This window comes from Pelophylax lessonae, assembly GCF_965119305.1.
Source record: "Pelophylax lessonae genome assembly, chromosome: 3".
In the NCBI taxonomy this organism is placed as follows: domain Eukaryota; kingdom Metazoa; phylum Chordata; class Amphibia; order Anura; family Ranidae; genus Pelophylax; species Pelophylax lessonae.
The window spans coordinates 418010492-418154670 of NC_138770.1; positions in this window are offsets into that span (position 1 = coordinate 418010492).

The following is a 144179-nucleotide window of genomic DNA, read 5'->3' on the forward strand; positions in this document are numbered from 1 at the left end:
GTACACACTGCAGATACACAGGCTGGGTTGTGAGGCTTTTCAATATGTGTATATCCTTTGGACTCTATATAAATTCTTTTTTTTTTTGGTTAAACGATTTTATTTTTCCAATGAAAAAACAAAACAATATACAGCTTTCAATGTATATACAATTTTCATGTTCAGTGTTAACAAGTTTATAAAGGTATAGACGCACGTGGGGTTTCCCTAAGATACAGAAAGGGTTTTTGTTGCAAGACAACGTTTAAACTTCATGGAACAACATCATAAATTACACCACTTTGTTATGGGAGAGTGATAAATGTGAGGGATGATGTATACAGCAAGATTATTCACATGTGGCAGACTCTTTGAGCCAGCAGTCCCAAATCTTATTGTATTTTGTATGGATACCTCTGTGAGCGTATATACATTTTTTATAAGGAAGGGTATTATTCACGTCAGTCATCCAATCAGTTAGTTTTGGGGGGGGGGGCTTGTTGCATCCACACTTTGGCTATCGTCTTTCCGGCCAGGAAAAATGTTTCCTGTAGGAATATCTTGAAATATTTATCCATGTTCATTTCAGGGAGGATTTCAAGTAGGCAGGGCTTTGGATCTAGAGTCAAGGGGGACCCCATGTCGTCATGCAGGAAATCTATCACTTGACTCCAAAACCCCCGTATATACGGGCGAGACCACAACAGATGAAAGAATGTACCCAATGTTTGTTTGCACATTGGACATGTTGGGAATTGTTCTTGTTTAAATTTAGCTAGTTTTACAGGAGTGAGATATGCACGGTGCAGTATATATACCTGAGTCAGTCTGTCTGACAGTCTGGGTGAAACTTTTTTACATGTGTCTAAGGCCTCACTCCAGTCTTCATCCTCCAGTTTTCCCAGGACTCCTTCCCACTTCACTTTAACATTATACGCTAATTTTGTGGATGACGGGGTGTGTAGCATACTGTAGAATGTGGATATTAATTTATGAGACTCCCCACTCCTAATGACTTCCATAATAGGATTGCAAGGAATGGTGGGGTGCTGAGTCTGGAAATTGTGTTTGGATGGCGTGTCGGATTTGTAGAAAGCGGAAAAACATGCGGTTCAGGAGATTAAATTCTACCTTTAGCATGTCAAAAGTTTTAAAAGCTCCCACCGACAGTATATGTGAGAGATAAAAGATTCCCTTCTTACACCAAATCTCCGGATCCGGCATGGTAAGGAATTCAGGAAGAGTTTTATTGTGCCAAATAGGGGAAAATGTGTGATGTGTAGGTATATCCATTTTAAAAGAGGCGAGTTGCCATATTTTCCTATAGTGAAAAAGGAGTGAACTGCGTTTTTTTTATAGGGATATTGCCTTATATTCCCACCGCTATAGCACAGATAGGATCTGCCGTTAATTGGGCCCAAGTAGGGCATAGGAGTCGCACAAAACGTTCTTTGTCGGCCCTAGCTATATGAAACAATTGAGACAATTGGGACGCTAGATAGTATGAGCTGAGGTCTGGTAGAGCTGTGCCTGCTAAATCTGTGGGATTTTTAAGTATTCGCCAAGCTAACTTGTGTCTTGTCTTACCCCAGACAAAGGACTTCAGGATCGAGTCTCTCTATATAAATTCTTACTTTGTGCTGCAGTCCTTTTTTATTTTTGTTTTACCTGTATATTACTATCTATTGGACCTTTGGTAAGGGCTCAAGCTGCTGGCACTAATTAACAGTTAATTAACTAAATAATAGGTGCTGTTCAGCCAAATATACTCTATATATATATATATATATATATATATATATATATATATATATATATATATATATATATACCTGTGTATATATATATTTTTGTTTATATTACTTCTTTTTGTTCAAAAAATTTGAGTGCAGCAATCCTGGACTTTTCCTTTTTTCATATATATATATATATATATATATATATATATATATATATATATACAGACTATTTTCTTCGCTCAATAATTGTATCTATGCTTGTGTGTTACTAAGAATATGTGGTAGCAAATTAAGAAATTAAGTCATGTCTTGTAATACATGCACATCCCAAAAACTCGTGTAAATTATTCAAATAATGATCACATTATGAAATGACAGCATTATTCAAAAGATGCTCTGTTCTAATGCCATAAAATAATTTTTCACTCATACAGACGCAACAGTGCTAATTACGAATATTCACATTACAAAAGAACATTCACTTAAATGAAGTTTTCAGTTTCTCTTTAAATTGATATATCCTATATAATTGCTACACAAGTCTTCTTGTAATTGAATGTTATTAAAAGTTACCTTTCCATTTCAATCTGCAGCAGCTACGATTTTTATTAACGGAAAAAAATTGTATTACTCTTTCTTGTAGCCATGACAACATTCTTCATTTTCAAATTACAATTTTGCAGTGTCATCTTCCCCCTGCTTCTGTTGGCTCACTACCTAGTGTACTCTACCCAGAAGCCTTATACATTACTTAAGTTAAAATTTTTGCACTAAAAGTTTTATCTTTGGAGAGATATATAGTATGTCTAAAAGGTTGCTGGTGGTGTAGATTTTTTTTATTACAACACTTTGGCTGGGTTCACACTTTTCTGGTACATTGCAATAATGCACACAAATGGGCTGGCAACCAAAACAACAAAAAAATTGGACATTCAATACAGTGCACCACAACAAAATATAGATACATTTGTGCAGTACAGTGCGCATTAATGTAATGCACTACACTGGAGAAGTGTGCAACCAGGCGAAAGCAGACAACAGTAATAGCTAATTCTCCAATTTGTTGTCTATATCGTATGCAGGGCTTTTTTAAGTGGAACGTGGGGGAACGCATTTCCGGCATCTCCAGCACTGAATATACAGTGTCTCACAAAAGTGAGTACACCCCTCACATTTTTGTAAACACTAACGAAATTAAACTTTGCTACAATGTAAAGTAGTGAGTGCACAGCTTGTATAACATTGTAAATTTGCTGTCCCCTCAAAAAAACTCAATACGCAGCCATTACTGTCTAAACCGTTGACAACAAAAGAGAGTACACCCCCAAGTGACAATGTCCAAATTGAGCCCAATTAGTCATTTTCCCTCCCCAGTGTCATGTGACTCGTTAGTGTTACAAGGTCTCAGGTGTGAATGGGGAGCAGGTGTGTTAAATTTGGTGTTATCACTCTCACTCTCTCATACTGGTCACTAGATGTTTAACATGGCACCTAATGGCAAAGAACTCTCTTAGGATCTGAAAAAAAAAAAAAAAGTTGCTCTACATAAAGATGGCCTAGGCTATAAGAAGATTGCCAATACCCTGAAGCTGAGCTGCAGCACGGTGGCCAAGACCATACAGCGGTTTAACAGGACAGGTTCCACTCAGAACAGGCCTTGCCTTGGTCGACCAAAGAAGTTGAGTGCACGTGCTCCGCGTTATATCCAGAGGTTGTTTTTGGGAATTTGATATTTGAGTGCTGCCAACATTGCTGCAGAGGTTGAAGGGGTGGGGGTCAGCCTGTCAGTGCTCAGGCCATACACCGCACACTGCATCAAATTGGTCTGCATGGCTGTCGTCCCAGAAGGAAACCCCTTCAAAAGGTGATGCACAAGAAGTCCCTCAAACCGCTTGCTGAAGACAAGCAGACTAAGGACATGGATTACTGGAGCCATGTTCTGTGGTCTGATGAGACCAAGATAAACTTATTTAGTTCAGATGGTGTCAAGTGTGTGACAGCAACCAGATGAGGCGTACAAAGACAAGTGTGTCTTGCCTACAGTCAAGCATGGCGGTAGGAGTGTCATGGTCTGGGGCTGCAGGAGTGCTGCCAACACTGGGGAGCTACAGTTCATTGAGGGAACCATGAATGCCAACATGTACTGTGACATACTGAAGCAGAGCATGATCCCCTCGCTTCGAAGACTGGGCCGCAGGGAAGTATTCCACGGTGTGTGTCAGGCAGAGCAAGACGCCTCTGTCCTGCTGGGGGCTGAGCTGTTGCTTTGACTACTGGGAACTCTGATAGAAAGTAGAATGTCTCCTGACCTGCCAGTCCTTGTCACTGCTGGATGCCATCCCTGGTCATAGGTCACACGATACCTGTGGAGTGATCTAGCCAGCGCTGTGGAGGAGTCCTTAAGCAGCTCCTGAGAGAACAATCTTCTTGCCGCATACAGTTTGTTTGGCGTTATTTTCTCCACAGTGAGGTATGTGGGCACTTCTTGGGGGGCATGGCGCTGTGGTGAAGGTGCATGAACACATACACAATATCTGAAAAAGATTGGCTGTGGAATACCATCTCCAGAGATGCTGCTATTGGCTGGACTTTATTCACTCATTTAATGTGACACATTATGGACTATGTGATCAGTTTTGTAGCTCTGTTAGTGTTTACATGTGATTTTTATTGGATGTACACACCTTTTTAGCATGATAATGACCCCAAACACACCTCCAAGACGACCACTGCCTTGCTAAAGAAGCTGAGGGTAAAGGTGATGGACTGGCCAAGCTCTGGTGAACTCAATGTCCAAGAGGGTTAAGGCAGTGCTGAAAATAATGGTGGCCACACAAAATATTGACACTTTTGGCCCAATTTAGACACTATCACTTAGTGGTGTACTCACTTTTGTTGCCAGCTGTTTAGACATTATTGGCTGTCTGTTGAGTTATTTGAGGGAACATCAAATTTACACCGTTAAACAAGCTGTACACTCACTACTTTACATTGTATCAAAGTGTCATTTCTTCAGTGTTGTCACATGAAAAGTTATAATAAAATATTTACAAAGATGTGAGGGGTGTACTCACTTTTGTGAGATACTGTATGTAATAACAAGGGGTTCTGCAGTATTATGGAGTGTCCATTGATGCTGGCTACTGGGGGGGCTATTGTTAAATAAGGGGGCTATCATTTCTGGTCGCAGGGGATCTATTTTACTGTAAATCTTATTATCAATAACAAATTCTATACAAAATACTTAACAACACAAATGTGCACTTGATACTGTTTTCTCTAAAAGGAGTGGTATTAGAGGTCAGTGGGGGGGTGGGACCAAAGGACGGAACTTGGAGACAGGTAGGGGGTGGAGACAAGGGGTGACTTGAAAGAGAGGAGTACCTGTACTTGTTTTTTTAGAAAAAAAAGCCCTGATCGTATGCGTCTCGAATACTCAATTCAATCCATCATATGTGCCTTTAACTTTGATATGATGCTAGGCTAATCTGCTTTCAGCTAAATGGAACAATTGCCTTGCTGTTAGTACTATACTTTATTATGTATGTTAACTAACCCATAGTTAAAGAGGAACTAAACTCTGGAAACTGTGCCCAAATAAGACTGGCAAAGAACTTGTCACCAGCAGGGCCATGGATAAGGAAGTACTAGCAGTCCTCGTGTATGTGGCTAAAAAAGAGAAGCTAAGCCATGTATGACTAGTATTATTCTCATACTGCATGTAGGCAGCTATGAGCTTAGGCACAATGACATATCAGGAAGTACATTCCCAGTTTTCAGGAGGAATTTAAGATTCCCGTTTAGACACAGTTGACTTTTCAATATTTTCCCTACTATATGAAAAATCTTCACCTTTTTAAAGTGATATTAAATCTTAAATTTAAAAAAATAAAATAAAATAACAAGCATGTCATACTTACCTGCTCTGTACAAGAGCTTTTCAAAGAGCAGCCTAAATCCTCCACTACTCAGGTCCCCTGCTGGCACTCCTGGTTACCCCCCCCCCCCCGCCTAGTACCCCCATAAAAAGCCGCTTTTTAAGGGGACACTCATGCTGTCTCTCTTTTGAGCCACCCTTTCTGTGTTTATTGACACAGACAGCGGGGCTCGGACCCACCCCCCACTCCCTCATCATCGGATTTTAGTGACAGTTGTGGGAGGCACTGGCTCTATCTGCTATCAATCTGCCCAGTGAGGACCAATAGACCCGGGAGAGCAGCTGCTCTCATGCACATCAAGGGATTGAGATCAGGCTTAGGTAAGTATAAGGGGGTCTATAGTTATAGTGGGATTAAAGTGATTGTAAACAGTGTTTGATAGTTTTTTTTTCTTATTATTATATGCATATTGTCCATACAATGCAAAATACATTTTATGGTTTAAAAAAAAATATTGTATCTCTTCCACAAAGATTTCCAGTTTTTGTTCACTAAATGCTTTTTCCTTATTTTGGTCTCCTGCTTAAATGTGTGAATCATACACCATTAAATTACCTTCAGAATGCTTAAATACAGTATGCACATCCACTGTTGAATGTTCATTTGAATATTCCTCGATCAGATGTTTACACTTTCCTGTATGATTTACAGATCTAGCTTGTAAATTTGCTGTCCCCTCAAAATAACTCAACACACAGCCATTAATGTCTAAACCACTGGCAACAAAAGTGAGTGCACCCATAAGAGAAAATGTCCAAATTGGGCCCAAAGTGTCAAAAATTTGTGTGGCCACCATTCAGGGCTGGCCCAATGCATTGTGCTGCCTGGGTCCAAAAATGAAATGTTGCCCCTCCAAAAAAAATATATATGATACAGCACCTTGTCTGCATGCACAATTATATGACATACCATTATGTTCAATTCCAAACCACAAACCCCTTTTATTATTTTGAATGTCTGACGTCATTGTGCACACCACAAATCACATAAGGAACATTCCTCATACTCCTCAGTTTGCACTACAGGCGGCAGTATGAGATCGGGACTTGCCACCCGTAACACCCTGCAACTGATAACACAAAACTACTGCAAAAAAAATATTGGCCATCAATTTGCTGCCCCTCACAAAGCACTGCCTGGGTCCCAGGGCCGGTGCTAGACTATTTTACGCCCTAGGCAAGACCAGCTACTTGCGCCCCCCCCCCCCAAAAAAAGGGAAGGGGTTAAAAACTCCTCTATGTCATACCCAGTGACCCTGATCCGATGGTTCCTCCATGTTATGCTTTCATACCTAGTGACCCCTCCCATATTCCTCCATGTCACACTCGGGGACCCTAATGTCCCTCCGTGTCACACCCAGGGACTTTGATGTTTTTCCATGTCACACCCATGGACCCCAATATTCCTCCATGTCATGCTGTCATACCCACTGACCCTGATGTTCCTCCATGTCACACTAAGGGACCCCCGTGTTCCTCCATGTCATGCTGTGATACTCAGTGACCCCAATGTTCCTCTATGTCAGACCCTGATGTTTTTCCATGTCAAAGTTGGGGACCCTGATGTTCCTCCATGTCACACTTGGGGACCCCAATCCCCCATGGCACACCCAGGGACCCCAATTCCTCATGGCACACCTGGTGACCCCGAACTCCTGCTACACCCGGCTACCCCTATCCTCCATGTCACACCTGGTGACTCTGATTCCCCATGGCACACCTGGTGACCCAGATTCCCTTTTATACCAGGGATGCTCCATGTTACAACCAGGGATCCCGATCCCCTGTTCTGGGGACACTAACTGGGCGGTATGAAGAGAGTGTCCCCCACTCTGCCTTCCTTCACAGTGATCCTGCTGATTCCTTTTCCCAGGACTTTCCTCTCCTGGACCACAGGAGTCAGCAGCAGCAGTCAGGGAGCTCCGCATGTCCTTCATCACCAACCTCCTCAGACCATTCCGGTACCTCGTCGCTTCTGCCCCAGTAAAGGTTCCGGCCTCCAGTGCCGAGCTCCGGCTTAGGTTCAGCTCTCCCCCGCTCCCTGCTTAATATCATCCCAGGGAAATGAACGGCTGCCTACCAGCTCAGTGCAGAGAGTCACTTCCTGCCTGGGGTTAAGGCCGTTCAGCTCCGGCTGAAGAGGATCATCATGCAGGCAGCACTCTGGTGGGCTCCATTCCTGCTTCTTGGGGCCCCTCCAACAGTGGTGGAAAGCCAGGGCCTGATAGTTCTGCCACTGCCCAAGACACCTGGCATCTTTCTCTGTCCCTTCTTCCTCCCCTACCGCCACCTCTCCCCTCAGCTCACAATAATCATTCATGATGGAGAGAGTGCCGACTCCTGGCTGCGCCCCTAGGTGGCAATGCGCCCTAGGCGGCTGCCTAGTTTGCCTAGTGGAAGCACCGGCCCTGCTGGGTCCAATGGACCCAGTGGGACCCATGTAAGGGCTGGTCCTGCCACCATTTTTTCCAACATTACCTTAACCCTCTTGAGCATGGAGTCCACCAGAGCTGCACAAGTTGCCACTGGAGTCCTCTTCCACTCCTCCATGATGACATCATAGAGATGGTGGATGTTAGAGACCTTGTGCTCCTTCACCTTCCATTCGAGGATGCCCCACAGATGCTCAATATGGTTTAGGTCTGGAGACTTGCTTGGTCAGTCCATCACCTTTACCTTCAGCTTCTTTAGCAAGAGTGGTTGCCTTGGAGGTGTGTTTGGGGTCGTTATCATGTTGGAATACTGCCCTTTGGCCCAGTCTCCGAAGGGAAGGGATCATGCTCTGCTTCAGTATGTCACAGTACATGTTGGCATTCATGGTTCCCTCAAGGAACTCTAGCTCCCCAGTGCTGGTGGCACTCATGCAGCCCCAGACCATGACACTCCCACCACCATGCTTGACTGTAGGCAAGCCACACTTGTCTTGTCTGTACTCGTCACCTGGTTGCCGCCACACACGCTTGACACCATCTGAACCAAATAAATTTATCTTAGTCTCATCAGACCACAGGACATGGTTCCAGTAATCCATGTCCTTAGTCTGCTTGTCTTCAGTAAACTGTTTGTGGGCTTTCTTGTGCATAATCTTTAGAAGAGGCTTCCTTCTGGGATGACTGCCATGCAGACCAATTTGATGCAGTGTGTGGTGTATGGTCTGAGCACTGACAAGCTGACCCCCCACTACTTTAACCTCTGCAGCAATGCTGGCCGCACTCATACCTCTAGTTCCCAAAGACAACCTCTGGATATGACGCTGAGCACGTGCACTCAACTTCTTTCGTCAACCATGGCGAGGCCTGTTCTGAGTGGAACCTATCCTGTTAAACTGCTGTATAGTCTTGGCCACCATGCTGCAACTCAGTTTCAGGGTCTTGGCAATATTCTTATAGCCTAGGCCATCTTTGTGTATAACAACAATTTTTTGAGAAGAGAGTATTTTGCCATGCGGTGCCATATTGAACTTCCAGTGACTAGTATAAAAGAGTGAGAGCAATAAACCAAATTTAACACCCCTGCTTCCCATTCACACCTAAGACCTTGTAACACTAACGAGTCACATGACACTGGGGAGGGAAAATGGCTAATTGGGCCCAATTTGGACATTTTCACTTAGGGGTGTACTCACTTTTGTTGCTAGTGGTTTAGACATTAATGGTTGTGTGTTGAGTTATTTTGAGGAGACAGCAAATGTACACTGTTATACAAGCTGTACACTGACTACTTTACATTGTAGCAAAGTGTCATTTCTTCAGTGCTGTCACAAGAAAAGATATGATAAAATATTTACATAAATGTGAGGGGTGTACTCACTTTTGTGAGATACTGTATATCAGACACACCCAAGTGCACTATGTGTCATGCTGTGCCACAAACCAAGTGTATTAAATAGCGATTAGCAACCATCCACCCTCATGCAGTGTTCACTCACTGCCGCATGGGTATACTGTATATAGCAGGGTATGGATGTAAATCACAGGCATCTGTACGAAATCCTCATAAAATACTCACACTTTCTCCCAAGTGTAATGTTCCGTTTACATGCCACTAATCACAAAAAGGCAATGGACAACAAAAAATGCCTCCTAGTGTAGTATTTATTGCCAATGTAAATAAAATAATGTAAAAATTAGCTGCAAAAACTCACACAAACTGCTGCCACTTGGCACCATAATGTCTCCGTTATGGCGGTGTGACCTCTCATTATAAAATCCACCCTACACGATTTACACCAACATGCATCCTTAAGGGCCACAACAGTGCATATCTGCAGCCATTATTATGTAGCCCATTACCAGAAACTGCACCGTGTCATTTCCGGTCCAGTGCAATTTTCTTGATGATCAAAAAGACCACCAAAAATTCTAAGTAATTAAACTTGAGAAAATGTAAACAATCCACCCACTAAGCAAAAAAAGAGTGGTGGATCATTTCAGAAAATGTCTCAAGGAGGGCAGCACTTGGGTCATCTTCTTGACAATTGTTTCATGATAATTTGCTCAAAATTTCATGATACATTCATCTGTGCTGCAACATCAATGATAAACCATCAATGATAACTTCCTTCCATTGTGTCTAAAAATTGCAGCAACCATATTAGGAGATATAAGGCTCCTTTCACACTTTTGGTGGTCTCTACTGCACCCACTGAAAAGCCTTCCATAGTAGATCATTTTTCATAGGACAGTAAAAAGAGGTTTGCAGGAATTCTAGAGGCAATGCCTGTTTTTTTTTTTTTTTTTTCCCCTTTTTTTGCGTTGCCTGTCAAACTTGCCATGTGGTGTTAAAATTTCTGCATCACAATGCGAAGCATTGCATCCATAGGAATGTGCACTCATCCCCTATTTTTCCCCCTGGCCACAAAGAAGCTTAATGGGGCTGCCATTGCTAGCTTTCTTCTAAAAATGCTTGTTTCCTTACTGTGGCACCCGTACTGATAGTAGCTGTAATGCATTGTATGACATAGTGTACATGGTTCAGTAGTCAGGAATATGTATTTCCACAATTACTTTGTTTCTAATGTAATTTTTTAGAACAATAACCTTTACAGCCTTTGATTTTAGGGTGTCTGTAAATGTGATAGCCAGTTTCCTGACTAAATACCATCTTTTGAGAACTCTATACCCGAAAAGATGGATCGCGTACATGTACATGATCCAGCCCAGCCTCGTTGCCAGCTTGAAGTAAATGTACTGCAGGTGGTCCACTAGAGGTTAATAAGGCAGGGAATGTGACTTTTACCAAACATGCTATTGTGGATAATCAATCACTGTAATTTAAAACAAAAGTACCCGGAAGATTCATCTGCAGAGAACATTTGCTTAAAGTGGTTGTAAACCCTTTTTTTTTTTTTTTTTTAAATAACAAAAATGTTATACATTCCTGCTCTGTGCAATTGTTTTGCACAGAGCAGCCCTGATCCTCCTCTTCTGGCTCTGGCTCCTCCCCCTTGTAAAGTGCCCACTATAGGAAGCCGCTTGCTTTGGGGGCACTTGTGTGTCTCGATCCTAAGCCATGCTCTGTGTTTCCATTGACACACAGAGCATGGCTCAGCCCGCCCCTACTCTCTGCTCACTGACTGCAATTGACAGCTTTTTCACTGTTGTGGATTCTATTTGAACTTTTCATTTTTGATGAACAGATGAACACACTATTTTCACATTTTTTATTTTACTGATTTTTTTAATGTTTAAATGTTTTCATTGTCCCAAACATATCTATAACTATCTCACAACTTTGTTCTATTATTTCTTGTAATTTTGTGATTTAGCGCTACCTTGTTTATGATATTGTATGTTTATGCCTATATGCTATGACTATGGTTAGCTGCTTTAACCCCTTTTTGGAGTCTGTTGTCGTAAGCACTGTCCTTTTAGATTGTTTTAAGTGATTAATTATCTGATCCTAAACACAGAGAAAAGAAAAGGTCTCAACAGGTAGGTGGAAGGGTATGAGTTTCATGACTTTAAAGAAATTTCTGGTTTATTTGGTAAAATGAGATGGCAGTAAGCTCCTGCCTGGAGAAGTAGGAGTCTCTTTACTCACCCATTTTTTATCTATATGTGCTATTACATTAACAACGTTTATTTATATTACACAAATCACTAATGGCTGTTCTGCTGTTATTTTTTTTTTTTTTTTGTTAAAATGAAATGTTTTAATCCATCTTGACAAAGTAGAATTTATAAGAAAAATATAGTCTTTCTTTAGAAATATGTTTCACAGTCCCAGAACACTTGTGCAGTTCATCATATCTTTCTGGCATGGCAATAAAATATGCCAAGCAAAGTATTACAGACTCGACAAGCCAAAGGTTTTAACAACGTTTAAGAGAAAAACAATCCCAATAACAGCTTCTGCAGGTTGTGCTGCATGTATAGTTATTGAATGCTGACAAGTTTAAGTGGGTCTGAACATTAAGGATTACACTCCTTTATTCCTGGATCCTTGTGTCTCAGACATTGAATATGTTGCATGCAATTTCTCACTTTCAGAACATCATAAACATTCGATTTTATTGGGGGCCTATTTTAGAGGGGTTTAAATTACTTTTTTTTGCTGATCTTTTTTACATTGTTCTGTTCGACTGGTTAATAGATTTTTACTCCCATTATTCAATGCCTCAGTTCCTGCATTCCCTGCTATCTGATCCTTGCTATATTTTAGGCATTTATGTGTGAAACGGCGTGAAATGCTTTCTGCTATCAGATGTGCTAAATTTACTATTTTTTTTGCAATGTGTTTTTTTTTAACCCAGAAATTTGTCAGGTATTTTTACTATTCCGAAAGCAACAAATATTGGTACTAGAATTAGAAAAGCTGCAGCATATTAATGAATTGTATGTCATTGTTTGCACGCACAAAATATTGGATGGGATATCACTCGAGAATGGCATATTTGATAGGGACAGTGTGACAGGCTGAATTATGTTGTTAGGAACCTAGATAAAAACATGCTTTTTTTTATTATCGATACTTACAGTATACTCCAGTCAAAACTGAACATCAAGCATTTTCCCTGTGCTCAATCTGCTGTTTCCTCAGCCGAAGCTGCCAGAATATGACAGCTCTGAACCCAGAGGTGCTCAGAGTTGAGCACTTCTGAGGTATCAGAAAGAACAGCATAATAATATTTTGCATTGTCCATTCTCTCTCTTGCGCTCTTTTTCTTTGATTCTTTTTTTCTCTAACACACATCCACACACTGACCAAGGACCATTGTAGTTTGTTATAGGTAGCTAGACTTTCATGCAAGTGTTGAGCTAGCTTGTACTTTATCTTTAAAGTGCGTGTAAAGCTTATTTTGTGGAAAAAATAATAAACATGTTACTGTATACTTATCTGCTATGTGCAATGGTATTGCACAAAGCAGCCCTGAACCTCCTCTTCTTGGGTCCTTGTCATTGCTCTAGGCTCCTCTCCCTCTTAGTGCACCATCATAGGAAGCCACTTCCTATGAGGGTGCACCTAGGAGCTAGATCCTGAGCCAGGCTGTGTGAATCTATTTGCACGCACAGCAAGGCTCAGCCCCATTCCCCACAATCAGGATTTGACTGACAGCAGCAGGAGCCAATGGGAGAGACAGAGAGACCAGCTCCACTGCAGATGGGCACAGCATTGGATTGAGATAGGACTCAGGTAAGTATTTAGGGGGTGAGGGGGTGATATAGCTAGTGGGACTTTTTGTTACCCAATGCAGGGAATGAATTACAGTAAAAAAAAAGTCCTGCCTTTTGATACCTTAAATAGAAAGAGAAATCAGCGCACCTGAATAAACCAAATAGAGAAGCTGCTGAACACTAATTAGTCAAAAATCCCAATCATGTAATATTCAATATTAATATAATATATTCTGCCTTTAGAACCACTTCAAAAAAAAACTAAGACAACCATAACATGCATGTCACTAATTCTTTCATACTTTTGAGTTTAACTGAGACTAAGCAAACCAGGCACAACAGTGAAACAGTTTACCAAACAATTAATGATGAACGTCACAGTAAAAAAAAAAAAAAAAAAGAAAGAAAACACCTTATTTATCCCTCCAATAGTCATGAGTAGAGTTGAGCGAACACCTGGAGGTCCGGGTTCGGCGGGTTCGGCCGAACTTGAAAAAAAAGTCCGGGTTTGTGACCCCAACTTAACCCGAACTTTACCCCGATCCCGAACCCCATTGAAGTCAATGGTGACCCAAACTTTTGAGCACTAAAATGGCTCTAAAAAACATGGAAAGGGCTAGAGGGTTGCAAATGGCAGCAAAATCTTCTTAAGAACATGGCAAGTGCTCTGCAAACAAATGTGGATAGGAAAATAACTTAAAATAACATAAAAAACATAAAAATAAAAAAGAATCATCTTGATCTAGGGGGACGAGGACCATATGGAGTAGGAGGTTGAGGTGGCGGTGGATGTGGCGGTGTAGGTGGAAGCGGCGGTAGAGGAGGACGAGGTAGCCAACACTGGTTTTTGTTTTTAATTTTAAATTTCTTTTTAAATTAGTGTACACCCCAAAAGAGTGAGAAAGATCAAAAATACAACAATGGCTGGGTAAGGCCGGTATACATGTCTATTCTGCACAAGCTACGGACAAGTCCTTTGGGATCCATGCCTGGTTCATTTTAATAAATGTGAGCTTGTTCACATTGGCTCTGGACAGGCGGCTGCGCTTGTCTGTGATAACACCCCCAGCCCTGCTAAATACACGTTCAGATAATACACTGGCTGCAGGACAGGCCAGCACCTCCAAGGCGTAAAGGGCAAGCTCAGGCCATGTGCCTGATTTGGAGAACCAGAAGTTAAAGGGGGCAGACCCGTCATTAAGTACGTGTATAGTAAGTAAGGAACTGTATATGGTATATGGCAAGGAACGGTGATGGCGGCAGGGGGGCTTTTTTCCCCCTTCTGGGTTGAGTCTGGCCTTGGAAAAGGTATGTGTCCCTGGTTGTGGGCTGGGCTCTCCAAAAATTGTCTAAGTTCTGAGGCCTTCTGGTAGGGACGGGGCTGCACTGGTCTTGCCAGGGACCAGGATTCTGAAAAGCCTGTGGTGTATGTGCCCCTGGAGTGGCAGTCCAGGGGTGCAATAATTCACGGTGGATGGCAACACTATGAGTATGGCACCAAGGACACTGCACTTCCTACACACGTTTTTCACACCTGCCTCTAGGGCCAGGAGTCAGGACCAGAGGAATTTTTTATTCCAGGCTGAAGGGCCTGCCATAGTATTGCAATGTGGCACTAACCTTGCACTTCTCCACTATCCTTTTCCCCACCTTTATGCGTTGTGTGTCTCACGTTTTGTGTTTTTTATTGCGGCGGTACACTTTATTTTGCACAGCGTGATTAATAGGGTGTAGGTCCTTGGGCCTGTCCCTGAAAGTCTTGGGAGGGGGTGAATATGGCCTTCTGGCTTGGTTCGCCCTCTCTTGTGGGGTCTCTCTTCGGGAGAGCCCCAACTAGTACTTGGGGTGGTCTGTTTCAGCAGACCTCCTAAAGAAAGGGGCTGCCTGGTTTCGGCCAGGTTAGCCAGTGTAAGTACCCCAGTCCCTGTCAGGAGCCTTGTGCCCCAGGGGATCAGGGTCAGGGACCATGTGTACACCCTGTGCACTTTTTTGTGTGTCACTTTTTTGTTGTGCACTTTTTTTATGCACCCACCGGTGATAGTCTGAGTGTGTTCACACACCACGGACTTAAAAAAAACAAACAAAAAAAACAGCTGGTGGTCCTTGTTGTGGAGTGCCGACAAAGCTTTTTCACATTTCATACATGCTAACCCTGTCTTCTGAGGTGCTGGCGGTGCCCTGGCTGTGTTGGCGACCTCCTCTGCCTTAGCCTTGTTCTTTCACTGTGCCCCCATTGTCGGGTGTCAAGTGCAGCATCTGTTGTTATCAGTTATCTGGGTGCCACCCTGCTGTGAACATGGTTCCTCCTCATCCATCTCCTCCACCTCATCTTCCACCTCGTCATCCTCCAGAACTGTGCCCTTGCTGGACAATTGTGTACCTGGCGTTTGTGGGTGCAGGAACCCACCCTTGGAGCCACTTGTGAATGACTGCCCTGAAAGCCTTGGAAATGATCACTGCTCCAGATGTGGAGGCAGTAGAGGATGAGGATGAGGAAGCGGAGTAGGAGGAGTTAGCAGCAGGAGTCAAACTAAAGCGCCCTGCAATCCTCAGTGGTGGAAGGAGACGCGCCAAAGAAATTTAAAGGGTGTATTTCACAGTTACATAATCAGCAAACACTGCAAAATTATTAATTTTCCCCTAAATGGGTGTTTATTGAATAGCAGAATAGAACAACAGTATCTAAAAGGGTTTATCTCACACGTACAGATACAGACTAAGCCGCAATTTAATATCTTTCTTTCCCCTAAATGGGTGTTTATTGAATAGCAGAATAGAACAACAGTATCCAAAGGGTGTATCTCACACGTACAGATACAGACTAGGCTGCAATTTAATATCTTTCTTTCCCCTAAATGGTGTTTATTGAATAGCAGAATAGAACAACAGTATCTAAAAGGGTGTATCTCACACGTACAGATACAGACTAGGCCGCAATTTAATATCTTTCTTCCCCTAAATGGGTGTTTATTGAATAGCAGAATAGAACAACAGTATCCAAAGGGTGTATCTCACACGTACAGATACAGACTAGGCCGCAATTTAATATCTTTCTTTCCCCTAAATGGTGTTTATTGAATAGCAGAATAGAACAACAGTATCTAAAAGGGTGTATCTCACACGTACAGATACAGACTAGGCCGCAATTTAATATCTTTCTTTCCCATAAATGGGTGTTTATTGAATAGCAGAATAGAACAACAGTATCCAAAGGCTGTATCTCACACGTACAGTTACAGACTAGGCCGCAAATTAATATTTTTTTTCCCTAAATGGGTGTTTATTGAATAGCGGCATAGAACAACAGTATACAAAGGGTGTATCTTACAGTAACATATGCAGACTAGGCCGAAATTTAATATTTTTTTCCTAAATGTTTTTTTTTTTTGAAAAGCGGAATAGAACAACAGTATCCAATGTGTGTATCTCACAGTAAAGTATGCCGACTAGGCAGCAATTAAATTTTTTTCCCCTAAATGGGTGTTTATTGAATAGCGGAATAGAACAACAGTATCCAAAGGGTGTATCTCACAGTAACGTATAAATGAACATTTTTTATTTTTCCCTTTAATTGGTGATTTTTTTTTTTTTTTTTTTCATTGAGTTTTTATTGAAGTTTTGCAAGAACCATAGAACAGTAACATTCAAGACAAAGTACATAGTAAAGAGTACAAATAGCAATGACAAAAACGGTGACATAGTATATATTACCATCATTTACAAGTGCATAATACACAGGAGTGTGTTTACAAGTATAGATATTTAAGTTTCGCCCATAAATGCCCCACTCCGCATATATCTATGGGTATGGAGGGTTGGAGAAGAAGAGGGAAGGAGGAGAGGGAGGGGGAGGTAAGGGGAGGAGGAGAGAGGAGGAAGAGGATGAGGAGCAGAGGATTTAGAGAGGAGGGCAGGGAGAGGAGTAGGGGGAGAGGAGGGTGTATGAGGGAAGGGGGGGGGAGGGAGGGAGGGAGGGTGCAGCTAGGGGGGGAGGGGAGGGGGAATCAGATGCAGGAAGGAGGATGGAAGAGAGAAGAGAGAAGAGAAGAAGAAGAGGGAAGCAAGAGGAGAGGGGAGGAGTAGGTGGTTAGATAGGGGGGAGTAGGGGAGGGGGAGGAGGAAGAAGAGGAGAAGGGAGGGAGCAAGGGGGGGATAAGCATAGGGGGTATGAATGCCAGAGGGCGACACTCTAGAGCAGCAACTCGGGAGGTGGGTGCAACACTCCAAGGCAGAATACATCATCAATCCCATTTAATCTGCAGAACTACCGTTGGTATGAACAGTAAAAAATAGAACAGTAACACTTGTATGGGAGGGAGGGGGGGTAGATAAACTCAGAGGGGGCCACAATTCCTTAACTTAAACAGCAGAGTCCCATTGATGCCACAATTTCCAGTTTGTATCAAATTCTTTACCTCTACCTGCCCTTCGTGCTAACATGCATTCGTATGTCTGGTTAGTCCTAACCAGGTCCAGTACCGTAGACACCCCTGGTGTTTCAACCTCCCTCCATTGCCGGGCTATAGAGTTCCTAGCAGCTAAGAGGATATGAGACACCACGCTCCTACAATCCTTAGGGAAGCGCTCAATACCTATATTGAGGATGGCCAATGCTGGGGAGGGTCTGGTGAGGACGCCTGTCACTTCCAAGATGATAGAGAATAGCTTATTCCAGAAGCTGGTCAAATTTTTACAAGACCAAAATACATGTGTAAGGTGGGCTACCTCTCCACAACCCCTCCAGCATAAGGGCGGGTAATCTGGCATAAATTTGGATAGTCTATAAGGGGTGAGATACCAACGTAAGTTGATTTTCTGAGATAATTCCCAATGGTTCACACATGAGGAAGCGGATCTGATGGATCTGAGAGCATGTCGCCATTGTTCCTCTGTATACATCTCCTCCAGATTCGCTTCCCACTTGATCAGCGGAGGTGTCTTAACAAATACCATTTTCTGTTGAAAACAATTGTAAAAAAGGGAAGTACCTTTTAGTTGCTCGCGGGGAGCCTATGAGGAATATCCAACCTGAAGAGGGAAGATGTATATGTGGGGAGGGTAAGGATCGGAGGAAATGGGATATGCGCATATAGAGAAATAGATCACTCGGGGGAAGCCCATATTCCATCTGCAACCGGGGGGAATGGTTTAAGAGAATCCTTAAGCAGCAAGTCGTCAATAGTAGCTAGACCTTTCATGGACCAGCTCCTGGTGGATATGTGGGGAATCACCAGTTCCAAAACATGTAGAGGTATAGGAACCTGAACCTTCATTGAGGGTGCCAGTGCGAGAGAGGCAAACTCTCTCCATGCTTGGAGAGAAGCCCGTACCGAAATTGGTAGGTCCTTCAAGGGGAAAGGACGCCAGATATCCGCCAATAACACCGACCGCAGGGGCAAAGGAGCACAGAATTCCGCCTCCATGGCACTCCAGGCAGTCGTGTGTGATAGTGACACCCACGAGTGCAGTTGAGCCATTCGCGAGGCAAGCAAGTAATCTCTGACATCTACCATGCCCATTCCCCCCGCTGACCAGTGTCTGACCAAAAGAGCATGTTTACTTCTAGGTCGTTTGCCTCTCCACACCAGGCCCTTAAGAGCAGATTGAAGTTGTAGAACAAATTTACAGGGGATAGGAACTGTAAGAGTCCTAAATATATACACAATTTGGGGCAACAGGATCATCTTAAACGATGCAAGGCGGCCAGACCATGTTAGTTCAGTTTTGGTTATGCGAAGGCATTCATTAGAAATTTTGGTGATTAAAGGGGGCAGGTTAGCCTCAGCCAATTGGGAGGATTTAGGAGTGAGGTGGATGCCCAAGTACGGTATGCTATGTGTTTTCCACGTGTAGGGGTACCGAGTTTGTAAATCGAGGCTAAGCTTCGGAGGCAGGTCCATCGGGAGAATCAGGGACTTCGAGAAATTAACATTATAGTATGATACCAAGCTGAAGCATTGTAGTATCTCATGAGTGTCAGCTAACGACTTAGCAGGGTCTGTTAGGAAGATTATCACATCATCTGCGAAAAGATTGACCACATGATGGCGAGATCCAATGTGGAGACCACTGATATTTCCCGATGACCGAACCGCCTCTGCCAGTGGCTCGATCAATAAATTAAAAATGGAAGGGGACAGTGGGCAGCCCTGCCTCGTTCCATTTGTAATGGAAAAAGGTTGGGACAACATATTAAAGGTATATACTCTGGCAGATGGGTTTGAGTAGAATTGGTGATTTTTGAAGAGCAGATTAGAACAGTAGTGTCTAAGCACTGTATGTCACAGTAAAATATGAAGGAAAAAAGTTTTTTTTTTTTAAATCCAGATTAAGCAGACACATATGCACTGAGCTTGCATTACAAGGCTGCTACACACCGTATGCCGCCCACCTAACAGACTGATAAAAGTGTTTTTTTTCTCCCTCCTCCTCACTGGGCTCAGGTCAGGGCAAAAAGATTGTGCACTGCACCCCCACACAATAAAATTGATGTAGATCGCTGTCTGATTAAAGAAGATTCTCCTATTCTTTCCCTGAAACAATCTCCAGCCTGCCCCTACAATAATCTCCTATCTTTCCCTCAGCAGCATCAGGAACCTCTCCCTACAGTAGTTAGAGCAGAGTGATGTGCAGCGCTACGTGACTCCAGCTTATATAGAGGCTGGGTCACATGCTGCACTGGCCAATCACAGCCACAGCCATCAAAACATGAAATAAAATTACCAAACTGTACGGACTTTATCCCAAATATACAGTAAAATGTTTGGGTCCATGTCTGGGTACTGAACACCCATAAGTCTGGTACGATCCCGAACAATACAGTCTGTGTTCGCTCAACCCTAGTCATGAGGATTTTTTTTTAAATTAGCTACAGTAATAATAGAAATATGCTTCCAAAGAGCTGCCACATGCCAGGTGGCAGGCTTTCAGGGAAGTGGCAGGTACAGTATATTAGCTGGTATATTAGCTGGTGGTTAGAGGAGGATGTACTTGAGTGGGTTAATGGAAACACATCCTAAGAGAAATATTTTAGCAGTAGAGTTGGGAAAACAGTTCGAACCGAACAAAAGTTTGGCATGTTCGCCTGTGTGACAAACAGCTGAATTTGCGGGGAGCTCAGCTGGATGTTTGTTTGCCGAGCACCCCACAATGCATTCCATGCTGCACAGTGCATTTTAGGACCTGGCCATTGGTCAGGTGTAAGGCTTTGTCCAATCAGGGCACAAGAGCACTGTCAGAGCCCTGATTGGACAAAGTCATGATGAATTTGCCCAATCATGGCTCAGTGCTTATAGTCCCACCCCACAAGATAAAACATTCCTTTGCACCAGAAGGTTTGGCAGTGTGTTGTTGGAGATAGATAGGGCAGGGCTCAACGTGATTATAATGTGAGTGTAGTGTAGCATCAGTGTAGTGTGAGTATAGTGTAGTGTGAATATAGTGTAGTGCAGTGTTTAATAACATTACAATACATTTAGTGCCGTATACACATTTTTTTTTTTGTTGCTGAGTCTTTGGGACCTGGCATAGATTTTAAGGGGAACCCCACACCAAAATAGAAAAAAAAAAACAAATGGGGGGGGGGGGGGTCCCCCTCAATCCATTCCAGGCCCATTTTGAGTAATGTGTATAATCCAGTATGGATGGGTTAATTTCCCTCCAGATGTCCACTAACCCTTTTTGGTAGCTCAACTTGGCAATCCAGAGTCTCTGTTTGGATGGGTGAATCAATTGGCCTCCCTGGGGGCAAGTTTTATCTAGTCCTAAATCCATTTTTCAACTGATCTGAATTCTAAATGTTCTGAAAAGTTGGAATTCGTTAGAAAATTATTAAAAGAATGAATGTTAGCAAAAACAAAATGAAATTTAACGAAACCCATTATAAACCTATAAATGTTTATGGGTCAACAACAGATGTGCATAATGAGCACAGAGAGGTGAAACAGTTTTATGAAAATGTTTTGCTTTTAAGCCCTATTATTAATTTAAAAAAATTGTGAGCACAGAACATGTTAATTTGCAAAGAAATTGGAAATTAGGACATTTTTTTAAAATGCAGTAGTAAGATATTTTACACTTATTTTCCAGCATGCTAGGGATTGTTTTTTTTTTTAATTTAATTGTAATTGTTATTTAATGAGATATTATCCTTTATATTAGAACGTGTCAGTGCTGGCTAACTGCTGAAAGGAAGATTTGATTTAAATATTTTCATTTTAAATATTATTTTGGTTATTATCAATTAGAGGTGTTTGTAGCATGACAGTTAAATGGGTTCTAAAATAATAAAAGCATGACTGGAAAAAGGATTAGAAATGAGAATGGTGGTGTTGCCTCATGTTCGTTGTCAGTATAAAAGGACCCCTCTTATACTGGTGGTCAATAAGGCACCCCTTTACAGGAGGGGTGTGTTCAGTGAGCAATATGAGCATACATGTTCCTGTGAAGCTCCAAAAAGACAACCCTTATTCTGCAACATCCGGTCTGCCTTACTGACATTTTACCACCCTTTTCAACCCTGCTCTGAGGGATCAAATCTATCCTGCAGATTGCCACCAATACTGAATGAGCCACCAGAGAAATTACCTCCAGGCATAGATGAATAGGACCACAAAGCTCATCCAAAATGGTGCCTACACCTGTGCCACTGCTCTCTCTCTGTCATAACGGTTGAGATATTTGTGGAACAGTAGTGTTATCTCTTCTCCTACTTGAGAAGACTCCTCTGAACTGTTATTGCCTTTCTCTGCTGGAGAATTGGAGGACAGCTAGGAGTACACACTGACAAAGGTACCAAAGGCTATTAATGCCTCTCCTGCACAACTAATGAGAAAGGTGGAGAAATAAAATTGGACTTTACAAGGTCGGATGTACAGAGGTTTTGGGAAAGAATCTCCTAAGTAGAAAATAAATTCAGTAAGCTTGGAGATATTGTCCACACCATGGCAAAAAAATATCAATCCATGCTTCAAAGGGTTAATGTGGTGGAGGACAATGTGAACCATCTGGAAAACTGAATATGCTGGAACAATATTTATTCTTATATCATTCCTATAGCTTCCTGAAAAAGTTGAGGCCAATAAACCAGCTGACTTTTCTCCCTCTGCTTTGTGGTGGAAAGAGCCTATTGGATCCCAAGCCGTACTTTTTCTCCAGTTCATCCTCCATGCCCACTGTTGTTGTACCTGCTTATCTAACATGATCAGGACTATAGCCTTCACAAGGCAAAGAATAAAGAGCATCTTGAGATCAAAAATGTTATGATTTCTTTGTTCCCTGACTATTCCTGCTAGATTCCTAAACAACACTCACAATTTAAAGCAGTAAGGCAATGCATGTATTAGAGGTGCCTATCCTATGGAATGACTAAAAATGCACTGTGCCCAAAAATCAATGTGACTATATGTATAAAAAACAAACAAAAAACTGCTGCCATTAAACATTCAAAAAAGTGATAAATCAAAAAAAAATCACAAACAAGGTTTTATGCAATAAAGAAAGCATAGCGATATTTCACTCTTGTGAGTTTATCCTAATCTTTTTGATACATATATGGGATTCTGGCCCACAAGACATGATTATGTCATCAGAATTCCAGGTATGAGTGGAGCTGTCACCTTTTGTGTAGATCATTTATGCTCTGTTTGACCTTTTTTCATTTGAGGGTCTAATATGTGGAGGAGCTGCTTTGCTTTGGGTTGAAGCACCACCTGGTGATTGTTTTGACACATTCGTAGAGGTGGCTGAAATTTTAAGATTTATAATATAGATATCAATGAACTTCATCATTTTTATCTAATGTTATATAATTATAGGTTTATATAACTTTGTACATTTATGAATTGTTACACATTTCTACTTTATGTTATCATTTTGAGGTACCGTTATGAAAATATGTTATCAGATTATAGATATTTTATTTAAAGCGCTGCCCTGCAAAATGATTTTCCCCTCCAAACTTTGAACCCAGCATCAGGAAAATGATGGCCTGGGTCAAGTCATTACCACATTCTTGTCCAACAATTAGCAGATCTTCTGACACCTGGGGAGCTTTTGAAACCCAAACCTTATTTTATGGTCTGCCAGACCACTTTACTCCCTAATGGTGCCTGCACATGAGACCATGCAACCATTCTTGTTTTTTTTTTTTTTTTAAAGAAAAAAATCACTATTCTTGTTTTGATTGCTGTGACTGTTACCCATTGGGGTTGATATACTAAAACTGGAGAGTGCAAAATCTAGTGATACTGTGTACGGTAGCTAATCAGTTTAGCCTTATGCCAGGGAAATACAGACAAATAAATTAAGGGGGCTTTACTCAGATATCTATGCTGCCTTGCAAATGTAACATCCTGGACTGATAAAATCCATTGGAATGATGAAACCCTTTGATACAGTTCTTTGGCCCTATCTATGGGAAGTGTGTGAGAGTGTGTGTGTGTGTGATGCCTGCTCTAATCACTCCTTTTTGCCATCACTATGGAATCCCCTATCTTATACGACAGGCTCCAGAAATTGCAGGCATCAGATGGATCCCACTGGAGAAGAAAGTATCCTTATAAAACCTGACCTACTTAACTCAGAAAAACCCTTTAGAGAACTGATGCGGATAGTGTATTGATCTTGGGTCTTGGGACTAAAAGTCAGCTGGAAAAAGACTGTGACCTTCTCTATGGAGGGGAGGGGAGGGGAGGGGAGGGGGGGGTGTCACATTCCTGGTCTCTTCTAGATTATGGTAGGTATAGCATTTTAATGTAAATATTTAGGGATTGTCACTCATATTGATACTTAGCAGGTTGCAACCCACAATTACCTTTTTTTCTTCCAAATGGAAACTAAGCTTCAAAAGTGGCATTCATTTCTGCCTAATTCCCTACGGCAACTTCTGTTTAATCCTGGAATAAAGCCTGTGTGCTTTTAGGCAGGGATCAAAATGCCCTGTCAGCTAAGAATGGTTCACTTCCCACTTACAGAATATTGTAAAACCATCTAGATACTGTGTGGTGGGTCTCTAAAAAGGTTAAGTATCTAGATGAAATATTTCAAAACAAAGCCTTTGTGCCTTTGTAGACTTGCAGTCCTTGAAGGAGGATAAGACAATTCAGCAAAGGGATTCCTTTAACTACTCCTAAGGCATGCTATTATAAAACATTTCAGATCTCTGAATCTGATGCTTAGTCCTCTCAAATTGTTAAAGTATAACTAATGGAAAAACTTTTTATTTTTTTCATTTTGGATAGAGCAGAGAAGGATTAGAACCCCTGTCTATTTTTCCTCCCTCTCAATTTGTCCTGTTTACCATTATCATTGAAAGTGAAAGTAAAAGAAAATCCCAAATTTTGGGTTGTGCCCAGAAAAGTAATAGAGGGAAAATCTCCCAATGGGAACATTTGTTCTGGTGACCTGCTGGTCCCCAAGGAATTCCCTTTTTTTTGCAGGGATTTATTTTCACTTCCTGTTTGGCTATGGGATTAGAAGTGAAAGGAACCCTTTGCAATGGGTCACAGATGGAGAAAAAAAAATAACAAATAAAAAATGTTGCCTATAGTACTACTTTATAACAGGTTCGGGACCTTGAGAAAGTGGTTACTAATATTTGTAATCTTCTACAAATGGTTCCAAAGCAAGTTTTCTCCACAGCATACTCTAAACGGAAAACTCATCTTCCAGCTCTGGATGACTTGGACTGGACTGAGATGGAACAATCTTAGTTCGACACGACCTGTAATATTACATATAAATTGCTACAGTTTAAATGAATGTGTCACTGCACAGTGGCATAGTGGTTGTCACTTTTGCCTGGCAGCACTGGGGTCATCAGTTTGAATCACCACCATAACATTACATGTCTGGAGTTTGCATGTCCTCCCTGTGCTTGCATGGGTTTCCTTCCACACTCCAAAGACATGCTGGTAAGTTAATTGGCACCAGTACATGTATAAATATGAGCTAGGGACCTTAGACTGTAAGCTCCTTTAGGGCAGGGGCTAATGTAAATGTACAATGTATTTGCAAAGCACTATGTAAATTGTTGGTGCTATATACAGGAACTACCAATAATATAATCTCTATTGAACAGCTTGGCTAAATTGAACTCTTGTCTCATGCTAGATGCCCCCATTGCAATATTGACCCTGCATATCTGTTTCAAATGTTTGAGTTGTGCACTCATATTTAGCCTTACTTGTGTGGTATTTATTTATCTCTTCAGGTGTGCTTAGTTTTCTCGATATTATACTCCCCAGAAAATTTTTTTCTGAATATTGTGCAATAATATATTCCTACAATTTATGCTACAGTTAAGTTCCATTTCATCTGTTTCTACCCTGATAAACTTTTCTTTCTACTTTCTACATTGGAGGGATTCTCAACTCCCCTCCCACAATACTTTCTTAAAGCTGATCAATAAGGCGCTGTGAAAACATAAATTGATTACACTATTAAATTTGAAAAAATCTGGGACCAGTGATTGGAATCTATGAATACCATCTGTTCTCAATAGTTTACCTGGTGGAATTTTTTTTTTTTTTTGCACAATTGAAATATAAGTTGTTGTGGAATTCACTATTTGGTGTTACTGAATAGGGAGAGAAGTGGAGTAGTATTAGTTGTACTTTGCTGTTGCTGTTTGCTCCTGGGGTTCAGCGGGTCATTGAGTATAGTACATCTTGTATTGGGTGGAGGTGTGCGAGTTGTGTATCTTTACCTTGTGTACATGCTGTACTTTTCTAGGGTTGTTGTTTCTATTTTTCTGCGGTAAAATGCATACATCTTTAAAAAAAAAACTAAATGCACAGCAGCAAGTGCATTTTCTGTGATCACTCAGAATGAGAGGCCTATGAGAAAAATTACTGTTGTCTCTTTATAACTAACTTCTATCAAGAACGTATTCATGTACCAAAAATCACTGTTATATGCTGGCTGCTTTGTAGCGGACAGGAGTGTGCAGCAGAAAACTATTAATACTGTTCAGAAAATTATTGGTTGTCAGCTGTCGTCTTTGGATGATTTTTCCAATATTTGTTACCTCTATAAAGCAAAGTCAATTTTGAAACATCCCTTGCATCCAGGTAATCACTTTTTTTGACCTGTAGCCCTCTGGAAGGCACTATAGGAACATTAAAGTTTGAACTAGTAGATTTTAGAACAAACCTTTTAAGGTGCATGATCTAGATTGGGTGGTATATTATTGATAAATTTTATTATTTTTAAAAATATTTTTTTATTTGTGATAAGATGTGTGTATTATTTTTACAGTTGCGGATCTTTAGGGATATCACTAAATTTTCATTGTGTTTTAATGGAATGTTAGTAAGATCTCTCTATTTCTGTTGTATTTCTAAAACATCCTACAGATCTGCCACTTCACATATTCATTTAATGCAACCCCACAAGCAAGTTTTTTTAAAAGGAATTGTGCATTATAATGTTGTCCTTAAAGCCTTATTAAACCAGTTGCTTGTCACTAAATAGAATTTAACCACTTCCATACCGGGCTAAATCTGGCACTCCTCCTCTATATGTATTAATCTTTATTTTTTTGCTAAAAAATTATTCAGAACTCCCAAATATTATATATGTTTATTTTAGCAGAGACCCTAGGGAATAAAATGGCGGTCGTTGCAACTTTTTTATGTCACACAGTATTTGCGCAGCAATTTTTCAAACACATTTAAAAAAAAAATAAAACAGTTTCATGAATTAAAAAAACAAAACACTAAAGTTAGCCTAATTTTTTTTTTTTGTATAATGTGAAAGATGATGTTATGAATAGTAAATAGATACCTAACATGTCAAGCTTTAAAATTGCGCAGACTTGTGGAATGGCACCAAATTCGGTACTTAAAGATCTCCATAGGCGACACTATACAATTTTTTACAGGTTACCAGTTTAGAGTTACAGTGAAGGTCTTGGGCTAGAATTGTTACTCTCGCTCTAACATTGCCGCAATACCTCACATGTGTGGTTTGAACTCTGTTTTCATATGTGGGCGCGACGTACGTATGCATTCGCTTCTGCGTGTGAGCACACGGGGGCAGGGCACTTTAATTTTTTTATTGTTTATTTTATTTTATGTTGCTTACACTTTCCCTTTAAATTCTTTTTGATCACTTTTGAGAAGGAATGTAGACATATGATAAAAAATATTGCAGCGCTGGTGATATGAAAATAAGTAAATAACAATAAATACGTGAAGTAAGATTCAAAACATATAGATCAATATGTGCAAATAAAGCAAACATTATGCAAACATGTAATAAAGTGCATTGTGACATAAACCATAATAATAGTCATAAAAGGGCATATAAGCAATAAATAATGATTGAATACATAAAGTCCACCCAGTTTAAGGGGGTGAATAGGGACGTGCTTCGTGTTTGAGACGAACATAAGTTAGACCCGAACGCAGCTTGTTCGCCCATTCGCCGAATGGCAAATAAATGGGCTTCTATGCGGGAACTTCGAGTTCCCGCATCCATAATGCGCTGCGCACTGGCTGTGCATTATGTGATTGGCCAAAGCATGAACTCTGACCTCAATATTTTGACCAATCAAATCATCTGTGCCATGATTGGACAAAGGCAGGTGCCTTTAGCCAATCATGGCTCAGAGGCTGCTGCCGTGCACTGTGTGAAGGGCGAGATAGAAGTTAGTTGGTTAGGCAGGGAAAGTGTGTTCAGCCTAAGCAGGCTTGATGGTGGTGTAGGTGCTAGGATACAAGGCTTGCAATTGAGAGGTTGTGGGTTCAAATCCAGTGGCAGCTGGTGCTCAAAATTTTTTGGGGGGGGGGGGCGCAAACAGAAAAATGTAATAGGCATTGCTTTGCGGCAAAAAACGCTGTAAAAAATTGCGTGATTTTGAGGTTGCAAAAGTGTGAAAGGGGCCTTCAGTAATTAACCTCTTTACGACCGCCCACATTGACACTACTGCGGCAATGTGGCACGATCCCGTCCAGCGACGTAGACCTACATCGCTGGACTCCTCCCCCTGTAGGCAGCGCTCGCGCGCCGTTGGAGGCGCACTCCCACTGTTTTCAGTCACAGCGGGAGTCGGGCCAGGGGAGGAGCGGTGCCGATCGCTGCTGCTCTTCCCCAATCGCCGGGGAATCGAGTTTGTGTAAACAGAGCGGGCGGATCTCCTAAGTGACAGGCAGGGTCAGATAGAATGGTTCAGCATAGCTGAACATGCAATCTGTCCCTGTGTCACTCAGTCACCTCCCCCCACACATGTCAGTAAGCACCAGGCATACATTAACCCCTCCCTCTCCAATAAAATTAACCCCTTCCCTGCCAGTGTCATTTTTACAGTAACAGTGCATATTTATAGCATTGATTACTGTAGTAATGTCACTGGTACCCCCAAAAGTGTCAAAAATGTCAGTCAAGAGTCCAATCTGTCCGCCGCAATGTCACAGTCCCGAAAAAAAATCGCAGGTCAGCGCCATTACTCGTTAAAAAAAAAACACCAAAAATGACAGAAATCTTTCCCTTAGTTAGTAAACGCAATAACTTTTGCGCAAACCAATCAAAATATGCTCCTTGTGATTTTTTTTACCAAACATAGGTAGCAGAAAACAAATTGGCCAAAAATTTAAAAAAATTTTGATTTTTACATTTTTTGGGGGGGGAATTTCATATAAAAAATGTTAAAAATATTGTTATTTTTTCAAAATTGTCGCTCTTTTTTTGTTTATAGCGCAAAAAGTAAAAATCGCACAGGTGATCAAATACCACCAAAAGAAAGCTCTTTTTGTGGGAAAAAAAGGACTTAAATTTCGTTTGGGTACGGCGTTGCAGGACCGCGCAATTGTCCGTTCGCACAGCGCCGAATCGCAAAAAGTGGCCTGGACGTAAGACAGCAAAATCCTCCGGTGGTAAAGTGGTTAAGGTATAGTGTGCCCCCTTTCAATGCAGAGAGACCAGCGTGCCCCCTTTCAATGCAGAGTGACCAGCGTGCCCCCTTTCAATGCACAGTGACCAGCGTGCCCCCTTTCAATGTACAGTGACCAGCGTGCCCCCTTTCAATGCACAGTGACCAGCGTGCCCCCTTTCAATGCACAGTGACCAGCGTGCCCCCTTTCAATGCAGTGACCAGCGTACATGCCCCCTTCAATGCAGTGACCAGCGTACATGCCCCCTTCATTGCAGAGTTTAGCGTACATGCCCCCAATGCAGAGACCAGCATACATGCCCCCTTCAATGCAGTGACCAGCATACCATTCCCCCAATGCAGAGATCAGCGTGCGTGCCCCCAATGCAGGGACCAGCATACATGCCCCCAATGTAGTGACCAGCATACATGCCCCCAATGTAGTGACCAGCATACATGCCCCCAATGCAGAGATCAGTGTGCGTTCCCCCAATGCAGAGATCAGCGTGCGTTCCCCCAATGCAGTGACCAGCATACATGCCCCCAATGCAGTGACCAGCATACATGCCCGCAATGCAGTGACCAGCATACATGCCCCCAATGTAGTGACCAGCATACATGCCCCCAATGTAGTGACCAGCGTACATGCCCCCAATGTAGTAACCAGCATATATGCCCCCAATGTAGTGACCAGCGTACATGCCCCCAATGCAGTGACCAGCGTACATGCCCCCAATGCAGTGACCAGCGTACATGCCCCCAATGCAGTGACCAGCATACATTCCCCCAATGCAGTGACCAGCGTACATGCCCCCAATGCAGTCACCAGCGTACATGCCCCCAATGCAGTGACCAGCGTACATTCCCCCAATGCAGTGACCAGCGTACATGCCCCCAATGCAGTGACCAGCGTACATGCCCCCAATGCAGTGACCAGCATACATGCCCCCAATGTAGTGACCAGCGTACATGCCCCCAATGTAGTGACCAGCATACATGCCCACAATGCAGAGATCAGCGTGCGTTCCCCCAATGTAGTGACCAGGGTACATGCCCCCAATGCAGTCACCAGCGTACATGCCCCCAATGCAGAGATCAGCATACATGCCCCCAATGCAGTGACCAGCATACATGCCCCCCAATGTAGTGACCATCATACATGCCCCCAATGTAGTGACCAGCATACATGCCCCCAATGTAGTGACCAGCATACATGCCCCCAATGCAGTGACCAGCGTACATGCCCCCAATGCAGTGACCAGCATACATGCCCCCAATGTAGTGACCAGCGTACATGCCCCCAATGCAGAGATCAGCATACATGCCCCCAATGCAGTGACCAGCATACATGCCCCCAATGTAGTGACCAGCATACATGCCCCCAATGCAGTGACCAGCATACATGCCCCCAATGTAGTGACCAGCATATATGCCCCCAATGCAGTGACCAGCGTACATGCCCCCAATGCAGTGACCAGCGTACATGCCCCCAATGCAGTGACCAGCGTACATGCCCCCAATGTAGTGACCAGCATACTGTACATGCCCCCAATGCAGAGATCAGCGTGCGTGCCCCCTTACTTACCTGGAGCGGCGGCTTATCCTCAGTCCTGGTGACCGGCGGCGCGTCTCCTCCAGTCCTTCCGCTCCCGCCTCCTCCTCGGCCAATGGCATGGGGTTTGCCTTGCGGCCAATCAGGAAGCGCGTATCGGACACGCTTCCTGATTGGCCAGGAGGAGGATCGGTGTGCGCCCGGGTCCACCCTTTGCATCGCCCTATTAGAGCCTCTGGCTCTAATCAGGTGATGCAAAAAAAAATCCCTATTGAACTCTTGAACTCCTGCGCCCTCAGTGCACCGGCCGCCACTGTTCAAATCCCTTGGCCAGTAGGTGATTTAGACGTGGAATTCCTTCAGGGAGAGTGGAGTGAGTTTAACGGTTAGTGTTGGTTAATAATACATTGCTGGCAGGCAGAGAGATTTTTGCTTTTTTTCAGTTTGTTGAGATCAGATAGTGCAGTGTACACCACAAAGTTATATATATATATATATATATATATATATATATATATATATATATATATATATACAGTATGTGTATATATATATATATATATATATATACAGGGCTTTTTTTCTCAGAGAAAAGGTGCAGGAACTCCCTCTTTTGGACTTACCCCTTGTCTCCGCCCCTACCTACCTCCGTGAACCGTTCCTTGGTTCCACCCACTACCCACCTCCCAGTACCATCCCTTTTAGAAAATACAGAACAAAGTAACATTTGTGGTACTAAGTAATTTGTATGGAATTTGTTAATGATAATAAAAAAACAGTAAAATAGATCCCAATGCAGCCAAGAACAATATATCCCCCAGCAACAACAGATCCAGCCAGAAACAATGGTCCCTCAGCAGCAACAACAGACCTCCCCACAGCCAGCATCAATAGACTGCTACCTAAACAGTAGATCCCTCCCAGCAACAACTGACCCCTCAGCAACATAAGACCCACCCCAGCAACAATAGACCCCCCTGCAAAACGAGATTTCTTCCAGAGACAATAGATCCCCCAGCAGCCACATTAGATATTCCCAGCAGCAATAAATCCTCCTGCAGGAATAGATCCCCTCCAGCAACAATAGGTTCCTCAGCAGCCAGCATCAATAGACAGTGTAGCACAACCCAGCACTCCTTGCCATTACATACATTCAGGGCTGGAGGTGCCGGAACTGCGTTCCCCCACGTTCCCGCTGAAAAAAAGCCCTGTATATATATATATATATATATATATATATATATATATATATATAGGCATTTCAGTTTATGTCAGTATTGCTGAAAAAACACCCCCCCCACCGTAAAGCAGAGCCCCACCTGCCCCAAAGCACCCCCCCCCCCAATGTTGAGGGCATGTGGCCTGGTATAAAGGTCTGGTATGGATTTTAGGAGGAACCCCGGGTTTTTTTTTTTTTTTTATCTGTATTGCCGGGAGCCGACAATACATACAGCCTCGAGCAAGTTTAAATGACATTTTTTTCTTTACAAATGTTAGTATTGCTGCAGCAGGCTACATACATCGCACAAATGCGCCACTTTACAGGCACATTAAGGGAACCCCACAGGCACGATATTTAAAGGAATTTTTCATTTTTATTGTTTCACTTCAAACATTATTTAAATCATTGCTCCTGTAAAAACAATTGTCCCCATACACTTTAACCACTTAAGCCCCGGAAGATTTTACCCCCTTCCTGACCAGACCCCTTTTTTCAACTTGGCACTTCGTGACTTTAACTGACAATTGTGCGGTCATGCAATGCTGTACCCAAATGAAATGTACGTCCTTTTTTTTCCCACAAACAGAGCTTTCTTTTGGTGGTATTTGATCACCTCTGCGCTTTTTATTTTTTGCAATATTAATAAAAAAAAAGAGCGAAAATTTTGCAAAAAAATTACATTTTTAACTTTGTCTTTTAAAAAATATCCAATATACTCAATTTATGTCATTTTTTTGGCCAAAATATTTTTAGCTACATGTCTTTGACAAAAAAAATTCAATGAGCATATTTTTATTGGTTTGCGCAAAAGTTATAGCGTCTACAAACTATGGTGTAAATACTGAAATTTACGCAGCTTTAATTTCTGACTGCCTATCTCATTTCATGAAGTGCTAAAATGGCAGGGCAGTACAAAACCCCCCCAGACTACCACTTTTTGGAAAGAAGACATCCTAAGGAATGTTCTGAGAGGCATGTTGAGCTCATTGAAAATTTCATTTTTTTGTCGCAGGTGTTTAAAAAATGACAAAAAAAAAATGTTGTTTTTTTTTTTTTTTTTACACAAAGTTGTCATTGAAATGATATATTGCTCACACATGCCATGGGTATATGTGTAATTACACCCCAAAATATATTCTGCTGCTTCTCCTGAGTACAGGGATACCACATATGTGAGACTTTTTGGGAGCCTAGCTGTGTACGGGAGCCCGAAAACAAATCACCATCATCAGAATTTCAAAGGGCGTACAATTTTCATTGCATTTTCTCACTACCTATAACGGTTTAGGAGGCCCTGAAATGTCAAGATACCACAAACCCCCCCCCCCCCCAAATGACCCCATTTTGGAAAGTAGACACCCCAAGCTGTTTGCTGAGAGGCATAGTGAGTCCATGGAATATTTTATATTTTGCCACAAGTTTTGGGAAAATAAATTTTTTTTTTTACACAACGTTGTCACTAAAAGATACATTTCTCACACATGACATGGGTATATGTGGACACCCCAAAATACATTCTGCCGCTTCTCTTGAGTATGGGGATGCCCCATGTGTGAGACTTTTTGGGAGCCTAGCTGTGTACAGCAAAGAAAATGGCCTCTGCCCCCACCTATAACTGGCCTTCATAGCAAAGAACACATGGAAGGGCAACGCACATGAAACAAACAAAAGTCCCAGTTCAATTTGCCAACCAGTCTGCTTACTAACCAAATTAACCTGTCTAACAGTTTGCGTCAAAACAGGGGTTTAGTTAGCACATATTTGCAAACGCATGTGAAAGCTGCAGGACCACTTCACGGCTCCCTGTGTTACCTGCAGTCCTAGCTCTAATGAATTTATAAGAGTCTTCACAATGGAAGCACATGCAAGCTAATGGATAGATAGGGGGCAGGTGAGCCTGGAGGTGGCCCATCCCTCCTGAAAGGTAATTGGGGGCATAATGGAAGCCCAGCTGATAGTATTACAGCAAAGGCATCCAGTATGTCCACTCACCAGTACACATTAACAACAAAGAAATTGGCCTCTGCCCCCACCTATAACTGGCCTTCATAGCAAAGAACACATGGAAGGGCAACGCACATGAAACAAACAAAAATAAAAGTCCCTAGCTGTGTACAGGACCGCGAAAACCAATCAACACTCTCAGGTTTTCTAATGGCGTAAATTGTGCATGTCACCTCTGCACTACCTGTCACAGTTTCAGAGGCCCTAAAATTCCAAAATAGCACAAACCCCCCCCCCCCAAATGACCCCATTTTGGAAAGTAGACACCACAAGCTATTTGCTGAGAGGCATGGTGAGTCCATGACACCCCAAAATACATTCTGCTGCTTCTCCTGAGTACAAGAATACCCCATGTGTGAGACTTTTTTGCAGTCTAGCCGAGTACAGGACCCCGAAAACCAATCCCCACTTTCAGGCTTTCCAAGGGCGTTAATTGTTGATTTCACTCCTGACTACCTATCACAGTTTCGGAGGCCCTAAAATTCCAAGATAGCACAACCCCCCCCCCCCCAAATGACCCCATTTTGGAAAGTAGACACCCCAAGCTATTTGCTGAGAGGCATGGTGAGTCCATGGAATATTTTATATTTTGCCACAAGTTTCGGGAAATATATATATATATATATATATATATATATTTTTTTTTTTTACACAAAGTTGTCAGTAAATTATATATTGCTCACACATGCCATGGGTATATGTGAAATGACACCCCAAAATATATTCTGCTGCTTCTCCTGAGTACAGGGATACCCCATGTATGAGACTTTTTTGCAGTCTAGCCGAGTACAGGACCCCGAAAATCAATCCCCACTTTCAGGCTTTCCAAGGGCGTAAATTGTTGATTTCACTCCTGACCACCCTTTTACAGTTTCGGAGGCCATGAAATGCCAAGACAGCACAACTCCCCCCCCCCCCCAAAAAAAAATGACCCCTTTTCGGAAAGTAGACACCCTAAGCTATTTGCAGAGAGGCATGTTGAGTGTTTTGCAGATCTCACTTTTTGTCACAAAGTTTTGGAAATTGAAAAAAGAGGGAAAAAAATGCATTTTCCTGTATTTGTCCTGTACGCGGCTAGACTGCCAAAAAGTCTCACACATGGGGTATCCCTGTACTCAGGAGAAGCAGCAGAATGTATTTTGGTGTATCATTTCACATAAACCCAGGGCATGTGTGAGCATTATATCATTTACTGACAACTTTGTGTAAAAAAAAAAAAATAATAATTAATTTTCCTGAAACTTGTGGCAAAATATAAACTATTCCATGGACTCACCATGCTTCTCAGCTAATAGCTTGGAGTGTCTACTTTGCAAAATGGGGTCATTTGGGGGAGTTTTGTGCTATCTTGAAATTTCAGGGCCTCTGAAACTGTGACAGGTAGTCAGGGGTAAAATCAGCAATTTACGCCATTAGAAAACCTGAAGATGGGGATTGGTTTTCGGGGTCGCGTACACAGCTAGGCTGCCAAAAAGTCTCACACATGTGGTATTCCTGTACTCAGGAGAAGCAGCAGAATGTATTTTGGGGTGTCATTTCACATATTCCCATGGCATGCATGAGCAATATATCGTTTAGTGACAACTTTCTGTAAAAAAACAACAACAAAAAAAGAAATAATAATTTTCCCAACACTTGTAGCAAAATATAAAATATTCCATGGACTCACCATGCCTCTCAACAAATAGCTTTGGGTGTCTACTTTTCAAAAAGGGGTCATTTGGGGGATGTTTGAACTGTCCCGACATTTTATGCTCAATCTTATCCACACATCACCCACTCTTCTAACCACTTGAAAACCAAGCCTTTTCTGTGACTTTTTGTTTACATGAAAAAATATTTTTTTTTACTAGAAAATTACTTTGAACCCCCAAACATTATATACTAACAAAGGTGTTGTAGAATATTAAAACTATTAAAATAAACTATAACACTAGCAGCGCTAAAAAGGAAACAAACTATTGTGTAAAACAAAGTCCTTGGCAGCTCATGTGATATACTAGCATATAGTCCATACAGTGATTAATCAGGCAAAATCCATCCACCAGGGTAAGGGAGTGAAGGGTCTTGACTGTTCCACCAAACTTCCACCACACTGCGGTGCTCCCCCCCTTGAATGGAACACTCACCAGAAAGCGGTGAACAAAAAGCCTTCAAATATATCCACCACTCGACGGATATAAGGATCACTGCTGGGCATCACCTAGCTCCTTCCTCCTCCAATTTTCCTCCGTTCAAAGCACATGCAATTGAACAAAGTGGGGGCAAACAATAGTGTAATTCCGCTTTGAGCAGAGCTGACATACTTGGCTTTCTTATATATAGCTTTACTTGTTTTTATGATGTTGCAATCAGTGAATTTCTCTGGACTTCTGTTCAGGAGAGGGTGTTACGATAAAATCAACAGCTTATCAAGTAAATTCATTTGCGGTGTCCCAACCAGTACTTCCGGTGTTGGCTCTCGCGGCAACAAAGTAGGTACATTTTTAAAAACATTTAAAAGTCTTTACAGGTTACCACTTTAGACTTACAGAGGAGGTCTACTTCAAGAATTACTGCACTCGACCTGGCCTTCGCGGCGATATCTCACATGCCTGCTGCAATTGCGGTTTACATATGACACTAGACCAACGCTTGCGTGCGCCATTGCGCGCAAGCACAGGGGGACAGGGGGGGGGGGCTTGATTTTTTTTTATTTTGCTTTTTTATGTTATTTTGACACCTTTCCTTTCATTTTTTTAAATCATTTTTATTGTTATCACAGTGAATTTAAAGATCCCCTATGATAGCAATCTGTAGTGACAGGTACTCTTTTTAAAAAAAAAATTGGGGTCTTTTAGACTCTAGATCTCTCCTCTGACCTTAACGCATCTGACCACACCAAAATTGGTGTGATAAAATACTTTCCCAATTTCCCAATGGCGCTGTTTATTTCTAGCGAAATAGAAGTCATGAAATGCTCGTAGCTTCCGGTATCTTAGGCCATAGAGATGATTGGAGCCATTCTCATCTCCAATTTGCTCTATGGTTAGATAATTGAACCACCGGCTGCACTCTCGGGTTAACCGGTGGTACAGGAGAGCCCGAGAAAAACCACGGAAGGCTGCGGAAGGCGGCGGTGGGGGGGGGAGTCCCCTCCCACTGCATGTAAAAGCAGTCTAGCGGCTAATTACCTGCTAGGATTGCTTTTACATGTAAGCGAACCGCTGGCTGTAAAAAACAATACCAAGATGATGCCTAAATCTGCAGGCATCATCTTGGTATAACCACTCAAAGTCCAGCAACGTACCAGTACATTGCTGGTCCTTGTTTGGCATATAGTGTCGTTTTTTTTTTTTTTCATGCAGCCTGTGGGCTGAACGTAAAAAAAGAGAACCTATCAGAAATCAGCACAGGAATAATGTGTAGTATTACCCACCATTAACCGCCCAAACATCCGCCCACTTAATTTAATGATGGGTATACACGACACTATCCATGTATATCAAAATAGGATTTTAACTGCAGTGCTGAAATCAGAAAATCACCACAGCTGCTGCCAGCAAAGGTATCCATATATGCTGAGCGCAAACGCTGTTTGTGTCAGAATATATAAAATCAATGCCGTGGCAGCCAACGAGTACCTGCAAGAGAAACAGGTCACAAAAGAATTAAAAACAAACAAAGTACATTCAAAGTACAGTAGGAAGAGTAGAAGAACATATAAAATGACGGACACAACAACAGTTTTTGGATCCTTTTATTTTTCTTTCTAACTGTTGTTCCTCAATTTGGGACTGCGATCTTCCAGCTTGGGTCTCTCAAAATGTCGATGGACATCCAACATTTTTCGAGACCCTGTATTTGTGTGCCCTACACTGTGTCGTGCTGTACCCTACACTAAAACTTCCCTAGTGTATGGTAGCGCTCAAAACATTCCCCGATGCAGAGACCAGGTTGGTCAGGACATTTGGGACAATAATAAAGGGTGTCACGCCTACATCCACGCCTTCTACAGACACGACATCGTCTTTGGGTAGGGGTACTCGGGGGGACATAAGGAAAATGTCTCTCATGCAGCCGGCTCACTGCATCTGGAAGGGGAAGTTGGACAGGCATGCCTCCTGGTTACAGGTAGGCAAGGATGATCGCTTCCTGGAATTCCCGGAAGGATCCAGTTCGTCCTGACGCCTTGTATAGGACAAAGGCATTCAGCATAGCCAATTGGTAAAGGTAAACAGACACTTTTTTGTACCAGCATCTGGCTTTACGGGCAACTAAATACGGCGCCAAAAGCTGGTCGTTAAGGTCCACCCCTCCCATATTAAGGTTATATTCGTGGACACAGAGGGGTTTCTCCATAACGCCAGTTGCCGTAGGGATTTGGATCGTCGTGTCTGCGTGAAGGGAGGACAGAACATAAACATCCCGTGTATCCCTCCACTTCACTGCAAGCAATTTGCCCGTTTTCAAGCAGGCTCTCGCCCCCCGACTAAGACGGGAATTTACAAGCCGTTGGGGGAAGCCCCGGCGATTAGGTTGCATGGTGCCACATGCGCCAATTTGTAATTCAGAAAGATGACTAAATAGTGGCACGCTTGTGTAAAAGTTGTCCACGTACAAATGGTACCCCTTTCCAGATAAGGGTGACTCCAAGTCCCAAACAATCTTACTGCTGCTCCCTATGTAGTCTGGGCAGTTCGGGGGCTCCACACAGCTATCTTTTCCCTCATAGACCTGGAAAATAACTGTATAACCTGTGGCCCTGTCACACAATTTATACAGCTTTACCCCATACTTGGCACGCTTGCTGGGGAGGTACTGTTTCATAGCAAGGCGGCCAGTAAATTTAATCAGGGACTCGTCAACGCAGACAACTTGTTCGGGGGTAAACAAGGTTGCAAAGCGCTGATTGAAGTGGTCTATGAGGGGCTGAATTTTGTGGAGCCGATCATATTCAGGGTCTCCCCGAGGACGACAGATTTCATTGTCACTGAAATGCATCAGAATTTGCTCATATCTCACCCTGGACATGGAGGCAGAGTACATGTGCATATGGTGAACTGGGCTAGTGGACCAATATAGCCGCAATTCACTCTGTTTAGTTATGCCCATGTGGAGGGAAAGGCCCAGAAAGATTTTAAAATCGGGAATCGTTATAGGTTTCCAGCCGAATGGTCTGGCAAGGGGCGAATTTGGGTTGGCGGTGATGAATTGTTGTACATATAAATTTGATTGATCCACAATAGATCTGTAAAGATCTTCCGTGAAGAACAGCTCAAAAAAGTTCAGGGGCGTAAAACCAGCTGTCTCCACGCGGATTCCAGGTTGGGCAGTGAATGGGGGAAGCACTGGTGCTGTAGAATCAGTGGGTTGCCAATTGGGATATGCCAGCCCATTAGGGAGGGCACTATGGGCTCTACGGGCCTGTCTTCGAATATGCGGTGGCTGCGGGCCACTACTTGTGCTAGCCACCGCACCAGCTTCAACTGCACTTATGGGACTCGCCACGTCACCAAGTGATACTGCAGTGCTGGTTGTACTAGGTCCAGGGTGTACTAGGCCGCTGGCGCTTGCCAGGTCGCCAGTAGGATGAGCGGCACTAGTACCCACACTCTGCTCCATACGAGCACCCTGCGATTCCTGCATCTCAACAACTCCAGAATGGGGTCGGGTACGCCTGGGTCTAACAGGGACCCATCTGTCATCGGATCTATCTGTCAGGGAGCCGCTGCTGTCATCTGGTTCGTATACTGACAGTAATTCGGTCAGTGTAGCTTCCCCATCGCTATCATCTGACACGGCCAGTATACTATAAGCCTCTTCACCACTGTACAAACGTTTTGACATTTTGGTAACTAAATTTACCTGTACAGTGGTGTTGACTCACAGGTAATAAAAGCACCTGGTTGTCAAGGACTATTTCAAGCGCTACCAAATAAACTGCTAATGCTAGCAGGGATCAGGCCTGACTCTGCTAACACAGCGGTTTTGTGTGTTGTGTTTTTTTGGAAGTGACAGTAATCTATTGGTTACTGCACTTGCCTGGGTGAAAGGGTTAAACACAGGCGCTGGCAGGAATCAGTGCTGACCGTCCAAACACCGCGTTTTGGGAACCCTAAACTATGGGGACGCTAGTATAGTTCTGATCAGATCAGATATTGATCTGTTCAAACACTATACTAGTAATGGAAGTGTATGTGTGTGTGTGTGTGTGTGTGTGTGTGTGTGTGTAATCAAGGGGTTACTTCTAACTATGCGCCGGGGATCTGCGCTTTTTTAGACTGACACTAAACTAGCTAATGTCACCTGTATCACTAATAATAGGGATCAGAAAAAAAACTGTACACTATAAAAGTGACACTGTGACAGGGCGCGGAAGGGGTTAACTGGGGGTGATCGGGGGGGATAAGGGGGTTAAATATTTATTGGGGGGGTGGCGGGGACCCTAAACCTCCTTTGGGATAGAAACTAACTCACTAGCGCAAACTCAAGTCACAATCACACTAATACAAAATACAGTAAAAACAGTATATTATGTGTGTATTAGTGTGCAATGTGACAGGGGGGAAGGGGTTAACTGGATGTGATCAGGGGGGATGAGGGGGGTTAAATATCTATTGGGGGGGGGGTGGCGGGTATTTTAAGTGAAAAAGGGAGGGCCGCAAGCGCTACACCTGTTCACAAATCACACTTATACGGGCATATAGGAAAATGCTATATACTGTATACAGTGTGTGTTGTGACAGGGGGTCTAGGGGTGATCGGGGGGGATCAGGGGGTTAAATCTTTATTGGGGGGGTGGCGGGGACCCTAAACCTTCTTGGGACAGAAACGTAGTTGCTAGCGCTAATTCAGATCACAATCACACTAATACAAAAATACAAAAAACACAGTATATTATGTTTGTATTAGTGTTGAATGTGACAGGGGGGTAGGGGTTAACTGGGGGTGATCAGGGGGGATCAGGAGGTTAAATCTTTCTTGGTGGGGGTGGCGGGTATTTTTAGTGAAAAAGGGGGGGGTTGCAAGCGCTACACCTGTTCACAAATCCCACTTATACAGGTATATAGGAAAATGCTATATGCTGTATACAGTGTGTGTTGTGACAGGGGGTCTAGGGGTTAACTGGGGGGGCGATTGGGGGTTAAATGTGCCTATCTAAGTGTAGAAGTGTGTGCTTGATGCAGTACTTACAGTTAGATGTGCTCTCCTCTCACGCTGGATCCAAAAAGGATGATGGGAGGGGAGGGCACATCTTTTCTGAGCCTGTGTTTACATTTCACAGGCTCAGAGGGTAATCTGATCGGGCAGGACTGATCAACAGGTCCAGGCCAAAAATGATTGGCCTGGACCTTATGACTGATCGGTTCTGAATCCAACCGTGTCACCGGCGGGACCGCGGGAGCACGCGTGCGCGCACCAGAGCGGCGATGGCTAGTGACGTACCGGTACGTCATTTTGCCTGGCCGGCAGCTGACCGCCGCAGTATATGTACTTGCGGCGGTCAGCAAGTGGTTAAGGCCAATAATTTGCATTTAAGCCTTTAAAATTAGGACTTTTGATTTTTCATCTTCGTGTCCCATAGACTTTAGATATAGACATACTGTAGAATGGAGTTTGCATGTTCGCTAGAACATTTCCCCTGTTCAAGATATTCTGGTGCGAACCGAATGGGGGGGGGGGTTTCAGCTCATCACTAGAGGGGAATATATACAATGTTGTCTGTAGGAAAGTCCACCAAAAGTGTAAAGTGCACTTGGTGTTTTGGTGGACTTTCCTACAGACAACATTGTATCTATTCATCTCTTTAAACTGGATGGACTATATGCATTCAATCATTATTTATTACTTATATGCACTTTGATGACCATTATTATGGACTATGTCACAATACACTTTAATACATGTTTTCATAATTTTTGCTTTATTTATTTATTTTCACATCACCAGCACTGCAATATTTTTTTTATCATTAGTTATTACGAATTGTCATTCGTTTTTTGCTGGCTGCAGGTTACCATTGTTAGCGCGGTATACTTTTTTACACAATGAATGTAAACATCCCTTGTAATAGGATTAGAGCATGACAGGTCCTCTTGATCTGGAAAGATGTGGGGTCTATAAGATAGAAAATACTGTTTTAATAATGAAGAAAAGACTGAGTTAAAAAAAAAAAAAACATCTTGGCCTTTCCAGCTGAGTACATGGCTATGTTTACTTCTGCCGGGCCAGGCCGGATGTGACGTTATAACGTTGCGACTGGGCCTACCGAGCGTCTGGTCACCGGTACTCTCTATGGTGAATATCTGCCACTAGCTGATTCTTTCTCCGGCTTGCCGATCACACGGAGAGCCAGTAGAAGCACCGGAGGGCTGGGGGGAACATTCCCTCCCGCCACCTATAAAAACAATCAAGTGGCTGAACAGCCATGATTGTTTTTACTGTGCAGGCAATTGCCAGCAGAAAAAAAAAAAAGATATCTAGATGATGCCTGCAGCTACCCCCGTCATCTAGATATCACCACTCAAAGTCTAGGACATTATATGATGTCCAGCAGGCGGGAAGAGGTAAAAAAAATGAAAATGTTTGTTTTGGTACCTGTGTCATCCCCCCTAGCAGTGCCCAGCTACCCATGCCTTTATTTAACAATCACTTGCATATTAGCCCTAAAAATTGAGATTTGGCGTTAACCACTTCTGGACCGCCCGCCGCAGTTTTACGTCGGTACTTTGGTGTTATGGAAGCAGATAGCTGCCATAACCCCAGTATTTTCTTACAGGGCGGGCGGTCATCTTTCACATAAAAGTGGTCCCAGCGGCAGATTTTCTGCAGGATCACTTTTATGGGCGGCAGGAGAGGTGACATCCCGCCGCTTCCCCGCTTACCGGAGCCGTTGGTAGTAGGGAAAACAATCTAGTCCTCTCAGATGCTGTGCAGGAAATCAAGTGAGGGCAAAATGGCCCCCACCCGACTCTATGGCCTTGGAGGACCTGATTGACGTCATACGTCGCTTCCTCCCAATGGCCTAAAGGGCCCATTTTTTTTCTTCCTGAAAAAAAATGATATATATATATATATATATATATATATATATATATATATATATATATATATATATATATTTATTTTTTTTTATTTTTTTATTTTTTTTGCTTTAAAGGGTACATGTGAGATCTGAGGTCTTTTTGACCCCAGATCTCACATTAAAGAGGACCTGTCCTGCTTATGTCTATTACAAGGGATGTTTACATTCCTTGTATTAGGAATAAAAGTGAGCAAACATTGTTTTTTTTTTAAAGGGACAGTGTAAAAATAAAAAATAAAAGGTAAAATAAATAATAAAAAAAAAATTTAAAGCGCACTGTCTTTCCGAGCTTGCGCGCAGAAGCGAACGCATATGCAAGTCGCGCCCACATATGTAAACGGTGTTCAAACCACACGTGTGAGGTTTTGCGGCAATCAATTTAGGTATATACAGCTCTTGTTATTTTAGTTAACCTTGTCCCCTCTGGACTGGGATTCTATAGCTAGTTTTAGCTTAGAGCTCAATAACCAGCATAGTCTATTGTCAGGTTAGGCATCCAATTGCCACTTGTGGTAGTTAACTACCGGTTGCAGAGTAGATAGGATATGTCTGAATTCCAGTGCCATACCGCAGTTTCTGCGTGTGAGAAGTTGTGTTCCATGCTAGTTGAATAATAGTTGCAGGATCGCCCTATCCCTGCTGATCTTATGTTCAGGTCTCTTACACAAAGACGGACATTGCATCACAAGGGGCTTCTACAAGTGGGCTTTGCTTAAACGTTCATAGTTATCTCTAATAAAAACTACATATACCCAGGGATATGTGCACAATTTCATTAGGACTTTTGTTGATAATACCTGTTTGTACATTGAAAGTATGCACTATTATTAATCTTTGCTTTTAAAAGGTTTTATTATTTCTATACTGGTGTGCATACCTAAGTATTCTTATGGGTAATGTTATATGCTGGTTGAAGTAGTTCCTTTGCCCCCAATTCCTTTTATTAGATTACTGGTTACCCACTCTTCCACTTAGTAAATGTTCAGGTTCAATTATTTACTTACAGGTTTAGCATTTTATCCTGTTTGTGGAGGGTCATTTCTTACAACCCTCCGTAAAACCAGGGCTACACTACCTACATGACATTCAGTAAGGGTTGACATGTACTTTAATTAGCTGGTTGATACCTTCAAGACATGCACTAAACTTTTCTCTATCACAGCTAAAGCCCATTGTCAATATGGCTTTTGGAAACCCAACTATTTATATCAAGAGGCTGGCATAGCCAAAAGCCCCATTATTTATCCTTTGAAGCCAGTTGACCTAAGTTAAAAGGCCAGGCCTTGCATTATGTTTAGTATGGCAAAGTCTCTTGGTCTTTGAAGTATGAATACTTGGGTTTGGCAACAAGCCCATTGTTACTGCAAATCCAAACCTTATCCCTTGTGGTCAATGTAGTATCCCCTTACATTAATGGTTATTGTAGTGCCCTACACTTCTACTAAGAATGCTCCTTATATTGGTACTTAGAGAGAAGAATTCCTTCATTAAACAAAAAAAAAAAATCTGGTGTCAATGGTTACTTATGTGAGAGTCATAAACTGAACATTTCTCAAGCAACCCCTGGCAATCTCTAAAGAAACCCTAAGGTTCCCCAGAACACTGATTGTGAGAGGCTGCTCTATTTCCCTGCTTCATTTTTTTTTTCCAATAAAAGTTTTTATTGATGTCTGTAGAGTGTACAGACAAGAAAAACAAATACCAACAATAAAAACGATTTAACTGACACAGTAGTTGGTATCAGAACATCACAAAGAATAAGGATCTTAGGTACACATAGGGCTTTTACCAGATACAGATACAATACCGCATCAAATACACATCGGAACATAAGAGACAGCACAAGCACCAGCTGGGAGGAAATGAAACAAAAGAGGGGTGTGGGTGGTGGAAAAAAGGAGGTAGAAGGTAAAGGGGAAGCAGGAGGGGCAAGGGGGAGGGGGGGGGGCAGAGAAAGAGGAAACAAGGGTGATGGCCAAGAAAAACCCATAGACTAGATGCTCCAAAATTGTGACATACAGTATACAGTAATGGTAATACCTTGTGCGTCAACCCAACAACTACAAATTTTGTCATACTTATGGGGACAGATCCTACTAGCATAAGTTTTTTATAAGGGTGGGGTTTTGTTAAGAGATCCTTTCCAGCCATTTACTGTTGGGGGGCAGGGGATTTCCACTTTAGAAGAATTTCTCTTCTCACATAGAAGGTGGAGTAAAACACAAATAGCCTTTCATGTTTTGTAGGCACCAAAAGTCACTATCACAGCGGGAGTCGGGCCAGGGGAGGAGCGGCGGCGATTGCCGCTGCTCTTCCCCGATCGTTGGGGAATCGGGTTTGGAGATCTGCCCGCTTGTGTAAACAGAGCGAGCGGATCTCCTAAGTGACAAACAGTGACAGATTGCAGGGTTCAGCATAGCTGAACATGCGATCTGTCCCCGTGTCACTCAGTCACCTCCCCCCCACACACGTTAGTAAGCACCAGGCATACATTAACCCCTTCCTCTCCAATAAAATTAACCCCTTCACTGCCAGTGTAATTTTTACAGTAACAGTGCATATTTATAGCACTGATTACTGTAGAAATGTCACTGGTACCCCCAAAAGTGTCAAAAATGTCAGTCAAGGGTCCGATCTGTCCGCCGCAATGTTGCAGTCCCGCAAAAAAAAATCGCAGATCGCCGCCATTACTCATTAAAAAAAAAAACACCAAAAATGATAGAAATCTTTCCCTTAGTTAGTAAACGCAATAACTTTTGTGCAAACCAATCAAAATACGCTTATTGTGATTTTTTTTTACCAAACATAGGTAGCAGAAAACAAATTGGCCAAAAATTTAAAAAAATGTTGATTTTTAAATTTTTTGGGGGGGGAATTTCATATAAAAAAATGTTAAAAATATTGTTATTTTTTCAAAATAAACGCTCTTTTTTTGTTTATAGCGCAAAAAGTAAAAATCGTGATCAAATACCACCAAAAGAAAGCTCTGTTTGTGGGAAAAAAAGGACGTAAATTTCGTTTGGGTACGGTGTCGCACGACCGCGCAATTGTCAGTTAAAGTCGCACAGCGATGAATCGCAAAAAGTGGCCTGGACGTAAGACAGCAAAATCCTCTGGTGGTAAAGTGGTTAAAGTGGAAATGCCAGCACACCATGCGTGATATAGTATGATCATCTTAGGTAGAGTCAGGAGTGACAATTGAGAATATAACCCCAACAAAGGTTTAGGCAAGTCCTCACAGGATAATAGCATCTCTAACAGGTCAGTGATAGGGAGAGGAAACTGCACCGAGGCCGCCTGGCAAAGCTAAAGGAATCTAAACAACATATCATTAGGCAGATGTATCCCGGAGCATGTTAAAGGGTAACAAGGACATAATATGTTTGAGTAGTTTGATTCTGTGCCTGGTCTATAAACATGGATGTGGGATTGTATGAAAATTGGAAAAGTTGGGATTGCCCCACAAGTGGGCATATAGAGAATAGGTAGCAGCCACTGCGTATTGGACCCTGGCATGCTTTCAAACCAAAAGGGTCCTTTTAATCTGGACAGTAAACACAGGGGTCCAGAAAGGGCAAATGACTAAGTTTTGCATAGGAGCCCAACAGGGCAGCCTCAAGCATCACAACTGCGATTCCATGCTTCTTTAACCATTTGCTGACTGCCGCACGACTATTTACTGCAGGAGTCAGCACCCTACAGGCAAAGTGACGAGTACTACGTCGCTCGCCCACGTTCCCTGCCCAGTCAGCACGTGTGACCGGCGGCTCCGATGTCTACTGCCCACTCGCGATCTCCCTCAGGAGAGGGAGAAAGACAGTCGGCTGATGTAAACACAGCTGTCTGTCATTCTCCCTGAAGTAATGACATAGGCTATGCGATCCTGCTATGTAGGATCGTATGTCTCTGTTATTACTTCACTAGCCACGACCCTAACAGTTAGAATCACGCCCCTAGGGACACACTTAACCCCTTGATCACCAATAAAGTTAACCCCTTCCCTGCCATTTTTACACTAACAGTGCATATTTATAGCACTGATTACTGTAGTAATGTCCCCCCAAAAGTGTCAAAAATGTAATTCAGGGGTTCGATCTGTCCACTGCAATGTCGCAGTCCCGCAAAAGAAAAATTGCAGATTGCCGCCATTACTAGTTTAAAAAAAAACAATAAAAATTACATAAATCTTTCCCGTAGTTAGTAAACGCAATAACTTTTGCGCAAACCAATCAAAATACGCTTATTGCGATTTTTTTTACCAAAAATATGTAGCGGAAAACAAATTGGCCTAAAATGTTAACAATTTTTTTTGAGAATTTCATATAAAAAAAATTTGAAAAATATTGTTATTTTTCAAAATTGTTGTTTTTGTTTATAGCGCAAAAAATAAAACTCGCACAGGTGATCAAATACCACCAAAAGAAAGCTCTGTTTATGGGAAAAAAAAGGACGTCAATTTTATTTGGGTAAAGTGTTGCATGACCACACAATTGCCCATTAAAATCACACAGTGCCGAATCGCAAAATAGGGCCTGGTCATTGAGCAGGGAAATCCTCCGGGGCTTAAGTGGTTAATATGCATGAATCACTAACAAGCATGACCACTAGAGAGTAGTAATGAGTAAACTAGCCTGGGTTCTATTTGTGGACTATTTTGTCTTCAGCAAACTGTTTGCAGGCTTTCTTGTGCATCATCTTTAGAAGAGGCTTCCTTCTCGGATGATAGCCATGCAGACCAATTTGATGCAGTGTGTGGCGTATGGTCTGAGCACTGACAGGTTAACCCCCCACCCCTTCAACCTCTATAGCAATGCTGGCAGAACTCATACGTCTATTTCCCAAAGACAACCTCTGGATATGACGCTGAGCATGTGCACTCTACTGCTTTGGTCGACCATGGCGTGGCCTGTTCTGAGTGGAACCTGTCCTGGTAAACTGCTGTATGGTCTTAGCCACCATTCTGCAGCTCAGTTTCAGGGTCTTGACAATCTTCTTATAGCCTAGGCCATCTTTATGTAGAGCAACAATTCTTTTTTTCAGATCCTCAGAGAGTTCTTTGCCATGAGGTGCATGTTGAACTTCCAGTGACCAGTTTGAAAGAGTGAGAGCGATAACACCAAATTGAACACACCTGCTCCCCTTTCACGCCTGAGACCTTGTGCTTCAACACATGAGGACCTTTTAATCAGCATTGAAATCTGCTAAGCATGTCAACATTTATTGTTGTATGAACATATACAGTCAATCATATAAGCACAACTATAGAATTGCTTTTAATCAGAAAAATGTAAATATACTGTATGAATACTTTTAAATATGTTGTTTTTTAAAATGTATGATTTTATACATTATCTGTGTTCGGCCTATATAGTCCGATCTTCCTGCTCTTTTTCCTTCTCAATTTACTTTTTTGAGCACAGGCATTTCGCTACAGGCAATATAATGCTCAAATGTAAATAGGGGCCATTGAAATAAAGGGGATTTAAATTGTTGGGTGTTTCAGGGCTTTGAGCTACAAAATGCAGAGGTATGAATGGGGCTTGTTTCAACAATTTAAACTCTTCCATGCAGCCACCAATGCATTGCTGACAGGATGTGGTTCCAAATAGGCTAGAGGAGATCAGAACCACTGAGATGCAACAAAGGATGAAAACAAAAAGGGGAAACAGTATATAATAATTGTTTGTACACAATACTACACAATACTACTAAATTGAATTCAGTTAGGGTTTACACTCAAAATATAAATCTTTCTTATCTGACTTTATTAACTGTTATCTGTATATAAATCCTGTACTTTATTTACATGTTAGAGCGCATTCACACTGCACGACTTGTGAGGCGACTTGTGTAGCCCCAGGTCGCTTGACATAACAAAAGCAATGTTAATCAATCAGTGCCGTCTTAATTGGCACTACTGAAGTCGCTCCGACTTCAGAAAAGGGTCCTGTACTACTTTGAGGCGACCTGTGATCCGACTGTCCCATATACTTCAATGGGAGTCACCTCCTTATCCTAATTGAAGCGACTTGTTATCAGACTTTCCAGGAAGAAGAAAGAGATTAGCCAGGCATTCCCCACAGGCAAAGTCGCCTGTCTCTTCAAAGTAGTGCACAAGTCTCTTCCAAGTCTCTTCCAAGTCTATTCCAAGTCTCTTCCAAGTCTCTAAACAAGTCTCTAAACAAGTCTCTTCAAGTCACGGGGCGACTTTCTGGTCGTGGTAGTGTGAACCGGCTCTTAGTGATAATATACTTTACCTTAATGACCCTTGATAACGTCAGCTGCGCGCTGACGAAACACATCGGGACGTCTAATCGCATTACGTTACACGTGCCACGTAATTTCCGGGCTCCGGGTGAAACGCAAGTACCGGAACGCGGAAGCGGCGTTCCCCGAGGACCCAGATTGTTTGGTACTATCATCTGTTTGATCTACCTCATTGTAAGTGTTACTCTTTAATAAATTTGTCATACATTGATGTACTTCACCATGGAGAGTCTTTTTTCATCTCTATGATGCATATGAGCCCATCACCCTGTTAGCAAGATCTTTAGGAGGACGGCTCATCCTTGGCTGGTAACATACAAGAGGATACTTGCCATACCCTGTCTTGCATCTGTGCAACAAAGCTCTTACTGACCCCCTATAATTTGAGGGTCCATTATTTCCGGTAAGAAGTTTGACTCACCGAGGTGTATGGTGGATGTGTTTGAAATTTAAGAAGCATAAAAGGATCCTATTGATATCCCTATCATTGGATAACATCTATTGGACTGGTCTCTGGGCCCATTAACATTTCTGTTGGGGCGGATTTGCTGCACTTTATAGCACTAGTCACCTTTGTATATTTATCACTGTATAAGTTATTTATCCAGTCACAAATTTTGTGTTATACTATTCATATTTACCTTCTGGTTTAAGGTAGGATATATAGATATATCCATTTGAGCACTTATATCACATTTAAGTACTTGCATTGGTTTAATTTTACTATTTAGGGTTGTTATTCATTCATTTTTATTTACTTATTACATCACAAATTTTTCTGGTGAGCGCGGCCATTATATTTCACTATATAATTTTTCTCACATATTGTATACAATTTAAATGAAAGCTGTAAGATGTTATTGTGCATATACAGTAACTAGTTATTGCTGTTTGTGCCAGTCTACCTAAACATCTTGTTTTTCTGTGTGATCTCTTCATAACCTAGCAAAAAAAGGTTTCAAAAAGCTCTACTAAGCATGTAATGGAAGTTCTGTGTGTGATATTTTTTAGGTTTTGAATCTTTGGTTTGGTTGGGCTTTATGATGCTCATGGTGGATAAGATTGTATGTTAAGTAATATTCTGTATGTAAAGGAAGACATCCTACATATTTGTTTAACAAAATGAATTACTTTTCTGGTCTCTTCTTTCTAACACATTTTCCAAGACATCCATTTGAAGTTAATCCAACAAAGGAGATAGATCTGTGTCATCCCACTTCTGTCAGGGCTTCTATTCTTTTTCTGCTTATTCTACATATTTTGTCCATGCTTTCTTCATATTATTAAGTTAATGGATGACTAAAGCACACAGCAATAGGCCTAGTTCTTACTGATATTCTACAGTGCCTTTGTAGGCCATCAAAGAACTTTCAAAATAGTCAGATTTCAATATGAAAGCATTTTGAGATTACAAGAATGTGTCAGCTTTGAGTAAAGGCAGCTTAAATTCCTCTGCAGAGCAGTCTGTTATCATTTTAAAACTTTTGATCAATGATCTTTTACCTTTGATAGCTCTCCAGATCCACTAAAATATACATTATAAGTTGCACCGAAGTGAGTTACAATTCACAAAACATTTAGTTATAGTTGTTCATAATATTGAAATTCAAGATTTGAGGTTCATTCACACCATATGCAGCTCACAAGACAACTTTTGTTTTTATCTGTAAAGCCAAAGTCCTATAGTAACTACATTTAAGACATCCATATGTTAAAAATTAAAAGTTGTTATTGCAATTTTCCAATAAACTTGAATTATATCACAGCCAAATCAAAACGTATGCAGTAAGTGGGCATCTCAGTGGTTTTGCATGCACTGATCGGTGATGTCCCATGGGGGCGGTGCCACAAGGTCATGTTGCCAGGTGGCTCCGCCTCTTAACCTATTGTCAGATGGCGGAAGCAGGCAGACGGCAGTTAGCCTTTGTCGCAGACGGACCTTTTTTTTTTTTGCTTTTTTTGGGTCTGGGTGGTGGCAGCGGGTGTTGTGATTGATGATGGATCCACATCGAGGACATTGTTTTTTTATTTTTAATAAAGGAATTGTCAAAAACTGTGTGTGTGTTTTTATTTATTTTTGACACTTTTTTGGTGAATGGGTAGGGGTGCTATGTACCCCATACTCATTCACATGGGGGGGTCAGGATCTGGGGGTCCCCCTTGTTAAAGGGGGCTTCCAGATTCTGATAAGCCCCCTGCCCACAGACCCCCACAATCAAACCCCAGGGTTGTCAGGAAGAGGCCCTTGTCCCCATCATCATGGGGGCAAGGTGCTTTGGGATGGAGCCCTCAGAAAAGGGCCTGGTATGGATTTTGGGGGGACCCCACACCATTTTTAAAAAAAAAAAATCTTGTCATGAGGTTCCCCTTAAAATCTATACCAGACCCAGGTCCTGTAAGAATTATACAAGGTCATTTGGAAAAAAGGTATATTGCTACTTTTTTGTATCAAGCTTTTGTTTTTCTTAGAACCAGGTAGGAGTCCCAAAGCATCCCCCCATGTTGAGGGCATGTGGCCTTGTATGGTTCAGGAGGGGGCGCTCGCTCATCCCCCCTCCCTTCCTAGCCTGCCAGGCTGCATGCTCAGATAAGGGTCTTGTATGGATTTTAGGGGGGCCCCATGCCTTTTTTTATTTTAAAGAAATTTGACGGAAATATGGATTGGTGGGATCTCCACGCCATTTGTTTTACTTCATTTTTGTATTGCGGGCAATGGTATTGTATTACTGGCAATTTAAATTTAATTTTTTTTTCTTTATATATGTCAGTTTTGCTGCAGCTCATTTTTTTTATATACAGTACAGATGTGCCACTTTACAGGCAGACTAAGAGGACCCCCCCAGGCACTATATTTAAATTATTTTTTTCTTTTCATTGTTTCACTTTAAGCATTATTAAAAACACTGTTCCTTTAAAAACAATATTTAAAAAAAAAAATGTTTTGCATTGATACATGTCCCACAGGGCAGTACCCAAGTCCCCATACCTTTTTATGGCCAATTACTTGCATATAAGCCTTCAAAATGGAGGGTTGGCGACTTGGGTCCAACTTTTTTCCATGTTCAGGAGTTCTGGTGTAAACTGAACTGGGAGGGGGGGGGGGGGGTTTCGGCTCATCACTAGTATTCGTGTCAAATAGGAACTTTAGATTGTATGCTTCTTGAAATTGATGACTGATGCAATGGTACAGTATGGAAATCATTGGCGCAATACAGTATAAATACGTGTAATAAATAAACAAATTCAAAAGAAAATTCAGGTATTATCAATAGGGTATCGTTATATGGAAATGTTCAGTTATTCTTTCATTGGTTCAAATTAAAAAAATATAAAGAGTGAATGAAGAATAGTAGTAGGGTGGATGGGTGAGGATTTAAATGGGAATAATATTGTACTTGACCAGAACAAGGGAATGTCAACAGGAACAGAGTACTGTCTAATAAATTATTTAACAGAGATATTATAATATGATACGATAACCAATTTACATTTATTACCTGTTTCCTTTCCTAAATATTATGTGGTAGTCTGGTATACAACATGGCAATAGACTGTAAGTGTAGAACACTCCCACCAGATGTGTATTTCCACTCTTTTTTTTTTTTGACACTTTAACAGAATTGCATTGAAGTCAAAGCATCATCACAACTGAGTCTTTAACCTGAAACAACAATAAAGATAAGAATGTGGTAGAACCCGCTTTTTTTTATAATACAGTCACATTTAAATAAGACCATAGGATACCAGTTATGTACTGCCCATTTATATTTTCTGTTTTGCAAGATTTCATGTAAAGTTTGAGTACTAGCAATATTATCCAAACCAAGTGATTTACTGTTCTTTAAAGCTGGCCATATACAGTACGTTCTCAAATGTCTGTATGCACATCTAACTAATCACAATATGTTTTGTGGCCACTTTTTCCCCTAAACAGCACTCTACTCTTATAATCATTCCTGTTTAGTAGTCAACAATGAACAAGAAGGGGAAGCTTTTCTAACCTGCCTGACCCCCACAAATTTAGGCCAGGTCAGGATATTATTCAAGAAGTTGTAAAGGCAGAAGGTTTATTATCTTAATGCATTCTATGGATTAAGATACAATCCTTGTGTGTGAAGCAGCCTCCCCAGCACCCCCTAATACATACCTGAGCCCCTTCTCTGCCCAGCGATGTCCACGAGTCCCTTGGCCATCCGGGACTCTCCCTCCTGATTGGCTGAGACACAACTGCAGTACCATTGGCTCCCATGGCTGTCAAAGTCCGTTATCCAATCAGGAGAGAGAGGGGGTGGGGCCAAACTGCGTCTCTGCATCTGAATGAACACACAGAGCTGCAGCTCAGCTCGGATGCCCCCATAGCAAGCACCTTGCTGTGGGGGCACTCAATAGAATGGAGAGGTCAGAGGCAGCGAAGAAAGAGATAAAAAGAGGAGGATCCGGGTTGCCCTGTGCAAAGCCACAGCACAGAGGAGGTAAGTATAACATGTTTGTTATTTAAAAAAATAAAAAAAAACAAGATTTTACAATCACTTTAATTACTAAGCACATTTTTAGAGTAAACTGTCAACTTTCTTAAGGCTACTTAAACTCCTGAATTCAGAATCAAATTCACTATATTGAGTCTATAGTGTGCATCAAAGGAGAAGTTTGGGGTGCTTGAAAAAACAAACATACATACTCACCTCTATGCTGCAGCACTGGTCTGATGTTGCAGATGTCCCCTGTTGACTTCAAGCCTGTGAACTGAGAAATCACATGACTGCTGATCACTTGGTCTTCTCGAAATGGAGAGCAGTGACTATTAGTCATTACTCTCTGCTCTGCCCCTCCAGCATCCACTGGAGTGCCTGGCTGGAGAAGGGGCGGGAGCAGCTGGCTTTGGCTCTCAGCTGAATGCTGAGAGCTGGAAGTTGCTGTCAATCAGGCAGTTGAGTGGATCCTGACAATATGGTCAAGATTCTTCCAGAGCCTGTAGCGGCTCTGTGATGTCAGATGACAGCCAGATTTAGCCCGGTATAAGCAGACTCTGGGTCACAGGAATAAAAAGTAAATGCAGTTCTGTGACCCAGAAGAGAAGTATGACAAAAAAACAAAACAAAATGATGACCATACTTCTCTGTTAACCACTAAAGCTCTCCTGTTTTATCCTTTATTACAGCTCTCCTGTTTTATCCTTTATATACTATACCATATTTTCAAATGTATACTGTATATGACTTTGTAATTACTTATGATACAGAAGTGATACATACTGTATACAATGTTTTGGGGGGACAAACAGGACTTTCTTTTGATCCTAAGGTTTATTGAGTTTTTTTTATATAGTTGCCTTTAAAACACTTGCCTCCCCCCTCCCCCCATGTCATATGACACCCTGAATGTTGATGTTGATACTGTATCTTTTTTAAGCTGGTAATGAACTTTTATGTAAAAGCAATCACAGTAGCCAAATAGCCACTAGGTTGCTTTTACACTAGGTGGGAGGGAGTTGCCTCCCCCTAGTGTGTTTTTATTTATTTTTGACACTTTCAGTAAATGGGCAGGGGGTGCTATATACCCCATACTCATTCACATGGGGGGCGGGATCTGTGGGCCCCCTTGTTAAAGGGGGCTTCCAGATTCCGATAAGCCCCCTGCCTGCAGACCCCCACAACCACAGCTCAGGGTTGTCGGAAAGAGGCCCTTGTCCCCATCAACATGGAGACAAGGTGCTTTGGGGTGGGGTCCTCAGAAAAGGGCCTGGTATAGATTTTGGGGGGACCCCACGTCATTTAAAAAAAATTGGCATGGGGTCCCCTTTAAATCCATACTAGACCCAGGTTGTGTAAGAATTATAAAATGTTATTTGGAAAAAGGTATATTGCCACTTTTTTATATCACACTTTTGTTTATCTTAGAGTCAGGTAGGGGTCAAATATTTAATCAGCAAAATCAATAGCAAATGTATTTAGTGTACTGAGCAATGTCCAATTTAATTGTCTTTAATTTTATTGTACCATTTAATATGCAATGGCTTTACCAGGTCTACAACAATCTGTCCAGTGGTACCCATGTGTGGTGGGCTTTCATTTTGTTTTTTATTTTGGATAAAGTAAGGGAGGGTTATAACCCATCAATTTATTTTTGTCACCTGTGTTTATTTGGGGAAATTTCCCTTCACTGTTCTATAGCCATAGTAATAGCCATTGTAAGGGAATCCCTGGTTGTCACTAGGGTCACTCGAATTAGCACCGGGGTGACTAGGTCACTAGAACTTTCTTTCTGTTACTGTTCTGAAGACAACCCAAAATTTGGGAATTTCTTTCAATTTTGATGATAGCTGTAAACTTGACAATTTTGATGATAGCTGTAAACTTGACAAAACGGGAAGGTGAATCTTCCTAACATTGGGTACAGACAGCAAAGAAAACCTGACCAATGTTCTAAACCCACTCCATTCTGACCAAAACTAAAAAACTAGTTTTGAATTTAGTTCTACTTTAACACCTTCCATCCTAACACATAAACCTTAACCTATCTGTTAACACCTTTTCTCCTGAATACTAACCTTAAAGGGTTTCCTAACATCTAAAGGGAGCCTATAACGGTAAACCCTATTAATACTTCACCCCAATTCTGCAGCATATTCACCTTCTGCTCTGATAGCATACAATTCCCAGGGAAAAATAATTGTACAGTGCTGAGATCCCTGTGCCAGTACAGTCTGATTCTCCTAAAGACACACATATGTCCTGAACTTAAAGTGTGAACCAAGCACAGGTTTACTTTAATTGAAATACACATATTCTAGGAGGATGTGATCTGTGGGATGTTCACTCTTTTACCCTTGAGGATAGCTTGACTGCATGGAAAAGGAAGATAGTCTGACAGTCTGTTTCAATTAGAAACTGTGTGTTGGTATTGATGTATAATGATATGGCAATCACAGACATGAGAAGGAGCAATTTGTCATTGTAACGGATGGGTTCCAAATTAGCTCCTTTCCTTAGCAATCTTGGCTTGTAGGCTGCGTGCAAAATAATTTCTGATGTTCTATCATCTTTAAAGCTTCTACATACTAATCTAAATAGCCGCTAAAAGCATGCAACTTAAATTCTCAAGAATGAATCAAGATTGTATCATGACAAACCTGACCTTTTGCAATAGTTATCTCATAAAGTTTAGAGTGCTAGTACCTAAACAGTGTGTTACTAATAATGATCTGCTAGCTGATAAGTACTTGTTTTATTCTTACATTTGTATCCCAAGATTTTAAGTCTTAATAAAATCCAACAAGCAATGTGCAAAGTGCATCAACCTATGAGAACCTATAAGCGTTAAAGCTGAATTCCTGAAATTCAGATTTAGGGCACACTAGAAGTTAAGTCCAAGGAGCTGCATGACATCTCCTGGGCTTATCTCTATTATTTACATTTGACAGGTTTGACAGGTTTATTGCTCTGCCAAGAGACACTTGGGGTACCTGAGTATGAGACCAGTTATGTCCACCCCTCCCCTCTGCTGGCCAATCACAGAAGTCTTTGTGTTTTGTGAATGTGTTCAGATAATATCAAGGCTTCTGTGAGTGGGCAGGGGGAGGGTAGGGGTTGGCATAGCAGCTGCAGCAACTCTCTTGTTCAAGATTCATAACTCAGCATCGCTCTCCCAGAACTACAATGATAGCTGTCTCCCGGAAATACTCTAAAGCTGTCAGATAATGTAAATAATAAAGCTAAGCCCATGAGGTGTCATGCTCCGTGTTGGACTTAACTCATAGTGTGCCTTCATTTTTTAGCTGAATTGCTCAAATTCAGCTTTAATCATTTACTTCTGCACTCATCAATCTGATTTGTTGCATTAGACTAATTCACTTTAAGCATAAGTCTGTCCTTCAGCATGTAATCAGTTGTTCATCATGGAGAAATTCTCAAATGTAGTTAATTGGTGACCTAAAGTTGTTCCTCCAGCCAAAACTTTTTTTATTTTTCAGCTGTGTAAAGTTGGGGAAGGATTAGATGTTCTATCACTATTTACCGTACTGCCTTCTGGAATCATTTTTGAACATTTCCTTTCAACAATGAGTTGACAATATGTCAAAGGAATTGAGAGAGAATCTCTGGGGAGGATACAGATTACAGTATATTTGTTGCACAGCGAGTTGTCTTGATTGACGCTGATCTACATTGCTTGAGGATGTGATTGACTCATCAGGGGACATTATTTACATTTTTATTGTAAAGTAATTAGAGGACTAAGGTGTTCATGTGTTTATTTACTTTTAAACACATGTGTGTACAGAAGGGACATTAAGCTGTTATGTGCGTCCTTTCTTAGTTCAGCAGTAGGCAGGTGAGCAGTGTTGATTTGGCATGCACTAAGGAGGGGGAAGAAGTGAGAGGACATTGTGCTCTACTCTCTCTCCCTTCCTCTCCCTCTCATGCTCCTTTTACCAAGGCAACTGCATTACAAAAAATGGTAATTTTTCATGTTTTATCTGTTTAACCACTTCCCTCCCGCCCTATAGGCAAATGACGGTGGGAAGGTGGTTGCATTATCCTGACCGGACGTCATATGATGGCAGCAAGATAATGCGCTCTGCGAGCCCCCCGGGGGCATGCAGAGCGGCAATCGATGCTCTCCTGACATGGGGAGGGGGTTTGCACTGGTATTCAGAGCATTGATTACCAGTGCAGACCTTTGGGGGGTGCCAATAAAACCACCAGGGATGGCAATCAGGGCTCAGGGAGCCCGCCAGTGCCCTCCCCATCAGTGCTGCCCGCCAGTGCCCTCCCCATCAGTGCTGCCCACCAGTGCCCATCATTGCCATCTATCAGTGCCACCCACCAGTGCTGCCTATCAGTGCCCATTAGTGCCCATCAGTGCCGCCTATCAGTGCCCATCAGTGCCACCTATCAGTCCCCATCAGTGCCGCCTATCAGTGCCCATCAGTTCCCATCAGTGCCACCTATCAGTGCCCATCAATGTCGCCTATCAGTGCCCAGCAGTGCTGCCTATCAGTGCCCACCAATGCTGCATATCAGTGCTACCTATCAGTGCCACATATCAGTGCCCATCAGTGCTGCCTATCAGTGCCACATATTAGTGCCTCCTCATCAGTGCCTGTCAGTGCAGCCTCATCAGTGCTCATCAGTGCAGGAAAAAATTTATCTGTTTATAAAATTGTATAACATAAACAAAAAAACGTTTTTTTTTCAAACTTTTCGGTCTTTTTTTATTTGTTTAGCAAAAAAGAAAAAAACTTGCGGTGATCAAATACCACCAAAAGAAAGCTCTATTTGTGAGAAAACAATGACATAAATTTGGTTTAGGTACAGTGTTGCATGACCGCGCAATTGTCATTCAAAATGCAACAGCGTTAAAAGCTGAAAATTGGCCTGGGCAGGAAGGGGGTGAAAGTGCCCTGTATTGAAGTGGTTAAAAACTATTTACGTTATTTTATTAATATATTGTTGCTACATACCTAATTGGATATATTTTTTGTATATACTTTTTGGAAATCCTTCTTTGATTTATCCGTCTAGGTTTAGTAAAATATATTCCTTGAGGAAACCAAATAAATGGTGAAACATGTCGGGATTGCTACACTGCGACAAATTACTATTAAAAAATTCACTTGAATTGTTTCCATGTTTTTAATATGTTTATATTGTCTTTATATGCGTTTAAATGAAATATGCTAATAACATTTTTGAGTTTTAATATGTTTTGATTTGAGTTACTGGCACCTAAAACATCCCAGCTCTCATTTGAGAGCAATTCTCAGTGTCTTGTGTTCTGAAAAAAAAAAAAATAATGTGCACTAATGACACTAAACATGTGACCTGGGAGCGCCTGGAAGAGGAGACCTTTTCTTTTAAAGTAGGGAAGGCAAAAACCCCTGTAAGTTTTTTGTTACTGTCTGTTTTGTAGTAGGGTTGCACCAATACCATTTTCTTTACCGGGGAGTATGAGTACGGATACTTTCGGTCAATTACTCGCCGATACCGAGTACCGATACTTTGCAGTGTCATTTGCGTCCATACAAAGTGAATGGGCGCAAATCGCACTGCCAATAATCGCATGCGACTTGAACAGAAATGCTGTGTGATTCCTGTCTGAATTGCATGTAATTTCCTCCTCTGCTCCTGTGTGTGTATGTGAATCCATTTTAGAAAGGGAAGCGCCATCTAGTAGGCAATTTAATAAAAAATGTATAACTCACATTAATGTACATATCTGCTCAAATCCAAATCTTCATAATGTCCCCGCCCTGCTAATGATAGAAAATCACAGCTGCTGGAGCTACTCACAGCGCTTAAGGAGAAGTATCGGGACCCCTATGGCTATAGCGCGCAAGTGACGTTAGCTTGAGAGCGGACCGCTTTTATCTCTCCTCCAGTGGCCGTGGTTTTCTGTTGTCGGTGGGACAGGGACACTATCCAGATTTAGATATCAGTAGATATGTACTTTAAATGTGAGTTATACCATTTTTATTAAACTGCCACCTAGCTGACGCTGCCCTTCCTATACTGGGTTCACACACACACAGGAGCAATGGGGGAAATCGCACTGCATTCATGTTTAAATCACATGTGATTCGCATTCATGCTTGTGAAAATACTCGCTATTGGCACCGTTACCGACACCGGTATCCATGTATCTTAATTGTGTAGCAAGTGAGAGAAACAATTCTCTAATGTGTACCTATACAGCAGGGATTACATTTTCCCCCATTTACTGTAAAACCTGCAAAAAGTTATGACTTTACTTCTAATTTAAAGACAATTTTCTATGCACAACATAGTAATGCTGGTTTAAAGGCAAAGTTGTTTGAATTATGTCCTGAGTTTGCTAATTCTACACTGATTGTGACCACAGCTACAATTATATTGATGGCCTGCACAATTATATTAATGAACACCTCAACCCTTCCTGCAAATCCCAGGCTCAGGCATTTTCAAAAGTTGCCAGGTAAGCCGAGGGGGCGTGGCGACCGCCGAAGCTAATGGCCGCTTGATCTGAGAGCTCCTGTGAGGTCCCGGCTCGACAGCCTTCTTCTGCCCATCACAGCGCCCTTTGACCGGCTCTCCACCACGGACCAGACGTCGGAACCCCTCGCCCGTGCTATGCCCCAGCGGCGGAGGCGGAACAACACGGCATCACTAAAAAAAATGCAAGATTTCTTCCCGGCGGTGCCCGCCGGGCTCCGCCAAAATGGCGGCGGGGACAAGCTGCAAGGATCAGCAAGGCACCCTCTTGCGGCCAGCACTCCGGACCTTCGGGGGGAAGGGACGCACGCTCTCTCACCGCTGTGCGCTCTGCAAGCAGGCCCTGGAACTCCCACATACAGCTCCGGAGCATCCTCACCTCCTACGCCCTCTTCACAGAGCCCTGTCAAATCCCGACCGAGGATGGATCCCAAGCTCCTGGCACAGGCTACAAATGTGGAGGTTAGTTCTGACCAGCACACACAGCCCTCTCAGTCTCCCTGTCCGGACGTTTTTGCCTCATTCCACACTACGGGGCAACCAGTGTCAGACACAACCATCAAAGGTATGCTTAACACTTTGCATGCCTCCCTCCAGGCTAACATTATCACAGCTATGGCTCGATGCCAGGGGGAAATTGCAGACTTGGGAGAACGGGTCAGTACTGTCGAAGACAAGATGGGCGAATTCACTACATCATATAATGCATTGGTTGATTCACACGCTCTATACCAAGAAGACATGCACCGTGTGCAATCCAAACTGGCAGACTTAGAGGACAGATCCCGTCGTAACAACTTAAAGCTCAGAGGCGTCCCTGAATCTGTGACCCCAAGTCAACTGCCGCACTATGCCCGCGACTTATTTAAGAAAGCTGTCCCAGACCTATCGGCAGCAGACCTCACTATAGACAGGATACACCGTATCCCCAAACCGTCCTTCCTCCCGCAAGAAATTCCACGCGATGTGTTACTTCGTATACATTTCTTTCAAGCAAAAGAAAGAATTCTTGAAGCTTTTCGACGCAAGGACAACCTTCCAGACCAGGCCGCCTCCATACAAGTGCTGCCGGATTACTCGCAACACACCCTTCAGCTGCGCAGAAACTTGAACCCGATCACCAAAGCCTTACGGAACCATCGCATAGTCTACAAGTGGAAATACCCTGCGAAGTTGTGTATCACGCACCAAGGCTCCACTTCCTATGCCACTACTCTAGATGAAGGCCTTCATCTGCTCCGCCAATGGGGGATAGTGCCGGACACCCCACCGACTCCTGCGCCCAACAAACACCCTTCTCCACGCCATGTGCAACCGGATTGGCAGGTCGTCGCCAGAAGGTCCAACCGCCACAACCCGCACTCATAGAGGACGCTCCCATTCCCATGCCGGGATCCCGGGCCCTCTCAGGTAACAGAGTACTTGCTACCGTACTCTGACCCCACAGGCTTTGCAGCCTCAGTTGCTCTTTGGTCCCTTGGGACTCTTTTTTAGTGTTCTTGTTATTGTTTTGCCATATTGCTGGTGCTTTTGTTTTGTTCCTGTTTTCTGAAACACCTTTTGCAGTGTCATCTCCTTCCCTTCACGAGCCATCCCTGCAACTATCTCGGATCCCCTTTGGTTTCATCTCAACAGCTGGTGGCCTACATCTTCGCAAGACTTTTCCTCTTATCCCCCTTTGAATAGGACTGAAAGACTGAGTAAGTGCACGTTTTCTTTTTTGCACTCAGGTTCCTCACTCTCACCGGACATCACATATTGACTTCCATCACCGTCTCGCTTGCACACCTCCGGTGTTAAGCACTTGCATCATACCCTATTACCATGCCTTTGCAATGCCTATCTTTAAATGTCAAGGGGCTTAATCACCCCGCCAAACGATTCTCCTTATGGAATGAAGCCATACGCTCCAAAGCTGACGTGGTCGCTGCCCAGGAAACGCATTTTCATAGTGACAAGACTCCTGTCTGCCGCCATGCAAAATACCCTCACGTTTTCTTGTCATCGACTAATGCTAAAAAGCGGGGCGTCATGCTTGCCATTGCTGACTCTGTCTCCTTCACGGCCTCAAAGGTGGTGACGGACACAGAGGGGAGATACATAATTTTAGTATGCCTACTGGACAACTGTCTTTACACCATAGTTAATGTGTATACCCCTAACTCCCGTCAATTACGTTTTTTGAGAAAACTCTGGGTTCAAATTAACAAAGTGAAACAAGGTAAATTGATTGTGTGTGGAGACTTCAACCTGGTGGTGGACCACATCGTGGACTCTTCCTCCAAAAAACCATCCCGGACTCCATCTCTGGCATCGCTGATAAAATCTGAGGAGGTCCACGATGTGTGGCACTACCACCATGTCGACGAGCGAGACTACACTTATTTCTCCCCGAGACATGGCACATATTCCAGAATTGATCTGTTTCTAGTGGACACCCCCACTCTCCAAGTTGTTACCGATACAAAAATCTCCCCAATTACATGGTCTGACCATGCAGCCATTCACCTCACACTCGACGCAGGCAATTGCAATTCCTCCACGTTTTTGTGGAGATGCAACAACTCCCTCCTGACCGACCTGGAATTTGCCCCCTCACTCCAATCCCGCTTGAGAGAATTTTTTAGCCTCAATGTCACTCCTGACGTATCCCCTACTACCGTGTGGCTAGCACACAAGGCCTTTGTCCGAGGCCTCCTGATTCAACTCGGATCTAAACTAAAGAAAAGATTCAACTCTCGCCTTACCGAACTACTACATAATATACACACTCTAGATGCACAGCACAAGGCGTCACCATCGCCTCCCACCCTATCCAAACTCACGACTCTGAGACTCGACTTACGCAGGCTCCTGTGGGAGAAACACGACAAATTGCTAGCACGTCTGCGACTGAATTATTACACATCTCACAATAAGGCCGGAAAATTTTTGGCCTCCAGACTGAAGGCTGGCAGAGTTAAAACTAAAATAGACTCCCTGACACACCCCAACTCGGGCGAATCTCTCCGCCATCCGCAAGCCATAGCCGACGCATTTGCGGATTATTATGGCTCGCTGTACAACCTACAAGCAGACTCATCTACACCGCAACCTACGGACATAGACATTCAACACTTCCTCCGACACCTCAAAATCCCTTCACTCACAGTGGAAGCGCAGGATTTCCTTAATGCCTCCTTTTCTCCCCTCGAACTGGTGAAAACCATCAAATCGCTCCCTATACGTAAATCCCCTGGTCCAGATGGACTCACTAACGAATATTATCGATCCCTTCAAGAAATCCTTTCCCCGCATCTTTTGTCCATGTTCTCAGATGCAGCTACCTCTGCATCATTCCCTCCCGAAATGCTACAAGCCCATGTGGTAACCCTTCCCAAACCAGGTAAACCTCCTAACACCCCTGCAAACTTCCGACCTATCTCACTTCTCAACACTGACGTTAAGATATATGCCAAATTAATAGCGAATCGTTTAGCCGCAGTCTTGCCTGATTTGATAGGACCGGATCAAATGGGATTTATCAAAGGCAGGCAAGCCCCAGATGCCACTAGGAGAGTGATCAATCTTGTGCACCAGGCGGAGCGTGCTCGAGTGCCTTCTCTGCTTCTCTCCATAGATGCGGAGAAGGCATTCGACCGCGTCCACTGGGGGTATATGAAGGCGGTGCTCGCTAGATTTGGATTTTCGGGTCCTATTGCTTCAGCTATATTAGCCCTTTACTCCTCCCCTTCGGCCAAAATCCTATCTTCGGGTCTTCTTTCTAAAACATTCCATATAACCAATGGCACCCGCCAGGGCTGCCCCCTCTCCCCCCTTATATTTAACTTAGTCATAGAACCCTTAGCCATCTCCATGAGGGACCACCCTATGATTCATGGCTTCAAAGTTGCCCACTCCCAACATACAATTACCCTGTTCGCCGACGATGTCATCCTCAGCCTCACGAATCCCGTAGTATCCCTTCCAGCGGCCCACCACATTCTCCAAAGTTTTAGCACAGTCTCATACTACAAAGTGAATTTCACTAAATCCCTCATATTGAATATGGGGGTCCATGAAGCCACTGTAACTCATTTAAAATCTACCTTACCTTACACATGGACGGTGGCCGACGTTCCCTACTTGGGCCTGCGACTCACTTACCCTCTCTCTAACCTAATCCCCACTAATCTGCGCTCCCTCATTTCTAACATCTCATCTGATGCGCAAAATATATCCCATACCGAACTGTCGTGGTCTGGCAGGATTGCGGCCTTTAAAATGATATCTCTGCCAAAAATTTTGTATGTATTCCGTACCCTTCCGGTCCAAATTCCCGCATCCTACGTCAATACCTTACAAAAAATCATCCGAACCTTGGTCTGGCAGAAAAAGCGGGCTAGATGTAACTATCTCCACATGGTTCGTCACAAATCAGTGGGGGGTCTAGGCCTCCCTGATTTACGGGACTACCTATTGGCGGCCCATCTCACTCCCATCAGACAATGGACCTCTCATCCCCCTACCTCCCCGTGGATACTGCTTGAATCCCTCCTCTCTAAATCTCCAAATATGCACCATTTACTCCTGGCAGACATTTGGAAACCTCTCTCCCTTCATGCATACCCCATCACCACACAATCGACACTGACAGCCTGGCGAACATTAGTCACTAGTCGGAATTCTACTGCCCCCACTACCCTTGTGTCCTTCCCCCTGCAGACTCTTCAAATTCTCCTCCCCTATGTACCCCTATCTAAGTTCACGGCGGCGGGGATCAGCAGGGTGTCCCAACTGTACACTCACACAGACCTCAAAAGCTTCGGACAACTCCAGTCTGAATTTCAATTGCCTGCGTCCACCAACTTTCAATACAACTCCATTTCCAGTTTCCTTCGCAAATACCCCCCTCCCCAATTCTACCTTCCATCATCCGTATGGCATTACATGTTTTCCACCAACACCAAGGTTAAAGGAATCTCCCTATTTTACAACCACCTTCAAAATAAATTGTCCTTTTGTAAAACATCCCATATGATTAAGTGGGAGGAGGATCTTCGGACGAACTTCTCCGAGGCCCAATGGCAACTCGCAATCCAAAGCGCTTATAAATCCTCTAAATGTGTGACTCATTGGGAACAATCCCAGAAAATTCTAACCAGATGGTACTTAACGCCATACCGACTATCCAAATTTTATGCTCAATCGGATCCCATGTGCTGGCGTGGCTGCGGCCAAATAGGCAATATGTATCACATATTCTGGTCTTGCAAAAGTATGTCAGGTTTTTGGAGGAGGGTGTCCGAGATCCTCTCGTCTATTACTGGGACTCTTCGTCCCATTACCCCGGCCATGGCTCTCTTGTCTCTAGGCTTGGAAACTATCCCTCGAGATATGCATATAGTATATACCCACATTCTCATTGCGGCTAGATCCGCGATTGCGAAACATTGGAAACAGTCAGATCCCCCTTCCCACCTTGAAGTTGTCCGCTCAGTCAACAACCAATTCTCTATGGAAAAAGCATACGCTTTCTCTTTGTCTCAGGGGGCCAGGTTCTCTCGCAACTGGTCACCTTGGACCTCCAGTAGTTATTGCTCCCCAGCCTTGTAAAGGTATTAAAGTGAACCCTACCATATATTTGCATCTTCTTTGTTTGAAACATCGTTCCCTCCCCTACAACTGTATATCCCTGTCCAACCAACTTGTACCTACATTTTACCCTTGTTAATTTTGAGGTAAAAGTGCCTTTTACGTTTCTATGAGATTCTATGCGATCCTCTTCTGACATGTTCATATGTATTATCATTGTTCCAGTCAATATTGGTTTACGTGTATTGATTGTACTATTTTTCTTATGCAAACCTTCAATAAAAATTTATTGCAAAAAAAAAAAAAAGTTGCCAGGTAAGCCTATACAGTACCCTTGCTGGCCCTGGATTGAGCTTTGAAGTATCAGCTAGCAGTAGGGTTTGGCGAACGGCTCAGCCCAAACATCAGTTCAGGCCGAAAATTGGCTGTTCGCCCATTCTACAAACACCCGAATTATCGGGCGTTCGACTGTTTGTTCAGCCAACCGAATGACCACAATGCAGTGCACCGCCACACAGTGCATTGGAAGCCCTGATTGGTTGAGGCAATTAAAGCTTTGCCCAATCAAGGCACAGTGCACTGTCAGAGCCATGATTAGTGAAAGTAATGATGACTCTATCCAATCATGGCTCATTGCTCTTAGTCCCGCACCACACTTTATAAATATTCTCCCCAAAGCAGCCATTTGCAGTGTGATATACTTCTGTGCATTACTGCACATTTAACACAGTGTATTTTTGTGCATTACTGTATGTTTAATACAGTATATTTCAGTGCGTTACTGTATGTTTAATGCATTACATTTAAAGTATATAAATGCATGTTCAACACAGTGTATTTCAGTGCGGTACTGCACATTTGACGCAGTATATTTCAGTGCGTTACCACATGTTTAATGCAGTATATCTCAGTGCATTACTGCACATTTAACACAGTATATTTCAGTGTGCTACTGCATGTTTAACACAGTATATTTCAGTGCATTAGTGTACATTTAATGTGTTATATTTCAGCGCATTATTGAAATGCGTCAAGGCCCACTTTATTCAGACACTTTTCTTGCCACACCACAGAACACACAAGAGGAGAGAGAGGAGGAGGAGGATTATGGTAGTTTTGGAGGCATTGCAGCAGAGCAAGACATATGTCGACCCTTAACAGATGGTTTTTCATCCCCAGAACCCTTGGGAGTAGTATGTGGCTGGGAAGGGGCAGTTTCAGAAACTGTAATCCTCAGTGACCCCGAGGAGTCTGCTTCTCATTCCCTTGCAAACTTGTGGTGCATGGGATCCCTCATACTTCAAAGCTTGCGAAAGGACCCAAGAATATGTGGCATCAAGGTGAAGGATCACTATTGGTTGGCAACCCTTCTTGACCGCTGTTACAAGGGGAAAGTCTCAGAACTCACCCCGTCCCTACAGATAGAGCAGAAGATGAAATCTCTTGAGAACACCTTAAAGAAGAGTTTATGTAACACCTTTCCCGACTCTGGTAGGTTACAGTCTGGTCAAAAACTTAGTTTTGAGGCTTCTGTTGGCTAAGAGAGGAGTGGTGGAGAAGGGGGCCACCTCAGTGATGCCTTTAAAAAAAAAATTAAACCTCAGCTCCCAGGGCTATCAGATTCCACATCTCATCGGCATCATCTACATCATATGGTGGGAGATTATTGTCGGGATTATTGGGGGTTATTAATTAACTAATAGAATAAAAATGATTTTAAAATCCATGTATATTTCATATTATGCATAAGAGATTCTGAATGGTGCAGCATCCATTTTGTTTTTAAGGTCAAAGAAGGTTCATATATGTACTTGTTAAACAAAATGTCTCTCACAGGCTTACAATAGGGTTTTATACTTTCAGCAGACATTTCTATTTTCTTTTGTCATAAATAAGAGGCCTTTACACATCTCATCAGATAAGGACAATTAGCGAGACTCCATACTAGTCTAGCTTGTAATCTTATCTGTATATAACAATGGACAATACCCCAGTATATTCTAGTTGTATTTTAAAATGAGCTATATATAAGTTTTTAAAGATACATCATTATGTGTGTATCTTCAATATTAGCCATAATTATGTCATTATATTATGTAAGGCATATACATATATATTTAGGAATGTTATATCACGTTTTGGGTTTATATTCTTATAGTAGTAATCTTACTTAGACTTAAGACTAGAGTGAATACTAATTACTTCATTTTAAGGTATGTGGTAGGTGTGTTTATATAAGAATTACTTTGGACTAGTTTAAGTGCTCAAGGTGTCGTAAATATTACAAACTAGATGCTCTGTCTGACAACATGTGGCATGGTCAAATAATTAATGGATCTTCACTAGCTAAGAGGTCAAAGATCATCTGATAAGAAGAATGGTAATTGTTTCTAATTATTATTTAACTACAAACTCTAATAAATGGTACGATACTGCCCTCTATAGACGAAATACCAAATGCAGTTTTGGGATATTTCAGATATTCCCATATAGGAATATTATATTGTATTAAAAATAATTATTATTAAAATGGTTTACCAGATCCAATAATTGCCAGAGAATGATGGAGATACAGATGGACATTTATGTATGTACTGGGAGTCTGGACAAAGTTTTATGTTGTGTTTTATGATTACTCTTACCTATAGAGAAATCATCCTTTAATTTTATTATACCAAGTATTGGGTTAATTATCAAAAGAGGTGTGTCTCTGACCTCACCAGTTTAGGTATAGAATATCCCGACCAATTGGGATAATGTTTCATCCCTCTGGGTTTTACTTATGGTAATTTTTATAGGCCTTTGTTCTTACCATATAAAAGAACACCCCAGATGAGAGACAGGACATTACATTACACTGACAACATACACTACACTTACATCACACACACACTACTACATAAATCCATAGACTCATCCAGACATACTCCATCTTGGTCCACATCATTCATCTGAAACTTGAAGGGAAGCCACCATCTTAAGAAAGGCATCCATCTTAGGACTCTGGTAACGACCATTTGAAGCTAGCGGCCATCTTAAGTGTGGTAAATATGCCTTGCTATGTTATTTGATTTTATTCAACAATTGTTTATTCCTTCCTTATATGTTTTATATTGCATATTTAAAGGGTAATAAGATTACAATCCCAGCCGTATATACCATAGTAGATTTTTCTCTAAAAAGCTGATTTTTGTTTTTATACATTTTATTAATATCAGATTTAGTGCATTATTTGCAATTTTAAGTCTTCCGTTTTGCATGGCTTATTCTCACTCATCTGCAGTGAAGTGACTTTCGGCTATGCATTGCGCAGACCATTGTAGTCTGTTTATATAGAATAAATATGGTTTATGCTTTACCTGGGAAGAAATGGTAATCTTGCTTTCATTTTGCTTTCGTTTCACTTTCACTTTGTTTCAGTTTCACTTTCATTATTGAGTTAAACATCACATTGCATTGATTGTTTGAAGTTAGTATTTTATGTAGAGTTGTTTCTTTGTGTCACTTCCTGTTTGATCATATATTGTGTTTACATGTCTTGAGAATAAATATTTTTATATATATTCCATACTGTAGACTGTACTCACTAAGATTGGTATATGCTTTTAAAAAGAAATTAATCAATTAAAAAGAATTCACGACAAATTGATTTATGGCATAAGTGGAGATTCTCCTTCCGCACAGATCTTTGCTTATCAACCATAAATAAAGACACTGCTATATTCAGAGCAGTATAAATATTCTGACATAATGAAGTACGAGCGCGAGATATTTATTATTATATATTCTTACATTATCTAGGGGTGAAAACAGACATGGAGAGCTTTTCAGTTTATGATCCACTGGGTTACTGGGTCATGAGAATAGATCACTGGCCAGAACTTGCCCAGTATGCAATTCAGCTGCTAAGCTGCCCTGCATCCAGCGTGCTTTCCGAATGGGATTTCAGAGCTGCCAGAGGTTTTGTGACAGATAAGAGAGTGCGCCTGTCCACGGATTCTGTGGAACAGCTGACATTTATCAGAATGAATCGGTCCTGGATTAGCAGCAGCTATCAAGCCTCTGATGCCAATGTCACTGATGAAGTGCTTTCTGGATCTGGAATCTCTGAAAGACTGTCTAGGCTGCCTAGCTTTGTGGGTGTTGATTGCACCTGGAAGAAATTTTCTGGTGTAGGTTTCATGGGCACAATATTGTAAACACCCAGGGACCAATTTTTATTTTGACAGCAAAATTGTGGCCTCATCATACAGGCTGGCTCCCCAAGCCGCTGTTTATAAAATAAAGAAAACTTGAATGGAAAATGCCATTTTTGCTGGCTTTATAAATGTCATTATTGCTTCAGCAGGCTCTATACATTGTAGGGATGTGCCACATTACAGACAGACTAAGGAGACCCCCTAGGCACTATATTTAAAGGAATTTTTCATTTTTTATTGGTATTTCTTATTTTTATGGTTTTACTTTCAGTCAATCACTGCTCATTTAAAAATGATGATTTTTACAAACTTTTTTTCATTGATACATATTCCCCAGGGCAGTACTTAGACCCTCCCATAACCATTGTATGCCCAATTACTTGTATATAAGCCTTCAACATGGACATTTTTGATTTTTCAAGTTCAGGTCCATTAGACTTTAATGGAGTTCATTATTCAGTTCCGAAAGGTTTGCGATATGCAAAAGTTTTGCCGCAAACCAAACAGCCAGTGTAGTGTAGTGCAGCAGTGTAGATGAGGCTTTTCTTGCTATCTAAGTAAAAAGCAGGCATTTTCTTGTGTCTGTCAAAACATTACATATAAAAAGTCAAATGAAATGCAAGTTTGTTTTGGGCAGAGTGGAGAAGGATTAAAACAGTTGTTTTTTTTGCCATCTTTATACCATTGGGGGAAATTTTCCTTCACTTCTTGTCACGTAGACTTAACAAAAGGGATGAAATCCCCCTTAGACATTTGTCACCAGAACTGATGTCCATAATGAAAGATTTAGACTCATAAAACTTTTTCTGAGTTGGATCTTAGGTGTTCAAATTATTGTAAACCATCTCTCATATACAATGACATCTTTTAACCTATATTACACTTGGAAGCTATCATAAATACTCACCTCTTTCTTGTAGAAGGGTATTTCTTTATGAAATACATTAAGAATATGAACAGCCTTCCCATCATAAGTTTACTATGACGAAAACATGCTGTTGCATTACTTTGCATAGATGTTTGATGGATGGTAGGAGGAGGTGTGGGCTGTACAAACATATTTTTAATGGATATTAACACATTTCATTTTTAGTATGGATAATTGTTTCTTTTGTACCTTGAAATTGGTTCTAAAGGTAGAAGTTTTTTTTTACCTTAATACATTTTCTGGATTAAGGTAAAAAACCTTCTGTGTGCAGCTCCAACACCCCAACCCCACCTTATACTTACCTAGGCTCAATCATGAGAGCAGAGGCTCTCTTTGCTCTTTCTCTCCTAATTGGCTCAGACACAGCATTGGGATCCATTGGCTCCTGCTGCTGTGAACTACAAACAGTAGTTCACCAGTAGTCAATGGACACACAGAGTGGGGCTCTGAAGAAAGCACGTACGAGTGCCTATAGAAATATTATTGTAAACATCTCTATGGGGCATCGGATGTCAGCGGAGACATGTCCACTTGCATCTGAACCAGCCCGATCCGTCAAATCTGGACGGATGGAAACCCGATTTTCCATCCATCCTAGCGGATCGGATGAGAACGGATAGACCGTCCGTTCCCATCCAATTACCCCATAGAGAACAGCAGGACCTGACAGCTGTGTCTCTGCACACAGCGCGGAGACAGAGCTGCCATCCGCCTGCTGAGAAAAACGGAGTCCGCCTGGCAGACTCCCTGTGTGAAAGGGGCCTTAAGGATAAAGATATATTATCCTCTGAAATTCTCAGCATTATCTTACCCTCTCAGGTGTGTCTGTTGCACATGTGTTGTCTCCCTGCTCTTTCAGGCAGCTGGGAATGTGAAAGTCTGTCATTAGCTTTCTGCCTTGCCTTCTGCTCTCTGTTTGCAAGATTATCTTTTTTTTTTAAAACTAAGTCAGCGTTTATCATGTCTGGCTCAGTGATTGTAAAACAGCAATTTATGTTCACAAACTGATGCACTACAAATGTTATTTAAACTAAGAACATTTTTTACTCATCAACACACTCAGTATGTTATATGACGGTATGTTCATTGTTTAGACTTTTTACTTTATTTGTTTTTTTTTCCATTTCCATTTTAGTACATGCATTTGATTTTAATGACTTTTTTAAATCATTGGTTTAATACTTTTTTCATTAATCTGTTTGAAAATATGCTCTGTTCTTTTATGGATATTGTTGGATAAAATTATTAAAGAGAGAATAAAAAAAAAAAATATTCTGTTCTATACTACATCAAATATGTTTAATACTCTAGTCCTAAATTAAAAACAATGAGGTATAAAGAATCTAAACAAAATAGTTTTAGCATTGCCTCATTTAGTTCATTACAGTATTTGCCTAATGTATTCCATAAAAATAAAAAGTATGTTAAAAAGTTATTTGCTTAACCACTTACCCACTGGGCACTTGAACCCTCTTATTAACCAGACCAATTTTCAGCTTTCTGTGCTCTCACATTTTGAATGACAATTACTCAGTCATGCAACACTGTACCCATATTAATTTTTTTTCACACAAATAGAGATTTCTTTTGGTGGTATTTAATCCCAATTGGGTTTTTAATTTTTTTGCGCTGTAATTAAAAAAAGACTGAAAATTTTGTAAAAAAATGCGTTTTTCTTCGTTTTGGTTTTAAAATTTAGCATATTTAGTCATTTTTCTTCATAAATGTTGGCCACAATTTATACTGCTACATATCTTTAGTAAAAAAAAAACCAAATAAGTATACATTTTTTGGTCTTTGTGAAGGTTATAGAGTCTACAAGCTATGATGCCAATCATTGAAGATTGATCACACCTGATGTACTGATGGCCTATCTAATTTCTTGAGACCCTAACAAGCCAGTTAAGTACAAATACCCTCCAAATTACCCCTTTTCATAAAGTAGACATTCATTCCAAGGTATTTAGTAAGAGGCATAGTGAGTTTTTTAAGTTGTAATTTTTTTTCCACAATTCTTTGCAAAATTAAGATTTTTTTTTCCCACAAAATGGTCATATTACAAAGTTATTTCTCACGCACGTTATTGGCATACTTGCAACTACACCCCAAAATACATTCTGCCACTCCTCCTGAGTATGGCAATACCACATGTGTGTGACACTTTTACACAGCCTGGCCACATACAGAGGCCCAACATGCAGGGAGCACCGTCATTTCCTGACTTCCCATTACAATTTTGTGAGGCACTGTAGGGCCCTGATAAGCACTGTAGTGGCACTGATGTGGCACAGATGAGCACTGATGTGGCATGGGTGAGCACTGATGTGGCATGGATAGGGGATGGATAAGCACTGACGTGGCATGAATGTGGCACAGATGAGCACTGATGTGGCACGGATAAGCACTGATGTGGCATGGATGAGCACTGACGTGGCATGGATGAGCACTGATGTGGCATGGATGTGGCATGGATGAGCACTGATGTGGCATGGATGAGCATTGACATGGCATGGATGTGGCATGGATGTTGCATGGATGAGCACTGACATGGCATGGATGTGGCATGGATGTTGCATGGATGAGCACTGACATGGCATGGATGTGGCATGGATGAGCACTGATGTGGCACGGATGTGGCAGTGATGTGGCATGGATGTGGCACGGATGAGCACTGACATGGAATGAATGTGGCATGGATGAGCACTGACATGGCAGCACTGATATGGCATGGATGTGGAATGTGGCACAGATGACCACTGGTGTGGCATGTATGAGCACTGATGTGACATGGATGAGCAGGGATGTGGCATGGATGAGCACTGAGGTGGCATGGGTGGGCATGGATGTGGCATGGATGAGGCCCGGATGAGGCATGGACAAGGCACAGATGAGGCATGGATGGGCATAATTTAGGTATGGAGGAGGCAGAGGATGGCTGCAGCTGTAGTTTCTCTCCTCTCCTCACAGACTGTACCGAACATTGTGTACAGTGTGTGAGGAGAGAAGAGAAATGAACCAGACATGCGCCGGTTTGTTGACAAGTGATCGCTCCGTCATTGGACGGAGCGATCACATGGTAAAGGGCCACTGTCATTTGCCCTTTACCATGATCCGTGATGCGCCGGGTCCCGGAACCCGGCAGGCACGGGCACTTCTGTGTGTGCGCCCCAGGGGACGCACTTGAGCGGATTCTGGGAGGACGTCATCGAATGCCTTCCCAGAATTAGCCGACCGCGCTGTAGCAGTCATTCGGCTATGGCCCTGATCGGCAAGTGGTTAATGTAACTGTTTTGGTTTTGCTCTCTTTTAACATATAACAGCACACTTACTTTTGGTTCCTTCTGAGAAGTTTGTCTAGTAGTGATGGGCTCAGGCGTATTCGGTATCCTAGTCCAAACCCACCTGCCTAATCCCCCTAGGAAGCCGACGCTGCACACCCCTAATCACAGGCAGTGAGACATTTCCATTCCACAGCTGCACAGATTAGGAAATGTCTCAATGCCTGGGATTAGTGGTGTGCAGTGTCGGCTTCCTAGGGGAATTGGGCATGTGGGTTTGGACTAGAATACCGAATACGCCTGAGCCCATCTCTACTAGACAAACTTCTCAGAAGGAACCAAAAGTAAGACTGTCCTTTTTGTGCTGTTGTATGTTAAAAGAGAGCAAAACCAAAACCTGATCTGGGTTGGGACTTAGATCCTAAACATGCCTGAGCCCATCTCTACTGTCTAGCTGTCCTTGATGCAACATGTATGGGATAAATATTGCAAGACAGATGCAAACACCCAAATTCCTGTACCACTACGACCCCCCCCCCCCCCTTTAGTTGTTACCAACAATTAGAAAAAAAATAGTCTACACCATTTTTGGAGGGAAAATTAGCCATAGTGGCCATTTTATTAACAAATAACCAATAGAACACAGGTAACCAGTAGAACACATTTGTTAACAAAACATATTAATCTCAATGATAACGTCTAAATCAGGTTGCCGATCTTTTGAAGGCACTAAAGAACCCCAAATCTTTACCCTCTGAATTTGTTTTTTTTTTTCATATTTATGTGTATTTATGTTGTTGGGACACATATCACATTTTTGGGAATAATATTATTATCCTTTGTATTGGGATACATATAACCAACACCAATTTAGTAATATGACCCACCATTTTTATTCCTCTTAATTTGGCTTCAGCACTGGTATTATATGTAGTTCGTGAAGACAGTTGTGGCAATGTTATGATTTCGACTTTTGTTAGATACTGAGTACCAAGTGCAGTTTTTCTACCATTTAGTTAATGTATCTCGCTTGAGGTAATTGTAGCTGTATTAGTGAGAGATTATGTTTTTTTTTCCGTTCTGCTAAGACGTTTGTGAATCAGTACAGCTTGGATCTTGATGAAGGGGACATACCCCGAAAGCTTGTCCTGAAAAATTGTATGTTAGTGCAAATAAAAAAAGCATCACGGACAGTACTCAACTGTCTCAGTTAATATATTTCAAAAGTCTAAGTCCCTGGGCATGCTTACCGCACATGGCAGTACATACATAAGTATATATGCTGCAAAAAAATATATGCTAAAAAAAAAAAAAGAAAAAAAAGACACCGTACTAGCATTAGTTGAAAAACGAGAAAAGAAAAATATTGTATAAGAAGTAAAAAGAAAACCACAGCTAAATAAAATTACAAAGGAAATTTAAAAGTTCTTAGAATACTGTATCTTTGTTGGAGTTTCTGTGCATAGTAACGGTTCTATAGTTCTATGGTTACAAGTATTGATATACAATATACTGTGAAAAAAAAAAAAAAAAAAAAAATATATATATATATATATATATATATATACACACAGTATCTCACAAAAGTAAGTACACCCCACACATTTTTGTTTTCTGAAGAAATGACAGTTTGCTACAATGTAAAGTAGTGAGTGTACAGCTTGTATAACAGTATAAATGTGCTGCCCCCTTAAAATAACTCAACACACAGCCATTAATGTCTAAACCGCTGGCAACAAAAGTGAGTACATCCCTAAGTGAAAATGTCCAAATTGGGCCAAATTAGCCATTTTCCATCCCCAGAGTCATGTGATTCATTAGTGTTACAAGGTCTCAGGTGTGAATGGGGAGCAGGTGTGTGAAATTTGGTTTTATCGCTCTCACTCTCTCATACTGGCCACTGAAAGCTCAACATGGCACCTCATGGCAAAAAAATCTCTGATGATCATAAAAAAAGAATTGTTCCTCTACATAAAGATAAGAAGATTGCCAAGACCCTGAAACTGAGCTGCAGCATGGTGGCCAAGACCATACAGCTGTCAGGACCCAGACTTGAACCTGTGACCCCCACGGGTGTCTGGCAATGGCTCTACTTGCTGAGATACCTGGAATACTGGACAGCTCACTGGACAAATCCTTAAATCAGGGCCGGACTGGGAATAAAAACCAGCCCTGGAAATAATTTCATACCAGCCCCATAGTATTATTATACCGGCCCAACAGCATAACGCCATTATTTTCTTCTTCATAAAAGGGAAAACCATGCATTTTAAAGCACATTTGCAAACTGTATTATATATAGATAAGACAGATATGTTCTGGCAATATATGCTACAGCATAGCAACACAGGACAGATGGCCAGAGGCTGCATATTGGATGGAACAGGAGACCTCTTAGGCTGTGCGGACATGGTACAGGAGAGGTCAGAGGCTGTGCAGACGTTATACAGGAGAGGTCAGAGGCTGTGCAGACATTATACAGGAGAGGTCAGAGGCTGTGCGGACATTACACAGGAGAGGTCAGAGGCTGCGGACATTGTACAGGAGAGGTCAGAGGCTTCGGACATTGTACAGGAGAGGTACTTAGATTCTGCACCTCAGGTGAGCCTACATCATCTGCCTGGGTGACCTGCCTGTGTTCCTATCCTGCTGGTTCCTGTGTGAGCTTCCACTGCTATAGCTATTGGTCTTTGAGTTTGACCCAGGATATAGACAACGGCAGTTTAACAGGACAGGTTCTACTAAGAACAGGCCTCGCCATGATCAACCAAAGAAGTTGAGTGCACATGCTCAGCGTCATATCCAGAAGGTTGTCTTCTCAATAGTCACTCACTGCAGCAGTGTGTAAACCAAACTGCCATTAAGAATATTGTCCCAGGTTTAGGTTGGGGAAGACAGTGGAGGTGTCTGCAAATATGGCACCAGCTTGTGAGGGAATGGACTACAATATAAATAGCTGCAGAAATTGTAAGCAGAATTCTATGATGCTCCCAGCATACCCCTATGTGTTTATTCTGTGTGTGAATTCTGGTATTATGCTTTTACTGGATTACCTGCCTTGAGTTTACTACCGCTTTAAACTTGATATAACACCTTACCCCCTAAATTTTAAGCTCAACCCTAACCCTAATAGACCATTGACACCTTTCCAGTCAGGTGTTGCTTGTTATCGCACGCACAACAACAGGCCAGAAAATGCACCTGCACTCCTTTTCTTGATGCAGCACACCACAACCCAAAGTTGTGCATTACCACAGTATGTTTTCTTGGTTTGCTGCAACGTAGGTGCATACCATTAGTGCAGGGATCCCCAAACTACGGCACTCCAGCTGTTGCGGAACTATGTGTCCCATGAGGCATTGTAAAACTCTGACATTCACGGACATGACTAGACATGATGGGAATTGTAGTTCCTGAACAACTGGAGGGCCATAATTTGAAGACCCACACTTTGGTGTGTTGGAGTGCCAGTTTTGATTATCACTAATAAAACTTTGTCTTTGAATGTTGCCAATTTAGAGTGGGTTAAATGTAATTTTTAAGATATTTGCCCCCAGAACACATGTCCAATAGTAATAATGATAATACATTTGTTTCTTAAAGTGCATCTAAAATCAAAACTTTTTACATTTTGTATAGCATGGTGACCACGATCACTAGTAAGACTTGAAGGTGAGGAAGAATTAAAAATGTGACTTGTCACTTTCTGTTGGATCTACAGGACATGAATGGAAGAGAAATTTCCCTAGTTGCACACAAATGGCTAAAAAAAAAAAAAACTGACAGAAATTGTAATAACTTCCTACTCTATCCAAAATGAAAAAAAAAAAAAAGTTTTGACTTTAAATCCACTTACCTTCCCTTGCTCCCGTATCCTTTGCTGTTTCCCTCAGACTGCTGAGTCATCACCCTGTCTCGTAAAACCTGCCATGCAGGAAGCTTTATGCTCCCATGGTATGTGCAGAAGATAGCATAAATATAGTTTTAATAAAAAGGGAGATAATGCAGCATCCCAACTTTGGATACATTAACAAAATGTAATCCAGGGCAGCATTAAAACATTTTTTTCAGCCACATGATTATGTATTAAAGCAGTTTGTAATACTATCTATACAAAAAAATGCAAAAGGAACTGTTTATATGAATTATCAGATTTTTTAGCTGCTGTACAAAATCCTTGTTTGTAAGAAAATGTTCAAAACTTATCTTTGTGTTTGTTTCTGTTCTGTGGTGTTCTGTTATGTGGTTTTATTGTTAGGTTTTATTGTATAGTAGCTAATACTTAGGACTAAATGCAGAATTAGATAAAATATGTTATGTGAATAGCTATGGCCATATTTTTTCTGTTTTCTTCATGGTATCAGTGGTATTTGGGAACCTTCATTCTTTCATTGATATCTGGGACACTCCATGTTATCTGTAGTACTTATTAGTGTTATTACTGGTATCTAGGAACCTGCATGTTATGGGTCTGGGGCCATGCATGGTATCAGTGACATTTTACTCCCCGCATTTAATCAGTGCCATCTGAGACCCTCTATGTTATCAGTGGTATCTGGGACCCTGCATGTAATCAGTGATATCTGGGACCCTTCATGTTATCAGTGGTATCTGAAACTCTGCATGTTAGTGGTGGGACCTTCTGTATTATCAGTGGTATCTAGGAATCTACATGTTATCAGTGGTATCTTGGACTTTGCATGTTATCAGGGCATTTGGACCCTGGGTGTTATTAATGACATTTGGGACTCTGCATGTTGTGGATCTGGGACCCTGCATGTAAGCAGTGATATCTAGGATCCTCTATATTTTAAGTGTCTGGGCAGGATGCAGTTGCGCAAGGGGTAACACCTTGCCTGAAGGCATGCTCACCAATGCCCTGGACCAGGCGGAGGCTGTGGTCATTTGAAGAATCAAACAATAAGGCAGTCCCCTGACTCAGAGATGAGCCAGTTGTGGGCAGTAAATGTGTTGAGTTCCTCCCTAAAGTGTTACTAAACCCACAACAGTAAAATCAGTCTGTATATGCAGTAAATAATTCTTCATATATTCCCTGGGGAACCTAAGGTGTTATTCCTCTGCATTGTGGAAAAAGGTTGTTTGATCCTGTCTTCTCTGATCCTCCCCTTTTCCCACAGTCCCCAATCCATCTCATGATAAGACAGAGCCTTTGAAGTCACTCTGCACATGCTCAGTTTGGTGTGTATTGCTAAAGAATGTTTTTTTTTTTTTTTTCTTGGGAGGGTGCATGTGATCAGCACAGGGCAAATCAGCATTGTCCAGACAGAGGGTCAGGGGTCCTGCAGCCTCATAGGACAGTCAGAGTAGAATGAAAACTCCTTCTACAAGCTTTAACTAGACACTGATAGAAGTCACACGATTGCTATATACTGCTGATGAGAAACAATATTCAGCAGTTTATATTTACTAAATAATTGCATTTCCATGTTCTGTGTACTGTGGGAGACCAGATATAGTGAATGCAGGATCTGGGTTTAGTAACACTTTAAGGTGTTTCCTCCCAAGTAACTGCACACCTGTACTGATGTATGTTGCATTTAGAGGGGCATACAGAGTCATAGTATACTCCATCAGCCCAGTGTAACTCTGTTATCCCTCACTCCCAGTACCAGAATAAAGTCTTGCCAAGCACATAGTAGCCCCCATGTGTGCACATGAACTATTTTCTTCCCACACCTAGCGATCAAGCCTTGAATCTCTGTAATGTAAGTTTACTTCTGGTGACAGGAGGAAATGGATAGCTAGGGAGGGAGTCAGAACACCGACCCCCTTGCTACTGGAGGACCTGTCAGCTAACCAGGTACCACTGGTTGCTGTAGTTGTTCTTCCTTCTGGTTGCCTATGGCAACTACCTCCTCTTCTCAGCCTTGTAGGTTAACCTTATGTAGTGGTGTTACACAATCCCCTATAGTGCTTTAACAGACTCAGATTCTTAGGAATACGCCAAGACCCAACATGCACGCCTTTGAATAACTTTAGACTAGGCTCAGAGGCATACCTAGGGTCTCCAGCGCCCTTGGCGAGGAGCTGTATCGGCGCCCCCCCCTCCCCTCCCCTCTCCCCTGCCCCATCTAGGTGTATTTTGCAGAGCAGACACTGATGCAGCCAAGTGTAAATGAACTTCACTGTCCATTTACACCCAACTGCCCTCCAATCTCTTGTTGGGAACAGATCCCCTTTTGTTCATTTTTAGCAGATCAGAATGGATTAGAGGTGCAATAGGTGGGTTTAAATGCATACAGTTGTACTGTTCTCGGGTGTATGGAGGTAATATGGATGTATCGTATGAGATCAGAATACCTAGGCAGGGATAGATTATTCCTATGCTGTGTGTGCCTGGGAATCTGTCCTGTGTTGGCCCAGTGTAGAGCTCTCCAGTGGGCAAACATTGTGTCAGGTGTGAACAGAAAGAGAGGGGGGTTAAAGAGAGAGAGAGAGATATAGAGAGGGGGAGGTGACAGAGAGAGAGAGGGGGAGGTGACAGAGAGAGAGAGGGGGAGGTGACAGAGAGAGAGAGAGAGGGGGGTGACAGTATGTGAGAGAGAGGGGGGTGACAGTGTGAGAGAGAGAGGGGGGTGACGGTGTGAGAGAGAGGGGGTGACAGTGAGAGAGAGGGGGTGACAGTGAGAGAGAGAGGGGGTGACAGTGAGAGAGAGGGGGGGTGACAGTGAGAGAGGGGGGGTGACAGTGAGAGAGAGAGAGAGGGGGGGGTGACAGTGAGAGAGAGGGGGGGTGACAGTGAGAGAGAGAGGAGAGGGGGTGACAGTGAGAGAGAGAGGAGAGAGGGTGACAGTGAGAGAAGAGGGGGTGACAGTGAGAGAGAGAGGAGAGGGGTGACAGTGAGAGAGAGAGAGGGGGGTGACAGTGAGAGAGAGAGAGAGAGGGGGGGGTGACAGTGAGAGAGAGAGAGAGAGAGAGGGAGGGGGTGACAGTGAGAGAGGGAGGGGGTGACAGTGAGAGAGAGAGGGAGGGGGGTGACAGTGGGAGAGAGAGGTGTGTGTGTGAGAGAGAGGGGGTGACAGTGAGAGAGAGAGGGGGGCACTGTGACAGTGAGAGAGAGGAGGGTGAGAGAGAGAGGGGCTGACAGTGAGAGAGAGGGGGTGACAGTGAGAGAGAGAGGGGGGGTGACAGTGAGAGAGAGAGGAGAGGGGGTGACAGTGAGAGAGAGAGGAGAGAGGGTGACAGTGAGAGAAGAGGGGGTGACAGTGAGAGAGAGAGGGGGGTGAAAGTGAGAGAGAGAGAGGGGGGTGACAGTGAGAGAGAGAGAGAGAGAGGGGGGGGGTGACAGTGAGAGAGAGAGAGAGGGAGGGGGTGACAGTGAGAGAGAGAGGGAGGGGGTGACAGTGAGAGAGAGAGGGAGGGGGTGACAGTGGGAGAGAGAGGTGTGTGTGTGAGAGAGAGGGGGTGACAGTGAGAGAGAGAGGGGGGCACTGTGACAGTGAGAGAGAGGAGGGTGAGAGAGAGGGGCTGACAGTGAGAGAGAGAGAGAGGGGGTGACAGTGAGAGAGAGGGGGCACCGTGACAGTGAGAGAGAGGGGGGAGGGAGGGGGTGACAGTGAGAGAGAGAGAGAGAGGGGGGGTGACAGTGAGAGAGAGAGAGAGAGAGGGAGGGGGTGACAGTGAGAGAGGGAGGGGGTGACAGTGAGAGAGAGAGGGAGGGGGGTGACAGTGGGAGAGAGAGGTGTGTGTGTGAGAGAGAGGGGGTGACAGTGAGAGAGAGAGGGGGGGCACTGTGACAGTGAGAGAGAGGAGGGTGAGAGAGAGAGGGGCTGACAGTGAGAGAGAGGGGGTGACAGTGAGAGAGAGAGGGGGGGTGACAGTGAGAGAGAGAGGAGAGGGGGTGACAGTGAGAGAGAGAGGAGAGAGGGTGACAGTGAGAGAAGAGGGGGTGACAGTGAGAGAGAGAGGGGGTGACAGTGAGAGAGAGAGGGGGGGGTGACAGTGAGAGAGAGAGAGAGAGAGAGAGAGAGAGGGGGGTGACAGTGAGAGAGAGAGAGAGGGAGGGGGTGACAGTGAGAGAGAGAGGGAGGGGGTGACAGTGAGAGAGAGAGGGAGGGGGTGACAGTGGGAGAGAGAGGTGTGTGTGTGAGAGAGAGGGGGTGACAGTGAGAGAGAGAGGGGGGCACTGTGACAGTGAGAGAGAGGAGGGTGAGAGAGAGGGGCTGACAGTGAGAGAGAGAGAGAGGGGGTGACAGTGAGAGAGAGGGGGCACCGTGACAGTGAGAGAGAGGGGGGAGGGAGGGGGTGACAGTGAGAGAGAGAGGGAGGGGTGACAGTGAGAGAGAGAGGGGGGTGACAGTGAGAGAGAGAGAGAGGTGACAGTGAGAGAGAGAGAGAGAGATGACAAGGAGAGAGAGAGAGGTGACAAGGAGAGAGAGAGGTGACAAGGAGAGAGAGAGAGGTGACAAGGAGAGAGAGAGAGAGAGAGGTGACAAAGAGAGAGAGAGGTGACAGTGAGAGAAAGAGAGGTGACAGTGAGAGAGAGAGAGAGGTGACAGTGAGAGAGAGAGAGGTGACAGTGAGAGAGAAAGAGAGAGGTGACAGTGAGAGAGAGAGAGAGAGGTGACAGTGAGAGAGAGGTGACAGTGAGAGAGAGAGAGAGAGAGAGAGGTGACAGTGTGAGAGAGAGAGAGAGAGAGGTGACAGTGAGAGAGAGAGAGAGAGAGAGGTGACAGTGAGAGAGAGAGAGAGAGAGGTGAGAGAGAGAGAGAGGTGAGAGAGAGAGAGAGGTGACAGTGAGAGAGAGAGAGGTGAGAGAGAGAGAGAGGGGTGAGAGAGAAAGAGAGAGAGAGGTGACAGTGAGAGAGAGAGGGGGTGTGACAGAGAGGACCCCTAGCCCTGTCTGCACTCCATCTTGTGCCCCCATGTACCAGTCCCTATCTGCTGGAAGGTGTGTGTGATTCTCAGTAAAGTACATTTCAGCAAGATGACAAGGAGCAGGCTGGACCTGATTTCTTGGTCAAGGAGGTCACACACTAGCAAAGCTTTATTGTGGCTGGGAACAAGCATAGAAGCAGCTACAAGTGCACACATTTATCTTCAGGCTGTCTCCCCTCTAACTCACAATACACTTTACCTTAAAGTCATGCAACTAGGTGCTGTGAATAGGAAACGATCATCCCCAGGACATAGATCTGGGCTCCGCCTCCTCATTACTCTTCTCTTGTTGTAACAGGCTTGCCTCCCTCCCTGCCGTTTTGCCAGTCATGGCAGGGGAGTGGAGGGGAGAGGAGGGGGGCGCCCGCCCGATGTCTGTCTCATGCTGAGCCTCCAGGAGCCAGCTAAGCTTCTGTCACTGGCAGAAAGAGTGCAGAATTCATCCCCCATTTGCAGCCTGTTGAGCCTGGAGCTGCCTAGGAGCCTTCTGATGACGAGCTGTTGTGGGCGGAGCCCTGTGACACCAAGCTCCGAGTCATACACTAACAGTCAGTATGGACACACAGCGGGCGGCTTCCCCGGGATTGGAGCCGGGCGGGGGGGGGGGGCGGGGGTCGCCGGCTGAACGGAGGACCGGGAGGAGCAGTAAGTGCTCTGCTACTGCACTACACTGCCAGTGTTTTTCCGCCCCCCCTCGGCCTGCGCCCCTGGCGGGCGCCGTTCTGGCCAACCCCACGGTACGCCCCTGACTAGGCTCAAAAGCAGTTGAAACAACGTTTTACTGAAAGATCAGTAAAACATATATAACGTGCAATGACATCCTCATCCTAACTACACCTGATTGTGACTGCCCCAGGTTACCTGAACAGATTAAGTAGCTTTGGGAGTAGACCATATTTGGGAAGACACGAACAGGGAAGTCCATGTCCTTGGGGTGTCCTGATTAATCAGTGTCTTATAGTGGACCACAGGTTCGAGCAATTCCCGTGTCCCAACTTTACTTAAAGTGGTAGTAAAGTTTGTTTTTTCAGAGAATTCCTGACAGACAGGATATTTATTACAGAAGATACCCTATCGGTCTCTTCAGTCATAAATGCTTCCTCCTACCTGTTCGCTGTCATGTACGCATGCGGCATGTGCAGCTCAGCAAACACTTACAGCCCTGATCTGTGCCACTGCGATGTGACTCCCGTGCACATGTGTGGTAATGACCTCATCGTGACCCGGCCAATCAAGCAGAACCTCGTAGGAAGACCGGGTGAAGATGGAAGCACCCGGGACCTCTGGATTGATCCCAGCTCAGCACCAGAGGGCTCAGTGTGACAGGTGAGTGTACCATAATGTGCTAATATGCTGTGCATACTAGTACAGTATGGCATAACCCACCTGGGGGGCTCCTAAAAATAAAAAAATAAGTAATTTTAGTGGAGTTTACTACCACTTAAAGTCCTGAGCCCCCTAGGATCTGGGCCTCTTTCCTTTTATAACATACGGGAGGAAAGCTGGACTCCAGAAAAAGCCTGCAAACACACTCAGGGAAGGTGGCAAAACGTTAACCCTTTCTCCCCTACCCTGAGCAACCAAAGCTAACCAAATATACAGTAGGCCACCTACCTACAAGTGGTATCTATGGCCCTTTATGTAATCAGTGATATCTGGTATCCTTCCTGTTATCAGTGATATCTGGGACCCTCTATGTTATTAGTGATATCTGGGACCTATATCTGGGAACCTTCATGTTTTAAGTGGTATCTGAGATCCTGCATGTTATTGTGGTATCTGGGACACTAAGAGCTATCAGTGGTATCATAGCCTGGCATGTTTAGTCATATCTGGAACCCTTTAGTTGTAAAAACTCATTTGATATGCTTGGAGCAGGATCTACCCATTCAAACCCATTCATTCCTACTTTATTTTAAGTTTCCACATTGAAAGGCATCTAATAATAGACCTCTTTCAATGTCTTCATGACTCTATAATAATAAACAGAATAAAATGCTCTGTGTGTTCATTATGAATGAACTTATGAAAGCCATAACATTTCAAGTTAAATTAATGATTGTACAAGAACCAAAGCGTAACCGAGATATGCTGTGTTTCTTATTGTAACACAGTAACTAGTTACTATGGCAATAGAAGAATCCTAAGAAATATGTTGCAATTAATTACTGAATATTTGCATCTAAATCATGCATCTACGGTCAGATGGTATCTTTTTATTGATGTCAGAAAGCTTGACAGTATTAAAGTGAAAAGCCAGTTTTGTTATTCAAGAAAATAATTATCTCCATTGTAGGTGTGCGCAGCCTATTGCATTAGGATGTTCATCCCAAAGCTCAAACACACATGCGTGTGTGTGTGTGTGTGTGTATATATATATACAGTATATATATATATATATATATATATATATATATATATATATATATATGTATCACCCTCCTAGGTAGGTGCTAGGAAAAAGAATAGTCAGTAGTTAGGCCTGTTGCATGTGTCCATATGTGATTTATCTGGTCTAAAGGAGTGCCCCCACTGTATCCAATAGGTGAGCCTGTTGGACAGTGGAGGAAACCCAGCCAGTGACACACAGACTTTTATGACTATCCCAGTGGGTAGGCACAACAGTGGTGCATCCTGGGATATGTTAAAAAAAAAAAGCCACAGGCACATGTGACAGGGGTCTTTGGGCGGGAAGCAAGGTCCCAGGAGGAGGGTGACAGCTGTCTCTCCTCCTGTTGCTGAGGAAGGTGGTCACAGGCGGTCGGCCTTTTGGACCAGAAGTGTGGTGCTGAGCCAGGAGGTCCAGTGGATGCTGACAAGAGAGTTGGAGACAGAGCGACCCAGGGAAAAACAGTGTCTGTGAGTACTGGGGTCTGCCCAGGAAGGGGACCATTCCAGTAGGGTGTCAGTGGACTGGAGGTAAGCGCACACAGTCAGTGAGAAAGAGGGTGCTAAGTTAGACCCTGAAGAGTAACCTAAACGAAAGTTTATCATTATCTTCACTTCAGTGGCAAGGTGAAGCAGCGCCCTTGCCACATTCTACAGTCAGTTGTCCTCAGGAATTGTGCATAATTCAAGTTGGAGTATCTCACTCATCCCTTCTCCCATCCAAGTTGCAATAAAAATTTACAAAAAAAAAAAAAAAAAATTCCCTGGACTGTTCATTGTCTGAGCCAAGAATTTTTTTTTTAATAAACGTTTCATTAAAGTTTAAACAGCGTATACATAGAAAAGTCAATAATACATATAATTTCAGAAGAACATATACAAAAGTATGTATGGTAGTACATCGTATCAGTCAACAGACAGTGTGAAATCAGTGATAAACATCCATGTGAGTAACCCAGTAAACATCAGTTTTTGTAGACCACAATTGTCTTTTGGTACCTCCTTAATGGTGAATTATATGGTATAGCTGAGAGCCTTTTGTCAGATCCCCCAAAGGTCTAGGCACCCCCAAGGGGAACATTCTGTGCCCAGACCGGTTCGGGGAGCAGGCTTAGTTGACATGAGGCTATTCTATGAGGGACAACTCAACTAAAAAAGCAAGAAAATATTTTAGGTCCATAGTATCAAGGTGTTTTCTTCTGTAGTGAATGGGGATCATGGGATGTTTATTGTAGGTACAATTATCATCAGCTAAGTATTTTAAACAGGTAATGGTGGAGGTGGGAAGAGGGGGGGAGGGATAGAAGAGGGGGGTAGGGGGGACCAGATGGGGAAATATTTGTGTAAAGGCCATAGATAATGTAATGAGAGTCAAGGGTTGGTGTTAGGGTTGGGTACAGTAGGCCTCATGATGTCCAGGAAAGCAGCAGTTTCTTTTAAAGACAGCCAGATGGACCAAGTTTTGTAAAAGGGGGAGAATGATTCCTTGTTTGAGCAACCATTTCTTCCATGTCAGCAGTTCTTTTTACTCTAGTAATCCAGTCTCGGATCGTGGGAGGGGATGTGGATAGCCATTGACATGGGATACACATTTTGGCTGCGTTTATTAAATGGAAGATCAAGGAGCGTTTGTAGGTCGATTGTGGTAGTAAAGTGTGGTGAAGGAGGTATTGGGCTGGGGTGTAATGAGGCGTAAAAGTGGTTATCTGAGTTATGAGTCGTGTATTTCTCTCCAAAATGGTTTTATAAAAGGACAATCCCACCAGATATGCAGTAATGTGCCCTTTGTTTCATTGCATCTCCAGCATAATGGTGAGGTGTCGGGTTTGAATTTATGGAGTATGTCTGGAGTTCTGTACCATTTTCCATAGATCTTCACCCTATTTTCTTGGGTTGAGACATTTAAAGAGCCCCTATGAATATGCGTGTAGATGTTTACCCAGTCTTCTGAAGTCAGCTCTAAGGAGAGGTCACATTCCCATTGTCGGCTAGTTTTATTTAGTTTAGGGTCACATTTGTAAAAGAATAAAGAATACATGGCGGAGATCAGATGTTTCTGGGGTTCTGACTTGCAGCATAGGTCTTCAAAAGGGTTACAATCTCTGGACCATATTGCAGGGGTTCCGGCACTGTTGAGAAAGTTTTGGATCTGAAGATATTGAAAAAAGGAGATGTTATAGTGTAAGACCTCATACTCTCCTATGTGCACAAAGTGCCTTTATCAAATAGGCGCGCAGCTCTAATGCAGGGTTTAGGGCCGGTAGTGTCCATGGGGAATAGAGATAGATTTACAGGGAGCTCCAGGTTGTTATCTACAGGGGTTAGTGGGCCAAGAGGGAAGCGATTTGCATCTTCTTGCAAGCGAGCCGGAAGATTTGTAAGGAGGGGCCAATGAGTGGGTGTCTAGCACTTTGTTTTGGGATCTTGTTAGGTGCTATCCAGGGTAGGTAATGAATGGGAATGTTGGACCAGGAGTCCTCAAGTTTAACCCAGTCTTTTATATCTGAATGTTTATGCCAGTCAATAATTCTGGAAAAATAGCAGGACTAGGAGTATTTGTGTATATCCGGTAGCCCAATTCCACCCTTTAGTTTTGGAGTGGTAACTGTATCCCAATTTATTCTGTGGTGTTTGCTCCCCCAAATGAAATTGGTGCAGATTTATTTGTAATATTTAAAAAAACGATGGGGGAAGTTTGATTGGGATGGTTTGAAGAAGGTAAAGAATCCTAGGGAGGATGTTCATTTTTACGATTGCAGCTCTACCAAACCAAGAAAAGAAGCCAGACTTCCACTTCTGCAGGTCCGATGTGATGGACTGCAGGAGAGGAAAGAAGTACATTATGGAATGGGGGTCCCATTTAAATGGGAAGTTAGTCTTACATAATTATAAAGTGTGCTGGGGCAAGGTGGCGTTCAGTGCTCGGGACTTGGAGAGGTTTATCTTTAAATTAGATATGGAGTCGAATATCTCCAGGTCTTTTGATAGGTTGGGGATCGTCGTGATAGGATCTGAGAGGAACATAGGAATGTCATCGGCATAGGCAGCTGTTTTATAGGTTTTTCCTTTGATTTCCACATAATGATAAAGTGTGCTGGGGCAAGGTGGCGTTCAGTGCTCGGGACTTGGAGAGGTTTATCTTTAAATTAGATATGGAGTCGAATATCTCCAGGTCTTTTGATAGGTTGGGGATTGTCGTGATAGGATCCGAGAGGAACATAGGAGTGTCATCGGCATAGGCAGCTGTTTTATAGGTTTTTCCTTTGATTTCCACTCCTTTTATGTCAGAATTTTCTCTAAGTTTACGTAGGAGTCCTGTGCATGCGTGTACAAGCTCATCAAGTGCTCGAGAAGCGAGGGAATGCTTATGCAGATGTTCGAGAGAGCATACTTGTTCCGACAGGTCATTAATTCTAGATTGTTGGGCCTTTTTTCAATTTGAGGCCAGGGAGATGAGTTCTTCTTTGATAACACACTTGTGTGCGGCCTATAATGAAATGGGAGAAATCTCAGAGGATTTGTTTTCTTTAAAGTAGTGCAAGAGACGAGAGTGCAGGAATTGTATGTTGTCTGGATATGTCAGTAGAGAGTTGTCGAGCCTCCATATTTTGGAAGAAGGGGCTTTGTTTTGGAGAGATAGATAGAGTGATGCTAACAGGGCAATGGTCTGAAAGGACCATAGGGTCAATGGAAGCAGTCCGTAGGGAAGAGAGTTGCTGTTGAGAGATGAAAAGATAATCTATTCTGGAGTATTTTTTATGGGGGGGGGGGGGGGTGAATAGTATATGTAGTCTTTAGTGCTGGGAAATAGAGTGCGCCAAGTGTCAGTGCTAAGTTGGAGTTTGATTGCCCGGAGAACTTTGTACGGTAGTGGGGAGGTACGTGAGGAGGAGTCCAAATGAAGGTTAAGTGCTATATTGAAATCACCCCCCACAAGCAGTATCCCAGCTTTAAAGGAGGTCAGAAGTTGTAGGGTTTCGCGAAAGAAGGGAACATGGTGACAATTAGGGGCATAAAGATTTGCAAAGGTGACCATTTGTCCAGAGATTGACCCTTTTACAAAGAGATATCTGCCTTGATCATCTATGATAGTGTCTATAAGCTGAAGTGGACAGTTCTTAGAGATGAGGATGGAGACACCTTTAGATTTTGATTCCATGTTGGAGGCGTGGAGCATGGTAGTAAAATGGGTGTCATGGAATTTTGGGATAGCATCAGTTTTTAAAATGGGTTTCCTGCAAGAAAATAATGTCTACTTTAGTTTTACATAAGGTCAGAAGGAGCTTAGAGCAATTTTCAGGTAAGTTCAGGCCTTTGATGTTAATGGAGTGAAGCTACAGCTTTTGTGTAGGGTGGACGGCTGTAGAGACGGACATGGTGACAGTGATTAGAGCAGGGTCCCAACGATGGAGGGGAAAAGTTAAGAGCGTGGGGTGGGGGGGGGGGTTGGGGGTGTAAGAGATTGGTAAGAGAGATGAGAAAGAAAAAAAAAAGGGGTAGGGTAGAAAAGTAGGATAAAGAAGTGAGATGAGAAGGCAAAGGGAGAGAATAGGTTGAGTAGAGAGGGTGAAGAGTTGTGGGATGAAGGAATAAGGGGAGAGGGCAGGAGAAGGTGGGATGGGGGAGTGGGAGGAGGTCTTTTAACAGGGGGGCCTGCCCACCTGTCGTCAGCCGGATCGAATTAAGAAAATATAGTAGTGAAAGACAAACAGAATTTTTTTCTTAAAGTTAGATGAAGATATGGGGGATGTCTGACCCCACTATATGGGGGTTGGAGATAACGTAACCAGTACGAGGCAACCTAACAACGATTGCCGCCGCCACAGGTCTATGTATGCATAGACTGAGAAGAATTGAGTGTGAGAGTGAGTTTTGCGATAAACCAAATATATGTTATATACGTAAGTGTGAGAAAAGCCTAGGCAGAGCAGGTGTTCTATAGGCAACCATAGGTAACATTTTGCGACAGTATCATCGTCATTGGTGTCTGTGAGGCCGCGGAAGGGTATGATCCCCTCGAGCGGCCAGGATGACCCCAACATGGGACACAGAACAATAGAAAGTAATATTCTAAATAACTATAACTCCTGTTCGGTTGGGTGGGTAAAAAAAAAAAAGAGGTGCAAAAACAACAACTATAAACAGTTATCAATAATGCTGTACAGCAGGCAGAGCTTACATCTCCAAGGACCGAAGATGTGTCCGCTGACAGATATACTGTACGTCCAGGAGAGGAGTCTTGTCCATGGTGTCCTTGGCAGGGGAGAAAGTCAGATGGCATCTTCTTGCTAAAGCTCTGTAAATAGACATGTGATTAACGAGAAACAGTAGAACATATAAACATAAGTTAGGGTAAGGCCAGGATTCCTCTCAGTTTATCAGCAGACGTTAAACAGGACAGGACTGCCGTAGTACCAACTATACTCGTAGTAGGGACTGGCCGACATGTCAATAAAGGGGATGTTCATTGTCCCGGGTAGGTATGTAAGTGGGTGATCTGTCCAGCAGGTAGCTGGGGATATATTAGCAAGGCAATGCCAAGAAAGTTCAAAGGACTTAGAGCAAGATGGTGGGAAGGAGAGTGGTGACAGATCGGGGGTTGAAAGGTTTAGTCCAGTGTCCAAATTGAGTCTTTTCCAAGGCGAGAAGGTGATGATGTCTGGGCGAATCCGCTGATAGTGAAATGGGGCACAGTCATAAGAACATACAGTAGAAAAAGGGAGGGGGATGTATCCAGAAAATAAAGTCATTAGGGCAAATGAATGGATGGTAGAGGTGCGGGATTGTAAATTGTCCCGTCTCGCCCGATGCTGATTCGGGGGCTTTGTGGGACTTGTACCCTGTTGCAGGCTCGGAAGTGAGGCATGTGATCTTGTTCCCAATGGGGAACGGTGACGGCGGAATCTCACCTCCTGTGCTTCCATCGGTTCCTCTCTGTGCAGAGGTTGCCGCATATGTGGTCCCCTGAATTCTGCATACCATTTAGGGAGCTCAATCATTGGTATGTCCATGGCTACACAGAATTGCGGGAGGTCTTCCAGTACTCTCAGAGCGGCAGTGTGGCCTTGGTAGGTGGCAGATAGACAGAAAGGGAATTTCCATTTATAGTGGATGCCCTTTGCTCATAATGACTCAAGGAGAAGGCGCAGATCTCTCCTGTTTTGTAGCATGATGTTTGAGAGATCTTGATATATGTTAATGGTGGCCCCCTTATGCTCTAATTGAATCCTATTTATGGCTATGCAAATAATTTCTTCCTTCAGCCTGAAGTTAGCCAGGCAGCAGACCACATCTCCGGGGGGGGGGGGGGGGGGGGGGGTCACCCTCTCTCCCTTTGGGTCTCAGGGCACGATGTATACTGTCCATGTGGACAGGGGAAGTAAGTGGTTGGTCGAGAAGTTTGTTAAAGAGACCTACTACTGTGGGTTGGAGCTGATCTGCATCTACAGTTTCAGGTAGGCCTCTGATTCTGAGATTGTTCCTTCTCCCCCTGTTGTCGAGATCTTCAAGGTGAAGTTGAAGATCTCTCATTTGCAGTGTGTGGGTATCTCATTAGTGGGTCACTTTGCGGAATGTCAATTCATGATGTGAAGTGACGTTTTCCATCTCATTAACCCTGCCTGTGAGGGATTGAATATCTATTTGACACAGTCCTGACCTCAGTATCTGAGGAAAGGGATTTAGGAGTAATTATTTCAGAAGACTTAAAGGTGGGAAGACAATGTAATAGAGCAGCACGAAATGCCAGCAGAATGCTTGGCTGTATAGGGAGAGGTATAAGCAGTAGAAAGAGAGAAGTGCTTATGCCGCTGTACAGAACACTGGTGAGACCTCACTTGGAGTATTGTGCGCAGTACTGGAGGCCATATCTCCAGAAGGATATAGATACTCTAGAGAGAGTTCAGAGAAGAGCTACTAAACTAGTACATGGATTGCAGGAAAAAACTTACCAGGAAAGGTTAAAGGACCTTAACATGTATAGCTTGGAAGAAAGAAGAGACAGAGGGGATGTGATAGAAACTTTTAAATACATAAAGGGAATCAACTCGGTAAAGGAGGAGAGCATATTTAAAAGAAGAAAAACTACCACAAGAGGACACAGTTTTAAATTAGAGGGGCAAAGGTTTAAAAGTAATATGAGGAAGTATTACTTTACTGAGAGAGTAGTGGATGCATGGAATAACCTTCCTGCAGAAGTGGTAGCTGCAAACACAGTGAAGGAGTTTAAGCATGCATGGGATAGGCATAAGGCTATCCTTCATATAAGATAGGGCCAGGGACTATTCATAGGATTCAGATATATTGGGCAGACTAGATGGGCCAAATGGTTCTTATCTGCCGACACATTCTATGTTTCTATGTTTTCTATCTGCAGGTCAGAAATGGCAGCCCCCAACGTGTCTTTATTGTCTCTAGCAATTGCTTGCAGATCATTGAGACTCGTGTGTTGGTGGTGGGAGGAATCAGAGCCATTCATCCCTGGGGCTGTAGTGGCAGGGATGACAGAGGATTGCAATCGATGCAGGCTCTGTGTCTGGCTGTGGCGGGAGGATGCCATATTAGCAGATTGTGCGGAAGATGTCTGGGATATTTTGGCTGATCCTGCCGCTCTGTTCACAGGGGGAGCGGGATCTGGTGGTGGAGGAGTTGCAGGAGGCTGTCCCCATTCTTACCGCTGTGATGAGTGAAGAGATTCTCTGGTTTTATGTAGGTAACGACCCGTGGTGGCGGGAGCTCCAGTCCTAAGTGGCCATCCACCAGCGAGGCTAAACAACCCCCCCCCCACCCCACCCAAGCCAAGAACTTTTAATGCTATGTATCTGCTGTCAGTTGCTAATGGTAACCCAGGGGAATCCAAGAAGAGTATTTCTCATCAGCTCCCTAGGGGGCAGTGCTACATATATACTGTATATATACACTATATATATACTCATACACACACTCTAAGAGCCCATTCACACTAGGAACTGCATGTGAATCATACAAGAACCCTGTGTGGTTCCTGTGCGATTTACATACAGTTCTGTACAGTGCGATTTCATCCCTATTCCTTTTGAATGGGCTAAAACCCCACTGCACTAAAAGTAGTGCATGCACTACATTTTGAAATTCACTACAACCACATTGCATGGTACTTTTGTACCATGTGATCCGGTGTGGGCCAGTGCGGGCAAATGCCCTGCAGAAGATTTCAAGGGCAGTGTGATTGGAATGTGGTATGGGAAGCCCCACGGGAACGTGGCTCTCCCGCACTGCATTCCAGTGTAAACGAGCCCTTATAAATAAATATAAACAAACATTTTAAAATGTTTTAAAACATGGATGCTGTCAGTAGGGCAGTGGATGGTGTCAGTAGGGCAGAGGTTGGTGTTAGTAGGACAGTGGATGGTATGGGTCAGTGGAGAAGTGGATAGGGTCAGTAGGGCAATCAACAGTGTCAGTAGAGCAGTGGACAGTGTCAGTAGGGCAACAATTGGTGTCAGTAGAGCCATGGAGGGTGTCAGCAGGGCAGAGGTGGGTGTAAGTAGAGCAGTGGATGGTGTCAGTAGAGCAATGGACTGTTTTAATAGGGTAGTGAACAGTTTCAGTAGGGCATAGATTGGTGTCAGTAGAGCTGTGGACAATGTCAGTAGGGCAGAGATCGGTGTCAGTAGGGTAGTGGATTTTCTCATTAGGGCAGAGGATGGTGTCAGTAGGGCAGAGATTGGTATCAGTAGGGCAATGAAAAGTGTCAGTAGATTTTTTTTATTTTTTACAATTGTATTTTTTTATAGTGTGTATACAGTGGGTACGGAAAGTATTCAGAGTCCCTTAAATTTTTCACTCTTTGTTATATTGCAGCCATTTGCTAAAATCATTTAAGTTCATTCTTCTTCCTCATGAATGTACACATAGCACCCCATACTGACAGAAAAACACAGAATTGTTGACATTGTTGCAGATTTATTAAAAAAGAAAAACTGAAATATCACATGGTCCTAAGTATTCAGACCCTTTGCTCAGTATTTAGTAGAAGCCCCCTTTTGATCTAATACAGCCAGGAGTCTTTTTGGGAAAGATGCAACAAGTCTTTCACACCTGGATTTGGGGATCCTCTGCCATTCCTCCTTGCAGATCCTCTCCAGTTCTGTCAGGTTGGATGGTAAACGTTGGTGAACAGCCATTTTAAGGTCTCAATTGGGTTTAAGTCAGGGCTCTGGCTGGGCCATTCAAGAACAGTCACGGAGTTGTTGTGAAGCCACTCCTTCGTTATTTTAGCTGTGTGCTTAGGGTCATTGTCTTGTTGGAAGGTAAACCTTCGGCCCAGTCTGAGGTCCAGAGCACTCTGGAGAAGGTTTTTGTCCAGGATATCCCTGTACTTGGCCGCATTCATCTTTCCCTCGATTGCAACCAGTCGTCCTATCCCTGCAGCTGAAAAACACCCCCACAGCATGATGCTGCCACCACCAAGCTTCACTGTTGGGACTGTATTGGACAGGTGATGAGCAGTGCCTGGTTTTCTCCACACATACCGCTTAGAATTAAGGCCAAAAAGTTCTATTTTGGTCTCATCAGACCAGAGAATCTTATTTCTCACCATCTTGGAGTCCTTCAGGTGTTTTTTAGCAAACTCCATGCGGGCTTTCATGTGTCTTACACTGAGGAGAGGCTTCCGTCGGGCCACTCTGCCATAAAGCCCCGACTGGTGGAGGGCTGCAGTGATTTGACTTTCTACAACTTTCTCCCATCTCCTGACTGTATCTCTGGAGCTCAGCCACAGTGATCTTTGGGTTCTTCTTTACCTCTCTCACCAAGGCTCTTCTCCCCCGATAGCTCAGTTTGGCCGGACGGCCAGCTCTAGGAAGGGTTCTGGTCGTCCCAAACATCTTCCATTTGAGGATTATGGAGGCCACTGTGCTCTTAGGAACCTTAAGTGCAGCAGAAATCTTTTTGTAACCTTGGCCAGATCTGTGCCTTGCCACAATTCTGTCTCTGAGCTCTTCAGGCAGTTCCTTTGACCTCATGATTCTCATTTGCTCTGACATGCATTGTGATCTGGAAGGTCTTATATAGACAGGTGTGTGGCTTTCCTAATCAAGTCCAATCAGTATAATCAAACACAGCTGGACTCAAATGAAGGTGTAGAACCATCTCAAGGATGATCAGAAGAAATGGAAAGCACCTGAGTTAAATATATGAGTGCCACAGCAAAGGGTCTGAATACTTAGGACCATGTGATATTTCAGTTTTTCTTTTTTAATAAATCTGCAACAATGTCAACAATTCTGTGTTTTTCTGTCAGTATGGGGTGCTATGTGTGCATTCATGAGGAAGAAGAATGAACTTAAATGATTTTAGCAAATGGCTGCAATATAACAAAGAGTGAAAAATGTAAGGGGGTCTGAATACTTTCCGTACCCACTGTATATAGGGTAGTGTCAGTAGTGCAGTGGACGGTGTCAGCAGGGCAGAGATTGGTGTCAGAAGGACAGTGGATTTTCTCATTAGGGCAGAGGCTAGTGTCAGTAGGGCAGTGGATTTTATCATCAGGGCAGAGGACGGTGTCAGTAGGGCAGAGATTGGTATCAGTAGGCCAGAGATTGATATCAGTAGGGCAGTGGACAGTGTCAGTAGATTTTTATTAACTTTTACAATTTTATTTTTTTTCAAATTTTTTTTACATTTGGGGCTTTGGTGAAATATCAGGGGTCTACACCCCTGATGTCTCAGTTTTGAGACAGAGAAAGGAACTGAGGACGGAAATTCTCCAGTCCCTTTCTCTACAGCCTCAGCTACATTGGAAAGTGAATGTATGGGAAGTTTTCTGTGCTGAGCAGCTTACTATTTATTCACAAACTGAGTTATAGTAAAAACAGTTTACTATGCTTCAGTTATGAATGACCACAGTGAGTGATTGGTACATTCTCTACAAAATTTCTTAGAAAAAACAGTCAAAAATGCAACATTGGGTGGTGAGAGTGTGAAGTGAATAGCCTTGGATCATACACGGTATGAAACAAATCCTCCTACATAAGTTGCACCTGTTTATCTGCAGGCTTCTCTTCCCTACGGATTTTCAAAGTCCAGAATTTTTACAGCTCATCTAAGTGTTCAGAAAAAAGGGCACAGAGAGATGAAGTTATGCACTGCAGAGGTCAGTGGGGAGAGCTGATTGGTGGGACACACCTCCCTTCACACAGCACACAGGAACAGAGCTGAGGCTTTATAATCCTGTATAATAATAATAATTATAATATTAATAACCTACGGAGGCCTCAGAGGAACATGAATTCCTTTGCTCTCCATCTCTGCATGGTGGCAGCACCACCTGTGCAGGAAGGCTGAACAGCACATGCCCACATGTGGGCTACAAATAGAGCATTAAAGGGTAACTCCACTTTTGTGGGGAAAATAAATAGCAAATAAAGAAAAAATAATATAGCGTATACAATTGGGACACATGTCATATTGTAATTTAATGTTCAATCTGCAGCTCTGTAATTTTCTGAAAATGCAATGCAATATGGCTACCTGGGGCTGTTCTGTACACAGAATGTGTACTGACCACACCCCAGAAACATCACTTCCTGCTTGTGTGATTGGCTCACTGATTTTCCCAGTCTGCACTAAGATACAAGTCAGATTTTATTCACCTTCTGGAACAAAAATATAATTTTTGGTGCGATACTCCCAATAGAAAATCACGTCTAAAGGGATGCAGGCCCAACAGATTTCCTCGTTAGTGTCCTACAGGTGCTACAGCTGATTGATAATTATGAAACCACTACCATTAGATTCATTTTCCTAAAGAGGCACAGAGAAACACACAGGGATTTCTTCAGAATAACAAAAGGTAGGAATCTGCAGGGCCGCTGATAGGGGGGGACCACCAGCCCTCTTGTAGGGGGCCCGAGCACACAGGGGGGCCCACACAGAGAGGGGGATTAGTGATGGACAACAAATACAGAAATCTTCCTCCAGCACCTGAATCTGATCTCTGTCCCTCTCCCTGATATCAGCTTTTGTCTTCTGAGAAAGAGACAGTTGTCCCTTACTAATCCCCCTCCCTGTGTGGGCCCCCCTCCCAGCACTGGCTGTAATGTTATCCCTGCTTCATTTGTAACTTTGTTTCTCTCCCTCTGTCTCTCTGATCACGATGGAGCTCCAACTGCCCAGCCTGTATATTTTTTGCATCTCATCTTCATTTTCATTTATTAACATAGTTTTTTTTAGATTTAGCAGGAATTATGTGAGTTATGTTATATTTGTGTATGCAAATAGTGTTTTTTTTTTGTAATTTTAGCTAAATATATCTTTAATATTTTCTTGGGGGGGGGGCCCTGCCAGGTAGTCTGTACGGGGCCCCACAATTTCTAACAGCAGCCCTGGGAATCTGCAACAAAGTTTGTTAAAATCCTTGTAATGTACAGAGATCACCCAGAGGGGAATGTTTTTTTTTTCTCAACAAAAGTGGAGTTACGCTTTACATTAGTAATTGTATACAGCTTTATTGACATCCGTGTTTTTCTCAGCCTGTACAGTGTTTTCTACACCCAGAATTGCTGCTCCTATGAATAGATCTGGGCCACAAGCTTCAACAATTCAAATTGGGCAGATTTCAAACACTTCTTCGTATCTCTGTGTAGCACCTTTGATTTTATGGGCTATTTAAAAATAGGACTTTTATATTTTTGTATGACTAGAAGATCCAGTACTCGTCTATAGATTTATATATTCCTAGTTTAACAAGAGGGGACTCAAAGCTGGTGGCCTGTTTTCCTTTTACATTGTTCCTGGTAGTGTTTAATTGTGCTTTCATTCTCCTGTCTCTATAGGATTCTATTGTCCTGTCACTATGATGGCCTACCTTACAATAGGAATGTGTGGGAAGTTGGAGGCAAAAGTGCCAAAGCTTTGTCCAATCAAAACAGCTTACCATTCAAGCTGTCTAAGGGCATCGGAACTACAATTGACCTATGCAAAATGTCAATAATTCTGTGATTTTTCTGTCTTTAAAATACCCTTTGTCAGTTTAACTTCATATGGTATTTCTTTGCAGGCTATCCATTATCAGTTGACTTGTAAGGTTAACATTTTCCAAGAAATCTACCTTGTTTTATGAGTCACATCTAACAAGTGCAGCCATTCAACTTTCATCCTCATTGTATAACTTCATTTCAACAGAACATGGAGCTGGAAATTGCACTACATTTTACAAAGCAGTAATACACAGTGTAGTTGATGACACTGCAAAGATTAATTGTGCTGTAAATACAACAAAGTATAGCAGTCAAAGTTGATAATAAATGAAACATGATAAATTATACATGTGTGACAATGTTAATGAACCATTGTTTTAGAAACTATCAATTTTTTAATGGGACAGTCCTAGCAGACAATCCCATAATTATGATAACTGATCAGTTTTACAAAAAAACATTTTTTTTCATGCTTTCCTCGATTCTTGATAGTTCTTTAGCATTCTGCATTATTATTTTAAAAAGAAAAAGAAAATAAATTGTTCATAATTGTATTCAACAAGTGTTACATGATGGGATTGCATTGTGTCCAAGTTTCACAAGACAGCATCATGATAAACTGAGTTAAATGGTAACTCCACTTTGGTGGGGAAAAGAATCAGCAAATAAAGAAAAATAATATAGCGCATACAATTGCGACACAAAAACAATATAGCGTATACAATTGCGACACAAATCACATTGTAATTGAATGTTTTTAAAAATTACCTTTCCTTTTCAATCTGCAGCTGTTGAAATGTTCTGAAAATGCAATGCAATATGGCTACCTGGAGCTGTTCTGTACACAGAATGTGTACTGACCACACCCCAGAAACATAATTTCCTGCTTGTGTGATTGGCTCACTGATTTTCCCAGAAGTCTGCCTAAGATACAAGTCAGATTTCTGGCATCCTCTGCAACAAAAATGTCATTTTTGGTTAGATACTCCCCACAGGAACACGTCTAAAGGGATGCAGGTTCGATCCAGCAGCTTTCCTCTTCTGAGCCCTGCAGCTGCCACAGCTAATAGATAATTATGAAACCACTCCCATTTGACCCACTCAGCACAGAGGAACAAACAATGATTTCTTCAGAATAATAAAAGGTAGAAATCTGCAACAAAGTGTGTTATAATCCTTGCAATGTACAGAGATCACCCAGAGGGGAATGTTTTTTTTCTCAGCAAAAGTGGAGTTCTGTTTTAAGTACAATGTTTCAGTACATTGACTACATTGAAAACAATTAAATAGTCACCAACGTTTTGAAATAATACCTTGGGACGTTGCTTTTGGGCGGATCAAATCCAGTTATGAATGATACTGGCTCATATGTCTACTAAATAGGCCATCAGAACACACCACATGCCGGGTTTCAAAAATCTCTTACATTGGACTTTTTTTTTTCAAAATACAAAATAAAGCAATAAGTGAATTTACATAAAAAGTAAACCACTCTTTTGCACCAGTCAAAATAGAAAACAGAAGACAACAATTTGCCCCCGATCACACTGGGGCGACCTGTCAGGCGACCTGTGAGGTCGCCCCGGTAAGTCGGATCACCCCAGTGTGAACGGGGCCTAAAGACTGACTCCAGCTTTCTATGGCTATTGTTGGGAACAACCAGGCAATTGAAAGAATGCGTTTAACCACTTCAGCACCAGAAGGTTTTACCCCCTTAATGACCAGGCCATTTTTTGCGATTCGGCACTGCGTTACTTTAACGAAAAATTGCACGGTCATGCCACACTGTACCCAAATACAATTGATGTCCTTTTTTTCCCCACAAATAGAGCTTTCTTTTGGTGGTATTTGATCACATCTGTGGTTTTTAGATTTTACGCTATAAACGAAAAAAGGGCAACAATTTTGAAAAAAAAAACACAATATTTTTTACTTTCTGCTTTAAAACATTCCCAATAAAAAAAATTTAAAAAATCACATTTTTTTTATCAGTTTAGGCCAATTTGTATTTTGCTACATATTTTTGGTAAAAAAAAAATCCCAAAAAGTGTATTTTAATTGGTTTGTGCAAAAGTTATAGTGTTTACAAACTACGGGATAGATTTTTGGACTTTTTATTTTTTTTATTAGTAATGGCAGCTATCTGTGATTTTTAGAGGGACTGCGACATTGCGGCGGATAGATTGGACCCCTGACATTTTTTACGCTTTTTGGGGACCAGTGACATTAATACAGTAATCAGTGCTAAATAATATGCACTGTTACTGTATAAATGACACTGGCAGGGAAGGGGTTAACACTGGGGGTGATCAAAGGGGTTAATTCCTAAATGTGCTTACTGACTGTGTGGGGGAATGGCTCTATGACAGGCACAGGGAGATCAGAGTTTCAGCTTAGCTGAAACTCCAGTTCTCTCTCTGCCTTTCTCACAGAAGACTTGCCTGCTTTGTTTACATAGACAGGTGGGGCTTCTGTCAGTTTCTCTGACGATTGCGGGAGGCCGGTGGCGATCGCCTCTGCTCCTTCCGTGGCCTGCCTCCTGCCATGTCTAAACACAGCGAAAGTGTGGCTGCGGGCGGCACGCGCACGCCACCGAGATTGCATGCATGAAATCACGTGGATATACGTGATTTTGCGTAGCCGAGTATATCTGCGTCGGGCAGTCGGCAACTGGTTAATGGTTGTTTTATCTATTGCTAGGTAAAGGAAAACATATTGATAAAGAACAAGATCAAGCATGTGTATGCAATCATTCCTACCCTCTTGGTATTTATTTTCAAGTACTGTTTCTTGGAAAACAAAAAAATGAATGCATAAAGTAAAAAAAGAAAAAAATTACCATAAAACCCTGAAAACACTAACATTTTTCCCTTATGGTGTGTGTGTGTGTGTGTGTGTACATATATATATATATATATATATATATACACTGCTCAAAAAAATTAAAGGAACACTTTGAAAACACATCAGATCTCAATGGGGAAAAATATCATGCTGGTGCTGGATATCTATACTGATATGGACTGGGTAATGTGTTAGGAACAAAAGGATGCCACATTGCTTGATGGAGATGAAAACTATAAACCTATAGAGGGCTGAATTCAAAGACACCCTTAAAATCAAAACTAAAAAATGATGCAGAAGGCTAGTCCAATTTGCTGAAATGTAATTGCAGCAACTCAAAATGGTACTTGGTAGTTTGTTTGGCCCCCACGTGCTTGTATGCATGCCTGACAATATCACAGCATGCTCCTAATGAGATGACGGATGGTGTCCTAGGGTATTTCCGCTCAGATCTGGACCAGGGCATCACAGGATGGACTTGTGGATCACAGAATGGACTGAAACATATTGTGCCAGAGGTGTTCTATTGGATTTAGATCAGGCAAGCGTGGGGGCCATTCAATGGTATCAATTCCTTCATCCTCCAGAAACTGGCTGCATACTCTCAACACATAAGGCTGGACGTTATTGTACACCAGGAGGAACCCTGGACTCACTGCACCAGCGTAGAGTCTGACAATGGTTCCAAGGATTTCATCCCGATACCTAATGGCAGTAGACCCATCACTAAACCAGTCATGCTGATGTTACAGACAGCATAACATTCTCCACAGCTTCTACAGACCCTTTCACATCTGTCACATGTGCTCAGAGTAAACCTGCTCTCTCATCTGTGAGAAGCACAGGGTGCCAGTGGCGGACCTGCCAATTCTGGTGTTCAATAGCAAATGTCAATTGAGCTCCACAGTGCCGGGCAGTGAGCACAGAGCCCACTAGAGGATGTTTGGCCCTCCGGCCACCCTCATGAAGTCTGTTTCTGAGTGTTTGGTCAGAGACATTCACACTAGTGGCCTGCTGGAGGTCATTTTGTAGGGCTCTGGCAGTGCTCCTCCTGTTCCTCCTTGCACAAAGGAGCAGATACAGGTGTTGCTGATGGGTTAAGGACTACTTCTATTGCCCTGTCCAGCTCTCCTAGAGTAACTGCTTGTATTGATATGCAGTCCTGGAGGAGTTGGACTGCCCGCGCAACCGCTATAGGGTTCAGGTATCACCTCATGCTACCAGTAGTGACACTGACCCTAGCCAAATGCAAAACTTGTGAAAAACAGTCAAAAGGATGAGTAGGAAAAAAAAATGTCAGTTGCCTCCACCTGTAAAACCATTTATGTTTTGGAGGTTATCTCATTGTTGCCCATCTAGTGCACCTGCTGTTAATTTCATTAAAGCCAAAGCAGCTGAAACTGATTCACAACCCCCTCTGCTACTTAACTGACCATATTGATATCCCAGGGGTTTAATTGACTTGATGTACCTTTTAGGTTTTTGAGCAGTGTGTATATATATATATATATATATATATATATATATATATATATATATATATATATATATATATATCAAGAGGGTTGCAGCACAATGAGCATAAACATCTCAAGAGGGTTGCAGCACAATGAGCATAAACATTTAGCTTAATTGAAGAATAGTATACTGTAGAATAACATAGTAACTTTAAACATCCCTGCCCCATGCACCAGTGTTCAGGTCCTAAATAGCTTCATATATACAACACATGAGATGTTAAGGAGGTGTAACCACTTAAAGTGGGAGTAAACCTTTTTGAGAAACTTTTACTTACAGGTAAGCCTAAAATAAGGCTTACCTGTAGATACAGTAAATATCTCCTAAACCTTCAAGCCTGTGATGTCACCGGCACATGAGCTCTTGAGGGATGGCATACAAGTGCCATACCTTCAGAGCTCTGGGCCTCGGTCCATGACTCCCGTGTGCTTGTGGGGGAGTGACGTGATCACGGCGTGCCCAATCAGTTGGCCTGAGGATGCAAACACGGATGGAAGACCAGGTGAAGATGAAAGCCCTGTTAGTTACAGCAGCGCACCGCTGGAAGGCTTCATTGTAAGGTAAGTATTTCATAGTTCACAGTATACAATGCAGGGTTTTTTTAAAAAAAAAGTGCAGTTTACTACCACTTTATTAACCCTTACATATAGCAAATTCTTGCTCATAAAATGGGTATTATTAGTTTACATATTTTGAAAAACATGTTCAAGCTGGCCAACTGTGTCAAACTGATCCAACCAGCCCCTACTACTACTAAATTGTAATAAAAAGATAATGGTGAAATAAAAAGAATGGGTCGATATTCCAAAGGATCCTTTCCTTCTTTTGGGAAAGACTTGGCAAATACAGTATACTGAAATAAAAGAAAGTAACGTTGGGGGCAGTAAGTCTAGATTGGGGTAATAATATTATTTGGGAATCTGTGAAGACCAGAAGTTTGGAGATTGATACATTTTTATGGCTTACAATTTATACATCTTCCAAGCTGTGTGTCAGTGGTATTGGTGGTAGGGATGGAGGTAGTGTTGGATCCTTTCTTTTGTCTCTATAAGAATCTGTTTTAAATGATCAGATATCCAGAACAGATTAATTTTCAACAAAGATCACGCCATACTTGTAGAAGACAGTTTTGTATGTTTTGGAGTGACAGCACCATCTGCTGAATAGCCACTGCTGAAGAAAAAAAAATTGATCATGTTGACTTTGGTCCAAGTTTGATAACTAGTGCTGTTGGTAGTGCTGCTATAACGAGTTAATTTGGCTTTCTTTTTCGGAGCCTTAAAATCCCCCCAGTTAAGTGCTTGTTAAATTGTGTTTTTTGTGAGTCCTTGTTATGGATTTTTAAATGATATATCAAAAGCTACATTTTTAATTAATTAGCAGTCCAAGACGCAATGTGAATGTCTGCTGTGAGATCTTTTAGGCCAGTGTTTCTCAACTCAGGGCACACTAACAGGCCAGGTTTGCAAGAAAACTGAAATACATTACAGGTGATATCATTTGCTGCTCAGTGATTGCAGTATTCTAGTCTGCATCTCCCCAAGGTAATACTTAAAATTAGTGTGCCCTTAGGACTGGAGTTAAGAAACACTGTTTTAGCCATATAAGGTGGATTGAGTAAACCCAATTTTGGATGGATTTCTGATTAATTTCTGCTCTCAAACTTCAATTTAATGCCCAAAAAAATAAAGCTGGGTTGAAAGAAAGTGCCTAAATCTTTGTTACACTGGCTGCTTTGTCTGAATTACATGCCTGCAGCTCGGAATGAATATTTCCCATGGAAAAAATAGACCACTTAATGTTAAGGAATATTAGCCACATGAGGTCAGTGTTGTACATCTGCAAAGAAGGTTCAAGGTTAAGTCAATGGTACAAAATACAGAACGTTCATCTGCAACACTTAGCACTGCTTTTTTAATCATACATATTTTAGCTTTACCACTTGAAGGTGCTATCTGTTTCTCATTATGAGAATTAAATCATATTGCATACTATTGCAATACAAGTCTATAATTTTAATTGATAGGTACTTGTTTTTTTTTTTAAATACTGTCCGCATCAGGGACATAGCTAGAAATCATGGGACCATAATTTTAATGGGCCCCAACATGAAAAAAAACACCATTGTACAACACTCTATTTTCCAAGGCAGGCTAGGAAGCACTGAAGAGAACACTGCAGTAATGATAAGGTAATTAAAGATATAATATATAATGGAATATAAAATGTACAGTCCGGTGTACATAATGGGTCAGCTTGGGATTTTAAATGTAAAGAACAGCATACAGAGTGGGTCAGCATAGAATATAAAATCAACCAGCACAGCATACAGAATTATGCATTGTGAAATATATAATTGTACATCTGGGCTTATAGAATGAGCCAGTGCAGAATTGAGAAGATATAGAGCATGGCATGAGAAAAAAGGTGGTACAGAATAGTAGAGTGAACAGCATGTCATATGGAATAAGTTGAGGACAAATAGGGAACAGACAGCATGGCAAACATAAAGAGAAGGTGTGAAATAGGGATTGTACAGCAAGGCATACAGAATGGGGAGGTATGGGATGAAGGACCTACTGCATGGAATATAGTATGAGGAACAGTAGAGCAAACAGAATTATGCAGTGTAAAATAGATAAACTGTACATCTGGACTTATAGAATGCACCATTGCAGAATGGAGAACATAGAGCATGGCTTATGAAATAAGGCAGTGCAGAATAGAGAGTGTACAGCATGTCATATGGAATGAGGTGAGGACAAATAGGGAACAGACAGCATGGCATACAAAGATAAGGTGTGAAATAGTGTTTGTACAGCGAGGCATATGGAAAGAGGTATGATCTCTTCGGGAGAGCCCCACCTAGTACTTGGGGTGGTCTGTTTCAGCAGACCTCCTAAAGAACAGGGCTGCCTGGTTTCGGCCAGGTTAGCCAGTGTAAGTACCCCAGTCCCTGTCAGGAGCCTTGCACCCCAGGGGATCAGGGTTAAGGACCATGTGTACACCCCGTGTACTTTTTGTGTTTCACTTTTTTGGTGTGCACTTTTTTATTCACCCACCGGGTGATAGTCTAAGTGTGTTCACACACCACGGGCTTAAAAAAAAAAACAGCTGGTGGTCCTGGTTGTTGTGGCGTGCCGACAAAGCTTTTCCACATTTCATACATGCTAACCCTGCCTTATGAGGTGCTGGCGGTGCCCTGGCTGCGTTGGCGACCTCCTCCTCTGCCTTTGCCTTGTGCTTCCACTGTGCCCCCGCTGTCAGGTGGGAATGCCACCAGCATTGCTTCTCGACCTTTTGGCTAAGATCAAGTGTAGTATCTGTTGTTATCAGTTATCTGGGTGCCACCCTGCTGTGAACATGGTTCCTCCTCCTCCATCTCCTCCTCCTCCTCATCCTCCACCTTGTCATCCTCCAGAACTGTGCCCTTGCTGGATAATTGTGTACCTGGCGTTTGTGGGTGCAGGAATCCACCCTCGGAGCCACTTGTGAATGACTTCCCTGAAAGCCTTGGAAATGATCACTGCTCCGGATGCGGAGGCGGTAGAGGATGAGGAAGCGGAGTAGGAGGAGTTAGCAACAGGAGGCAAACTGAAGCGCCCTGCAATCCTCGGTGGTGGAAGGAGATGCGCCAAACAAATTTAAAGCGTGTATCTCACAGTAACATAATCAGCAAACGCTGCAAAATTATTAATTTTCCCCTAAATGGTTGTTTTTTGAATAGCAGAATAGAACAACAGTATCCAAAGGGTGTATCTCACAGTAACATATGCAGACTAGGCCGCAATTTAATATTTTTTCCCTTTATGGGTGTTTATTGAATAGTGGAATAGAACAACAGTATACAAAGGGTGTATATGACATGTACAGATACAGACTAAGCCGCAATTTAATATCTTTCTGTCCCCTAAATGGGTGTTTATTGAATAGCAGAATAGAACAACAGTATCCAAAGGGTGTATCTCACACGTACAGATACAGACTAAGCCGCAATTTAATATCTTTCTGTCCCCTAAATGGGTGTTTATTGAATAGCAGAATAGAACAACACTATCCAAAGGGTGTATATCACGCGTACGTCTAACAAACTGGATACAGTTGTTGTTCTATTCCACTATTGAATTAAAAAAAACCCCATTTGAATGAAAAATTGAAAAATATTTTTTTCCCTAAATACTGAATATTTATTCCCTAAAATATGAAGGAAAAAAGTTTTTTTCTTTTTTAAATGACTTTTATTTGACTCCAGCTTATATAGACTCTGGGTCACATGCTGCACTGGCCAATCACAGCCATGCCATTAGTAGGCATGGCTGTGATGGCTTCTAAGGGCACACTAGTTAAATGCTTGCTGATTGGCTGCCTTGAACCTCTTGAAACCGCGCCATTAAAACCACGCCAAAACATCAAATAACATTACCGAACAATGGACAGTACCCGAACATACAGTGAAATGTTCGGGTCTGTGTCCGGGTACTGAATACCCAAAAGTCTGGTACAATCCTGAACAATACAGTCCGGGTTCGCTCAACCGTACTCAAAATCCATACCAGACCATTTTCATTGCCAGCAATTCTTTTTTTCTACATTCATAGCTGTCAGTGGTCATCGGTTGTTAAGGACACAGTGGCTGGCCGCTCCTTAACCACTTTAAGACTAGAAGATTTTGCTGCTTAATGACCAGGCCCTATTTTGCGATTCAGCACTGCGTTACTTTAACGGACAATTGCACGGTCGTGCGATGCTGTACCTCTATGAAATTGACGTCCTTTTTTTCCCATAGATAGAGCTTTCTTTTGGTGGTATTTGATCACCTGTGCAATTTTTATTTTTTACTCTATAAACAAAAAAATAGAGACAATTTTGAAAAAAAAAAACAATATTTTTCACATTCTGCTGTATAACATTCCCAAAAAAATTTAAAAATCAAAATGTTTTAACATTTTAGGCCAATTTGTTTTCTGCTACATATTTTTTGTAAAAATAATTCCAATAAGCGTATTTTGATTGGTTTGCGCAAAAGTTATTACGTTTACTAACTACGGGAAAGATTTATGTAATTTTTATTGTTTTTTTTTTTACTAGTAATGGTGGCGATCTGCGATTTTTTGTGGGACTGCAACATTGCAGCGGACAGATCGGACCCCTAACTGACATTTTTGACACTTTTGGGGGTACCAGTGACATTACTACAGTAATCAGTGCTAAAAAAATGCACCGTTACTGCAATAATGCCATTGGCATGGAAGGGGTTAATACTATGGGTGAACAAGGGGTTAAATGGAAGCCTAGGGGAGTGATTCTAACTGTGGGGGGGTTGGGCTTGTGAGTTGACCATAGAGACATGCAATCCTATATAGCAGGATCGCATGGTCTCTGTGATCATCTCAAAGAGAAGGACGGAAGGCTGTGTTTACATCAGCCATCCGTCGTTCTCTGTCAGTGGGGGGGATCGCCGATGTCAGGCAGCAATCAGAGCCGCCTGAAACTCACGCCAACTTCCCCCCTAGTTCCTCCCAGGCGAGCGCCGTACATGTACAGGGTTTTGCCTGGGAGAGCCAGCCTGCCGCAGTACATCTGCAGTGGCTGGTCATCAAGTGGTTAACAACCATGTTGTTTACTGGTTGTTAAGGATGCGGGCAGCTGCCAGTTCCTTAACAACAAGTACACATTCTCTATACTGTATACTGCATTTCTCGACCACTACTTAATTGTTTCATGCATTTATTTATTTATTTCCTTCTGTGAATTGAGTTTAACCACTTGCCTTCTGTGCACTTAAACGCCCTTCCCATCCAGGCCAATTTTCAGCTTTCAGCGCTGTCACATTTTGAATGACAATTGCGCGGTCATGCTACACTGTACCCATATGAAATTTTTATCAGTTTTTTCACACAAATAGAGCTTTCTTTTGGTGGTATTTAATCACCTCTGGGTTTTTTATTTTTTAAAATTTTGAAAAAAAAAAAAGTTTTTCTTATTTTCTGCGAGTAAATTTTGAAAATAAATTTTTCTCCTTCACTGATGTGCGCTGATGAGGCGGCACTGATGGGCACTGATAGGCTGCACTGATGGGCACTGATGAGGTGGCACTTATGGGCACTGATGAGGTGGCACTTATGGGCACTGATGAGGAGGTACTAATATGCCGCACTGATGGGCACTGATAGGCGGCATTGATAGGCGGCACTGAGAGGCGGCACTGAGAGGCGGCACTGATGAGAACTGATAGGCGGCACTGATGAGCACTGATAGGCGGCACTGCTGGGCACTGAGAGGTGGCACTGCTGGGCACTGAGAGGTGGCACTGCTGGGCACTGAGAGGCGGCACTGAGAGGCGGCACTGACGGGCACTGATAGGCGGCACTGATGGGCACTGGCGGATGGCACTGGACACTGACGGGTGGCACTGATGAGCGGCACTGATGGGCAGCACCATCAGTGCCCACACTCAGTGCCCATAGTGCTGCCAGTCAGTGCTCATCAGTGCTTAGATGAGCAGGCACTGATGGGCACTGACTAGCAGCACTATGGGCACTGATTGTGGGCATTGATGGGGGGCACTGATGGCGGGCACTGTGGGCACTGATGGGGGGCACTGTGTGTGTGTTTTTACCTCTAGTAATCAGGGCACTGGTGATCAGTGCCCTGATTACATTCTCCTGTGTCCCCGGCGCTGTGAGGCTCCCTCTCCTTCCTCACACTGCAGGCTCCGTGTGAGGAAGGAGCGCCGGCGATGAGAGATGATCTCATATGTTTACATATGAGATCATCGCTCATTGGACGGCCCGATCACGTGGTGAATGGCCGCTGTGATTGGCCATTCACCAGGATCTGGACACGGCCGACACAGATTTCCCCCGCAGCGCGCTCGCGTATATAGGCTGTAGCGCGGATGGGGGAAGGTTAATGCCTGTTCATGCGGTATTTACCAAGCGTTTTCAATGTTTTGTGGTAAATACTGCAGAAAAGTATAGTGAATTAATAGTTTGAAGATCACATGCGGCATTTAGGGTATTTAGGGAAAACATGTCTGGACATCTACATACCACATGTGATTTGGTTCTGTGAATTGAGCCCACTGTATGTCTGAAGTCCCAGCACCTCGTAGACATGTATCTTTGGAGTTATACCTGGAACAGGCATGCATCAAATAAAAGCCAGACAAATTTTAAGTTCTTTATTTATAGTCTTGTGCAAAAAGTACTGAAGCCAAAGCATTACCATAATAAGCAGGTAAGTAGTTTTGTTAGAAGGCAGCAATGACAGCCATATTAGACTATGTTTACACCAGAAGGAGGTGTAGGAAACTCGTGTTGCGTGTGCTCTTCCCACACAGCATTCAAAAAGCACCACAGTTGTGATCTGTAGCAGGTGTTAATGTTAAGTTAACAAAACTCCAAACGCAGGTCGCAAACACCATGCAAAAGTAGTGCATGTACTACTTTTGGTGCTATGCAGTGCAATTTGAGCCTAATTAAAAGGAATGGGCTCAAATATCCCCACACTAAATCACATGTGAATTGCGCAGGAATTCTCAGTGCCTTCCTGTGCAATTCATAGTGTGAACTGGGGCTTAATCTTAGCAGGTTTCCTAAAGTACACCTAACCCCTATTTAAAGGGCACTAAGTGTGCACTGTGTATCCCAATCAATTGTTTTTTTTTTTTTAATAATATATATAATATACTTTTTTCAACTTTTTTCATCCTCCATCCTTTCAACCTTCTGGATCTCAGTGCTGCTGATCTCCTGTGGCTTTTTTGTAGCCACATTCTGTCTACGTGCATGTATTCCAGGGCTGCTTAAAATTGTATGACACGTTGGTAACTATTTACATATACTCTAAAGAGCATTACATTTTTTATAGATGGCCTACCTCCAGTGGTTTGACACTACCTTTTAAAGAGGTTAGCATGCCCAGATTAAAGACAGTCATGATTCCTCACAAGCTTCCCCCATTGGGGACTTTTCCTTTCCTGATACTTGCCTTTTATATAATTTTGGTCTGAAGATTCACACTGAATAAATGATACTGTTATATATTTGTTGTGTGATATAAGCAGATTGTAGTACAGAAGAAGCTTGGCAATATACACATTGCGCAATCAGTGCATTGTGGTAGATGTAAATGATACGACTGTAAAATACAACAATTATGCAAAATTGTGACATAATAGGCGAGGTACAGTAATATCAAAAGCAATGTGGCTTTTTTTTAGGACTTTCATTGCAAATTTACACTATTAAAAATATCAAAATATTAGCGTATGTGATAAATTATTCTATTAACACGAATATTTAAGTTTGCCTTTATTACATTTATTTCCACTAATGAATTTCGCACCATTAACCTAACAAGTGTACTTATAATGCTATGTAATTACTTTGGAACATCAACAGTTGTTCAGTTGAGTCACAGGTTATCTGTGATTAGCAGTTAGTGGACTGGAAGCTTCACAGTTGTGATTTTCTCTCTGGAAAAATAATTAGGATGTGGCCAGTGGTTATTCAATCAGGGTTTACATTTCCACCTCAAAGCACAGTACATTCATTTCTAAAAAAAAAAGTAAAAAAAAAAAAAAAGCATCAAGGCAAAGATTTAGTGATATGAATCCTAGTACAGTGATGTATCGGAACACAAAATCAACCTGCATAATGTCCTGGTTTTGTGCTATGTACACAATGGCTTCATCTGGTCAGTTGAATTTTCCAAGTTAGAATTCAACTATAAGGCCTCTTGCATGCAACACTCCTGTTTGAGCATCTCCTTTTGGCCTCTTGCACATCATACTCCTGTTTGAGCATCTACTTTTTCCAGACGTTTTTTTTTTGTATGTATTTGCGAGTATTCGTGCGTATTTGCGTGCATTAAGGCTTAAATTACTGACCAAAAATGTAGATTTTTCTATTTTGTTCTTACTGAAGAATGCACAACGCTTGTTTACATGCCTGTGTGAACAGGCACATTACAATTAATGGGCTGTATTTTAGCTCAGAAAAAAAAAAGCTGTACTGAGCTTTTTCAAGCTGCGAGGTGCTCAAACAGCAGTATCGTGTGCAAGAGGCCGAATGTTCTATTATCTTGGGACACCATGGGGGCAATTACTAAAACTGGCGCACACAGAATTTTGTGCATCTGTATATAGTAACCAACCAGCTTGTTCAAGTAAGCTCTGACAATAAGGTTGGGTTAACACATGTCCGGCTGCGGTTTGCAATCTGGTGTCCTGTGCAATTCAGGTGCAAATTTTTCCCTGAATACACCTGAATTGGACCCAAAAACACACAGGGCCCTTTTCAAATTCGCACTGCAGCTGCCCCAGACGTGTGAACCGGCTCCATTAAAAGCCGGTAACACTCACATGTTATGCGAATTGGATGCAGTGTAAAACACATCCAGTTTGCATATATGTGAACCCAGCCTGAAGCCTAAAAGCTATATGGTTAGTATGCTCAGCTGTACCAGATTATGTGTGCACCAGTTTCTCTTTTTTTTTTTTTTTTTGAGCAAGAAAATTTAGGAATCATGCTCATGGTCAAAAAAAAAAAAAAAAAAAGGAGCATTTATGAATTTTCCTAATGGTAACAAATAAAGCTGATTTTTTACCTTAAAGACGTGTGCTGCAAATTTACTTTCATATCTGGTGGATGGTGCTCAGGAGGCAGTAGTGAGCACAGTGTCTGCACTGGGCAGCTAAGGAAATCATTGGTTGAGTGGCAATAAGTTTGAGTTTGTTTACACTTCACAAAATAATACAGCATGAACAGTATGTGAAGGGAATTCATACATCAAGATATGCAAAAACTGGATATGATATGGATCAAACTGACATGTTAAAAATAATGGAAAATAAACAGTTAAGCATAAAAATTATAAATTATCATTCTGTTGAATTCACAATGGCCCTATACCTCATGATCAGTGGCGGCTGGTGCTTTTTTGGGGGGGGGCGCAAACAGAAAAACGTAATAGGCATTTGTAACGGAACAGGACACCCCTGACCGGGTACCTCCGTTGACAGATGCTCCTAGTGCTTCCTGAGGGGCTCCAAGCACTCCACCAGACACCGTAACCACTTCAGACCCCACGAACCGCCGCAGCTTGGTTAGGGTCTCGCAATCTCCTACCCACCCTGGACCTACAACAAGGCTCCAGGTTCCTGTGGGTGAACCTCTCTTTCCCCAGAGAGTACAGCAGAACAAGCTCTTACACAAGCTCTTACAAGAGCTTAGTGATTCTCTAAAGGAGTATGGAGGACCATAGCAATCTCTTGTAGCATATCCCCCTATAAGAGAGAGGACTCTAGATTGAGGGTGAATAACTAACTCTAGAACAATTTTATTGAACAGACTTATATACAGTTTTCACCCACAAGGTTACCACCCAGCTGGACCTTGTTGGAAACTGAACGTGATATTCACAATCCAATAGGAACAGTTTTACACTCTCATACAGTGTACACAATCCCTCCCCTCTGGCTGATTACAGAAGCATATGCAGATGAAAGTGTATACAGGGATTAAGCTAATTATCTAGCCATCTGGACAGAACAATGTGAGGTCATTAACATTTAACAATGGAACAGACAGGTAAACTTCATCACAATACACATTCCCTCCCAATCCACAAACAATAGGGAAGTCTGTGAATGACAGTCTTTGTGTTCTCTCACAGCCAAGCATGGAATACACTGTGTAAGGTGGTATTAAATCTTCATATTTCTATATGAAGATTTTGCTGACAAATATTTAAGCAATCCAAACCATTACTTATCTGTCTTTCACTCATAGTGAAGGTGAGTACCGTCACAGCATTGCTTTGCGGCAAAAAACGCTGTAAAAAATTGTGTAACTTTGAGGTCACAAAAGTGTGAAAGGGGCCTTCAGTAATTAATGTATAGTATGCCCCCTTCAATGTAGAGTGACCATCGTGCCCCCTTTCAATGCAGAGTGACCAGCGTCCTGTGCCCCTTTCAATGCAGAGTGACCAGCGTGCCATGCCCCTTTCAATGCAGAGTGACCAGCGTGCCGTGCCCCTTTCAATGCAGAGTGACCAGCGTGCCCCCTTTCAAAGCAGAGTGACCAGCGTGCCCCCTTTCAATGCAGAGTGACCAGCGTGCCCCCTTTCAATGCAGAGAGACAAGCGTACCCCCTTTCAATGCAGACAGACCAGCATGCCCCCTTTCAATGCAGACAGACCAGCGTTCCCCCTTTCAATGCAGATAGACCAGCATGCCCCCTTTCAATGCAGACAGACCAGCGTGACCCCTTTCAATGCAGACATACCAGTGTGCCCCTTTCAATGCAGAGAGACCAGCATGCCCCTTTCAATGCAGAGTGACCAACGTGCCCCCTTTCAATGCAGAGAGACCAGAATGCCCCTTTCAATGCAGAGAGACCAGCTTCCCCCTTTCAATGCTGACAGACCAGTGTGCCGTGCCCCCTTCAATGCTGACAGACCAGTGTGCCGTGCCCCCTTCAATGCAGACAGACCAGCGTGCCGTGCCCCCTTCAATGCAGACAGACCAGTGTACTTACCTGCAGCGGCGGCGTCTCCTCGCGTCCTCCCACCGCCTCCTCCTCGGCCAATGGCATGGTTTTTGCCTTTCGACCAGTCAGGAGGAGGATCCGTGTGACAATAGCGAATTTTCATTCGCTATTGTCCCACAATGGGTGGGCTCGGGGCGCACTGCTCTGTGCTCTGGGTCCACCCTTTTCTGAAGCCTATTAAAGCCTCTGGCTCTAATCAGGTGATTAAAAAAAAAAAAAACATTGAACTCCATGCGTCCGTCGCCCCGCATGTAGATTAAGGGGCCATACGCATGTCCAATTACAGATGATCACATGTAAACAAACTTGCCAGTTATCTGCATTCTTTTCCTCATGCACAGTCACAGCATGAAGAGAAGTGAGCCGGTAACTGGCAATTCTGACAGCACCAATTTGAAATGATAATCAGAGCACTGATCATTAGTACCCTGATTATCAGTGCAGCCCCATCAGTGCCAATCAGTTCCACCTATCAGTGCCCATCAGTGCCACCTATTAGTGCCTCCTTATCAGTGCCTCCTATCAGTGCAGCCTCATCAGTGCCTCCTCATCAGCACTCATTAGTGCAACCTATAAGTGCCCATTGGTACAGCCTACCAGTTCCCATCAGTGCAGCTTCATCAGTGCACAACAGCAATGTGAAGGAGCAAAATTACTTATTTACAAATTTTTATAACAAAAATAAAGAAAAGCATGTTCGTTCAAAATTGTACTCTTTTTTCGTTTATTCGTAAAAAAAACAGTGGTGATTAAATACCACCAAAAGAGAAAACTATCTGTCTCAAAAACTGATAACAATTTTTGTTTGGGTACAGTATTGCATGACCGCGCAATTGTCATACAAAGTGGGACGGCACTGAAAGTGAAAATTGGCCTGGGCAGGAAGGGGATTAAATTGCCCATTATTGAAGTGGTTCAATTATCTGTAAATAAAAAAACAAACATTTTAAATATCAAGTCTTAACAGTTCTTTGATGTGGCGGCTGTGCTCATTTTCACTTTTTAGGCTTTGTTGTGTAAACTATTAGGGCCATCAGGAGATCGACAAAGGTAGACATGTTTGAAGTCCAATCTGTGTGACAACCATGGCTGACTCCTGATGAAGCACCCTCATAGGTAGGCTGCTAGATAGACTAGGTCAATTTAGTTATTTTGGCTCCCCTGTAATCAGTGAAGCAGTTTGTAATTGCTTTGGGCTGTACTAGGCTTCACTTGCTGCAAGTCTGACTGCTTCCCCTGTGTTCTTGCAGATTCTAGAATTTAGAGGTCTGGAAGAAGCAAGCCCACAGTCTTAATGTTTAAGTAGTCTCACTCAATCCCTGAGGCAGGATGCCCAGTAGGTGGTTAGTGAGTGCATAAGTAGTCTGGGGCCGGAGTCTGCCTTGTTCTTGTCTAGGAGGTGAAGTTCCCAGCTTGAAGGGGTGCTGACCTTCTGGCGAATCCAGCTGTGCTTTTACATTTGCTCATCAAGGCCCCAGCTACATTTAGGCTGGGGGGCCTGTCCAAGTACTCATCGAGGTCCAAGCTGTATTAAAGCCTGAGGCCTATTTTACCAGACTTTTTGCTGTAACTGATTGTGGCGATTTTACTGAGGATTTGGACTGGAGGGTTCACAGGAGAACCATCTAGCTGATATAGGAGGGAGGCATCCAAGTAACCAGAGGCATTTCCGTGTATAGTGATAATGATAAATAACTTAGCGCTATCAAAATAATACATTTTTTTAAAATACTGAAATATTGAAATTATCTACAAAAGTTGCTCGCTATAACACTCTTCAGTAATTCACTCACCGCATATGACAAAAATAATAGATATATTAGATAGCCGAGCCCATGACGTCAAGCCGTTCTCTCACCTGGGAGCTGAGCTGACGTCTGACTATAGGATTGAAATGCTTTTGAATATATTCTTTTTAGTAAGTGTATGTCTTTGTTTGTGGGAATAAACATTTTAGCAGAAGTACAGTATGTCTGTGCCTTTGCATCCTCCATAAACCTGCTGTGGATATGTGAGCTGTTGTGGTGGAGTTGGAGGAAACAGCCATCCTGAGTGCAGGAAAGAAGATTAGGAGCAGGTCTCTATACACTCGAGCCTGGGGTATCATATACCATATGTTATCCTATTTTGTTTCGAAGGTGAACAGGTTATTCACCTGGTGGAGAATGAGCACCAAAGAATAAATTTATCTTAAAGACACTTAAGGGTATCTATCTGTATCAAATTGAGCAGAAATATTGGACTTTGGAGATTGGTTTTTACAGTGGACTGTTAATTTGAACTGTTTGTTTATATTGTGCTGCACTATATTGCACTTTTATGCTAAATGCACTTTTTTGATAAATTTAAGTTGTGTTTCAGACCTATGTACAGTATCAGTGCCAGCTCTTGCTCAGATTGGGATATTTTCTATAGTATTACAGTGTGACTCAGTCCTTTAGTTGCTGCGGCAAGGACTGTTCTAAGAAGCTCTAAGAAAGTGAGAAGTGTTCAATGAAACAAAGACTGCTGCTCCAGGTGAGTGAGTCTTCAGTTAATCCCCATACACACTAGTCAGATGCTATCTAGCCCGCATACTGTGTATCATAAAGCAAAGATTCTGGATGGCTGCATTCCCAAACATCTTCTTTACTGAAGCTTCTTGTGACAGGTGGTTAACAGATGGAGCAGGGTATAAAGAGGTAGACGCGTTTCTCGCAAATGTTAGTGCTTAGTCATTGCCTATACTGTACATTATATAGGTAATGACTAAGTGCTAACATTTTCCCAAAACGCATCTACCTCTTCATCCCCCTGCTCCATCTGTTAACCACCTGTCACATAAAGCTTCAATAAATAGGATTTTTTAAAGTGCAGTAACCAGGAATCTTTGCTTTTTTGAAAGTGAGAAGTGTTCTTGCATCACTTTGGTAAGAAAGATCTGCTGCTCCAGGTGAGATGAGTGAGTCTGACGGAACCTCTACATAAGTTCTAGCCCCGGCTCACCTCCCTGAACAATGTCAAGATAAGAAGAATTGGCTGCACATCACTGGAGATCCAAATTCCTTTATTGTGATTTCCAAAGTGGCATGACAAAACACCAACCAGTCCAGGTAAACGCAATTCAAACAGTACAACTGTGATTTATCATTATCAATTGTAATGGTAATGATTAAGCACAGTTGTACTGTGTGAAACGCGTCGACCTGGACTGGTTGGTGTTTTGTCATGCCACTTTGGAAATCACAATAAAGGCATTTTGAACTCCAGTGATGTGTGGCCATTTTTTCTTATCTTCTTGCATCACTTTGTTGTGTTGCTAAAGTATCCTACAGCTTCCCCATACCATATCCAAGGTTAAACTAATAATCAAGCATAAAAAAAGAATACCCCTAGACTGATCATTGAGTCAAAGAGTGATTGAAGCTGTGTGCCTGGCCTCTGATACACTAGTTTGGAAAAATAACCTTGGGACTACTCAGCAGCTCAATCCAAGGGTGAGCGCTACAAGTAGATACCATGGACAAATGAAAGTATATGTGTAAGGATAGAAAGGGTGTAATTTACAGCATTAGCAGGTTAAATTAAAGGTATTGTAAAGGCAGAAGTTTTTTTTTTATCCTAATGCATTCTAAAGGAGACTTCACACTTACTTTAAAGGAAAAAAGGCCTTAAAAATAAAAGTAATAGAGAAGTAATACATCTACTATATATAAGGACTAATAAGCCGCAGTATATGAATTTTTGTTTTTTTGACACTAGATATACTTTTAGACTAAAAAAACAAATGAATGTAATAAACTGCACTGCATTGGCTTCATATTTCTTGACTTCTAATTAATTTATGAATTTTAAATATATTAGTGGTAATATAGTCTCTCCTAATCATCACAGCACAGTATACTGATGTTATACTGGCTAGTTGAAACTCATGCTGACCAGTGCAGAATCAAGAAAAAGTTCCTTTCATCTTCATACAGTATTAATTGTGCTACTTTGAAATGCACATGGGAATTGAGTTTCTCAATAGAGTTTGGCTTTCATCCTTTTTAATAGAACAGTTCCACATTATGAGCTGTACTACATTATCTAACATTTTGAGAATATTTTCACTGCGTTCAGCCCCAGCTTTATGAGTCAATGCAAACCTGGTTGACATTCAATTAAGATGACGTTAATGAAGCTGTAGAACCCTGGGTCTTTAGGGACAGTTAGTAAGTGAGTGATTGTTTTCTTTATCTCACAAGCCTAGAGCTGTTACATTCTAGGCTTTGTGTCTTTAAAAGTTATTTGTTCAAAAGGTAAAAGCCATATGACTTCCTTTTTTGTTTCCGTTGAACAAAGACACAGTATGCAAAGTGTTTTCATGTTTATAGTTATTGCAATACATGTTGAAGCTATTTCCAACTCCTACAAAATTTAACTAGCGTATTTAAATGAATCTAAACCCTGAAAATAATTACTTATATAAGCAACTGCAACAGTAGTGTCAAGGAAAACATTTATTCCTGCATCCAACGAAAAAAAAGGTCTGATAAGATAGTACACAAAATTGAAGTACACGAAATTGCAGTTCTAAAATACAATAAAAAAATAAACATCAGAATTATATATTTTTTTTTAAATGTTGTTTTATGGACAGAGATAAAGGGGTAAGAGGTTAGGTTCATGGCAAGGATTGTTTTAAAGTTAACTTAACCCAGCCTCATGTTTTTCCAAGGTAAAAACACTGCTGAAGTGGGTTGATTTTCTACAAATAGGCTGTTTCCTTTGCAAAGGTAGTTCATATTAGAGCTTAGTGAATGAAGTGAAGCTCTGCATCCAATTCTGTGCAAGCAAAAAAGTAGTTTTTTTTTTGCATGCCATTTAATATTCTTTGCAAAGTTAAACTTCGCCACATTCACCAAGCTCTGGGACAATGTAACTTGTGAAATGAACAGCCTATTTGCCTTTATTAAATCAACCCCATTTTCTTAAAGCTTTTCTCCCATCCAAACTCTGTGGTTATGTTCTATGTGTGAGTGACGCTTCATCTATGTGTGTAAGCAGAGCATGGGAAGCACAGCCTGATTATGAAAAAAAAAAAAAAGGCAGGTTTAGTGGAGTGTCTGCCTACAAATATGATGTGAGTGTGAGTGAGTCTTATGTTTGTCTGTGACACCAGCATGAATGTTGCTAGATTATTTTCTAAAAAATGCTTTTTTTTTTTTTTTTAGTGATTAATTATATATATATATATATATATATATATATATATATATATATATATATATATATATATATATATATATATATATATATATATATATTTTTTTACTCATTTAATAAATATTTTGAGCTGTGAAATTTTACTTGAAATGACAAAACTCTTTGCATAATTGCAGGCTTTGTCAATACTTTAGTGCCACAACCTGACCAAGAATACAGGAGCTATCCATTAAACATTTTCAAGCTTATTCTGAAGAGCACTGGAGTTATTTCAAATTAAAGGTAACCACCAATTTTGCATGTTTTTTAGTGCAAAATTCATGTTTTATGTTTTTTGATTACTGTTCAGATGCATTGCAAGCTGATTTCTCAGAAACTCCAGTAGCAAGAACACTAACAAGAATTCAATGTCACATCCTTTCAATGTCACATCCAACAGCTACCACCATTGAAAATCCAAATAATGGTTTCGATATAAAAAAATATATAAAAAGAATGAATATTTTGGGAGTCAACACCTAAGAGAGTGACACATTTGGCATTGGATTCTCCAAGATATAAAAGACACTAGAAGTTCATTAAACCTACAAGTGCCCAGTTTTGAATAAAGTTAGCTTTAAAACCACCTTTCTGACCGCCTTACTGTTAATATACATCATTACTTTGACGTTAATACAGATAAAAGTGGTCTCAGTGGTGCATTTGCAGCGGGATCACTTTTATAGGTGGCGGAACTAATGGAGTGTTTTTGTAGGGACCCCGTTTGTTCTTAAGTTTCTTGTAAAATTTGCATTGGGCGGTGTTGGGTACATAAACGTTTACCAGGGTCAGAGGGTAGTTATCAATAGCGGCTGATAGAATTAAGAATCTACCTTCATCATCTGTATCAACATGGCATTAAACAAAGGACACGTTGGTGCTTCCAGATATCATTACTCCACACTTCTTCTTAGTGGTGCTGGCAAAAAAATAATGGGAATACTTTTTATGTGTGCAAGAGGGGGGTTTATTACTGGAGAAATGGGTCTCTTGAACGCAAAGTACGTCTGTTTTTTGGGAGATTGCGTCTTTCCATAAAATATTTCTTTGAAATGGGGAGTTGAGTCCTTTGGAATTAATGGAAGTAATGTTGAGGTACATGTTTTTAGATTCTGGTAGTTGAATTAATGAAGTTGAGCGGGACTATAGCACTTTATGCAACTTAGTAGTGAAAAATCAAATGATTGAACTGTTTTTCTGAAAACTAGAACAGTATAGCAAATACAACTGCTTGCTCAAAAAAAAAAAAAAAAATACAACTGTTGTGCTGAAGTATTAATTTAGGTATTAAAATAACTGAACAATTGACAAAAACACCCTACACATAAGACAGAAGATAAAAAGGAGGCAATAAATACTTATTGTGGAAGGTATTGTGGAACAACAACAATTTGCTTAGCACACTATTCAGCTGGGGGTAAGGTGAAAATGTGACAGTTTTCCCAAACAAGATGTTACAAAGCTCCGGACATGTGACCCAGTGTTAATGGCTAAGCTTTGTCCACCTAAGGGTTGGTAGGATATTCCCAGCAATATGTAATTTTGTGTTCTTGTGGAATCAATGTGACTGGAGCGTATGTCCGGCATAACTCCATTGTGGCGGGTCATAAATCCACAAAAAGGGATGTTTTGGAGTAGGGTGCAGGTAGAGGTCTAGTGGCTCTAGCGGTGTATAGGATTCGTTCCTTTATGTGAAAAAAGTGTATTGGCCAGGACGTCCCTGGGCGTTTCTGCAGGTAGACGGTCAGGTTTTGCGATTCTGTGCGCATGATCTATGAGCATGTCACGAGAAGATAGATTAGGGAGTACTGTGACTAAGAGTTTTTGTAGATATTTTTAGCTCATTGGGGGTACCCACTCCGGGATACCTCTAAATTGGATATTGTTTAGCTGCGACCTATCTTCAAGATCTGCTAGCTTCAGAATTATTCTCTATATCTTGTTGGAGTGGTGGCCATGTGCATCAAGGAGCTCATTATGAGCTTTGCTCATTTAATTTATGTGTTCCTCTGCTGCATCAGTTCTCTCTCCTGGGCAATCAAGCCTAACATGCATTTGGGAGAGAGACAGCTGCAATTCTCTGTGTAGGTCCTTTTGTAGTGTGAGTAGCATAGACTTCAACATGCTCTCTGATACTGGGTTGTCAGTAACTGCAATGGTAGCTAGTGTAGATATATGAGAGGAGCTCTGGGTTGTGTGGTTTGAGCTCGTCCAGTGAATTGTTTTGGCCAAAGGAGTTTTGTTAGGGGAGTTTACTGGAGAGGCAGCAATCTTCTTACCTCTGACAGATGGAATTTCTGCAGTGTCTGAAGCTGGAGGTGGGAGACTGTCCATAGCCTCTTGCTCATTCAGCCTAGGGAGATCCTGTCCAGCTTGAAGCTGTTGTGACTATGCATTGTGCCTTCGGCCACATGCAGTGGCTTAGGGAGTCTCTTTGCCTGCGCCATCTTAAATAGATCTCCATTCCATAGGGCTAACATATTGGGTCAGGCGACGCAGTGGTGGCTGCTGAATCACTTCCTCTCACAGAATGAGGGATAGGGGAAGAGATTGTCACTGTGTGTCGCTGGGTATCATTACCGAAGAGCGGAGCTCAGCTCTCAAGCAGCCATCCTGGTCCGCTGCTAGCCACGCCCCCCCCCCCCCCTGGAATTGAATCATTTTTTTTTTAATTCAACTTGCTGTTTGAATGAAAAGAAAAAATGCATAATTCATGGCCTGCCTACGAACTGGAGTAAAGAAGGATACGCTTCCAAAAATATGAAATCCTTATTCTCTGTTTAGACAATCGTACCTACAGGTAAGCCTACAAGGCCTACAGGTATTCCTACAAGGAATATCTCCTAAATGTGCACTGTTTAGCAGGTATTCAGTGTCTCTGCAGCCGGTAATGCCATCAGCACATGCGGCATACTCGTGCTGTTCCTTTAGACCTCTGTCCCCCAGACGAGACTACCACGTGCATGCGCGGGAGTGACGTCATTGCGGCTCCGGCACTCATACAGCCGGAGCTCGCAAACCAGGAAGGAAGACCGGGTGAAGACGGAAGCCCTGTCAGCAGTGATAGCGCACCACTGGAGGGCTTCATTTCAAGGTAAGTATTTTATAATACATACTAGCACATTATAACATTACCTGCATACTAGCACATTATAACATTACCTGCAGGGGGATTCTTTTTTTGTATTTTTCTTTTCAAGTTTATCACTGCTTTAATCACAAAACAAAAAAGTTGCCTTTGAAAGCCAATATTATTGTGTCTCATTTGCTAGGAATAACATTTGATATAGATCAAAATGGTTGATTCTATGTGGTCACATTGCATATCTTGTGCTGTGCAAGATTTATTACTTTATTTGCAAACTCTAGAGTGCAGCAATATAGCAGCAGTATATAAGTTGGTATCATGCTGCTTACAGTCCTGTGTTAGTTGATCATTCTTCTACTAAAATATCTTCAGCTAAATTACAAATGTGCAAATAATATATTGTATGAAAAATAACAATAATTAAAGTATTAGTCCTCCCAAAACTGATACTTTGGTTTTAGTAGATGCTGGAGAGTTAAGACACCCTTCTAGTGTTGTCTGCATGCTTGAGTTCCTAGGTCTGTACAATTGTAAAGGTTATTACAAGTGGGAACCACTATTCCTGTAAAGCTAAGTAAAGTGCAAATGTAACACTTAAAAGTATTGATTACCTCTCACAGAGATCAGAGTACTCCCACCGACAATGCTACCTTTGTTCGGACACTATACAGGCTAGGCGTTTGTTTCCTGGAGTGAAATGTGAATGGAAAGGCTAGCTCAGAGATAACACAATTATGTAAATCCTGGTGTCTGTGCATTACTAGACTAAAATGTCACAGTTGGAGTGATCACTGAGGAAGAGAAGACTGAAGAAATGCTTGCGGCTGACTGCAGCACACTGATGACATATTTAGGAAGAAACAAATAACACAGCGCAAAACTAATATATGTTCACTCTATATATACCTTTTGTGCTCAAAAAATTAGTGAAAAAAACTCATATGTGTAGTGTTTCTATTAAACAGATGTTCCCCAAAAAATGTGAAAATCAAACAAACAATGCCAAAATATTGACAAGCATGTGTCCAGTGAAATCTCTGTGCAAAAAAATCTGTGCAAATAAGATAAAAATATCAACACAAAAAATAGAAATGTTTTTAAATGTCCACTATATCAATAAACATGTGTCCAGTGAGAAAATATATATATTCCGTGCACAGGGCACTTCTTTTAAACAAAAGGTGCTAATCCGTGACTTTTCATGCAATCTGTTATGATCCACATCCCAAATGTGAATGCACTTACCAGATGCTGTGGACCCCTTAGCAATACTGCATGTGGGTCAGTAAAACTTAAACAGGTAAGTGTTGGCACTTCTTGAAATTCCCCATAAGTCATCACACAGGGTAAAGGAAATATTGGTGCTTTCTATTAGTGATCGACCGATATAGTTTTTTTACCGCTGATACCGCTACTAATATTTTGGTCATCGGGTATTGGTATCGGCCAATACCTGCCGATATTTTTGGACATTACATTTTTTTTTTTTAATGTCTACAGGTACTGTGGTGGAGGGATCTGGGGGGTCTAAAAAACCCCAAACCCCTCCTCTGCACTTAAAGCATTCAAAATGCTATACATTTTTTTAATTCGGCGTCACCAGTACCCAGAAGTGATGTCATTTCATGACTTCACTTACGGGTACGCGGTGGCGCCGAATTCAAAGAAATGGAGACCGGGTCAGACGGTGACGGTGACGGTGACGGTGAAGGTAGGATTCCCGGGTCTCCCGGTGGGACGGGGGACCCGGGCGAGCCGCAGAAGGTGGCGGGAGGGGGGATTTACCCTCCCACTCCTTGGAAAGACAGCCGACCGTCGGCTATGGACGCAGGTACCAGGGTGATGCCTCTAGCTGCAGGCATCACCCCAGTACAAGCACTTTCCCTGAAATATTGGCAATATTGGTAAAAAAAAGCAGATTCCGATATATCGGGGAAGGTCCATATGGGCCCTCGATATATCGGCTTTGCCGATAATTGGTCGATCTCTACTTTCTATGGTCCCCCAATGGGCTTCACTCAGGGCAAGGAAGACCATCCAATAGTGTAATATGTTCAAAAATGTAATTTAGGATAAAAGCAGAGTAACACTTACAAGGCATCAGGCATGTATTCGCATATCCATATATTCCTTAACATCAGGCAAATGCTGTATAGACTGGCATCTGTATCCTGTGAGAACAATTCCTGTTTGCGTTCCACTCGAAACAGAAGTGATGTTGCTTGCTATACTGTCAGCCATAAATTGCGTTTACGCGTTTCACCCCTCCCAGTGGGCGTTATCACAGACTGATGACATATTCTCAGTCTAGGCTAGGACACAATTCATTATAAAAGGTACAACTTTTTTAAAAATAAATTATGCAGTTTCTGTTTTTTTATTTGTTTTTTGTTTTACATGTCAGTTACTGAAAGGTGTGATTTAATTCATCTTACTTGCAAGGAAACATAGAAACATTCCAAGATGGGTGAGGGTTAGAGATAGGCAGGAACAGAGAAAGGGAGATCTTGCCATTATCACTGCATAATATGGAGAGTTAAAACACAATGGAAAAAAATTCCACATATCAATATCTACAATGGCAGCATAAAATAACATAATTACAAGTTTGGAAAATATAAAACCTGCCATTTTCCAATGAATACATGTGAAATAAATGATTGCTTCTGTGTTTGGCCACTTAGATTAAACATTATGTAATAAACAATAGACATAAGTTAACTAAGCTTTAATATATCCATATTTTCCTGACAATCAGGAGGTGGAGGAATTAGTTCCACTCATCCTTCTCTCCCACCCCAAACTATTTTTATTTACCTGTATTCATTTTTTTAAGGGTACCTGTTTCCGAGCAATCTCCCCACTCGCAACCTCCTGGAACATGACACATGTCTCATGGATTTCATATTATTTTTAAAGTGTACCTTTTCCAGTAATGAGATAATTTCTAAGGATAATAAATAGTAATTTTTTTTATTTACTTTAACAGTTAACCGCTTGCCGACCGCCGCAAGTACATATACTGTGGCAGTCAGCCCCTCACAGGCAGAGTGACGTATCGGTACGTCACTAGCCTGTGAGGCTCTGGGGAGCGAGCGCTCGCCGCCAGCGGCGCGCTCCCGCGCGGTCACGGACCCCCCCGTGCGTGTGACTGGCGGACCCGATGTCCGCCGGTCACTCTGCGATCGTCGGGGGAGAGGGAGAAAGGCAGGCAGGCTGTGTAAACAAGCCGCCTGTCATTCTCCCCTGTGTAGAAACACTGATCATACGGTTCTACTATGTAGGACCGTTGATCAGTGTTCCTACAGCTCAAGCCACAGCCAATCACAGTTAGAATCACGCCCCTAGGGACACACACAGCCCCTCCCTCTCAAATAAAGTTAACCCCTTCACTGCCAGTGTAATTTTACAGTAACAGTGCATATATATAGCACTGATTACTGTAGAAATGTCACTGGTAACCCCAAAAGTGTCAAAAATGTCAGTCAAGGGTCCGATCTGTCCGCTGCAATGTCGCAGTACCGCAAAAAAAATTGCAGATCGCCGCCATTACGTGCTAAAAAAAAAAACATCAAAAATGCCAAAAATCTTTCCCTTTGTTAGTAAACGCGATAACTTTTGCACAAACCAATCAAAATACGCTTTTTGCGATTTTTTTTTTTTACCAAACATATGTAGCATAAAACAAATTGGCCGAAAATGTTAAAAAATTTAGATTTTTACTTTTTTTTGATCAAATACCACCAAAAGAAAGCTCTGTTTGTGGGAAAAAAAGGACGTCAAATTCCTTTAGGTACAGCATCGCACGACCGCACAATTGTCCGTTAAAGTCACGCAGTGCCGAATCGCAAAATACCCCCTGGTCTTTTAGCAGCCAAATCCTCCGGGGCTTAAGTGGTTAAATGGCCAAAAATCCATTACAACACTGAGTTCTATTATTAATAAAATCAAGGTTGGAGTTAAACTCCAAAAACAAGTTAAAGGAAAACTACATGTGTATTATTATTTTTTTTATCTTTAGGAGAGTCTTCAGACTGCGAGTTTTAGGAGTATTTTGCATCCTATGTTGTTACAATATTGTCAATTGACCTTCAACTGTTCAGCTGTGTTCAAAAACACAGATGACTGAGTCAGAGTAAAGGACAACCCCCCTCTCTTTGTTCAGCTCTGCTCATACAGACCCATATGGCTTTGTCATTAGAAAGCAGCAGTAAATAAGAATAATAGAAAGCTCAGCATGCTCTGCAAAAACTGTTTTGGAAGAAAATGTATATTAAGTATGTATTTCGAAAATAAAATGTTTTATACTTTAACTACTTGCCTACCGGCACTTTTACCCCCTTCCTGCCCAGGCCAATTTGCAGCTTCCAGCGCTGTTGCGCTTTGAATGACAATTGCTGACTCATGCAACATTTTACCCAAATTAAATTTTTATAATTTTTTTTTAAGACAGATAGAGATTTTCTTTGTTGGTATTTAATCACCACTGGTTTTTTTTTTATTTTTTGCAAAAAAAAAAGGAAAAATACAGGAAATTAAAAAAAAAAAATTCTTAGCTTCTGTTATAAAATGTTGTAAATTAGTAATTTTTCTCCTTCACTAATGTGTGCTGATGAGGCTGCACTGATGGGCACTGATGAGGCAGCACTTATGACACAGCACTGAAGGGCACTGATGACATGGCACTGATGAAGAGGCACTAATATGCAGCACTGATAGGCACTGATGTGCAGCATTGATGAGCACTGATAGGTGGCACTTATGGGCACTGATAGGTGGCACTGATGGACACTGACTGGCAGCACTGATTTGCGGCACTTATGGGTACTGATAGGCCGCAATAATGGGCAGACACTGATGGACACTGAAAGGCAGCACTGACTGGCGTCACTAGTGAGCACTGATTGGCATTACTGCTGGGTATTGTTGGGGCTGCATTGATAATCAGGGCACTGATTTTCTGTGCAGATCTCCCCTGTGAGGAAATGCAGCTAATCGTCTTGTGAGGAAAGGAATGCCGATAACCAGCATTTTATTGTTTACATCGGTAAAGAGCCTCGTCATCGGCTTCCCGAGAACGATGATGCACCGTGTCCCAGGGACACCGCTGATCGCCCTGCTACATGCCCCCGCTGGTACGCAAACACGGTGAGAGTGGGACAACATCTGATGTTGTCCCAGTATGAGAGAGCAGCCACCCGCCCATCAATTTACAATACAGGGGGCAGGAGGCAGTTAAGTAATGGACAAACTTTATAAAATAAAACATTTTTACAGCAAAATGACTCAAAATTCATTATAACTTACAAGTGTATGTAAACCCTAACAATACTCTTCGATATTTGCTCCTTTTTAGTATATTAAAGCCCTTGCTCCTTTTTGGAATGTTATTAAATAATAATACCCAGGATAGAATTATCCCCCTCCCCTCCCTCTAGCTGATAACATTTTTCCCTTTTAGAACACAATAGAACAACAGGGGAGATCACTGTACTAACCCGCAAACAAAATAACTAGCAGTGTGTACTAAGCTTAAGTCACTGCCTGCTTGAGGCAGACATTTTCTATTAGTTGTTTGTTGGCAGAGTGTCAAGGTCTTACCTTGCCCTCCTGTTGGCAGCCATCTTGGACATGTGCAGAATGCTGCCTCTCTTGCGTTTGTGCTCCAAGGTGCATCTCTGCTAGCAGTCTTCTGTTCTCCATGTTCCTCCATGTATGACCTGGCTTGGCTGACGACTCTCCTGATTCTCGATCCCGCATCAGCAGACCACCCGGCATCGGTAGACTACACACTTCTGGACTCCACCACGGCTTGGATGACTACTCACTTCTTGACTTGACCCCGGCTTGTGCCTTCTCTCACTTCCTCACTCTTGCTGTGTGTTTACTATTGTTTGCTCCAATAAAATGCTTTATTTTATCTGCATCCCCATGTGATCTGGTTTCCTGGCACCCTGACAGTACGCAAGGGCCATGAATCCTGGCAATGCAGATACTCCTACATGCCCCATGCTGGTTACCAGGCTCGATCAACAAGATCCCCTTTTGGGCAGACGTTGCTTGCGCGCACAGAACATCTTGCCCCTGGTGCTGCTATGCTGTTGGTTCCTCCTTTTGTTGCACCTGCTTCTGCTCCTGTTGCCACTCCTGCTCCTGCAGTTGCAGCAGGAGTTGCTGTTACCAGAGGGATGACTGGTTCAGCCCCCCTTCTGTAGCATTATGGGGGGTGAACTGAGTCAGTGTCGTGGCTTCCTAAAGCAAGTGGGCATTTATTATGAGATGGTTCCCCAGGCGTTTCCTTCGGATAGGTCCAAGATGGGCTTCCTTAACTCATTGCTCTCAGACAATGCCTTGGCCTGGGCAAATCCCTTATGGGAGAATTATTATTCTGTGATACTCGATTACCTGGGTTGCCTCATTTTGTAGGGTATTCGATGTGCCTGCTTGCTCTGCCTCTGCTGCAAAACAGCTCCTGTCCATTCAACAGGGTATACAAACAGTTGCCAAGTATGCCATTTATTTTTTTCCCTATCAGCAGAGGTGGGCTGGATTAAAAAGGCTCTGGTGGCTGTCTTTTCTCATGGTCTCTCCCTGATGAACTTGAGGCTCTCATTTCCTTCCTGATTTTGATTGATACCAGGCTCAGGGAGAAACCATCATTTAAGGAGCGCCTGCAGTGGCCTCCTACCAGATTGGCTCCTAAGTTTTCTTTCCCACCCATTCCTCCCACACCTTCCACGCCTCCTGGGGACAGTATGTCTAGTTGTGAACCCATGCAGCTGGGGTTCACTCACCTTTCTGAGTCTGAGCGGGCCTTTAGGAGGAGGGAGGGCTGGTGCCTCTATTCTGGTCTTGATGGGCATTTCCTGAAATCTTGACCAACCCACCCAGGAAATGCTCGCACCTAAGGTCCTGTCAGGGGCAGATCTTAGGAGGAATTTATTTGTTTCTTATAAAGATAAACCACTAATCACAGTTGTCCTTTCCTGGGCAGTGGGTTCGAAGGTTACTCAGGCGTTGGTAGACTCCGTTGCTGGCGATTATTTTATTGACAGTACGTTTGCTATTGCGAATTCCATACCCTTGCAGCCTCGGGGTTCTCCACTAGGTATCGAGGCGAATGAGGGCAGACTCCTGCAACCATCACAGGTTACACACAAGACTGTTCCGGTTGATATGGCAATACGGGCTGTTTGCAGAGAGTCGATCTGTTTCCAGGTTATTTCGTCCCCACACTACCCTGTTATTTTGGGGTACCCTTGGCTTCAGAAACACAATCCATCCTTTGATTGGCAGTCGGTCGAGATCCTCTCTTGGTCTCCACAGTGTGCTGCTGTTTGTATCCATGGGCTGCTTAAGGTACTTTGTACCTCCTCGGATTTAGCGTTGCCTACTGAATACCGTGAGTATCAAGATGTATTTGACAAGGTGCACGCTGGTACTCTTCCTCCTCATGGTCTGTACGATTGTGTCATAGACTTGCAACCTGGTGTCATTTCCCCTTGTGGCAGGGTTTATCCTCTTTTGGTTGCGGAGAATAAGGCCATGGAGGAGTATGTTGCGGATGTGCTTGCATTGGGGCACATTCGCAAGTCCATCAGTAGAAAAAGGGTTTCAAAGTTAACATTGTACATAAGGCAAAAAAGTATGAAAAGCTGTAATACAAATCAATGCAATGTAAAAAGCTTTCTCGCATGGTATCTGACAAGAAAGCGATATGGGGGTTGGATGACTCATTGAACGGATGATGCTGAATACTAGAAATTACACTTGCTCAACATAGGATGGTCTGTGTAAAGTAGTAAGGATCTGAACCTTTCCTTAGACTAAAGTAAATCAACATAAACTAAAGTTAAAATAAAATGACCATAGAATACAATATGAAAGGGGGGGGTAAAGCGTAAATGGTCCTCCATAGGGTCACAGGTCAAGTCTAAAAGAGGCAGGGCAGCTTTGCTGCATACACTTGAAGTAGGCAATGGGCTTCATAAAGTTTTGATCTGAGGTTTGCCCAAGGTGTTCGAAAAGCTGGCCTTGAAAAGCCATTTGGTGTATTTGAAAGATTGGATTCATGGTTTTACTTCTGTCCAAGAAAAGGTGAGTTTAATGTAGGAGCGCCATCTTGAGAAGAATCTATTAGTAGGAACAGAGATTTGCAACTTCATATCCAACCTTTCGCGATAGAGAAGTTTTGTCAGGTCGTTTTTTACAACAGTAATCGTTTGTGGGGAAGAGGATGTCTACACTTTTAGTATATTTTAAGGCAGCTAGAAGACATAAGTGAGTCCATTGGGAGATATGAGTTTTGGGTTTGCCCGGTTGTAGTTGGCCGGATTAAATATGACTGAATAAAAGTAGAATAGGTGTCTTGGCAATGTGCAAGCCAGTGATACTGAAAATAAAGTGTCCAATTTGGTCCCAAAAATCTGAGATTGGAGCGCAATGACAAAAACGATGAAGCAATGAGGGTTTAAGGACCCCACTGTGCTCTCCTGCTTAGTGTGGTCGCTTTTTAATAGGAAAGGAGAGGGACTGACAGGAACACCAGGGATTTCACACAAAGGAAGCAATACAAAGAGAAGAGGAAACCTTCTCACACAAGTACATGGTACAGCAGGCACATATCAAGAATATGAAATGTTGGGGTAACAAACACTTTAATGTTGTGATTTGAATGGAAATGAGGATTTAGTTGCTGTCTTTTGACAACAGTTTAGAATTTGCATCTACGTATTAACATTGTTAAGTAAATGCAATTGAAACAGTTTATGGAAAAACATGATGAAAGTGCCACTATGTTTACTTTTCTGGGTATAGAAAGGAACACTTTAAAAAATACTTGAGAAAAAGCTATAAGTGATACTAAAGTCTCGTTTTTATTTTATTTGTTAGAAATAACAAACATGTTATACTTGCCTCCTCTGTAAAGTGATTTTGCACAGGGCAGCCCGGATCTTCCTCTTCTCGGGTCCATATTCATCTCTCCTGGCCCCTCCCTCTTGTTGAGTGTCCCCACAGCAAGAAGCGTGGGGGCACCCAAGCCGAGCCGCAGCTGCCTTTCCATTCAGACAATGAGCTGTGACCCGGCCCTGCCCCCCCCTCTCTCATTATTGACTCACTGACTTTGATTGACAGCAGCGGGAGCCAATGGCGCCTCACTGCCCTCTCAGGCAATGGTAAGAGAGAGGCAGCCGAGACACTCCTGCATCATCACTTGATCAAGATAGGCTCAGGTAAGTATTGGGGGGCTGAGGGGGGCTGCTGCACACAGAAGGCTTTTTATCTTAATGCATATGTTTTTTTTTTTTGCTGTCTACGTTTTACAACTACTGTATGACTTCATAATATTTGCTGTATGGCCAGTTTGCCACATTCATCTCTGTTCTTCTGTGCACCAGTTTTACTCCATTATTTCCTATGTAACACCTTGATCTTTTTTTACACCATGTTTTTCATTAAATACACCCAGTCCTATGCACACAGGGCATTTTTACAGCTGCTTTTTCCAGCGTCAGACATTTTTTTTTTTTGCAGCTTAAAAACGCCTCTCCATGTTATTACATGGCCACATGCACACACAGGCATTTATGAGCTGTAAGTGGCATAGGCGTTTTAAATCTGCAAAAAAAAAACAAGGGCCAGCGCATTCTCAGGACCAGTGTTATAGCTGTAAAAATGTCTGACACTGTTAAAGGCTGCTAAACGCTGCAAAACGTGGCTTAATACTTGATGTAACGTTAAGCCACATCAAGCGTTTTTTTTCTTTTGACATGCCAAAATCAATGGTTCCCCATGAGTGCCCATTGATTTGAATGGAAGTCGCATGCAAGTCGGATCATGATTAATGCAAAAAGCTACTAAAAGTGTATTTTTACTGCTGATTTTTCCTGGCGTTGATAGTGGCTTTGCAGCTTGTTTTTTCTAACACCCTGTGTGCATGGGGACCTAATGCAAAATTTTTGGACAAGCCTAATCCTGCTTCTTCCTACTAAATCTTTAACCCTTTTTGCCATTTCCAATTGTCATCCACTCTTTCCACTAAATCTTCAGCCCACTCTGCTCCCTTTATCTTCTGGTTCCTCTGCCCACCTTAGACTTCCAACCCCTCTAACCTATCTGTCATTCATTTTGTTCATTTTGTCTGCTCAGTTTCCCTTCCCTTAAATTGCCACATCTTCTGTCAACTCAGTCAACTTGTTGTCAGCGGCCTCCATAGCACTTCTGTCTACTTTATTTTATAGTGTGCTCAAACGAAGATCTAAAATTTGGTATACTTGCATCACAACTTCCCGGAATCTCCTTATAGTTACCCAAGGTGCATCAATGTAAGAAATTCAGATTCTTTTTTTTTTTTTCTTTTTTTTTTCTTTCCATAAGCAGTAGTTCCACTTTGATGCCTACTCAGATGAATTTTGAAGCAGTAAAAATGCAAACCTAGTTATGTGAAGAATAGGCGTAAAGCTATAATCAGACACAAATAAAATGTAGCAGTAGGAGTTATACAGTAAATGCTCATTTTAATCTGGTGCTCTTTTTTACCAAATCTTTACATGGGTTAACATTTCTTGTATTGAATGTGGAGGAGTGCCACAACACAAGAGCATTGCTTAGATAAAATGTGAAGTCAAGTAAGTTTAATGGCACGAAGACAAAAGGGTACTACCTAAACAGCTGGGGTAATGATCTGTTCCACTGTTTTAAGTCACAAGGCTTGATAAACCAGGAAACCACACTCATTGATCTTAGGCTTTGCACACTAGAGAGCTTTTATATATGTAATATATAACCTATGCAGTCAGCCATTGATGCATGACTACTGCACTGCTACTGTAGCTGCCTCACAGGCAAGTGTTTCTTCATTCACACAAGGTCAAATAAAATACTCTATCAGTATATGCTGACTTCTGGATACTAAACAAAATTATTTCACCTAAAATCCTATGAAAATGTCTTTTTTTCATACATTTTAATGACAGATTATTTTTAATCAGTGTTTTTCTCATGGTGTTTTAGAGACTGTGCAGAAGGTTTACCATGGACATTTGCATTAGACTAGTTGTTGTGTCTAAATTGTTTATAACATAGATAAATATTTTTTACATAAAAGTCGAGAAAAATCATAAATAATTACTGCAGATACACTATCTTTAGATAGCATTTTAAATAAATATCGGGATTAGATAACCTGAAAGGTTGTATTAAAATATATACACTGCTCAAAAAAAAGGAACACTTTATAATCAGAGTATAGCATCAAGTCAGTTAAACTCCCGGGATATTGATCTGGTCAGTTAAGTAGGAGAGGGGTTGTTAATCAGTTTCAGCTGCTTTGGTGTTAATTAAATTAACAACAGGTGTACTAGATGGGCAACCATGAGACACCCTCCAAAACAGAGAGGGTTTTACAGGTGGAGGCTTTGACATTATGTTTCCCTACTCATCTTTTATGACTGTTTTTCACTAGTTTTGCATTTGGCTAGGGTCAGTGTTACTACTAGTAGTATTAGGCGATACCTGGACCCTATAGTGGTTGCACAGGCAGTCCAACACCTCCAAGATGGCACATCAATACGTACCATTGCCAGAAGGTTTGCTGTGTCTCCCAGCGCAGTCTCAAGAGCATGAAGGAGATTCCAGGAGACAGGCAGCTACACTAGGAGAGCTGGACAGGGTCGTAGAAGGTCCTTAACTCATAAGTAGGATCTGTAGCTGCTCCTTTGTGCAAGGAGGAACAGGATGAGCACTGCCAAAGCCCTACAAAATGACATCCAGCAGGCCACTAGTGTGAATGTCTCTGACCAAACAATCTGAAACAGACTTCATGAGGATAACCTAAGGGCCCGATGTCCTCTAGTGGGCCCTGTGCTTAATGCCTGGCCCTGTGGAGCTTGATTGGCATTTGCCATTGAACACCAGAATTGTCAGGTCCAACACTGACGCCCTGTGCTTTTCACAGTTGAGAGCAGGTTCACCCTGAGCACATGTGACAGATGTAAAAGAGTCTGGAGAAGCCATGGAGAATATTATTCTGCCTGTAACATCGTTCAGCATAACTTGTTTGGTGTTGGGTCAGTGTTGGTCTGGGAGGGAGGTCTCGGATGGGAGGCATACCCATTGAGGGACAAAAAGACCTCTTCAGGTTAGACAATGACACCCTGACTGCCAATAGGTATAAGGAAGAAATCCTTGGACACCTTGTCAGACCCTACGCTGGTGCAGTAGGTCCTAGGTTACTCCTGGTGCATGACAATGCCTGGCCTCATGTGGAGAGAGTATGCTGCCAGTTTCTGAAGGATGAAGGAATTGATGCCATTGAATGGCCCCCATGCTCGCCTGACCTAAATCCAAAAGAACACCTATAGGACATCATGTTTTAGTCCATCCGGTGCTGCCAGGTTGCACCTCAGTCTGTTCAGGAGCTCAGTGATGCCCTGCTCATAATCTGGGGTGGAAATACCCCAAGACACCATCCATTGTCTCATTAGTAACATTCCCTGATGTTGTCAGGCATGCATAATAGCATGTGGGGGCCATACAAACTACTGAGTACCATTGAGAGTTGCAGCAATGAAATTTCAGCAAAATGGACTAGCCTGCTGCATTATTTTTTCACTTTTTTGGGGTCTCTTTGAATTCATCCCTAGGTTGATAATTTTATTATCCTTCAAACGATATGGCATCCTTTAAATCATAACCCATTACCCAGTCCAAATCAGTATAGATATCCAGCATGATATTTTTCATTTTTTTTTTTTGAAAAACATTTTATTGAAGTTCAACTCTTTACAACCAGAATGAATAACATAACCATGTGTGAAAGTACAAAAGGCATTATGCGTGCAACATGGCATTTCCTAATACATAACGGTCACAACAATTAACCTGAGAAGATGTTCGAGGAACTACACTGAAAGTAGGTTTGGAAGGGGTATAGATGACTTCGGTGTAGGTATTCCTGATTTTCTTTAATAGTAGTGTGGGGAAGGGAGGGGAGGGAAGGAGGGGAGGGAGAGGGGGGGGTGAGAAGGAGAGGGGGAAGAAGGGAGATAAGTGCAGGGGGGAGGAGGGATGGGGAGAGGGGGGGCAGGGGGGGGAATGAAGGAGGGGGGGGTGAAGCTAGGTAAATTATAGTGTAAGACCAGTAAAAGCGGTATAAGGTGAGTTTAATGCCCACCTTAAGAAGTATACAAAGAAGTACATTAAGCACGCACCATTATAGGCCACCGTCTCATCTGCCCCATTAACAAGAATACCAGGAATCACCTGTCGCAATGCTGGCGAAGGGGTGATGACGCTCGACTCCCCTGCAAGTAAACGTGTGTGGGAGATAGGAGCGCTATCAGCCTAAATAAAGGGGTGAACCATCAAACATTCAGTGTTGTAGCAGTCCGGGTCAGGTCAGATCATGGAAGGGGGTGCAATCCCCCAGGAGGGGGGAATGCGGACCATTTTCTGAGCAAGCGGGTATGTCCATTTGAGGAGGTATGTTGCATGCCCACCAGTTCTCTGTCCCTGAGGAGGGATAAGGCATTATGCAATTCGTGGACGGTGGGGGGTTTGGTGTCCATCCAATGTCCAAGTATTAATCTGCGTGTCACCATGAGACATGTTATAATCCAGTGCTTGTAGTCCAGCAGAGGCTTCCTAGAGTGTTTGGGTAGCGACAGCGTTTGTAGGGAGAAGTCGCCAAACAATAGGAGGAAAATGTCTTTCGGTAACGAGACCCCAGTATATCTGGTTATGTATCTTAGTGTTTTGTCCCAATAGGAGGATATAGGAGGGCACTGCCAAAATTTGTGAAGCAGAGAAGGGAATCGTGACTTGCACAGCGTGCAGAAGTGGTGGGAAATGTCTGAAGACCATCTTATATGAGGAAGATATGCCCGGTGCATAATTTTAAATTGCTGTTCCCTCCAAAACTCATTGGTGATGAAGCGACGGGTGGTAAGGTATCCCGACAGGATGCGGAGATGAGCGTTGTCGGAATGAAGCTGGTCATTCCATGCCCTAGCAATCTGGGAGGAAGTCCCTTGATAGAGTTCAGAGTGCAATGGTTTGTACATATGTGATATTTTGTGCTTGTCCTGTTGTATCCAAGTATCCAAGACGGAAGTCCGGAATTGGTTTGAAGGTATGCGGCAGAGAGAATCCACAAAGCTTACACATTGATGAAAGTATAGAAAGTGTTCAGATGGGAGGCTGAACTTTGCCATGAATGTTGCAAAGGGGAGAGGTTTACCAGTTTGCTTATCATACAGCTGCGCAAATTTAGTGATCCCTCCCTTTGACCATTCCTCATAAGCTGAGCACTGCTGGGCCTGCGGGAACATGGGATGGTTACAAATAGGTAGATAGCTGGAGAGGCGCTGGGACAGCTGAAGGCGCTTCCGCAGTTCTCTCCATGCCATCACAGTGTCTCTAAGTAAAAGATTGCGTCTCAGAGGCGCCGGTAAGTCCGCGATCCCACAGTGCAGCAGTGCTGTTAGATCATAAGGGGCAGCCAACTGCGATTCCAGGGAAAAGTTGGTGTATCTCGATTCGCGGCTCAACCAATCCATACACGACCTTAGCAAGCATACCACATTATATATGCGGGTGTTCGGAAGATCCACTCCCCCCTCTCGTGTAGATAAGTGTAGCTTAGACATTGAGATCCTAGCTCGTTTCCCCTTCCACAAGAAGAGAGAAACAGCTTTGTGTAATCGTTTGACGTCAGCATGTTTTAGGAGAAGTGGTATAGTTTGAAGGGGATAAAGCAATTTGGGGAAGGTGGCCATTTTGTACAAGTGACATCTGCCCCTGAACGAGAGGGGGAGATCCGCCCAGTTTTTCAATTCGGCTATCATCTTGTCCAAAGCAGGGGTAAAATTTAGCCTATACAGAGAGGATGAGAAGGGCCCCACTTTAATTCCCAGATATGTAATGTGGCTGGTGTTAATGCGAAGTGTGGAAGAGGACGCCCACTGCGGGATTTGCGTGGTATTCAGCGGTAGTACCTCGCTTTTAGTAAAATTGATGCGGAGGCCCGAGCATTGCCGGTAGTCCGCGAAAATTTGTTGTATGATGGGTAGATCGTGTCCAGGGTCTGCAGTGAATATCAACACATCGTCTGCGAACATTGCTGTGCGCAGTTCTTCCTGTCCCACCTCAATGCCCCGGAGCTCAGGGTGTGCCAGCAAGTATCTGGACAATGGTTCCAGAGCTAGGTTAAACAGCAGGGGTGACAGCGGGCACCCCTGCCTAGTGCCCTTATACAGTTTGAAAGGTTGCGAGGCATGTCCGGCCACTATCACCTGAGCTGCGGGGGAGGCGTACATGGTCCTGATCATGTGTAGGAAGGGGCCAGAGAACCCGAAGCAATTCAATACTTTGTCTAGCCATTGAATGTTAACATTATCAAAAGCCTTTTCGGCGTCGAGTGTGATAATGGCTGCCTGGTTATTGGGGTTAAGTCTCGCGACCTCAAGTGCTAGCAGGACTTTCCTAATATTGGATGTGGCCGACCGGCCTTTAGTAAATCCTGCTTGGGCCGGGTGTATGAGCGTGGGTAATATAGATGCCAGTCTGTCAGCGATAATTTTGGAGAGCAGTTTGGAATCTATGTTCAATAAAGAGATGGGTCTATACGATCCTGGGTCCCTGGGGTCCTTACCCTTTTTATATATTAGCTTGATATGTGCTTGGTAGCCAGTGGGCAGATAGGGGTGTCCAGTCAAGATGTGGTGGAAAACTGACTGCAGAGTGGGAGCGACCTGTTCTATTGCTAGTTTGTAAAATTCCGGGGTGTATCCATCAGGTCCGGGAGATTTCCCGGGTGACAGCCCTTGAATAGTTTTGCGCACCTCTTCCAAAGTTATTGGAGCGTTTAGAGTAGCCAGTTGGTCAGTGGTTACTTTGGGGAGGTTGACCGAGGACAGCCAGCGTGTGGCCACGTCCTCGTCGCAGGTTTCGTGGCTATACAGGGAAGTGTAAAAATCTGCAAATGCCTTATTAATATCTGAGGGGGAGTCTACCAGTTTGCCTTCCGAGTCTCTAAGAGAGGTGACGTGTGTAGGTGTAAAGGGGCCTCGGCATAGGGAGGCCAGCAGCTTTCCAGGTTTGTTCCCAAAGGAATGGTATTTCCACTCCTGCTGGGATTTAAAGAGACGTTCCCTGGTGTCGGCCCAAGTGTCAAAACTTTCCTTTGCCTTGCGCCACGCTTCCCTGTGAGCCGGGGAATTGGTGCGATATAGAGCCGCCTGAGCGTCCCTCAGGGCGGTGCTGGCTGTCGTGTAGGCTTTTGCAATGCGCTTCTTGTACGCCAAAGCGTATGAAATGATGCGGCCTCGGAGGACTGCTTTGCCCGTTTCCCACAATAGAGTAGGGGAGATAGAGGAGGAGGCATTGGTGTCAACGAATTCTGACCACGCGTCCCGGATGAAAGTGGCCACCCCTGGATCCCTGACTAGGTATGAGGGGAATCGCCAGTGTTTGAAGGAGGGTGCGTGGGCAAATATGGAAATGTCTATAGAGATGGGGGCGTGGTCCGAGATGGCAATGTCGTGTATTTTAGGCGAGCTAGTGTATGGGAGCAATTTGTCATTCGTCAATGTATAATCAATCCGCGAGAGTGTACGGTGGGGGTGGGAGAAAAAAGTAAATTCTCTGCCTGTGGGGTTAGACAGACGCCAGGCGTCAGTCAAGTGTAGGCTTTCCGTCATGTGTAGCAGCAGTGGGGAGTGATAGTGGCGTGATGCGGGTGAAGAACCTATTGCTTGGGACCTATCCTCTGACGGGGACATAAGTTGATTGAAGTCGCCTGCCACCAGCAATGGCAGGTGCAGATAGGGAGCCAAATCGTGTGATAGTGTCTGGAAAAAAATCGCAGAGGGAGTGGTAGGGGCGTACACCCCAGCCACTACCCATTCTTGGTGAGAATCGGTGAGGTGCAGGAGAGCTATACGCCCTTCCTTGTCAAAGTGGGTGGATTTGATTGTGGCAGGATAGTTCTTGTGGACAAGAATTATTACCCCAGATTTACCTTTAACTGCCGGTGAACCATGTACCTGCCCCACCCAAAGTTTTTTCATTCTGTGGAAGTCCTTCTCCTCCAAATGGGATTCTTGCAATATGGCTATGTCCGCCCGTAGACGCTTCAGGTGTCTAAGGACGGCCATTCGCTTATGAGGCGACCTGAGACCCTTAACATTCAATGAGATTATGGTCATGGGGGGGTCATATGGGTAGGATTGAGCCGCGAAGTAGTACATAGCAACAAGGGGAGTGAGACGGTGCCATATGTCGTACACAAAAGTGGGCGAGAGACCTGTACACCATGAGAATGATTTAGCTGAACCTAGCATACATGTGGGTGCAAGGAGGGGGTAGCTTGACCCAACAGGGGTCAGAGGAAGGAGGTATAGGGTGTAGAAACAGAAGCATAAGGACTTCACTTTTTTCCTCATGTAGGGAGACATGCTTATGGACAGCGTTACCGGTATCCCTATGATCTGCATCCGGTTCGAATATAAAGATCATGGGTTAGATTGACCGCATAGGTCGGGTGGGAGCGTTGATCATAGAAGCCAAGGGCAAGGCCAAGGCCTAGATAACTGTAAGGCTGAGTATTACCATAACATAAAGGAGCAGTCAGCATCGTGCCTATTCACATAACATAGCACCATAGGTGAATGAACTATTACGATAAAAAAGAAAGAAAAAAAATAAATAAAAAAAAAAGAGCAACATATAAACATACGACCTCATGTAGATCTGCCAGGGTGTCCGTAATCGCACAGCTCTGTGTAGTACTGAGCACAAACAGAAATAGTGCTGGGAGCGTACAGGACAACAACGAATTGCCTCAGACCTGAGGATGTAGTGTTCAGTCGCGGCTTTTGAAGAACAAACCATTGCCAGTGCGGGGGCAAGTGATTCCCTGAGTAATGGCACTGAAGGATGAGGGAGATAAAAGACATAGAGATGAACAGAGTTTCATCACACCACAGGAGAGTCGAAGTGCTCAGAGTTGTCTTTGGCGGGATGCGGATCCGTTGGTGCGTCGTTTCTTCGCCGGGTCTTTTCTCGGGCTTCTCTGTTCCCTCGCCCCCTGCGGGCGCTGGGGAGAAGGCGTTGCAGGCATGTCCACCTGAATATTGAAGTGGCGCTCGAGAAAATGCGTGGCTTCCTCAGGATGCGAGAACGATTTTTGTTCCCCTGATAAGTCCTATAAGCGCAAAGTAGCAGGGTATGCCAAGGTGAATTTAATAGATTTTCGGTATAGTGCTTGGCAAATCGGCTGAAAGGCTTTTCTACGCCGCGTTACCTCCTGCGAGTAGTCTGCAAAGACCAACAACTTGTGGCCATCAACTTGGAACGTTTTAGCGTTTCGGAATGATTTGAGGATGTTCTGCCGATCCATATAGTTCAGATATCTCACTATAACAGGGCGAGGTGTCTTCCTGTCATTGGAAGGGGCCCCCAAACGGTGGGCCCTCTCGGCCGTGCATGTGGTGTGGATCCCCAGGGCCAGAGGGAGGCGGGTAGTAACTATGTCCATTAGAGTGTCAGCTCCATATGGGAGGCCTATGATCCGGAGGTTGTTCCTCCGAGATCGATTCTCCAAATCGTCTAGTTTGTCCAGTAGATATCTCTGGGTCTGTCTGGCTTGTTGATCCATGGAGAATGAGCCCTGTAGCTCATCCTCAACGTCAGATAGCCTGTGCTCTAATTCCTGCAGCCTGTGGGAGTGATCCCCCAATTCCTTGCGGAGCTGCGCCATCCCTGAGGCTATTGCTTTGTCTACAGCATCAGTGATCGTTGGTGATAATAGTGTGGCCACTGCTTGGGCTAGTGAAGCGATTTGGTTATCAGGTAGAGGGGATGGAGTCTGACCTTGCCGGGCCGTGGATGTTAGAGGCGCGGCGTCCGCCATGACGGCCTCGCTGTAGGCCGGAACTGAAGCCGCGGGCTCGATTAGCGGCGGTGCGGCGGAGCCGTTCGGGCGGAGGAACCGATCCATCCCGTGGTGTCTCCAGAGGGTCGGGAGCAGGTTGTGCGGTCGGATGTCTTGCTCGGACCGGGTGAAAAGGTTAGATGAGCGGGTTAGTACCGGAGCCGATGTCCCTCACAGCCTTCTACATGGGCGCCGGAACCAGAAGTCCGATATTTTTTATTTTAAGATCTGATGTGTTTTCAAAGTGTTCCTTTAATTTTTTTGAGCAGCGTATTTCCTATATTTCCCCTTTAAACCCACTTGCCACAGAATGGTTTCTCAAGATTTTTTTTATCGTAACTTACTTAAAGTCTTGGTCATTTTGCTCAGGTCAAAAAGTACCTCTTTTATAAGCCCTTTTTGTATATTTTATAAGTCCTATTTGTATCTTTTATAAGCCTTTTTTGTCAAATGTAGCATGTATAGATGAAAAGGTGAAGTGCAGTAGATTGCCCTCATTCTTGCTATTCTTTCATAACACCACCACAGTGAAAAAATTAAGGAGTCTTTGCCTGTGTGTTCAATCGTTAAACACAAGACAATGGGAAAAATCCTAAAAGATTTGCAAACTCTAACTTAGAAATGTAATCCCCAGCATCATTGTGACTACATGTCCAAGAGTCTTTTTGTCTATGCATTGTGTGTTAGCAGGCACCAAGTCAAGACAGCAATATATGTATGAGGATTGGGATAGAGAGGAGTGAGGGACAGGCAGTGTTTTGTAGCCCAACAGACATTATTTGGGTATTTATTGCTGCACAAGAACTGTTATGTTACCCCAAACAGGAAATTAAGAGCACACTGACTTTCTGGCAGACCATCAGGCTTGTTTCTGTACTTTCACTGTTATAGGGAGATAAAAATGGAGAAACGAGCATGTATTGCGGAGATGCTCCACATTTGTTCTGTTTCCCTAATTTTTTTCTATTGTTTTTTTGGTGATTAGTTTGAAGACCAAAGGGGGCTTAATTTATTGAAGCTTCTTGGAGAAAAAAGGCTTGAAATCCCCATTTTATGTTTTCAATCATTACCCAGAGCACATGACCAATGGTCAGAGAGGGGTTAAAACAATCGTAAGAATTAATAAATAATAATATTGCACCTTCCGTATACTGCATCCATTTTAATAATGTTTTTGTTTCAGCTTTCTTTATCCTGTTCATCTTCTACCATCTTTACTTTAGATAACTTGTCCTCACATTAACTCAACAAAACTGCCCTTTCTCCTTGAAAGCTTTACATTGGCCTCACATATTACTCACATATCCTGATGTAATTCATCTTGCTCAGGGCAATCTAATTCTTATCCTATTCACCTCTAGAACGAATTCATATTGATTGCACTGTGTCACTGGAAAACAGTACCTAGTAACTTGCTGCATGTGCCCACAATCGGTCTTTTTAATTCATGATGCCAAGTTGACAATCATTTTATTACCAGTAATCTTACTAGCTATGTTTACTTTTTCCTTAATTCTAGCTAAAGCTTTCTTTTACAGCTTACAGAAGGTTTAGAACCTCAGTCAAGTTCTTTTGTTCCCTGTGCCCCTGGGAATTTCCCTCACTTTCTGTATGGTCTCTGAGGCAGAAAATGTATTTATTTTATTTATTACAGGTACTTAATTGCACCGTCAATTTATGCAGTACTATATATTCACGTATATTGTAAATTCACATCAGTCCCTCAACTCAAGGAGCTTAGAATCTAAGGTCCCTAACTCACATTCACACAGTAGGGCCAATCTAGACAGGAGCCTATTAATCTATCTGTCTTTGGAGTGTGGGAGAAAACTGGAGTACCTGGAGGAAACCCACACAGGCACAGGCAACACATGCCAACTCCAGGCAGGTAGTGTCATGGTTGGCATTTGAAATAGTGACGCTAGTGCTGCTAGGCAGAAGTGCTAACCATTGAGCCACTGTGCTGCCCTAAAACTATGCAAACTGCTAACTTTCCAAAATACAGCAACAATAGTAATTTTAGTAGAGTTCTGAAGAGTTGGTATTGTCATGTTTTTATAGATTTTTTTTATTTGTTGGGAAAATTGCCTCCACTTCCTGCGAGGTTGATTGGACAAGAAAGAGAAATATCCCAAATGACAGAAAGAAAAACCAGATGACAGATGTATCCTTTTAATACAGAAAAGTATCTAGATTCAGAAATCTAATACATGTCCAAAGTACAAAATTCAAGAACAACTCAATGCAAAATAATATTGGTGATCATTATCAAGGAAAAAGCATAAATTAGCTCAGTGTGCCTTAATCTGTGGTATAACAAAATACAGGATTCTTACAGGATTTTAGAGTAGGACACACTTTTTGCCACATGATTTTGATGATAGTGGAGTGCATATTTACTCACCATGCTCAGATACTGGTGTAGGGGCCTCTAACTTAGTCTAACACAACACCCTGGGTTCCTGAGCACACCCGTGGAAGATAGGTTCATCAGCTTTCCCCACTGCTTGGGCTCAGAGATACCACACCTGATGAGGCAGATGTATCTGGGAAAGTGATTTGCAGCCAA